This window comes from Vipera ursinii (assembly GCF_947247035.1).
Source record: "Vipera ursinii genome assembly, chromosome: 2".
NCBI lineage: Eukaryota > Metazoa > Chordata > Lepidosauria > Squamata > Viperidae > Vipera > Vipera ursinii.
In genome coordinates this window covers 192,128,428-192,270,868 of record NC_139513.1, presented here as the reverse complement: position 1 = coordinate 192,270,868, position 142,441 = coordinate 192,128,428, and the positions used below count along the sequence as shown (strand labels likewise).

At 41.9% G+C, this 142,441-nt stretch overlaps 5 protein-coding genes across 11 annotated transcripts in view; 1 reads left to right on the top strand and 4 right to left on the bottom strand.

The window, feature by feature from the left end:
* Positions 1–16,128: 16,128 nt before the first annotated feature.
* On the top strand, positions 16,129–22,572 carry GAPDH (glyceraldehyde-3-phosphate dehydrogenase). Its single transcript, XM_083352832.1, has 12 exons — positions 16,129–16,320; positions 17,196–17,241; positions 19,247–19,346; positions 19,515–19,621; positions 19,715–19,805; positions 20,343–20,458; positions 20,584–20,665; positions 20,967–21,118; positions 21,215–21,293; positions 21,707–21,790; positions 22,059–22,156; positions 22,345–22,572. The coding sequence occupies exons 2-12, from the start codon at positions 17,219–17,221 to the stop codon at positions 22,412–22,414; spliced, it is 1,002 nt and encodes a 333-aa protein (XP_083208958.1). The 5' UTR covers positions 16,129–16,320; positions 17,196–17,218; the 3' UTR covers positions 22,415–22,572.
* Positions 22,573–27,923: 5,351 nt separating this feature from the next.
* On the bottom strand, positions 27,924–49,929 carry IFFO1 (intermediate filament family orphan 1). 6 transcript variants are annotated; one of them, XM_083351904.1, is made up of 10 exons: positions 49,120–49,929; positions 37,795–37,855; positions 37,609–37,704; positions 36,441–36,581; positions 35,499–35,680; positions 34,794–34,914; positions 33,164–33,226; positions 30,901–30,996; positions 29,314–29,444; positions 27,924–28,635 (listed from the first exon to the last, which is right to left on the bottom strand). In XM_083351904.1, the coding sequence occupies exons 1-10, from the start codon at positions 49,920–49,922 to the stop codon at positions 28,533–28,535; spliced, it is 1,797 nt and encodes a 598-aa protein (XP_083208030.1). In that variant the 5' UTR covers positions 49,923–49,929; the 3' UTR covers positions 27,924–28,532. The 6 variants fall into 6 exon arrangements, with proteins under 6 accessions (XP_083208030.1, XP_083208031.1, XP_083208032.1 ...); XM_083351905.1 differs by having other exon boundaries at positions 30,901–30,993; XM_083351906.1 differs by having other exon boundaries at positions 35,499–35,656.
* A 2,990-nt stretch (positions 49,930–52,919) lies between these two features.
* NOP2 (NOP2 nucleolar protein) lies at positions 52,920–73,278 on the bottom strand. Its single transcript, XM_083354021.1, has 16 exons — positions 73,115–73,278; positions 70,293–70,338; positions 66,715–66,788; positions 64,880–65,118; positions 63,669–63,712; positions 63,380–63,546; positions 62,137–62,336; positions 61,541–61,630; positions 61,368–61,455; positions 61,107–61,247; positions 56,768–56,907; positions 56,038–56,127; positions 54,719–54,841; positions 54,530–54,627; positions 54,298–54,428; positions 52,920–53,475 (listed from the first exon to the last, which is right to left on the bottom strand). Exons 1-16 carry the CDS (start codon positions 73,218–73,220, stop codon positions 53,141–53,143), a joined length of 2,112 nt encoding a protein of 703 aa, XP_083210147.1. The 5' UTR covers positions 73,221–73,278; the 3' UTR covers positions 52,920–53,140.
* A 3,246-nt stretch (positions 73,279–76,524) lies between these two features.
* CHD4 (chromodomain helicase DNA binding protein 4) lies at positions 76,525–113,044 on the bottom strand. Of its 2 annotated transcripts, XM_083351893.1 has the most exons (40): positions 112,972–113,044; positions 111,808–111,985; positions 108,788–108,915; positions 108,408–108,602; positions 108,038–108,156; positions 107,289–107,530; positions 107,023–107,150; positions 106,735–106,870; positions 106,186–106,367; positions 105,857–106,096; positions 104,354–104,557; positions 104,062–104,267; positions 103,558–103,689; positions 103,268–103,364; positions 99,964–100,155; positions 99,671–99,871; positions 99,380–99,517; positions 98,750–98,871; positions 98,396–98,569; positions 97,611–97,752; positions 96,915–97,046; positions 96,673–96,790; positions 96,358–96,482; positions 95,934–96,198; positions 95,688–95,860; positions 95,326–95,506; positions 95,153–95,239; positions 94,707–94,795; positions 94,424–94,557; positions 93,993–94,137; positions 93,612–93,777; positions 93,205–93,323; positions 92,283–92,406; positions 92,029–92,106; positions 91,765–91,902; positions 91,569–91,677; positions 90,862–90,994; positions 89,963–90,158; positions 77,220–77,392; positions 76,525–76,741 (listed from the first exon to the last, which is right to left on the bottom strand). In XM_083351893.1, the coding sequence occupies exons 2-40, from the start codon at positions 111,902–111,904 to the stop codon at positions 76,673–76,675; spliced, it is 5,829 nt and encodes a 1,942-aa protein (XP_083208019.1). In that variant the 5' UTR covers positions 111,905–111,985; positions 112,972–113,044; the 3' UTR covers positions 76,525–76,672. The 2 variants fall into 2 exon arrangements, with proteins under 2 accessions (XP_083208019.1, XP_083208018.1); XM_083351892.1 differs by lacking the exons at positions 76,525–76,741; positions 77,220–77,392 and adding an exon at positions 86,583–87,697.
* A 28,183-nt stretch (positions 113,045–141,227) lies between these two features.
* Positions 141,228–142,441, bottom strand: part of LPAR5 (lysophosphatidic acid receptor 5) — a gene marked incomplete at its 5' end in the record, with an annotated part of 1,234 nt that continues 20 nt past the window's right edge. Inside the window, one exon of the mRNA XM_083351918.1 lies at positions 141,228–142,441. This exon is cut by the window's right edge and continues 20 nt beyond it. Within this exon, the coding sequence (XP_083208044.1) occupies positions 141,340–142,441 (1,102 nt within the window). The 3' untranslated portion in view covers positions 141,228–141,339.

Genomic DNA, 142,441 nt, shown 5'->3' with positions numbered 1-142,441 from the left:
GTTCATATTATGGCAACTTCATTACAATATACAATTATTTTATAGCTAGAAACTTCCATTCAGTTTGAATGGCCACAAGTGTTGAACGCATGTATGGTTTGATTCTCTGGATATAAAGTAGGGAATTTTCTCCCAAAATGTGCAGGCATCAGGGGTCCCTCACTACACCCTCCCTAGTCTCTTATTCCTCCTTGCTGTTCTTTTCTGCTAGCTTCACAATTTTACAGAATAAGTGAAAGTGTCAAAATCTATAGCCCAATATTTCCATATTTATGTTACTTCATTAAGTGCAGGTACAGAAAATTATTCCTGTACAAACGCGGATTAGCATGGGGTTATATCAGGCCAAGCCAAAAGGCGAGCTGCATTTTGAAGTTCCTTATTCCAAAGCTAAAATAAATGTCCCAAGGTATGGAAAATTAAATGTATTTTTCCTAATAAGTAAACAATTTGTGAAATAAAGTTTTGCAGGATTCTTTTGCCAAGTATTTATTTAATACACATTCATTTAAAATACAGGGAGTGCAGAATTATTAGGCAAATGAGTATTTTGACCACATCATCCTCTTTATGCATGTTGTCTTACTCCAAGCTGTATAGGCTCGAAAGCCTACTACCAATTAAGCATATTAGGTGATGTGCATCTCTGTAATGAGAAGGGGTGTGGTCTAATGACATCAACACCCTGTATCAGGTGTGCATAATTATTAGGCAACTTCCTTTCCTTTGGCAAAATGGGTCAAAAGGACTTGACAGGCTCAGAAAAGTCAAAAATAGTGAGATATCTTGCAGAGGGATGCAGCACTCTTAAAATTGCAAAGCTTCTGAAGCGTGATCATCGAACAATCAAGCGTTTCATTCAAAATAGTCAACAGGGTCGCAAGAAGCATGTGGAGAAACCAAGGCGCAAAATAACTGCCCATGAACTGAGAAAAGTCAAGCGTGCAGCTGCCAAGATGCCACTTGCCACCAGTTTGGCCATATTTCAGAGCTGCAACATCACTGGAGTGCCCAAAAGCACAAGGTGTGCAATACTCAGAGACATGGCCAAGGTAAGAAAGGCTGAAAGACGACCACCACTGAACAAGACACACAAGCTGAAACGTCAAGACTGGGCCAAGAAATATCTCAAGACTGATTTTTCTAAGGTTTTATGGACTGATGAAATGAGAGTGAGTCTTGATGGGCCAGATGGATGGGCCCGTGGCTGGATTGGTAAAGGGCAGAGAGCTCCAGTCCGACTCAGACGCCAGCAAGGTGGAGGTGGAGTACTGGTTTGGGCTGGTATCATCAAAGATGAGCTTGTGGGGCCTTTTCGGGTTGAGGATGGAGTCAAGCTCAACTCCCAGTCCTACTGCCAGTTTCTGGAAGACACCTTCTTCAAGCAGTGGTACAGGAAGAAGTCTGAATCCTTCAAGAAAAACATGATTTTCATGCAGGACAATGCTCCATCACACGCGTCCAAGTACTCCACAGCGTGGCTGGCAAGAAAGGGTATAAAAGAAGGAAATCTAATGACATGGCCTCCTTGTTCACCTGATCTGAACCCCATTGAGAACCTGTGGTCCATCATCAAATGTGAGATTTACAAGGAGGGAAAACAGTACACCTCTCTGAACAGTGTCTGGGAGGCTGTGGTTGCTGCTGCACGCAATGTTGATGGTGAACAGATCAAAACACTGACAGAATCCATGGATGGCAGGCTTTTGAGTGTCCTTGCAAAGAAAGGTGGCTATATTGGTCACTGGTTTATTTTTGTTATGTTTTTGAATGTCAGAAATGTATATTTGTGAATGTTGAGATGTTATATTGGTTTCACTGGTAAAAATTAATTGAAATGGGTATATATTTGTTTTTTGTTAAGTTGCCTAATAATTATGCACAGTAATAGTCACCTGCACACACAGATATCCCCCTAAAATAGCTATAACTAAAAACAAACTAAAAACTACTTCCAAAAATATTCAGCTTTGATATTAATGAGTTTTTTGGGTTCATTGAGAACATGGTTGTTGTTCAATAATAAAATTAATCCTCAAAAATACAACTTGCCTAATAATTCTGCACTCCCTGTAGTGACATTAAAATAGGAAGATTTCTTAAAATGTTAATCAACTTTAAATTCATTTTTATCACAATTATCTTGAACAGTAAACAGAATTGTTCCAACAGGAGTATTGGGAATGATTTGCTGCAATTTAGACAATGACTATAGAAAATACCAAACACAAAGTAATAAAAATGAGGTTAGGAAAATAATGTTTGATCTACAAAATATTCACATTACTGTACTTCAATCATTTCAGAATTTAGAATCAAATAATACAGCGGGTAGTTCTAAAGCTAGATTAAAAATAAAGGGAAAACACACCTTTGCACAATCCCTTGTGATTTAGGGATTGAATAAATTGTTTCAGTCTGAAATATGGAACTTTAGAGAAACCCAAAATAATTCAAAATCTTTACTTAAAGATTGGTAAGATATTATATCAAAATTAAAACTAAATATTTTTTTGCCAAACTGACAAATCTGAGCCAACAACCTTCCGCAGTTTCATAGGTTTAATTTGAGTGACAGTTTCTTGAAGTCACAAATTAGTCTCACATTCTCTAAAAACAAACTTGGCTGTTTTTAAATTGGAACTATACAACCTAGAACAAAATTCAGAGAGCTGAAGAATGCACTTAAGATTTTCATTGCATTCACGTATTAATAGTCTAAGTACAGAAGGTAAGTACTGGACTAAATCCAGAACTAGCCTTGATGCCGCTGATAATAAGCATCTGTACAATATTTAACTTTGCAAACTTTTAAACAAACTTTAAACATAGGGAAAATTAACAGTTAAAATGATAGGGGAAATAAATTCAAATCAAAATATCGGATTTGCTGCATTTACTTTAATATGGATTCACCCAGTGGCTTGCTAAATTTAAAAATGCAGTCAAACATTTTACTCCATCAAAAGAAAGCAAGAATCTTTTGGCCTGGAAGTGCCCAACCCTCTGAAATTTGTTCATCTCAAAGTATTTCCTAACCATGGGAAACTGCATTATTTCCCAAAAATTATACCTCAGAAGAACCTATAAATCCAAATAGAGAAGGCAGAGCATGTGGAAGGAAAGTGCTTAACTTTGGGGGAACAATTGTCACAGGAAGAAGTTGTTTCAAGCAAGAGCACTTAGCACCATTCAGCTAACCCCAAAACAAAGGGAAAGGAAATCAAGGAAGGAAAAGGGCCCCCCGAACAAGACAGATAGCAAACAAAAGGGGGAAGGTTCCAAATTGGTTTCCAACTTTTTTTTTTCTCATTAGTTCATTTGTACCACAAAATTACAAGATACCTATTTTGCAGGTGGGGGGGATATATTCCATTTTTGCTCATGATCTCAAGGTGGCTTTCGCAGGGATTTCCCTGCACTTTATGTTATACAACAACCCTTGAGGTAGACTTAGATGAGAAGCCATCTAATCTGAATGGAATTAAACCTGCATTTCCCTAATCCTAACCCTAGTCCAAACTTCACCCCATGTGTACTAAACAATTCTGAGAATAACCTTCAAAAGTGTTTATATCAGCAAAGCCAGGTAAAAATACTCTCTCTGGCTTTGCTTAAACAAAGGTTACAATTTTACAATCACAATGAGGTGGTCACTGACCTCGAGCCAGACATCCTAGAATGTGAAGTGAAGTGGGCCTTAGAAAAGCTGAGCAACAACAAAGCTAGTGGAAGTGACAGTATTCCAGCTGAGCTATTCAAAATCTTAAAAGACAATGCAGTAAAAGTGCTACACTCAATTTGCCAGCAAATTTGGAAAACTCAACAGTGGCCTCAGGATTGGAAAAGATCAGTTTACATTCCAATTCCAAAGAAAGGCAGTGCCAAAGAATGTTCAAACTATCGCACCATTGCACCCATTTCTCATGCTAGTAAAGTCATGCTTAAAATCCTACAAGCTAGACTTCAGCAGTATGTGGATCGAGAACTACCAGAAGTACAGGCAGGATTTCGAAGAGGCAGAGGAACTAGAGATCAAATTGCCAACATACGCTGGATCATGGAGAAAGCTAGGGAGTTCCAGAAAAACATCTACTTCTGCTTCATTGACTATGCTAAAGCCTTTGATTGTGTGGATCATAACAAACTCTGGCAAGTTCTTAAAGAGATGGGAGTACCAGACCATCTTATTTGTCTCTTGAGAAACCTATATGCAGGTCAAGAAGCAACAGTGAGAACTGGACACGGAACCACTGATTGGTTCAAAATTGGGAAAGGAGTCCGGCAAGGCTGTATACTGTCGCCCTGCCTATTTAACTTATATGCAGAGCACATCATGAGAAAGGCAGGGCTAGATGAATCAAAAGTTGGAATTAAGATTGCCGGAAGAAATATCAACAACCTAAGATATGCAGATGATACCACTCTAATGGCAGAAAGTGAAGAAGAACTAAAGAGCCTCTTGTTGCAGGTGAAGAAGGAGAGTGCAAAACTTGGGTTGAAACTTAACATTAACAAAACCAAGATCATGGCATCTGGCCCTCTCAATTCCTGGCAAATAGATGGGGAAGAAATGGAGGTAGTGACAGATTTTATTTTCCCGGGCTCCAAGATCACTGCAGATGGGGACTGTAGCCAAGAAATTAAAAGACGCTTGCTCCTGGGGAGGAAAGCCATGGCAAATCTAGACAGCACACTAAAAAGCAGAGACATCACCCTGCCAACAAAAGTGCGTATAGTCAAGGCTATGGTCTTCCCAGTTGCAATGTATGGCAGTGAAAGTTGGACCATAAAAAAGGCTGAGCGCCAAAGAATTGAGGCCTTTGAACTGTGGTGCTGGAGAAGACTCCTGCGGGTCCCTTGGACTGCAAGGCGATCAAACCGGTCAGTCCTAGAGGAGATCAATCCTGACTACTCTTTAGAAGGCCAGATCCTGAAGCTAAAACTCAAGTACTTTGGCCACCTAATGAGAAGGAAGGACTCACTGGAGAAGAGCCTAATGCTGGGAAAGATCGAGGGAAATAGAAGAAGGGGACGACAGAGAATGAGGTGGCTGGATGGAGTCACTGAAGCAGTAGGCGTGAGCTTAAATGGACTCCAGAAGATGGTAGAGGACAGGAAGGCCTGGAGGAATGTTGTCCATAGGGTCGCGATGGGTCGGACACGATTTCGCAGCTAACAACAACAACACAATTTTAAAAAGAAACTTGCTTTCCCAGAACAGCTGCTTGTGCACTTTTATTACATACTTGAGATGGGCAGAACTTTTTAGAATTTGGTTCACGATTCTTCCCCAATTCATGTAGATGTGACTAACTTGACACAAACAATATAGAAGTACTTGAATAATGAAATCAGTCCACAATCTCTATTTGGGGACTTAAATTTCTAATACTGATATATAAACATAAAAACAATAGGGAAACAAATATAAATGTGATTGCATAGTGAAAGGGGGAAAAAACCAGATACCTTATGGTGATTAAATAAACTAGATGTGACACACCCACACACCCCAAAAAACTTATTAACAAAAAAAAAGTGGTAAAAATCCCAGCCCTTTGAAACATCTTTGCCCCCTGAGGAGAGATTGGCTGTTACCCTCTTGACCTTTCAGAAGAGCCTGAAGACCTGGCTCTGCCAAGCTGGCTTGTGACCCAGATGGGAGAGAACCGCAGTGGAGGTGATTGATTAAACTCATAGCAGCTCTCACCTCCCTCCCCTGTGCATTCTGCCTCTTTCCTTCCCATCTTTTAGTTTTAGTTATCATTTGTATTTTTATTGTGATTTTACACACACACACACACAGAGAGAGAGAGATATTTATATATATAAAGGTAAAGGTTCCCCCGCACATGCGTGCTAGTCGTTTCCGACTCTAGGGGCCGGTGCTCATCTCCGTTTCAAAGCCAAAGAGCCAGCGCTTGTCTGAGGACGTCTCCGTGGTCATGTGGCCGGCATGACTGGACGCCAGAGGTGCACGGAACGCTGTTACCTTCCCACCGTAGTGGTCCCTATTTTTCTACTTGCATTTTTACGTGCTTTCGAACTGCTAGGTTGGCAGAAGCTGGGACGAGTAACAGGGGCTCACTCTGTTACACGGCACTCGGGATTCGACCCGCCAAACTGCCGACCTTCTGAGATTATATATATATATATATATATATATATATATATATATATATATATATATATATATATATATATATATATATATATATATATATATATATAATGCATTAATGATGCGGCTGACCTTAAATTATATTAAAGAGGCTCAAAGCCGCACGCACGCGCGCGCACACACAATTTGGCTTGATATTGATATAGGTATACAAATGTTAAAGTACACCTTGCTGTAAGAACTACATATTTACATGTGGCTTATTTATTTCTAAGTTTCTGGTTGATATTAAAAATGTTCAATCTATTTTGTACTTTCCTCACATCAAGGGTTCTCAAAGTATGTGTTTTCCTAAAGGAGTCATGAGCAAATCTGAAGGGGTTGTGCATGTCAATGAGGATCAAAGCCGCAACTTACTCTCCTTCAGCTTGTGCAGTGGCTATCAGCCTCCCTCCAAGCAAACAAGGAGGAAAGTCCAGAGCAGCAGAGCTCCAGCTTTGTACCTACAACTCCTAATGTCTTGGGCACCCAAAGCTCCCCTCAGAACTTTCTCCCTTTCTGCCTGTACAAAATCAAGATTTCTTGCAGTTGCCACTATAAACAGCAAATATAAACTCTTAAAAAAGATGGAATGAAAAGCTAGAGCAGCTAGCTTGAAAATATAACTTCTGAAAAAGAAGCAATATGACTTGAAATCAGATTGATTTGATATAATTGAAACAGTGATAGAATTTCCCAACTTTTTAAATAAAATATTTAGAAATAAGCAATAAGGATGGTTAAAATTTAATTATTAAGAGTAAGTAGCTTGTTTTATTTCTTGTTCAACTTCAAAATCAGTCATCGTTTTTATTTATGGAGGTCACACAAATTCAATTATCATTTTACTTCATAATACCACAAACTTTAAATTATTTTAATGGTAAAAGCTATTAGATCTGACATGCAGCAGATGGCAGCAAAATCAACCATATCTTAGTGAGATTGATCAAAACTATAAATTCACATTCCTATTGTTGCTGAAGAATAGATACTGTGTCCACATAATGACCAGAAATTCATCTTGACACAAATTGTTGTTGCTGCTAGTTTTCTTTGGTCTCTCAAAGACACATCTGTAGCATTATGAAAATAGGAATATCAACCGATGTTTCCCATTGCTTTTAGTAGCTTTACAAGCAGCAGTTTACGATAAGGTGCAACTGGCTCCGATTCTACTCACTTTTAAGAAATAATGTAGAACATAGAGTCATAGGTTTGGAAGGGACATTGGAGATCTTCTAGTCCAACCCCCTGCTCAAGGCAGGAACCTTATTTCATCCCAGTCAAATGGTTGTCCAGTTTATTTTTGAAAATCTCTAATAATGGAGTGCCCATAATCTCGAAAGCAAGCTATTCTATTGGTTGATTTCACTGTCAGAAAATTTGTCTTTACTTCTCTCTTTAACAAGCTTCCACCCATTATTTCCCTCTGATGCTTTGCAAAATAAGTCAATCCCCTCTTCTCTGTGACAGTACTGGAAGACAATGATCATGTCCTCCACAATCCTCTCCAATACGCTAGTCATGTCTAGCTCCCTCAACCGTTCATCATACGACCTAAACACCAGACCCTCTATCATTTTTGTTGCTCTTCTTTGCACACTTTCCAGGGTCACAATATCTGCTAAACTAGGGTTTTTAATTTTGGATGTCTCCCTCAATTAACAGGGAATTCTTGGAGAAGTTGAAGCAACACATTCCTTTGAATGCCTCACATCCATGGTTGTGCCTTAGGAACAGATAGTCACAGCGGCAGCTCTATTTTCCAGTGTGGCTTCACAAACTTGTCTGAGTTTGTGATTCAGGCCAGCCGGCCGGCCAACCAAGGCTTGTGAGATGGCATTCAGGCCCTTGATGATGATACAAGCGAGACTCCTAACATTGTGGGTGTTGCACGTAGCTAATCCTGGGACACTTACCAGGGAGATGGCAAGGGAGACAGACATATTCTGCTTTGCTTAGTAGAATGGGGTGGGAGTCACAGTCCGGAGCTAGGGGATCGGAGGTCCCTTTTTTTCTGGTTATTTGGTCTTTCTTGTAGGCAAATTTAGCCTCTCCAGCATTCAGTAAGCCTTCATGGGTTACTGGCATCAGTGCAACGTCTTCACCGTCATTCAGATATCCTTCCAATGTTCTTTTTTTGTTCTACTATGTAGTATACTGTACATACAACATTCCATGCCCACTTATTTTCTTCAGCAAGTATGGTTTGTCAATGTCAGTGCATGAATAAAGAGTATGAATCATTGTCATTCTTTTTCTGGTCTTCCTATCCAGGGTTTTTAGTTCTGCTCGAGTCCAGCCCACATTCCAACTAGGTATCTACAGACTGAAGGTGTTAATCATTATTAACACCTTAATTATTATGGTTTGTCGCACAATTAGCCAAATATTTAGGCTGGATTTGGCATTTTTACCCATCTATCAAGTCAGTCACATTGTTGGGTGGCCGTATAATTTTTTATAAATAAATAAACTTCAGATATGATTTAATTATAACCCTTCTTATGTATTAGATTTGTAACAGGGGAAATACTGAAGGAAGGTGAATGTCCAGACTCAGTATATTGCACAGGACCATGTTATAAGACCATAGAATCACAGGGCTGGAAGGAACATTGGAAGTCTTCTAGTCTTTATCTGTGAAACTGCTTTTCCCTAAGGCATCTACCCATCCTACCAGGTCAGACAGAAATATTGTCATCTGGCAGCCTGTCCTATGGAGCACTCTACTCCCAGCTTGTTCTTTTATAAAGCTTTGAAGACCTGGCTCCCCCACCCCAAGATTAGATAACTGCACATTAGAAGGTTGATTTGGCACCAGATCTTTGTTGCTTTTAAGGTTTCAACTTATTCAATTTTATAGTTTTAGTATGATTTTATATGCTGTTTTAACTCTTGATTGGGAGCCGCCCAGAATTGCTTGAAGATGGATGGCTATGTAAATGTTTTAAGCAAAGAAACAAACAAGCAAACACATTTGCGCTGTAAGATAAATTGTTTATATTTATCTTTCAAGCCAGAAAAGTGTTTATTCATTCAATTTGATCATGTAAAATTGCAGACTCTAAGCGGCATATGCCAAGCCTAGGGAAATCTGCCAAAGTCCTAGGGAAAGCCTCTGTCTGTCATTCAGGTCACTTAGGATGCAGTGATCAATGAACTGACCAATCATTTGATTCTGTCTAAAGCTTCTTTACATGATGGGAAAATACTTAGGGTTTAATATTTATATATATTTTTTATTGTTTTTATTGTGGGCAATAATTTAATTCTTTTTTAACTTTTGTATTTTTGTAGTTTTAAGATATGCCCTGTTCACTGCCCTGAGTCCTTCGGGAGAAGGGCAGTATAAAAATTTAATTAAATAAATAAATAAATAAATAATATTCTTCATCAATAGCTGAAATTCAACCCAAAGGAGATTTTGCCCTTTATTTTTGTGCCCTTCAGTGTATTCACTTCCTGGTAGTTCTATCACAAAAATATAAGTTAGTTTTCTAATGCTAGTGACAGCATAAACAATGGAATACTAACATTTGATGTTCCCCTGTTAGTTGTCCTCTGCCCCTGCACAGAGTCCTCGCTGGCAACTGTTTGCTCATCAAACAAAATGCAGTGATTGTGTAAATGCTCCCAAAGCCTCAAAGTGAATTCTTCATGCCCTTTCTATTGTAGGAGGCTGAATGCAATCTAAAAAAGTTCCTTGGGTCCCCTTTTGAGGAAAATCCCTTGATAGGCCACACAGTACATATATAGGTGAAACTCGAAAAATTTGAATATCGTGCAAAAGTTCATTTATTTCAGTAATGCTACTTCAAAGGGGAAACTAATATATGAGATAGACTCATTACATGCAAAGCAAGATAGTTCAAGCCGTGATTTGTCATAATTGTGATGATTATGGCGTACAGCTCATGAAAACCCCAAATCCACAATCTCAGAAAATTAGAATATTGTGAAAAGGTGCAATATTCTAGGCTCAAAGTGTCCCACTCTAATCAGCTAATTAAGCCATAACACCTGCAAAGGGTTCCTGAGCCTTTAAATGGTCTTTCAGTCTGGTTCAGTAGGAATCACAATCATGGGGAAGACTGCTGACCTGACAGTTGTGCAGAAAACCATCATTGACACCCTCCTTAAGGAGGGAAAGCCACAAAAGGTAATTGCAAAAGAAGTTGGATGGTCCCAAAGTGCTGTATCAAAGCACATTAATAGAAAGTTATGTGGAAGGGAAAAGTGTGGAAGAAAAAGGTGCACAAGCAGCAGGGATGACCGCAGCCTGGAGAGGATCGTCAGGAAAAGGCCATTCAAAAGTGTTGGGGACTTTCACAAGGAGTGGACTGAGGCTGGAGTCAGTGCATCAAGAGCCACCACACACAGACGGATCCTGGACATGGGCTTCAAATGTCATATTCCTCGTCAAGCCGCTCCTGAACAACAAACAACGTCAGAAGTGTCTTACCTGGGCTAAAGAAAAACAGACCTGGTCTGTTGCTCAGTGGTCCAAAGTCCTCTTTTCTGATGAGAGCAACTTTTGCATCTCATTTGGAAACCAAGGACCCAGAGTCTGGAGGAAGAATGGAGAGGCACACACTGCAAAATGCTTGAAGTCCAGTGTGAAGTTTCCACAGTCTGTGTCGATTTGGGGAGCCATGTCATCTGCTGGTGTTGGTCCACTGTGCTTCATTAAGTCCAGGGTCAACGCAGCCGTCTACCAGGAGATTTTGGAGCACTTCATGCTTCCTTCCACAGACGAGTTTTATGGGGATGCTGACTTCATTTTCCAGCAGGACTTGGCACCTGCCCACACTGCCAAAAGCACCAAAACCTGGTTCAATGACCGTGGGATTACTGTGCTTGATTGGCCAGCAAACTCGCCTGACCTGAACCCCATAGAAAATCTATGGGGCATTGCCAAGAGAAAGATGAGAGACATGAGACCGAACAATGCAGAAGAGCTGAGGGCCGCTATTGAAGCATCCTGGTCTTCCATAACACCTCAGCAGTGCCACAGGCTGATAGCTTCCATGCCACGCCGCATTGAGGCAGTAATTGCTGCAAAACCAAGTACTGAGTACATATGCACGCTTATACTTTTCAGAGGTCCGATATTGTTCTATGTACACTCCTTGTTTTATTGATTGCATGTAATATTCTAATTTTCTGAGATTGTGGATTTGGGGTTTTCATGAGCTGTACGCCATAATCATCACAATTATGACAAATCACGGCTTGAACTATCTTGCTTTGCATGTAATGAGTCTGTCTCATATATTAGTTTCCCCTTTTAAGTTGCATTACTGAAATAAATGAACTTTTGCACGATATTCTAATTTTTCGAGTTTCACCTGTACATAGACTGGAGACAAGTTGTGTCCTTGGTCATTTAGACATTTCCAATGCAGGAAATGATCCTATGCAGATTATGGTAATAGGGACCACCAAGCTCTTTGCATTTTGTGAGCATTAAATCATAAACTAGCTGTTTGACCTTTTGATAAAGGTTATAAACTCAGCCAGGGCTAAACTTAGGTTCTTGGTTGTTCTGTAATACAGGGAATACTGGTTGGGTGATAGGAATCAACTTACCTCCTGAGCCAGATAAGCTTTCTTCAGAATCCCTTGGAATCTACCCTCCACCTGCCTCTACTCAGCAGCTCCTCAGTTATTTTCTCTCCATTTTCCATGTAGCACAAGCATTATTATGGCTAAACTATTCAAATAATATTTTTTTAAAAGACCTTTAATCTTATCCACCTATTGCTCAGAATCCTATATATCCCGTATAAGCACATAAGTAAGAAATTAACTGGATAATATGCGGCTGGAAATTTTAAAAATGAAGGCCTTAATTCTTGCTATCAGGTTTGATCTATTTTTAATGATAAATTTGATGATTTAGAATTATCAAATGACAATACTGAGCAAAATCATTACTGCATGATTATTTTCAAGTGAAGTACTCTTTTAGTCTTTAAAGAGGGGTTATATATGGTTCAGATCTATTAACATAGGCATCACTGCATCCACACAAAATATATAAACACTGAACAACATTATCTCTGTGTATCTTAAAGGTCCCAAGTCTAAAATGTACCATTTCACATTTTGTCAATGCTCATTGGTCTCAATAAGCATCAAATAACTTAATCCTTATACAGTTAAGATGACATCTGATCTGCAGTGCAGACATTTATCCAAGTATCCAGAGGGTAAGTAAATAGTCCAGTTGGAGATGAATCACATTTGATTCCCCCACCCCACCCCTGAGAACTGCTAAGTACCATTTTGAGATCAAAGTTATAATATGGCCCAAACAGATCATATATGGGTTACAGAGATGGAGACTTAGTTTCTCCTATCTTTAATCTGCAAACCCCTTTAGTCGTGCACATTTCATATCAGAAATTTATCACCATTTTTTAAATTAAATATGACTAAACTTTATAGCCCCACAAAATATTTCAAACTAGTGTTGCATATGACAACTGCTTCCAGGATACTCCATGCATACAACTTGATCTGAATAATAGCAAACAAAGTGGTGGAAGTACCACTCAGTCTCCAAAACAATTTTATATTTCAAAAGTAAACCTGATACTGAATTTACAACGCTATATATGACCTTGCACTCTATATGAAATATGGGTTTTTCTTAACCTAAATATTAACATTCTTGCAGTAAATATTTATTAAATCATAATAAATCTTTAGTAGCTTAGAATTTATTGTAACTTTTTAAATCTTATTTTAAATTTATATTGTGGTAATTATTACTGTAAGGGGACGCAGTGGCTCAGTGGGTTAGGATGCTGAGCTTGTCGATCAGAAGGTCGGCAGTTTGGCGGGTCGAATCCCGAGTGCCGCGTAGCAGAGTGAGCGCCTGTTACTCGTCCCAGCTTCTGCCAACCTAGCAGTTCGAAAGCATGTAAAAAATGCAAGTAGAAAAATAGGGACCACTACAGCGGGAAGGTAACAGCGCTCCGTGCGCCTTTGGTGTCTAGTCATGCCGGCCACATGAACACAGAGACGTCCTCGGACAAGCGCTGGCTCTTCGGCTTTGAAACGGAGATGAGCACCGGCCCCTAGAGTTGGAAACGACTAGCACGCATGTGCGGGGGAACCTTTACCTTTACCTTTAATTATTACTGTAGATATTTCTATATTGTTTGTTAACAACCTGGAGTTTTCAAAATATATTTGGTTAAAACTAATGAAATATATATTTTTTATTTTTTTAATCCCATTTATATCCCGCCCTTCTCCGAAGACTCAGGGCAGCTTACAATCTCAAGCACAAATCAATGTGCTTAGCAATAGCCTTCATTCTATGTATATGCCTGCTTATTAGGGCTTTCAGGGGCCCCCCAAGCGGCATTATTACAAAGTCAGCTTATTGCCTCCAACAATCTGGGTCCTCATTTTACCTACCTCAGAAGGATGGAAGGCTGAGTCAACCTTGAGCCTGGTGGGATGCGAACCTGCACTAATTGCAGGCAGCTGGTGTTACTTAAGGAGGCATTAGCCCACTGCTCCACCAAGTGCTTTTAAATTCCCTGTTTATTCACTATGTGTATTTTTCTTTCCTTTTCTCAAAAATATTTAATAAAAATATAATAAAAAGTAATGTATAACCAGGAGAAACTTTGGCTTCGATTTTGCTTGTTTGCTTTGAGGCATAATTTCTAGTGATTTGCTAGAGTGATACTCCTATCAATTACTCCTGCTTAACTTAAAACATGCCTGCATCCCCGCATAATGTGATTTCTATCACAGCAATATACCTCCTTGGGCTGTGGACTGCCAGAGGCTGCTAAGGCAATATCTACAGCCTTTGTAGCCCACTGCAATTGTATTGTGCAAAGGGGGCAAGATTGCAGACTGAATTGATCTGCGCGGCCCAATGTGATGAGAAGGCGGGATTTCCGCTGTCACGTTCCTCCAGTAGGACTCTAGGAGGAACTTCAAGTTTTTTTCCCCTTATTAGACATGCTGCTTGAGTTTAAGTAGAGAAAAGGCTGGAGAAGGGAGGGACATTGTTGGGTCAATGAGCAGAGTAGTCTTTGTCAGAGGAATGCAGAAAACTACCAAGAAAAGCCCTTAGTTGGGGGAGGGAGGGTTGTCCTGAATAAACATGAGTAGAAGTAGGTTGCAATGACCAGAATTAATCTGCAACTCATAAATATATCTAGGATTTATGTAGGTTGAGCTATTCTCCCAAAGGCTCTTTCAAATACACATTTGCTTCTAAACCCCTAACTTTGCATTTCATGACTGAGAGTGTTCCTTAGGCATATGAGGAAACAAATGAAACAAAATGTAACAGATGGTCCCATACAAGTTGTTACACTAATTTGCTTAATAATGCAACCTTTATGCAGTTACACGGGACACTTACCCAGTGCTTCTGCATTGGACTGTTTTTTAAGAGTGCTTTGTGCAGAAGTAATTTTTAGCACAGTTAAAAATATATCTCCTCTCGTGAGATGTCCTGAATGCAGTGTGGAGATATAAGAGTTGCCCTCTGACAACACATTATGCCTTGATTATTTGTAAAACCAGGGCAATTCCTTTTTGGGGGATGGGGGAAAGAGTTCTTTCAAACTTTTAATGGTCCGTCTTGGAAGGCTGTGTTTCACCTCTGGCTCTGTTACTATTTCAATTTATGGCACACACATTTCTCTTTGGGCTGGGTGGAGAAACAGGAAAAGAGCTGCAGCTGAAGTAATTTTGTGGTTTCTCCTACTAATCTCAGTAAAAGTAATTTCTACAGAATTGTGCTGGTTTACAAGGCAGGTTGATCCAATAATGAAGTAAATTATGTTGGTGAAACTACAGAACCAGAACTTTGATAATCCTTCATGATTTTCCTGTACGTAATGCTCAGCTCTAGAACAATAAACGATAGTCAGGTTTATACTGTATAAAGTGGTCAGCCAAAATGTATATGATTTACTTACCCTGAACACTTTTCTAAAAATGGCTTATGGCTTAGATGTGGGCTGTGTGAATTCAGTCATTCTGTGTTTTGAGATATTGTCCTTAAAAAAAAAAGGTTTTTAACCATCCATGCCCAGTGCAATGGCATCTTTCAAGCAGTCTAAATTTTCCTGGGGTTCAGCAATTTTGCCAGAAGCTCCAACATTTGGCTGCTAGATTGCAAGCTAGAATCCATTCACAATATTTGATCTATATAATTTATTTCATTGCTTGTTTTGTTTCATAAATCATTTTGGTGGGGAAATGAGACATGTCACCACGTTTCATAAAAATGACTCATTATTACTACAATTATTTAGAGTCAGACATTCCTAAGAATCTTTTGTGTTGTAGATTGCAAGGGAGATACCTTCTGATTCCTGCATTGAACTGCTTCTGAATACGTGGGTTCTGTTTTATAATCGTAACTAATGCAGGGATTGGAATTATTGCATGAACAATGTTTTTTTCTAATTCCAGCATTCTCTCAACAATGGTTCACTGAATATCTTTGAACAAGCCGAGCGTGAAGGAATGCTATTTCTTTCATGCTAGCTTTCATAAACCACATTCACAGACCTGTAATGGTTTTGGCTTACTATACTGTGTTAACTCACAGTGGGTTACATTAATTACTAGTTAAACTCAAGCGACAGCTTAATGCGTTGCATGAAACTGGTGGATAACGTGATTCGGCCTCCGAGCCTGGCAAAACATAACAAGAGTTAGGAATCAACTTGGATTCCAAAGTACTTTGTTGAGATGGCAAAAAGCCACAGGTGCCAAACCGAACTAACTGATTGATAAATCCACACAGCGATCAATCTAGCATGGCGATTCAGGCCAAACAAGCATTTTGAGGGGTTTGGGGGAGGCCACCGAGTGAGGCTGAGGAACTGTGGCGGGAGAGAACAAAGAGTCTTTCTCTGAAGCGAGCGCAAAACAGGGCGGTCGGGAGGGAAATGGCGCCGGGCTCGGGGCTCTCCACTCCCGACACAAGGCCTGCGTGCAGCCACCCCCTCCGCCGCCGCCTGGCGCTCTGATTCGGTGTTGGCCCCGGAGGTCGGGCCTCGTCATTATCATACCGGGCTGTATAAAGGGCAGAGCCGAAGGGGCCTGCCTTCTCACCTCCTCACTGCACCGCGGAGCTGAGTAAGGTCAGGACCTCTTGGGTAAGCGCTCGCTTTTACCGCCGGCGGCGGCGGGGGCGGCAGGAAAGCCCCTAGTATTGCGACTTTGCCTGGCGGTGGCGGGGACGCTAACCGGCGCTCGAGAGGTTCAGGCAAAGAGCAACGTGGCGAGGGGAGCCGGCCGGGCACCGTCCCCCGCCAGAGCCGGCTTTGTGCGTTGCTGGGGGCCGGCGGGGAGCGCTTATACTGCAAGGGTCTTCAAACGTGGCCCTTTTATGACTTATGGACTTCGACTCCCAGAATTTCTTAGCCAGCATGCCTGGCTGAGGAATTCTGGGAGTTGAAGTCCACAAGTTATAAAAGGGCCGAGTTTGAAGACCTCTGGCTTATATAGACTGTAATGGGCGCCGGGCGAGACTCGGAACTTGGGAGCGGAATCTTGCATTGGGTGGGCTGGGAGCGGCAGCCGCGGAACCGGGGGGGGGGCGCGTTTGCGGCTCGCGTCAGCCGGCAGGACGAGAACAAAAGTTTCGAGGAGGCTTCACAGGGGGGAGAAAAATCTTCCGCAAAGGCAGCTGCCCCCTCCCACCCCCCGCCCGCCCAGAAACACTCGCAGGTGTGGAAGGCGCCGCAAGCCGCCCTGGACTCCGAGCCCGTCTGGGGTTTTTCTTTCCCTTCCGCGAGGCTTAATTTGCCTGCCGGGCGTGAGACTTGCGCGGCTCTCGCCTCCGAAGGAAAAGTTTTCTTGGGCGGCGGCGGCGGGGGTGTGTGTGAAGTAAGTTGGGCGAAGGATGAGAAACGTTTAATCTGCTCCGCAATAGTTTATAAAAAAAAAATCTGGTGGAGGAGGTGGGAGGTTTTGAAGTTTCTGGAACCGGTGATGAAGTTTGCGTCCTCTTTCTTTTTTTTCTTCTCAGGAACGGTTTTTCCAGCGGCGAAGATGGTGAAAGTTGGTATCAACGGGTGAGTCGGAGGAGGAGGAGGAGGGGGCGGACGTGCAACCCGTCCGCCTGAGTATGGCAGGCAGGGAGGGAGGGAGGGAGGGCGGGCCCGGGGGGAGGGGCAACCCTCCCATGAGAGCTTGAGTAACTTTCTGGCCAATAGAGGGGGGGGAGCTGGGGGGGGGATGGCCAATGTTGCTGTCCAGGCTGAGCCTCTTTGCAGATCTTGGGAGCCTCCAGCCCAGCATTCCTTTCCTCTCCAAGGACATGTAGAAGTCATCCTGGTCCTTCCCCCCCCCCCCTACACCCTTTGCAGCAGCTGTTTCAAACCGAATCTGCTTGTGTCCTCCTTGGCACACTTTCCCACTCCCGCTGGCACCCTGTAAATGTTTTAAGGCTGCCATCTTTGGCCTTTTGATTTTGACATGGCTCTGGGACTAGTTGAAGCACATGGAGAAGGCTGGCGGCCACAATGGGTCCAGGAAACCCCGGGCTGACTCATTTTCCTGAACATTAATTGCTTAGTCATTCCCAACAGGAAGCCACCGTAGTTCTTCCTCTTGCTCTCTGTCGCTTTTAATTCTACATATTTTCCCCTCCTATCTTTCTTTGGGTGCTGCAAACGTAGAGCATCTCATTATGTCTGCAGGGAGGATTATATATCTTTCAGTCTGAAGGGCCTATTGAGAATGTGACCTTCTTGCTCTTTGTAGCTGTAATCAGATAACTCCCAACTCCAGCTCCAGCTATCTGAGAGGACAGGCTCTAAAGTTAGTGTTTGACCTTTCAATAGCAGGATGGGGAGTGTAAAGGAGGGAGTTTCAAGTAGCATTCTCTATGAAAAACAAATGGGCAGGTGCAACTCAAGTTCTGCCTAAGTAATACTGGGTCAGTGTAAGGACTGATAATGAAATAACGGACTGATTTTGGGAGGTTGACAGGGAGGATGTATGATTTCTTGGGCAGAGTTTTGGGTGTCTTCCCTGAAAACCCTCTAGTCTTGAATTTCAAAGGTGAGAAAACCTGAAGCATTCTTAACTAGGTAGATAACTCTTACAGACTTCCCACAAGGCAGGCAGCCTTCCACAGCTGTAAAATTGTAAAAGCTTCAGTTCCCATTTATTCCTTTGATAGTCATGAAAATCTGTCATAGCTTTTAAAAGCGCACACACTCATCAAACATTTTAGAGCAATTGCTGACTTAAGAAGGGAATCCTTTCCAAAAAGTGGGTTTCGAAGGAGGATGACCACAAGTTTGGGGAAGGGAAGATATCCAGTTTCCGGCAAGGATGCTCTTTGTTTCAAATACAAAGGAGTCACATGATCCTGTAAAGCCACATACTGTTGTAAGGCTCTGAAGTATGTTTCTGTAATGGGCAGAGTCGCATCCCTGCCCACCTCCTTTTTTAATTGGCCTCTTACCTCTGCAAAGAAACTCAAATTTTCTGAGCTGTATCCTACCAGTCTTTATTATGGTATTCGTAGATGATTGCTCTGTAACCCTGGTGAGTGTCTCCAGTTGAATTCTGTAATTTGCTAAGAGTAGAACAAATCAAGCATGGAACTCCAGCTGTATATTTCGAAGACAGTTACATAGTCCCTGTAAGGATGTTCTCCATTTAAAATACAAGAGGCTCAAATAAATATTCAGTGTTAAAGCAGAAAGTCTAACTTGTTCTGCCCAGAACTAGATCAAAGTTTAGGGATTAAACCAGAAATAGGTACCAGATATCTTAAGTGTTTTGTAGTACAAATTTCACCTTTATTTTGCATAGTCACTGCAAATATGTTAATGGGTCAGATTTCTGCAGGACATTGTTATTTGTCTAATATTTTGCCACTAAATATATACCACCTGACTCGGTAATTCTAAGCAGTTACTCCAGTCTGTTTGTTTTCTTAGCCAAAAAGGTGGTCCTTTATGCTTTCTCAAACTGCTTTTCTGCTCTTCCGTACATGTTGAGCTGAATTAATTCTCTTAACCCATTCTGGAGATAACAGTGTTTTTTATATTTTTCTTCCTTTAGTTTTGGCCGTATTGGCCGTCTGGTCACCAGGGCAGCATTCAGCAGTTCTAAGATCGAAATTGTCGCCATCAATGACCCATTCATTGATGTCAACTACATGGTAATAACCCTCTGTTGTTCACAGGGCCTGAGTTTGTCTGCTTTTTAAGGCAAAACAAGATACACTTGATCATAGAAACATATATTGACAAATAACACGGCTCTTCAATATTCTAAAAACTTGTCCCAGTAAACTACATTGAGTTAATGTTATGTGTCTTAATTTCAGGTGTACATGTTTAAGTATGACTCTACTCATGGCCGCTTCCGTGGCACTGTCCAAGCTGATAATGGAAAACTTGTCATTAATGGACATGCCATCACTGTTTTCCAAGAGTGAGTAACATCCCCTCCATTCAGGTTTTCCTTACTTGTGTAGTCTATTTCTTGCCTGCAGAGTCTAAGCTGATCCTTCTGTCTCCTTGCTAGGCGTGATCCTGCAAACATTAAGTGGGGTGAGGCTGGTGCACAGTACGTTGTGGAATCAACTGGAGTTTTCACCACCACAGAGAAAGCCAGCGTAAGTATCTGTTACAAGAGGAAGGAGCATTTGTACAAATTTCTGCTGTAAAGAGAGGTGTTCTGATCCTGATATGAAAATGGGATGCCATCTGGATTCATAAGTGTTTTGTATTTTATTTCCACGGGGTTGTAAAGAGTGGGGCATGACTTTGCAACTGAACAACAGAATTTCATTTTATTTTTTTTTAGAATTTAATGTGCTATATACCTATGCTCAAAACTCCCCATCTTCTGGGCAGGAAGTAGATCCATTGATGGAGCGCTGTGGTGAAACAATATTTTTGGCATTTGGACATGGCTATTTTAAAGTATTTATCTGCTTAGCCATCTGAACCATGAGATGGGTGGCAAATAAATTCGATAAATAAAATAAAACACTCAAAACATTTCCATCATGTTAAAAGAGAAATCCAGACAAAAGAATCTGCATAACAATGTGTGATTAGATTATTCTTAAGACTGTTGCTTGCTATCCAGTCTTGGATTATATGTATGTTTTCAATAGGAGGTAAAATGTTACTCTTTTTCCTTATAGGCTCACTTGAAGGGCGGTGCTAAACGTGTTATAATATCTGCCCCATCAGCTGATGCTCCCATGTTTGTGATGGGTGTCAATCATGAAAAATATGAAAAATCTTTGACGGTTGTCAGGTGACTATAGGGAGAAACGGGGGGGGGGGAGCAAGCTCTATTGCCAGATTAACATGGGGTGCAGAGTATCTTCCAGAATGGTCCATGTCCATCCATTGAGTGCTTCTTTCCTTTTTTTTCCCCAGCAATGCTTCTTGCACTACCAACTGCCTGGCACCACTGGCCAAGGTCATCCATGACAACTACGGCATTGTGGAAGGTCTTATGGTATGTGAATTGCACAGGCCTTTGCTCACAGGTGTCTAACTCGTCACGTGATGTGACATGATGTATCGTGACTTTTTTTGCATTGCCAGAGCTGGGGTGGATGGGGCTGCCGCATGATGCCCCCCTGCCTTAGCTAGTTCCTCTCTTTCTCCAACACGTAAAAGAATTCAGAATTGTGTTGCTTAATGGTGAAATATTAAATGTGAGAGGTGATCATGCGTGCAACAGCTTCCTGTGGTACTTGGAACAAATATTCAACTTCAGGTGGTAACAATGGTCTACCTTGCTTCTTCTATTTCAGACCACAGTTCATGCCATCACAGCCACACAGAAGACTGTGGATGGCCCCTCTGGGAAGCTGTGGAGAGATGGTAGAGGAGCAGCTCAGAATATCATCCCAGCATCCACAGGTGCAGCCAAGGCTGTGGGCAAAGTCATTCCTGATTTGAATGGGTAAGCCTTCCTGAGCACAAAGTGCAACTGATCCAAGTCCTAGGCCAAAACAAGGACTATTTATATCTTAGCCTGAGTCTTTTCCTTCGTTCACAGGAAGCTCACAGGAATGGCTTTCCGTGTCCCAACTCCAAATGTTTCTGTTGTGGACTTAACATGCCGCTTAGACAAGCCAGTGAGTATTCTTACAGTATTTCTGAGCCTGCTTTACTGCTAGTACAAGATTGGAGTTCAAAAAACTAGATCAGCAGAGATTCAGAAAACTCATGTAATGGTTAACCAATGCTTTGGCAGTCCAAATCTGATAGTCCTTCTATGTTTGGGGGAGTTTATTCAAATTCAATTATGGGAGGGTGGGTTGCTAGATTGGGGAAGGCTGCTCTAAATTTATTGCCATCAAATTCTTTGTAACTTAAGTTAGGAGTGGGGAACTTGTCCTCAAGATTTTGAACATGCTTTTTGCCCAGGCTGTCTGTCTGAGTACTGGATATTGGTGAGAATGAATTGACCATAAGCTTGCTACACAATAGGAAAGTGGTGCAGAATTCAGTTATTTAATATTCCTGTCTCCCTCACTTGCTTTCTTAGGCAAAGTATGATGATATTAAGAAAGTTATAAAGACAGCTTCTGAAGGCCCAATGAAGGGTATTCTGGGATACACCGAGGACCAGGTAAATTTTCTGATGATACAAAAATAACTCTCGGGTCCATTGGAGCATTTTGCAACAATTGTAATGTGATTAGAAATCTGACAATAGTTTTTAGGTATTATAGACATGACTGTATGTAGTCATAAAATATGCTTTTTCTTTGTTTAATCAACCAGTCCATCTAGGTTCATTTGATTTGGCTCATAAATATACATGGAGGCTTAAATTTGAGACTTCACTCTTCAGTGCTTATCTTTGTGGATTATAACATCTACTTCTTCTCCCACAGGTGGTCTCTTCTGATTTCAATGGCGATACCCACTCTTCCATCTTTGATGCAGCTGCCGGCATTGCTCTTAATGATCATTTTGTCAAGCTGGTCTCATGGTAAGAGATGGAAAGGGGTAGATGATGGCTGTTAGTTGGCTTATTGGATTTGGGAAGAGATGGAGGTGCAATGTTTAATATTCTGCAGAATAGCAGAGGTGGGAGCATGTGATGGCAAGCAATGGCTTCATGCCGCTCTTTTTCTTCTGCTATTTTTCTCAAGACTAAAAGAAAATTTTCTTTCTTAGGTATGATAATGAATTTGGATACAGCAGTCGTGTGGTAGACCTGATGGTTTATATGGCATCTAAGGAGTAAAGACTGTACGGTTATCTTTTTCTTACAACTTGGCTCTGTATTTTGCAGTTAGAGGCACTTTGTTCCATCTGCCTCTTGAGGAGGTAGAGAGGCTGGAAGAAACGTGAATGTTTCAGTAACATCTCCCCTCTTAATAAAATCATCACTGTCTTGAACAATTTCTTCTCTTGTGTGGCAATATTGGGACTGGGGTTGTAAATGCAAAAGGAGGCTTTCCAAAGTTTAAGATCTAGCTCACATTTTACAATACTCCCACAACATATTTGCGGGCCCCAGGATAAGAGCTGCCATGTGAAAATGCCTTACTTTACATTTATGAAGAATCCCTTTTTTAATCCTGGAGTTTGGCTTTATTAGGAAATATATTTGGCACAGGCCTTTATAACTTCTAGAATCCATTTCAAAAAGCATTGCTTTTCAACTTGCATAAATTTACCCAATATTTTTGTGCTAAAGTCCTCTAAAATTACATGAATAGTTTTGATCTCCCGCTTTGGAAATAGGCTGCTGGATGCTTAAACTCAGCTAACGTTTAAAAATAGTTTAAACTTGTGCAGAATTGTTTCTTACACAATCCTGGATTGCTATGCATTGAGTAGGTGGTTTTATTAAACTTATCTGTAACTCAAACACTTGTCAATCCCCCCCCCAACTTCCTTACCACTGTGGACTAAACTAAGGATATATGGGATGACAAATGAATTCTGTTCCATTTCTGCAGAAATGGATGGAATTAGGAAATGCAAATTCCAGTGGCGTAGCGTGGGTTGTCAGCACCCGGGGCAAGGCAAGTAATTTGCGCCCCCTAACCGCACGCCTGGCACCCCCCCTCCACAGTGGGCGGCGACCCGGCGGCTCGGATCGGATTCGCACAGCCAACACTGCAGTGAGAGAGAGTGAGTGAGCCAGGTAGGGGCAGAGAGCTGCGAGTGCGAGCGTGCCCCCCCAGATGTTGCGCCCGGTGTGGCCGGCCCCCCCGAACCCCCCACACTACGCCACTGGCAAATGCTACTCTTATTACATGAAATTGGGCAAGCTGGAACAGTTATACTTTTTCTGTAGCAGTGGATTTAATGATATATACATTTTCATATGCAAACACGAGTGACACATTTTGTGGAGGAAAATTGTGTGCAAGTAATGTTTTTTTTTACTCTTTGAGGCCCCTATGAGCAGCCAGAGGAGGGCTGCAATATTGATGCGTGGTGAGAAGGGCCTTGATCTTCTTAGCTGTAGACCTGGCCCCGCTTTCTGCCCAGATACAGGACAACGCTGCTGGTCATGGATTAGTTAATTTTTCTGCTGCTGTCCTCTATTCTGGAAGAAGGAACACACTTTGAGCTGGTTTCCCTGCTGCCTCTCACCAGCTCATGTGAGTTGGGCTCCCCCACCGCCTGCACAATCTGCGATCTTGAGTATGATGATCCTGATGGTGGCAATGAAGAGGAACAAAGAAAACTGAAGTATCACCTGCCAGTCTGGAGTCCCTTAATATTGGGAGTCTGGAAGTAAAAATACAAGATTTGTTACCTACTCATGAATAATATGAGGGACGCGGTGGCTCAGTGGGTTAGGACGCTGAGCTTGTCGATCAGAAGGTCGGCAGTTTGGCGTAACCGAGTGAGCGCCTGTTACTCGTCCCAGCTTCTGCCAACCTAGCAGTTCGAAAGCACGTAAAAATGCAAGTAGAAAAATAGGGACCACTCCGGTGGGAAGGTAACAGCGTTCTGTGCGCCTTTGGCGTCTAGTCATGCCGGCCACATGACCACGGAGATGTCCTCGGACAAGCGCTGGCTCTTCGGCTTTGAAACGGAGATGAACACCGGCCCCTAGAGTTGGAAACGACTAGCACGCATGTGCGGGGGAACCTTTACCTTTACCTTTACTTTACATGAATAATAATTTGGTGACAGTGAAGTTTGCTGACATTGTAAAATCCAGAAAGTTAGATTTTAAATTCCATGAGTCCTTCTCCACTTTCCCACCTAGGTTATAAATGGGGGAAGGGTCTAAATAATTGACAGTATAGAATGGATTGCAGAATTTAGTTGTCTTGGAGGCCTTTTCTGCTAAAAAAGGAAACAATTTTCGGGTTTTTTTCATCCTGCCTGGTATCTGTGAGTCAGTGTTGTGTTGATTCCTGGTGACTGCCTGGACATGACCCTGCAGTTTTCTTGGAACTTGGATCTTCTGTTTTTATCTTGCTGCCTTTAACCATTACACCAAACTCAACTGAAACTATTTTAAATACATGTGGTGAAAGAGGACATATTCTCTTGATTTGATTTCCTGCAAAGGATACGAGTTTAGTGAATCTTGCTCTTCATCCTTCCAGAAGAGTTGGAAGATAAGATACGGTGCATGGCTAATATAAAAGCTTTCCCATGTACAGGCTGCATATGGGCTGTAGGGAATGCTCTGCCTAGGATACCTAGATAAGAAGTTATTGTAACAAAGCTTAGGTCCTTTTTTAAGCCAAGGCCAAGTATTCATTTGCTTTATGTCAAACACTTGTTTGTTAGCCAATGAAGATCAAGATTGTGGGGAAAATTGGCAGAATCTTAAGTCAGATTTCATTTCAATTAGCCATGGTGGGGAGGAAAGTTACTTTGCAAAATCCAAGAAATGATGGCTTTTAGTGGAGACTACTTTGACAGAGTCAGGGAAATTGGTTGCAATGAAGACCAGCCTAGTCCTAGTTCTTTTTTAAGCATTATAATTTTTATTAAATAAGTATTCAATAGAATAAAAGCAATATAAATTTTAAAGGGAAGGATAGATAAAAGAAATAACTGAAAAATGAAAAAGAAAATGAAGTAACTTCTGGTCTTAAACAGCAGTTATATTACATTTTACCCTTTCTCTCCAAGGTTACAATGTAATAGCCTTCTTTCCATAATCTCCCCTTTCTAAGCATCAAATCCATAAATCTCCAATACATTTTTTTATTTTTTTCAGTCCATAAGAGGTTTCCAGTCACTAATAAATGTAGTTGATCTTTCTTTTAAGAAAATTAATTTTGCCATCTGTGCTAGTTCTCATTTCCATCAATTCCTCCGTTTGTATTTCTGAGTTTTTGCTAGCGTATTTCTAATAATAAAGAATTGTGTCATGATTAAAGAAAGACCTTTTTGTTTCAATGGAGAATGATCATATATTTTTATTTATTCCCACCTTTATTATTTTTACAAATAAGTCAAGGCAGAAAACATCCATCATATCTTCCTTGTAATCATACATCACCTACATCTGTAGGCAACTTGTTCATAAATTGCAAATAATGTTAAGCCTTCAATCCATTATGATTTCTGTTTTAAAGCAATACTGTATATGTAAGTACCAAACGTACTTTAGGACATCTGATGATTTTAGCCATGACTCTGATGTACCTACTACCATTGAGGTTAACATTTTGTTTTTTTGCTTTTTTGCTTTTTTTCTTAGCCATGGTAGCCCTTATTGTAAGAGAGCTGGATTTTGTCTAGCTTATGATTTGTTGAAGATTAAACCCCTAATAAGTTCCATGAGCAAATAACTTAAAATGGTAAATTCTATGACTTATCACCCTTCCCTCCCCTCTTAGCCCTTGCTTATAAGATAAACGCAGTTGTGTTGAACTGTAAGTATGCAAGAAATGTTACATAAATAGCAGTAAGAGGCATCTGCCCCCTTGGAAAAGGGACATAATAAAGCAGTATATGAATACAGATATTACACTAACTGACTAGAAATAACTGGCTGACCATTTGGGAGACAGGAAAGGTATCACCACTGTGCTCCAAGCCTACGAAACCAGCATGTCTCTACTCCATTTACCAATTTTTAATGAAATGTAAGCACAAACTCCACTGAGTTCCTTTAACTCCTTTAGCTTCAGCTGAGAGTCCTCTAGATGGGTCTCCAGGACAATAAAACGTGCTTTAATAGGCGGCAGAGATCGCAAGACTGATGGATCCAGCCTTCCTGGAAGTTTTCTTACTTTCTGCAAAACAGATACATCCTCAACCGCACCCCACCCTGTAAATAGGGGAAAGGCACATCTTTTATGCCTGCAAACAGGTTTGCCTCTAGCAATGGCATTCCCCAACCCAGAGAATGTTGCAGCAGCATGTTGAATGTGTGAAGTTCTGTGTGAGTTTTGGCTGGGAGAGGGAGAAACATGGTGGCGCAGTGGTTAGAATGCAGTACTGCAGGCTAACTCTGCTGGCTTCCAACTGTCACAGTTCAGCAGACCGATTCTCACAGGCTCAGGGTTGACTTAGCCTTCCATCCTTCCAAGGTCGATAAAATGAGGGCCCAGATTACTGGGGGCAATATGTTGATTCTGTAAATTGCTTTAGAGAGGGCTGTAAAGCGCTGTGAAATGGTATATAAATCTAAGTGCTATTGCTATTTTATGTTATTTTTGTGACTCCCCACTAATTTTGATTAGTTTAGCAGACAATAAGGCTTGAGGAGAGACTTGGCATTGTACTCTCGCTGCGTCAGACCTCCTTGGTTGATGACCCAACCCTGGCAATGTTGGTGTTTCTGCAGTTGTATCTCTCAGAGTGCTCATACATGGGGAGAAAGGAGCACTTTTCACAAGGTCTTGTTCAACATTTTGCACAAAGTGAACATCAAATATGGGGATCCTTGAGGAAAACTGGCCAGAGCAAGTCAATGGGCCAATACACCTCCTGGCTTATGCTGGGCATGACATACCTGAATTATTTTTTTTCTGAATGCTTACCTCTTCTGTTGCAGAAATAGGAAGGAAACTTGGCTTCTTCCAACTCTCCTTATTTTTCCCATGTTGGAAAAAGCAAGGAAATGCAGAATGGGTGAGCCGGCAGTCTTCAATATGTATGTAGGAGCTCCACTACACGAGACTGAAGGGCTGTTTAATTCAGCAGGAAGTAACAGGCCAGAAGATACCCCTGAGAACCCAAGTCGGACTTAAAGGACTCCCCCCACTTCTTAATCCCAGAAGGTCCAGGTATTGGGACTTACTTCCATTGAAATGTGAAGCTGAATAGTTATAGCAGAGGCCAAGGATATCTCGTTAGTGTGAAATCCATTAAGGACTCTACATTTTCTTTATGTGTCCTAAATCTCCTATTAACTATCCCTGGATTGCCTTAAATTCTTATTGCTGTGTGAATGTTTTGCTACCATTCAAGCTTTTCCGCCTTTATGATATCACATTATCTGTCTTTCAAGCTTAGAAAGCCCAAAGTACTGTACATTCCCCTCTTAAGAATTATTTCCCAGTTTGTATCATGGATTTAAATTTAGGAGGTTTTGCATCACTGTCTCATTCACAGTTATCCCGTCTGGAATTTTATTGCTCATTCACCATGTCTGGAATTTTTTTTGTCTTTTTATATATCCTTGTGAATAATTTGGGATCATCTGAAAGCCCACCCATTTCATTACTCGGAACAGGGTCATTACCTATCTCTTTTAAGAACTCGGCTACGTGAGACACACATTTCAGAAACAAACTCACTAACAACAGCTGTTGAAAAAAGGAAGGTAACCATTTAATATTCTTATTTCCAGACATAACACATCACATATGAATTCTGCGCCAGGAGAGCACAGCCAAGCAAGGCAAGGACAGAGCTGAGGTGGAGGGATGGGGGTTCATTCTTTGTCCCCACAACAACAGACTGTCACTACTGTGTACATTGTGGCCTGGTTAGGGAGGGTTCTATTAGCCCTGCCTTCGGTCCACTTGGCACCAAGAGAAAGTTCAGTTTTGCTGAGATAGGCAGTCCCTGCTTACATATAGCAGGGGGAGGACAGTCACGTATGTTTGGAGGCTGCAAGGAAGACGGGGCTTCATAAGGCAAATCTTCAGGGCGCCAGATACAGTTAGATGGGAGCCTCCCCACACGAGTAATGGCAAGAAGGAAGGAGTAGGAAGGGGTGGGAAAGAGCTGGGACATCTCCTTGCCCTGGGCATCTTGGTTGGCTCCACCTTCAAGTAGGGAGGACATGAGTGGCAGAATTTTAGGAGCAGCTTCTTGCCCCTTTCTGCCCCTCAGAGCTTTAGCTAGGACAAGTCTCCCCTCAATATGCTCACCCTCCTGGGCCAGGAGGGGGACACGCAGAGGGGACAGAGCCCCCCTCATTATCTTATCGAGGCATCACTTGGGAGGTCATGATCGGGCTCCTCTGTTTCCTCATTTGGGGCTGATTCACGGTTCGGTACCGGAGTAAAAGCAGGAGATTTTCTGAAAGAAAAAAAGGGCGAGGGGGGAGGTCACATGGGCACTAGGCCTAGGAAAAGAGGGAAGAGGCCTCAAAGGGCTCAGACACAGGACTCAAGAAGCATCAGGCCATAAGACAAGGGCACGGGTTGCATGGAGAGACTTGGCTGAAATGTTAGAGTTGCGTCATAGCTAGAGTGGACGCTGTTGAAGAGCACAAAGAGGGGGCTGTGGGGGGCAAGGAGGGAGCTTCATGGGGTTCTTGCTAAGCCTAGGATTACAGTTGGGTGGGAAAGTCAAAAGTCTTCCCCCAGCCTAGTGCTGCATTGAATTCATTGTCCCATAAGCTAGTGCAAAAGCCTGGCTGATAAGTGGTGCTCCTTTTGCCGATGAAAGTTGTTGTTCGACAGCGATTGCATCTGACAAGACTGCATCACCTTCTAGAGACACATGGCACGAAACACAACTCCTGCAAGTCTGCAAGGGGGGGTTTTACAGCCAATCACTCAGAAACCAGCTCAAATTTGCCATTCCCTTCCCCCCCCCTTTTGATGTGCTCCCCTAACACAGAATTCCAGAAATCCACATTGGCTGGTCTCATCTCTAGACCCTTCTGCACCTCTTAGTGCTGTCTGAGCTCATATGACTTAACCCCACCCCACACCCTACACTGCCATAGCCCCCAGCCCCACAGGCACTTACCTGTCTCCAGACTGGGTGATGAGGCGACGACACGTCTCCATCTGCACATCCAGCCCACGCTTCATGCTGCACATCTCCATGTATTCATGCAGATGCCGGTTCATGTCATTCTTTGCTGTTGCTAATTCCAGCTAAACAAAAGGGTAGCAACAAGAGGATTATTCTGCCAACAATATTGGGGACATTACACTATCTCCTGCTGCTCTCAAAGGGGTTGGTTGTACCTATGTTGCTGGCCAGGCATATATTCTCTTCTCCCACCCTGTAGCTCAACTTTGTCACATACATACCACGTTTCCCTGAATATAAGACCCGGTCTATTATTTTTGGTGGCACCAAAGGACACATTAGGGTTTAATTTCAAGGATATACGGTATCAGGGTGATCAGCCGGCCGGGTGAGCCCCCCACACACACACGCACAGCAGGCGGCGAGCACACAGGGACTGACAGTGTCCGGCAGCTACTGCAGCTCACCGACCCCTTGGAATAGTGCAGGTAAGGCCAAGTGCGTAGGCAGAGGCAGGGGGGGGCAGACAATCTGGACGTGCTGCACGGCCACCTGGCTTGCTCAAACCTCACATGAGCCTTCTGTGTGACAGGTGGCTGCTTAGCACATCCAGATTGCCTGCCCCCCATGCCTCTGCCTCCACCTGCTGCCGGTGCCATCTTGCGAGCCTCCCGCGAGCCAGCGGTCACGCATCATATCCAGATCGCCTGCCTTCCTCCCGCCTCTGCCTCCACACTTGGACTTACTTGCACTGCGCAGGCTGCAGCTGGACACCGTTGTCCCCTGCGGGCTTGTCACCTCTTGTGCTGGCCACGCCCACCCACCCCTCCTCCAAGTTTATTTTGGGGTAGGGCTTATATTAAGAGCACACTAAAAATCGGGGTCAGGCTTATTTTCTGAGTGGATCTTATTTTGGGGGAAACATGGTACATACATACATATATACAGACAGACAGACAGACAGAATTTCCTCTGTGATTGTCCTTCAGTGCAATGTTTTTTTCATTTGTATATAAAAACTGATTTCATCATAGCCATACTCTAGTGTGACCAGGAAATAAGCTACCCTATGTTCTAGAGAGCTTACATTTAGCCAAAACTTTATTGCACCTCAAATCTGTGGCGGCAACAATTGGACACCCAGCGTCGAAGGATATTCCTCTTTAGACAAATGCTTTTGGAATTCTTAAAAGTTCAGACATTGTACCAATACACATTTTGTTTTAACCACAATATGCCAAAGATATCAGAAGCTGCTTTATATGTAATTCTAGGTCAAAATCAAACCACATTATGCATTGTGTAAACCAACTGGCAAGTTTCCGTGAGTAATTTATCTAAGTAGGACACACACTGATTTTCATTTTTTTCATTTTCAGTAATGGTTTTTCTTTTTCTAGAGAGATTTCACTGCTTTCTTTCATTATTATTTTTCTTTTTGCCATTGCCATCTAGCTTTTCTAAGCCAGTACATGCCAATGTTAATAACTATGCCAGTTTGCAAGCTTCGTATTTGATAAGCTGAAGGCAACTTGTTTCCCTTCCTTTAAAACCTGACAGATATTGTTCTTTCCCCACCTCAATTTGGTCAATGGTTTCTTGATATTCTTTCTCTCTGCTTTTGAAGAGTGACTCTGTGTCCTTGATCACTTTCTCCAAACTGTCATCTGACTGCTGAAGGAGGAGAGAGAACAGATACCATTCATTAAAACCAAGGTATAGAAGGAGTCACTCCTATCACAGGGCAGAAGAGACCATATAACCATTATTTCTCTTTTAAAAGTCATTTATTATGTTGTTTCCAGAAAGGCAATTTCACCCGAGAGTTAGCGCAACGTAAGTTTGGGTAAGCTAAATTCAAGGTGTAAATCAGGAAAGTTCCTTTTTCACTTTGCCTCAACCATGATCTTGCTGGTTGACATCAGACAGATCACTTTCCCTGCCCTTTTGCAGCAGAGAGGCCACAGCTGGAGGTGGCTCCAAGAAATAAATATACGTGCAGCTGTTCAAAACTTCATATGCACTATACAACAATGAATAGTTGTATTCAGTGCTTTTTTTGTAAAAGAAAAAGGTGCCGGAACTCACACATGTCATACAACCCGCCTTGCCTACCCTTCAAGCTTCCATCCAAAAAAGGTGCCGGAACTCCGTTCTGAGAGTTCTATGAGAAAAAAAGCCCTGGTTGTATTTCAAGATCCTAAAAGCAACACTGGAAAATGTGGGAGGTGGGAAACAATCTTGGGAAACTGAGTTCTCATTTCTGGCACATTTTCCAATTCCTAGGTTACTTATAGTGTTTTTAAGGCTTACTGTTTCAACATGCTTTGCTTCAGGCTATTCTTATAGATCAGGGGTGTCAAACTCAATTTCATTGAGGGCCGCATCAGCACTGCGGTTGCCCTCAGGGGGCCGGGTGGGCGTGGCTGGAGTGCGTATGGCCTACTGGGTGGGCGTGGCTCTAAATCGTTCGCATCAAGGGTGCCTATGGGGACCTGGGCAGGAGTGGGACAGATCTGAGGGTCTCTGGCAGAAGGAGGGTCTCTGGGCCAGGGCCAAGGCAGTGGGGGCCGTTCCCTCACTGTTTCCAGGATGGCTTCACGGGCCACATGAAACCACTTCGCGGGCCGGATCTGGCCCCCGGGCCTTGCGTTTGACATGTCTGTTATAGATAGTCTAGATGCCTCAGCTACATCAAAATGCTTTCCACGACTACAGGCAATCTGGAGCAATCAGAACAGAACCTATCATCATTTTCTTTAAAATCTTCAACTGCTTTTGTACCTTGCTCTACACTTTCAAGACATCTCTTCCAAAATATCTGCAAAACACTGAGAGAGATTTCCTTCACCTCCCCATTTTAACCTCTCATAAGGTAGAAAGGAAACAATACATGAACTAAATGCACCCAATTAATTCCCTGATTGAAAGATTTAAACCTTGCCTCAACTTAGCACTTTCATCATTACTCTACTTAGGCTTCCTTTCTCATCCCACTATTTTTCTAAACTGGTTTAAAAATTGGTAGCCATAATGCTAACTGGAACAAAACATTGAAAGCACATTATGACCTTATTAAAACATCCACACAGATTACTAGCTACCTATCTAATCTGCCTAGATCAGGGGTCTTCAAACTTGGCCCTTTTATGACTTGTGGACTTTAATTCCCAGAATTCTTCAGCCAGCGTGCCTGGCTGAGGAATTCTGGGAGTTGAAGTCCACAAGTCATAAAAGGGCCAAGTTTGAAGACCCCTGGCCTAGATGCTAAGAATAACAGAACAGAAGCCTGTTCTATGAGTTAGATAGCAACGGAATGGAATGGAATGCAATGGAACGGAACGGAACGGAACAGAATAGAATTCTTTATGGTCAAGTGTGATTAGAAACACAAGGAATTTGTCTTCGGTGCATGACCTCGCAGTGTACATGCAAAACATCAAAGTAATAATAATAACCATAATAATGATACCAATAGAGCAGGTAGTAGAACAGATGAGAAGGATAAAAGTAATAGAGTCATACCACATGGGTAATATACTTACCTGTGTTTTCCCGAAAGTAAGACCCTGTCTTACTTTCTTTTGGGCTCTGAAGTAAGCACTAGGTTTTACTTTTGGGGAAGGCTTACTTTTTGCCCGTACCAGCACCGGTAGGCCCAGTGCGCAGGGGTGGGGGTAGGGCCTGTGCATGGGGTGAAGAAGCAACGCGGCAGTGAAAACATGGTGGTGGACCAGTTGCTTCCCTCCGCTTGCCAGACACCTGACAAAGCTGCGCAGGGTAAGGTTGCCGCCCTCGCCCCCACCCAGATGCCTCCCCCAAGCGTTTTTTTTTTACTAACCTGCCTTTCAGCTGCATTGTGTTTTTCCATTAGCTTCTCAGCCTTCGCCACGTGTTTGTGGGACTACCAGTAAAAAAAAAAAAAGTTCAAATCAGACTTTCTAACTTTTCACGAGATCTCAAGAGATTAGAAATCTGATTGAATTTTTTTTTTTACCAGTAGTCCCACAAACACGGGCGTTTGCCACCTGATGCGTCATGCTCAATGCCGCTGCCGTGAGGCTGCGGAACAAGCTGGGCAGCGGTGAGGAACCAATATACTGGTACCGTGGGTCATATCCCCCCCTCCCCCATCGGCTTGCAGGCCCTTAAGTAGGACTTACTTTTGGGGGGAGGGCTTATATTAGGCCCACCCCCCAAAAAATCAGCTGGGGCTTAATTTGTGGGGGCAGGTTTACTATCAGGGAAACACGCTAAACATAAGACAGAACTGTGGAAATTAAGTATTTAGCAGAGTGAAGGCACAAGGAAAAAACTGTCTCTGTGTCTAGTTATTTTGGGATGCAATGCTCTATGGTGGCATCCCAAGGGGAGGAGCTGAGGATGTCAACTCCTCCCCTCATCACATTTATTTTTTTATCTATCACATTTATATTTTATTTTTTATTGTTAGTTTATGTAAATGTGATTTATCTACCACATTTATGTAAATGTGATAGATAAACAACCAACCAACAGAGAAGCAGTGTGATACAATGGTTAAGCAGTTGGACTAACCCTGGGGAGATATCAGCCGTGGAAGCTTTTGAGTGACTTTCAACCAGTCACTCACTTAGCCCAACCTACTTTCCAGCATTGCTCTTTTTTAAAAAAAGGAAATTAAAATATGTATACTCCAGAAACCAAAGAAATCTATTTATTCAAACAACTTGGTCAGAAAGTTGACATGTGCTCTGTACACACGTGGACGTATGCCAAACACACAGCCATCCTCACCATCCTAAAATGCACAGTATAGCACTTAACACTTATTTATTTATTTTATTTTAATCCCATTTATATCCTGCCCTTCTCCGAAGACTCAGGGCGGCTTACAATCTAAGCACAAATCAATGTGCTTAGCAATAGCCTTCATTCTATGTATATGCCTGCTTATTAGGGCTTTCACAACCCCCCAAGCGGCATTATTACAAAGTCAGCTTATTGCCCCCAAAAATCTGGCTCCTCATTTTACCTACCTCGGAAGGATGGAAGGCTGAGTCAACCTTCAGCCTGGTGGGATGCGAACCTGCACTAATTGCAGGCAGCTGGTGTTACTTAAGGAGGCATTAGCCCACTGCTCCACCAAGCCTCTTAGACTTATATATTGCTCCACAGTGCTTTACAGCGCTCTCTGAGTGGTTTACAACAACAACATATTGCCTCTAACAATCCAGGTCTTCATTTTATCGACCTTGGAAGGAAAGAAGGCTGAATCAACCTTGAGCCTGTCAGGATCAAACTCCTGGCAGTGGGCAGAGTTAGCCTGCAATATAGCATTCTAACCCTTCATCACCATGGCTCCACCATCACGGTATAGAAATGAGTCAAAGAACTCGGTAAACCATAGGAGAGGTCTCGTGCAGAAGTGAAGGGGGCAGAATCTGGAGATGACAAAAAGGACTGCTTGGAAGACACAAGCCATATGTTACCTCTCCTTGTGCCTCAGCAGCGGCAATAGCATAGCCAGAGAAATCTTCCCACAACAACAGTGTTTCTTCCGTCTCCTCCCAGGTGAGGCTGTCACAGTCATCTTCAAAATCATATTCCCTCCTGAGGATAAATTGTAAATCAATGGAGAGAATAGGTAAAAAAATGCTACAATAAGAGAAATGACTGCTACATTTTCTTCCATTTCCTGTTAGACATGCCAGGTTTGGGCAAAACCTTCTGGCCCTCTCTAATTCTGGAATGGATGTTTCTTGCATGTGGTGTCCATATGTAACTCAGGAGTTACAGCAATTGGGTACCAGTCCCTGTTTCCCAGGGCACACACACACACACACACACACACACACACACAAAGATGGAAAGCTTCCAGCGTGAAGTTGGTTTCTCCAAAAGAAGCATCTATGTGATTCTTGAATGGTCCCACAATAGATCAGACTGTACAGAGGGCCATTCTCCTTTCCAAAACACAGGAGAGTCATTCAATTTTACAAGACAAAGTTGCAGGAAAAAGGAAGAGCCTCTTATATATTTTTTTAAAATGGCCCTTTTTTTAACAGTAACAAGATTCAAATTCAGTAGTGTTGTTTAAAAAGCTCCCCCCCCCCCCAGAAATTGGATAGGCAATTCCTGAACATGAGTTTGGTGCTTCTCTTTCCCCATCCCGCTTACGGGCAGGCCTCACTCACAACTGATTCAGCATCCTCTGCATCTCTTCATTGATGCTTGCAGTGGTCTCATCCTCTTCTTCCTCTTCTACTTTTTTGGGGGCCTCACTCTCAGAGAGGGAGGTGTCCTCATCACTGACCATCTTTCGCTCCCGTTTCCGCCCCACTGTAGCTGGAACCTTAATGGGAGACAAGTGCAGAGACTACAGAACGAAGTTGGGTTGGAGATGGGTGAAAAGAGATGCAAAGGGGGATGGGATGGGATGGGCGAAAAAGAGAGAAAAGGGTAGGCAGATACAGAGAAAGAGAGAGAGAGAAGCTTATTATGACCAAGTTAAAGATGATGTGATGACTAAAATGCAAGATTAGAAACCTTTATTTTTTAAAATTAAAAGCTAAGCAGCTGAAGATGGAATCGGATGGGGGAATCATATAAAGGAACTCAAATCACACATCAGAGATGGAGGCAAGAAGTCAAAACAAGACATAAGGAGAAGGAGAAAAATGCCAGGATTTGCAGTTAAGTTTTATTTTAAAGAAAAGCGTCTAACTTGGATACTTTTCCAGTTTAATGAAAAAAAAACACAACAACTAACCAACTGCTTCTGTAAAGGAAGAAGAGAAAGAAGAATGTGTGCAAAATAGTGCAAGAAAGTGAGCAAGTGAATAAGACATAGAAAGAGAGAAAGAGGGTGGGGAGGAGAGGAGAGAGACGGTGTTACAAGGACACAACACATTTTGCACCATGTCTCCCTCTCCGGCAACTTTTCCCCAGAGACGGCCCACCAAAACTGGATGGAGAGACGTTCTGGGGCTCCCTTTGTGGGAGTTGCCCTCCAATTCAACATGCCTGCCTGATTCTCCCATAGAGAGAGGTGAACACATGGAATGAAGATAGAGTGACTGGGACTTTGCCCTTAGATGTTTCGGCTCCAGATGGGAAGGGAATTGGGCGCCTCTCACCTGAAACATTTTGATCATGTCCTCGCAGTTGCGCTGTTGGGCTACGTCACACAATTTAGCTGTGATATCGATACGTCGACAAATGTCCATGTCTACCTTCATGGCCTTCTCTTGGATCTTGGTGTCCAGCTCACTAAGATTCTTAACACAGGCAGAAGAAACAAAAGAGAGAAGAATTAATTAGGCCAATCTCTCTGTAGCCCCTAGCATGAATTATTCTGCTTTGGAGGTCTCATTTAGGAACAAGGTAGGGAAGGGAACAATTGTGCATGGCATTATGTTTTATAGCCAGGCATTTGATTGGTCTCCAAGTATTATGACAGTCTGTAGTTATTCACTTGCTGTCTCTTTCCAGCCCTCTAATAAATTTAATATTAAACTTCAGTATTTGGATTTAAGACACCACATAACTCCAGTTGACTCTGGGCGGGTCAGGACATTAAAACAACCTAACAAAAACGCAATCAAAATAGAAACATTGAACATTAAAGAAGATGGTGAATCCAGAAACTAATTGTTCTGTACCAGCCTGCTACCGGCCTTGCAGAAAAGGCAGGGACAACCCCTTTACAAAGGGCAAGAGGCTGGAATTAAGCCTGCCAAATTTATTAACATAAAACAGAGCAAAACAAGACACCAACCATGAAACAGGAGCTATGAAACAGGAACTAATCAAGCGGTTGCCTTCAGCAAACCAGCCCTCCCACGCATTCCCCTTTTATACAGTTCAGGGCGTGGCTTCTCTCTGCCTCCTTCTGAGGTGCCCCATTGCCTTCCTCTGTTTACTCTTGATTGACTGCCTCCTGCATCGGGCGTCCTTGAACAGGGCCAGCTGTGGGTCATCTTCATCCACGCTGTCAGGCTCACACAGCTGGGTCTCCGTCGTGACCAGGTGGGAGGGGCCTGGCTGAGGGCTCTCATCAGCAAGATCTTCAACCCCCTCAGCAAGCTCTTCAACACCCCTCTCCTCCTCTGAGTCGTCCGACCCAACTGCCAAACCCACAGGCTGACCCTGAATCACAACACACTAATAAACAAACATAAGGGTACAATAAGGGTACCCTAGCCCAAAGCCTGGGAGAAGAGCCAGGAACGCCACCAGGAGTCAGTTTTTTTTTGGGGGGGTGCGTCAGACTGTACAAGCATGGCTTGGGAATAGCATGCTCACATTACTCATCAGTCCTTTGAAAACGACCAGCTCTGCTTTTAGCTTCTCCACCTTCATGGCCAGCTCCTCCTGACATGCTTCTGCTTCTTGGGCTTCCTGGTTGAGAGACAAGAGATACATAAGTGAAAACAGGAACCGGGACAAAGGCAGGCTGCAGAGAATGGGAAGAAAAGGAGTAAGCCTTACCTCGTGTAGCTCGGTCACTTGGTCCTGCAGCTGAACCCGCAACGTGTACTCCTCTTCCCACCTGCGAAGTCGAACAGGCCAAGGCTATGAGAATGGATTTGACCCCAGAGGGTGCCGTGATCCAAAAGCCACCATCCCCGACTCCTCGCTCCCCACCGCAACCTGGTCACAGCGGAGGAACTTTAAATGGATGTCATCTAGAGAACAGAAGTGCTGCAAATAAGTACGGTTACCCCACTGGAATGTGTTCCTAGGACAGGTGGGAGACTCACCCCGCGTGCTTATCTCATCTTGATCTGGATTCATTGGCTACTCTCCACCTCTCAATTGAGAAGAGTAACCACAAACTATGTTTAGCCACTGCAGCACGCTCAGAATATACGGTCATGACAGATGGTCCCCGCCTTTCATCCCTGCAATGCTGGATCAGGCCGATGGGCATGTCTAAATGCAGGAGTTTTCCCCTCCTTTCTTCCGCATCTATACCTGGCACTCAGCTGTCTCTGGCCTACAGAGTATCAGTTTTCTAATGCCAACTAACTGGAGCAAATGCTTCATAGCCATTCTTATCTCCATAGGATATTAAGTCAGCCAGAAGAGCCTTTGTCTATATTGAAGCAATTCCTTTTTGTTGTAACACATTCCCTGGTAGAATAGTAGAAAGCTCTGGACTTGGGAGAAAACATCAATCAAATGCAACTCTACAAAGGAAAGAAAGCAAAACAGAGATTTGGAAAACCTAAGGGTGAAGGAACGGAACCTGAAAAATCCAGAAATGCATAATTGTATCCCAGCCCATGATAAACAAGGGCAGAGACAGAGATCACTTTTCATCTGACAATAAGAAGCAAGTTTTTGTACTAACAACAGACTTGAAAAAGTACAGCTCAAAGGCACAGCACACATTCATGAGGCGTCATGTGAATTTCCAGAAGCTAACACTGAGAGACAGTTTGGTGCAGTGGTTAAAGCAGACAAGCAAGAATAGGGAGATTTGAATCCTAGTCCTGCCTTAGGCAAAAAGCCAGCCATGGGCCAGTCAGCTCTCTCAGCTCTAGGAAGGAAAAAAATGGTAAACCACTTCTAAATATTTTGCCAAGAAAGCTGCAGGGATGACTGTAATCCATACAGACACTAAAAGTCAAGAATAATGAAAAGGCACATGCGCGCATGAGCATGCGCGCGCACACACACACACACACACATGCGCACACAGAACGAAGAACTGGCAGAAATTATGCAACCTAATGTACACGAACATGCATATGTTACCCAACAAGTTACAGAATGTAGCTACTCTATAGATGTAGGTTTCAAATTGCTTAGTCTACTAGGCCCTTGCCAAACTAACTTTCTTTTAACAATAACATGTGGGAAGGGACATGGAATATACCATAAAATATTTTAAGAGCAAAAACTGGTTTTGATTTAAATACAAAATAAATGCTGAAAGAAATTGTGGAAGGTTTCTAACTTTTTAAAAACTCCACCACAAAATCACCACAGTATCATTAGAAATTGTAAGCCAAGAGTTACCTTGAGGTAAGATGGGCAGCCTATACATTTTATAACTAAATAAATAATAAATAACTAAATTAGAAAACAAGGGAGGCAGATTTTGCAATATGTGAAGATTTTAACATAGTTTGCCAGAATAGTCCCATCTAACACGACTAGTGCCCTGAGGTTTGATGTAAATTGAAGAATGGAAGGTAAATTAAATAAATTTGCTATGTGGGCTACAGTAGCTAGAGCCAGTACTGTATATGTAAAAAAGGTGGTTTAGACCTTGGAAAGACCGTATCATTGAGCTGCAAATAACATCTTCCATTTACAATACAAAAATTGCACCATGAAGTCTCAGAGTAGGAATGAAACCAACTAGTCATCTAGTTTTGCCTTTTATTCCAGGCTGGGGAACCCCAAAGCTCTAGTTGGATCCAATGGGAGAATTTTTCCCTATAAAAAGCAGACTCCAAGCATTTCTGAAATTTCTTTCCAATCTTGCAATTTTGAAGAGAGCATTTTACGATGAAGGTAGCTTATAGGAATCTCTTAATTGACCCCATGTCTTCTCTGTTCTGGGGGTCAACCTATTCTCCAAAGGACCTGAAGGCAGAACAAGAAGCAACCGATGGAAACTAATAAAGGAGAGAACCAACCTAGAATTAAGGAGAAATTCCCTGACAGCGAGAACAATTAATCAGTGGAACAACTTGCCCCCAGAAGTTGTGGGTGCTCTTTTACTGGAAGTTTTTAAAAAGGGATTGTACAGTGGTCTGTCTGAAATGGTATACAGGATCTCCAGCTTGAGCAGGGGGTTGGATGAGAAGACCTCCAAGGTCCCTTCCAACACTGCTATTCTGTGATTCAGTTATATAAAAGTTGTTAAGGACCAACCAAGCTACTTTATGATTCATAAACACAGTGAGTGTGATGGAAAATATGTGCTGCTTGAATTGGTTGATCTATGGTTGCAAGGCCAAGAGATGAATGCCCCAAGAGATAAACAAAGCCGTCTTACCATTCTCAGAAACTCAATAGAGGGAAAGGAATCTGGTCAGGAGAAACAGCATAAAACTAGGATGCCAGTTTTTCTTTTCCCTCCCACTCTGAACATTCTTTAAACACTGCATAAAATTAGCACCATTTTGAACTGCTCTTTTTCATCTAAAACCAAAGGCCACTTTGTCTTGCTTAGTGGAATTTTTTTATTTGGCAAAGTCCAAGGCAAATATCCTGTGGGCTGTAGGCCAAAAAAATCTGCCACTCACCCCACCCTAAAGGATCAAAACAAATGGATGATTACTCACAGAGAAAGAACACAGAAAATTGAGCAGAATATGTAAAAGAAAGAACAACTCAAGTTGAGGGCATGAAGAAGGAAGTAAACACACACACACACACACACACACACACACACACACACACACACACACAAAGAGCCTATGGGAAATATTAAGGGAGCAACAATGGCTAGGATTATCACATATCCACTTAAAAAATGTGGGTGCACAGGCATACCAGTCCAGTCCCAATCCTCCCCCTACGGATACTCTGCTGTGTATTTCAACAAAATCTCCAAGTCACATTCTATTTACCTGCAACTCTTGAACACAGCAATTTGCTGTTCTTTTTAAATATAAAAGGATTCCCATATTATGAAAAACTGTACAGGAAACTGCATGTGTCTATCTCTCCCTCCCTCCCCCCCTCCCCCACCAGACAAAGAGATGGACACAGGAGAAACTGAGGCTGCTTATACTTATAGAGTGTGACTCTCTGTGTTATGTTCAAAAGCACAAGTGACGAAATGTCAGATGCTGGCTTTTCAATACATACAAAAAGACAGCAAATTTGATTTAAACTGTTTGCAACTTCTACCTTTAGCAAATCATTCTACTTCACTAGGTTTCTGGAATAAGAACATGTTCTTTAGGTCCCTCCCAAAATTGATGTGGCCCGTGTTCAACTTTTTCATTCCTATTTTATTAACGGGTGGAAATGGACTGAGCACTGATCAAAGAGCAAAACCAATCAGACTGGAAGAATAAGCCAAGCCTTCTTCCCTTCTTTTTCTACACTCAGCCTCAACTTCTCTTTGCCCTCCCCACCAGGTTTCCATTCGCATCTGCATTGCACCATTGCCTAATAATAGTCTTACTGCAACAGACTCTCCACTTTGCACAACCCAAGAAAGCAGAGGGCAACCAACACACCATTTCCTGAACTGACTTCACCATTCACATTTCCCCCGTCTACCCCACCAAAAAAAAGCAGGGGGGGGGGGAAGGAAACCAATTCCCAACTGAGCCAAAGCAACTGAAAGAACAACCAACCATCATAGCTCTCTTCTCCACACAACCATGTGCAATTCCCTGAAGACATCATACTCTCAACAGAAAGGGTAACCAAGAAATGGGAACTCTAAAAGGTCTTCAGAATCAGTGGCGTCCAATTCAGGGGAGCCCCTCTGAACAGCACTTTTTATTCCCTGTGTTCTGGCTCTAACACGCTCCCAGATTTATAGCACAATAACTTAGTACATAATTGTAAATTCCCATAAAGACTATGTTATGCAACTGGTCTGACGCGTTCTGCTAAAAAATGAATGATTTTATAGAAATAAAAAGAAAGGAATGGGAAAATTGCATTGAGCCTTGGTGGAGCAGTGGGCTAATGCCTCCTTAAGTAACACCAGCTGCCTGCAATTAGTGCAGGTTCGCATCCCACCAGGCTCAAGGTTGACTCAGCCTTCCATCCTTCCGAGGTAGGTAAAATGAGGGCCCAGATTGTTGGGGGCAATTAAGCTGACTTTGTAATAATGCTGCTTGGGGGTGTGTGAAAGCCCTAATAAGCAGGCATATACATAGAATGAAGGCTACTGCTAAGCTTGTAAGCCGCCCTGAGTCTTCGGAGAAGGGCGGGATATAAATGGAATTAAAATAAAATAAAAAATAAAATAAATAAAATATAATAATACAATAATAGTCCTAATTAGGCAGAGAGTGGCAGTAGATGATCTCCAAACTAATGCCCAACCATTACATTCTATGACTACCTGGCTTTTTACATTAAATTCTGCAAATAAGGACAAGGGGATCACTTGCCTAGAAGCACATCTAGTCCCTGATCCAATCTATTGGTAATGATGGCTGTATGAATATCAGATTAGTTTTGGTCAACAAGAGCCACATTAAATGGCCCCTTACAGCCCAGAGCCAGTGTGAGCCTACTCACATCTCTTATATATATCTTTGCATGGATGTATAAATGTGTGGAAGAATCTCATTGTCTCAATTAAAGAGTCAAAAAAACTCACAAATGCAGCATGAGAACAATGTGACTTCAGCATTTAATATTTGCCTTGTACATTCAGTTCTCCCACAACGGAGCCAGAAAAGAGGATCATCATTTCAGATCATATTTACAATGCAGTCTTAAATTTGTTGACTAATCTCTGAAAACTTCTCGGCATTACTATATTCTACATGAGTCAAACATTACCAAGGATTGCAAATAGATTCTCATTGCCATAACAAAACTATAATTCCCAAGATTTTGGAGAAACAGACACATGAGTTGAGCAGGTACAAACTCAAAGCAAATTTATAACATAAATTGTCAAATTAGGTTACAATTGAGTAGAATTCATAATTCTGTCTTGCTAGGAAATCAAATATTTTTTTTGTGTATGTTACCTGGTGGGCTCTTTCTTATCTAAACAAATCAGGACACATCATCTGGGATTTGTTTTAGCATCACCAAATCACAATCTCTGGCTTGTTGCATTTAGCAAACTAGACTCAAAACATATTCTGAATGCTGACTTTGGCTTGTTAGAAAATCTGGAAGCAAATGCTCTCTCAATTTGCAATCACATCAAATAATTAGCTCTAATCAAGTCAAAATTAGAAATTACTGCATCCTCACACCTCACTGTAAAGATCCCAGTTTAGACGCAATACTGTCCTAAACAAGGTTTTGTAATTTGTTTAATGCTTCCAAATGGCAGAAAGAGCCATTGGGAAGCAGGCTCTCTCTTGTTCACAGTGACATTGCTATAACTAAAGCAAATCACAAAAAGGCAGTAAGCTTTATTCTAAGATTAGGTAAACATTATTAAATATGAAAAGGAGATCAAATTCTTAGATCATAAAATAAATGTGCCTTAGATGATTATCTGCTAAGCATAGTTTAAGATTAGAGAGATTTTACAATCCTTTTAAAAATCCCTTCCAATTTCAGGACTACGTTTTCTGCAGACATCAACTCTGCACAGTCATCTTAAGTCTGCACTTAGCACTTCTAACTGTCAAAACTGAAAGATTAATCAATATACATTTGGAATCTCAAATACCAACTCATTCCCTGATTTCTGCAAATGGACTCAATTTTTCTCTTGATTGTTACCTAAGGCAGGGGAGGGGAGAAAACTCTAGATCAGGTTGTTTTCCTTGTTGTGTGGAATGGTGGTGTGTGTGTGTGTGTGTGTGTGTGTATGCATACATGCCAAATCTGGATGCTGAAGGGCTGAACACAGCTAGATGCAGAAAGAACTCTTCTTCATCATAGTTCTAGCTATCCTAAAAGCAGAATTTTCTGTCCAGTGGTCTCCAGGCATGTGGGGTCAGAGAGAATCATGGGAGCTGTAGAAAAAGCATGCAATATACTTATACCATAAGCTGTAGCTTAGGAAAAAACGCATACAAAATACTTTCTAAGTGTTGTAGCAGCATCTCTCACCCCTTGCCATGTCATATGAGAATTGTGATTCAGCAGCATCTACACAATTACAGCATTCCTGTTTTTAATTTAGAGGATTGCAGTACTGCAGAATGATTTATAAGGACAGCTTTAGAAATCTGATGCAGATACAGAGTGAAACAATTGTTTATTTTCTCCTCCAGTTTGTGGTTAACATGCAAAGATCTGTCCAAGCCTCAACAAAAGAGCTACAGACTTAATTTTCTGGATAAAAATACATTGTCTAACAAGGTGACCTTGACTTCATTTCATCATATATATATGCAAACCCAGATTGCATCTGAATTCTCACTCAACTGAGTTGTAGGATTCTATTCTTCTTTTTTCTGAACCTTTTCAACAACTATTTTCAACAAGATCCAAAGAAGGAGGATTTAGAGTGATAAAATATTTCCTAATCCAATAATCTCTCTTCGTACCTGGGAAAGATAGTATCTACCTACAGTTTAGATTAGAGGTATCAATTAATGTAAGATGAATCAACAATATTTGTCCCTACAAATATTGAACTGAACTGAAGATGCTTCTTGAATGGGAAGCGGAATATTTTCAAGGGAAAAGAAAGTCCAGTTGCCTTTTGAAAAAATAAATAAATATTTGGGATATTTGTCCCTACACTTTAATCTCACTTATTATTGGAATATTTATATAATACTAATACTATTATTGGGATGCAATGACTCAGTGGGTTAGGATGCTGAGCTTGTCGATCAGAAGGTAAGCAGTTTGGCGGGTCAAATCCTGAGTGCTGCGTAACAGAGTGAGCGTCTGTTACTCGTCCCAGCTTCTGCCAACCTAGCAGTTCGAAAGCACGTAAAAATGCAAGTAGAAAAATAGGGACCACTACGGTGGGAAGGTAACAGCGTTCCGTGCGCCTTTGGCGTCTAGTCATGCTGGCCACATGACCACGGAGACGTCCTCGGACAAGCGCTGGCTCTTTGGCTTTGAAATGGAGATGAGCACCGGCCCCTAGAGTTGGAAACGACTAGCACGCACGTGCAGGGGAACCTTTACCTTTACCTAATACTACTATTTAATTAAAATATAATACTGTAAACTATTTTCAGGAAACATTAATTGCATTTTTAAAAGTTTAAATCCTTATCAACCACTATACTGATTTTGCTGCTTCAGATACCAATATATCACTGGTCAACCCCATTTCCACACGCCAAGAAGTTCATATGTTTTGTATGTTAATTTGTAGGTTAATTACCTACAAAATAAAAATGCACGGAAATGAATTCCTATGAATGAAATTACGAAGGAGGTGAAGTTGGTGCCTGGTCCGCATCTGCTCATTCATTGGAAAAGACCCTGTTGTTCGGAAAGAATGAAGACAAAAGAAGAAGGGGAGAGCAGAGAATGAGATGGTTATACAGTGTCATTGATGCAGTGAACATGAATTTGGGCAAACTCCAGGAGACAGTGATGGACAGGGGGGCCTGGAGTGCTGTGGTCCATGGAGTCACAAAGAGTTGGACATGTCTTAGCGACTGAACAACAGCAACAACCTCGACAGCCCCCTACCTCTCACTTGCAAGCCCCACAGAGAAGGATTCCAAGTAACAGGTTAAAGAGCAGAAATATGATTCATGGTTCTTGCATACATGTTTGAACTCTAAAGTTTTCACTGGAATCAATTTGTAAAGTTCTAGTTTGTGGAACCCAGAAATGTGATACTAATGAAGTGTCCTACACTTTTCAATAGGGCCTCTGGAAGGCGATTCAGGAGAAGGGACTTGCTTCAATCTGAGCAAAGCACTTAACTGTATCCAAACGCTGCCAACAACAACCGTCTGTTTTCCTCTCACTTAACTTGTTGGGAAAGGCAATATACGGATGGGAGAAGTGGAGCTTCAGTACTGTTCTGAAAGAGCGATGAATCATGAAACTCAAGATAATGACAGCAATCACATTGAAATTAGTTGCAAGTATTTTGCTAATTTGGGTAAAAGCATACATATAGTGACAGATCATAATCTTGGTCTTTTAATCCAGGACTGGCCACTTGAATGTCTTATAGGATAGACAGCCAAGAGGATGCTGGTGCAGAAAGCTGACTTGTATTTATTTTTTGACATAAACATGACTAAAGTGCAAGCGTCATGTTTATAACAGAAACTAAGCATAACTGACTTTTATTCGGATCCAGTGATTTTAAATAATAATTGCTGTAGTACAGCATCTAGCCATTTTTCTGGGAACTTTGGAATATTGATCATTTAGTAAGAAATGCACAATTGCTTGTTTAGGATCAAGCTGAGTCGTTTATGATTTAACAGGGAGATTAGCTCCAACCTTCAGGTGAGGGACGGTTCCAGAGTGCTTGTGTGACTGATCCAATTTCAGTATCTCAGCATGTGCATAAGCAGTCTTAATGGGCAGTAATACTGGATCTCTGATGTAGAAGAGCACAAGAATGTGGTAAAATATTTGGGAATGGTAAGGGATTAACACAAAATCCTCAATGAAGTAAAAGTCTGCCAGATCAATTCTCTGTAGATAAAGATCTAAGGTTCTTTGCTTGATTCCACTCCAAACTGTTCAAAATCCAGCATTGATACAGATAGGAAGGTAAACCAGATCTGACATATTCCGATTCTTCCATTGGAAAGTACCGTATGTCTATCAGTACAAGATGAGCCAAGGACTCTCCTCCAATTATTTGATGCAGTCCTTTAACAGAATGGGCTTCCAAGGAAACATCCAAAACAAAGGAGTGTTTTTGAAACTGAGCAGGCAGCAATGAGAATAGATCTCAGAAATGTACAGTAGATTGAACTGCTCATGCACAGCAGTATCATTATACAGACAACACTGTGTGCCATACTGCAGAAGGCATAATACTTCAGCTTTGAGAAATTTAATTGGTGAAGGAAGAAAGCCCACAAACAGCAAATTATATCATTTTATTCTTTCCTGAAAGTGGAAGATATCTCAGCTTACATCAGCATTGGGATTCTTTTTTTTAAAAAAAAAAACTGTGCCAGTTCTGTTATATAGACAAATATCTCAGACTTTGAAATTTGGCTAACTTTCAACAATTAGGAATCCACTCTGTCTTCATTTCTGTATATTTAATGCTTCTGAAAAAAATAATATTGCCAGAATCTCCTATCTAATACCTAATTCTATATTTAGATATAGCTGCAGAATGCAAACAAGTTTTTATTCCCTGATCGGCAATGTCTCCATCTAATGTGCATAACTAGGTTCATACACTGCTTTTGTTGAATAAAACATTATGTCGTCGTTTGCATATTATGCAAAGCCAAACATACAGACTTACGAACAACAATGGTTGGCATTATATTTATACTTTAACTATAAGCAAATAAACCCACATCACTTAGTGCTCTGTATGAATTTACTGCCTTAATTTCCTTTTGCCAACAGACGTGACTTGACCATTTTTGTAAGGGATAGCCAGTGAGATTCAAGGCTGAACAAGGATTTGAACCTGACGCTTCTTATTGTCTAAAAAGGGAAGACCGACTTCAGTATATTTAAATACCCGTTTACATTGCAAGCCCTGTACATTTCCTTATCTCTTCTGTTTCAGATTGATATTCACTTTATTAAATATAGTATATATGGTAATACTTGGTTTTACTATTTTGTGGGATGCTCATTTCCCAAGGGGTTTTTTGGGGTGCAGGAACGTACTAATCAAAAGGGGGGAAAAAGACAGTAACAAATCTAGATTTGAAGAAAAGCTAAGTTGAAAAGCCTGGATGAGAAAAATATGTTAGGAAAAAAAATGACTTAGCAGAGGAAAGCTGAGATGGGCATGCCACCATGGGGCTGACCCCCCCAAAAAAGATCCTTTTGCTTGGATCACCTGCTGCCTCTAATGGCACAGTAGAGGGAGAAACTCTGCAGAGGATCTGTAGGTAACTGTAATAACTGAACACATTTCTGTGGAAGAATTTCTTCAAAAGAGCTCTCTGCCTTCACACCCCTTCGCCCAAAGTGTACCTGTTATATATTTGACTGTACTTTTTCTTAAGTGACTGCTATAGAAAGCTATTTAATGTTTTCCTTCCAGGGACTTTTTTTTGTTGAAAATCTGCTCCTGGCTGTTTTCCACTTGTGTGGTAAAGACATATTTGTAGCCTGTAAAGAATGTTAGGCTTCAGCAAATCCTATTTGCAGAAGCTGTTTTGAACTGAACAAAAGAAAAAGTTAGAGGACCCACTAACATTCGATTGATTTGTTCAAATATATCTCGTCATTCCCTGAAACTTGTCTTAACGTAGGTGACAAGTTCCTCAAACTAAGAATTCAGCCATTGCTAATATAAATAAATTGAAGCTGTGCACGTCTCCTGCGTGCTACATGTGCAGGATATAAATAATACAGTACTCCTCTAACAGTAATATTGCATACTGAGATCTTGCTGAGAGTTAAATTTCTGCACCTTCCTCTCCCTTCTCTGCTCAGCCAGCATCTGCCAGTGGCAAAGATGTGACTGAGACCGGAGAATAGTTAGGTAGGAACTGATGCAGTCCTAGCTTTGTGGTGTTTCATCAAGACAATGGCGAAGAAATGGAGAAGGCACAAACAGAGAGGACTTAAAAGCAAAGCAAAAGAGACTGACCATACTTCAAGCCGGAACTTTTTTTCTTATGGGTTTTTTTGTTTTGTTGTTGTTCCAAGAAAGAACAAGGCCAGGGGAGGCTGTGCGACTATTTCCCCCTCTCTGAGAGACACCAATGCGCTCAGGAGGAGAAGTGATGCTTCATTCTCCTCTTCCAATGAAAAGTCTCCAAAAGCTTAGATTCTGCCCTAAAATAGCATCCTACCAAACAAGTTTCTATGAAGGCCATAACGGAACAAGCTATTCTCTTCCTTGTTTTTTGTTTACTCTTAAAGCTAGGATAGGCATTTCAAGGGTTCACAGAGTAGAAAGTGCCCCCAATGCCGGTTTTGGAGATTCCCCATGATGGCAGTGATCACTCAGTGGGGACAGAAGGTTCCCCAAAGCAGCCTTTTAAAACTTTCACAGCTTCCCTGACCGCAGCCAGCCCCCCCTCTCTTGCCTCTTCACCTCACCTGCGCTTGTATTCATCCCGTTCCCTCTTCACCTTGGCCAGGACATTGTAGAGAGCCCGGATTTCAGGGGTGATAGTGTCTATCTGCACCCCAACTCCATCCGGGTGCATCCAGGAGACCCCAGGCCCCTGAACCAGCGTAGTCTCTAGGCCTGGCCCCAGACGGCGAGCCTGCGAGAACGACCAGATGGTCCCAGGCAGGAAGCGGGAGGATGCGGAGAAAGCGCTGCCGGGCAAAGAAGGAGACTGGCAAGAAGTGGGGGTGAGCGGTGCTCCCGGAGGGTGGCAGCTGGGGGAATGCAGCACCCTCGACGTGCTGCTGCCCAGTCCCACCGGCCGGCTGCCGCTGCTACCCGCGCCGCTCAAGGAGAGTCCCAGCGGGCGGATGGGGCTGATGAAACCGGTCTGGACGGCTTGGTCCCGCCGCTGCAGGCTCCCCCGACGGGCTCCCCCTTCCTCCAGGGCCTGCTGGAGCTGCTTTTCCAGCTGCCGGTTGCGGCGCTCCAGCTCGTGCACCTTGGCGAGGAAGCATCGGAAGCGGAGGTTGAGGGTCTTCAGCACGTTGATGTTGGAGCCCAGGTCGTTGCGGAGGGCCATGGCGACCGGCGGCGCCGGGAAGGAAGCGCCGGCGGCGAGGGAAGCCGGCGGGGCCAGCTCCCTGTCGAGCCCGTCCCCCTGGGGCTCGTGGGGAAGAAAGGGGAGGGCCGGCAGCTGCTGGCGCTGGCGCTGCTCGGGCCCCGCGGCGCCCAAGCCCTGCTGCTCCTGCTGCAGGAGGAAGAGGTTGGGGCCGAATAACGGGTTCATGGCTCCGCCAGCCGTCCCGCAGCTGCGACAGGGAAGGGGGGGGGGAGCGAAGCGGCCGCTGGGCGGAGAGGCGCAGCCCAAGCAGCCAATCCCCGCCGCCCGCCGCGGAAGAGGGCGGGAAGGCGCCCCGAGCTGCGGAGGGAGGGATGCGGCGCTGGACGACCGAGGACGGTGCGGCGTCCTGCGGGAGGGAGGGAGGGAGGGAGAGATGCGCGGCCGGCGGACTGAGGCGACCGCGCGATGGCCCGCTGACGCCGATGGCTTGGGCTGGCTCTACAGGCCGCCGCCGCTGCTGTCGCAACGGAGGATCCGGGTTGCAGCTTCTCCCGCTAAGCGTTGGCGAATAAATTGCTCGCCTACTTCAGGCAAAGCAGTTGGATCCGGGTGTTATTTTTTGTTTTTAATGTTGTTTTTTTGCATCATCCCCATCAGCTCGCACCGGAGCTATTGGAGACCAGAAGGCTGGGTAGCTCAGACCCCTAAATCAGCGTTTCCCAACCTTAGGAACTTGAAGATGCGTGGACTTCAACTCCCAGAATTCCCCAGCCAGCTATAGCTGGCTGGGGAATTCTGGGAGTTGAAGTCCACGCATCTTCAAGTTCCTAAGGTTGGGAAACGCTGCCCTAAATAGCGACAAAGGGTGCTGAACGGACTGCTGACCCTATCCAAAACCAACCCACCAACCCCCTTGGCCAGCGGCAGAGTTTAATTTACACTTGGAAAAGCAGAAAACCCAAAATGGAACAGATGACTTGTAATAATATTTAGCCTCTGAATCTTTTGAAGCAGTCACCTAGCGTCTCAGAGATGAAAGAATGACTAGAAAGCTATTTAATGGTTGCCTTTCCGGGGACTTCTTTATTTATTGAAAATCTGCTCCTGGCTGTTTTCCACTTGTGTGGTATAGACTTATTTGTAGCCTGTAAAGAATGTTAGGCTTCAGCAAGTCTTGCCTGCAGAAGCTGTTTTCAACTGATCAGAAGGAATAAGTCAGAGGACCCACTAACATTCGATTGATTTGTTCAAATGTAGCATCATTCCCTGCAACCGAATCTTACTCTCCAAATAAAGTATGAGACTTGGCATAAAAATCACAGCAGCATTAGCAGGCATTAAGAGCTGTAATTGTGATGGCTCACTTCGGGCAGACATAGCAGCATGTAGCTTGATTGTGATTTAATGTATAAAAATCCCAAGGACACCTGAGAATCTGCACAGAGTAGTTTTCTGTCCGAATTCTTTAACTTGTTCTCTGATTATCTGAACCTGGGGGGTGAACAGTGGAATACACATTTGGAAGCAACACTAACTTGCTCAGTATAGTGTAATCCCATGAAAAAGATCCTAAAAGGTATCTACTAAATGAAAAAAATAATTTTTGCACATTTTTATTCCATGTTATAGACAAACATACTGATCATTACAGAATCCAACCAAACACTCTTAATGTCCAAACAAAATAAATTGCTTTCCTTAAAAGGAGTTAAAAGACCAGCATTATCTGGAACAAAATGAGGCCCTGTATATTTACCTCCAGACAGTTTCCTGCCTTCTTTCTAGCTGCTCAATTCACATAAATTTTGTATTCTGGAATTCACACATTGTGGTTTCAGCAGTTAAAAAATATGCTGTCTTCACTGCTTTGAAGGGGAACAGCCCTCTTGGATGTTTGCTCAAATTCACTCCAGCTTATCAAGTACCTGGTTCCATTTCAGCTCCCATCTTTTCCACACTCATTCCCTGCTATTAGGGCTGGCAATAAAATTCAGACTAACAAAGAATAGAAAAAAATATTCATCCAGACATTGTCACTCAAATTCTACATCCTCAAGCAATACAAGTTTGCTAGGTTTAATTGAGCAGGTCAAATTCACTCTTAGTTTTTGTAGTTTCCTTTCAGGAACAATCAACTGTGCAGGATTCCCAAGATCCCTTTAGATCAGACATGTCAAACACAAGGCCCAGGGGCCAGATCCGGCCCGCAAAGTGGTTTCATGTGGCCCGCGAAGCCATCCTGGAAACAGTGAGGGAATGGCCCCCACTGCCTTGGCCTTGGCCCAGAGATCCTCCTTCTGCCAGAGACCCTCAGATCTGTCCCACTCCTGCCCAGGCCCCCATAGGCACCCTTGATGCGAACGATGTAGAGCTGGCCACGCCCACCCAGTAGGCCATACGCACTTTAGCCACGCCCACCCAGTAGGCCATACCCACCCGGCCCCCTGAGGGCAACCGCAATGCTGATGCAGCCCTCAATGAAATTGAGTTTGACACCCCTGCTTTAGATTAAATGTATTGGCTTCACTTCTCCACACAAAAATGCTGACACATTACCATAGGCAGATGACTTCCTGCAGGTTTTCAGGCCGTCTGACTAGGCACACACTACTGAGAGTGCTTTAAAGAAGACGCCCACGGCGGAGAACTCTACCACCTGAGTACCACTTCTGCAAACAGCCTCATCTATTGGATTTTTGGAGTGGCAAGATAGATCAGGGCTTCAGCTGGAGAGGTCTATCATTACTGGCTAGGTTTATGCCCACCCTTTCCCTAGGAGCTCCAAGCACCCTGTACAGAGTTCTCCCTTTGTTTTATTCCCTATGATCATGTTCAGAAGGCTGGACTGGGAGGAAGTATGGACTAGAACTCTGATGTCCTCAATCCTTGTCCAACATCATAATACTGTGCCATTCTGCACCTGTGTACAATTAAGATTAAAACACAGTCCTTTGTTTTTAAAATATTATATAATTTGCAACTTTCAAAATCCAATCCCACCATCTCAGAAAGCAGCCAGCAACCAATTAAAATGGTTTCTAATTAAATGAAGCCAAATTATGCTCTGCATAAGGTTATGTGTGCTTGCTTCCAATGTGTATTAGCCTTCTCCAAAATTCTTCCAAGCTTTTGCCAGCCCTAAATAACAAGCCTATTAATCATGGCATAGCCCCAAGTGTGAAACTCAGTTGCAGATGACAAGGAAGTTTTATCCAGACACCATGAAATCAAGGAAATTTTTAATGACAGGGAAGGGGTCTCATACAAATAGCCCTTCAACAGGCTAAAAATAAATGAAACATCTGAAGCGCAAAGGGGAAATGCCTGATCGCTTCTGCACCAGTCTTGCCAGGACACATTATCTTGGTAGTCAGGATCTCCCACCAGTCACACCAGAACTGCCACCAGTTATTCCATGGTGTATCAAACATAATGGCCTCCTTCTACTGGGGATTTCGTTGTACCCTGCCTTTTTTTCTGGGAGTTAACTTAGCCCTTAGTCCTCCAGGAGAAGGCCAAGCAGCATTCAAGAGTCTGGACCTCTTCTGAAAGTTGCTTTCCTTGGAGGCGGCAAGCGGTTTCTTCTTTTTATTTACTTTCAACTCTCCTTTAGCTTCCTTCCTGGCTGCAACTGCAGTGGGAAGCTCTTGCTTTGAAGCCTGCTGCTGACTGGCTTTACTTTCTGGACCTTTTTTCTTTTTAGGTGGAGGTTCAGTTGGAGCTGGAGCAGACCCGTCTTTTACCGTTTGCTTTGTTAGCTCCCCACTGGGCGCTTCATCTAGAAGTTAAAAAATAAAGTTAGATTAGGAGTAGCCATCAGATTACTACATTTTCAGTTTTTAATTAATTTCAGGTTTTAACACCTTTAACAGGAAATTTCTAGGTCCCAATTATTACTAAAGGTTCTGAGAAGAGCTGGTAAAAACCCAATTCTCATCTTAATTTAAACTGCACCTTCCTCCCTGCTGTTAGAACTAGGTATTAGGATGTTCAAACCACACGATAATTTATAGTTATTAATTTGTTTTAAGAGTTAGCTTCACTGGAAGACAATATGTAAAATGTCAAATTCATTTACATATATTATTGTAAAGGTGTGCAGCATTTGGGTCTAATGCAGGCAAGAGGGCTTTGGATCCAAAAAGGCATCCTTGGCCTGCAATACAAAGGAGCTTCTTCTGGGCCTGCATGATAGCTTCATGGGCTCAGCAAAATACTTATCTGAGTTAAACATGTACAGCAGTGTGTCTTCATAGGTGTGTATCTCAACCCAGATATACCACCCACTCTGGAGAGTGTCTATTTGTGACATATAACAGAATCAACAGATAGTGATATTCACATTCTCCCCAACATAATTTTCTCTTTGGCTTCTTTAGTCCTTTCCACAGCAATTATTTAGGTACTGTTCAGGTCCACCTCAAAATAAAGTCTTGTTAGTCAACTAAACAGATTCCGTGGATAACAAGATGCAAGGTAATTCTGCAAGATAGTGTATTTTGGTTGAAGTTATTAACTTCCAGGTTTATAATTCCTGGTGGGTGTTGTCTGTCAGCAAAACAAGTTTTCTGGAAAAAAGGCAAGCTCTCAAATTCATTACCTTTCTGAGGTTTAGGAATGGCATTGGAAAATTTTTTCAATTTGGCCACAAAAAAACCATCCATGTTGTGGGTGTGCGGATAGAAACGGCGTGTGGATTTCAAGGAAGGATGGAAACGACGCTCCTTAAACCTAGACAGATGCAAAGAAAAAGGGATGCATTTCCAATACCCGAAGCATTCGGGCAAATGTCCACTGTCCCACTCCCATTTTTCAGAATTAGAGATACAAACCGGGTAAATCCTTCTTTGCCGAAGTCCAGACCCGTCGGCACCAAGCGGACGTTGCGTTTCTTCAGGGCATAATCCACCACCCACTCGTTCTCTTCCACCTGTCACCGCAGAGGACAGGCAGTCGGGTTGGTCAACGTCTCCAGAAGAACAAAAGTGTCAGTGGAGACGGCAAATAAAACAGACACCTACCATGACTGAACAAGTGCAGTACACAATGAATCCCCCAGTCTCAGAGGTTGCATTAACAGAGTCAATGGCACTGAGGATCAGCTCCTTCTGTATATGAGCACAGCGCAAAATGTCCTTTTCATCCTGAAAGAGACAGGAAGATGAATGTTAATAGAAACAAATCTCAGTACTTTTTATTTTAAAGGGAGGGGGGAAATTACAAAGTTTCCACCAGGAGACAGATGGGGGACTGAACTCTATGTTTTTCTGCATTTTACAGTGGCTTTTATAGCATCAGCAAGGGTCTAGAATGTGGGCAGACGAGGATCACATAGATCAGACATGTCAAACACAAGGCCCGGGGGCCGGATCCGGCCCGTGGTTTCATGTGGCCCCCGAAGCCATCCTGGAAACAGTGAGGGAACGGCCCCCACTGCCTTGGCCCTGGCCCAGAGACCCTCCTCCTGCCAGAGACCCTCAGATCTGTCCCACTCCTGCCCAGGTCCCCATAGGCACCCTTGATGCGAATGATGTAGAGCTGGCCACGCCCACCCAGTAGGCCATACGCACTCTAGCCACGCCCACCCAGTAGGCCAGGCCCACCCTGGCCACACCCACCCGGCCCCCTGAGGGCAAACGCAATGCTGATGTGGCCCTCAATGAAATTGAGTTTGACACCCCTGACATAGATAATGCTCACAGTTGGGGAGTTGCTTTCTGGAGGTGTTGCTGAGGAATTTGGCCAAAGCATTTATTTTGCAAGAGCTTGTGTTGTTTTTAATTTATTTGGCTTCTACAGCCACTCATTTCAACAAGTAACTCAAACCAGTTATTTTCAGACTACTATTTCAAAAATAAAATAAACTTTTTATTCTTGTAGTTGCCTTTATTCATTCAGCATACTGGCACTCTTTGAACCTGTTAAAACCAGTCTTATTCTGCAATACACATTTTATTATCAGGATTCTAAGTATATTCGAGAGATCCGGAAGAGTTTGGACTACTCCACAACCTCAATTATTTGAATTTTTCTTTGAAGTAATCTCATTTATATGCCAGATCTTACCCAACCCAGGACCTTGCAGACTGTTTAGTTCCATGACCAATTCTTCCAATGGACATCCTAGCCAAAAGTTTTAACTTCTGACGGGATAAAGTCACTGTTCAATCAATATGCTTACATCATGCCTCTCTCACTTCTTTCAGATATCCTTAAAAAGGCGCCTCTGTGTAGCTTATGGCAATGCATGAGAACGAAGAATGGATGTATCATTCTGAGCTACTCTGCTTGCCCATTCCGATACTGCTGTGCTTTATGCAGTGAGAATGAATAAACTTACCTTATTAGTTTTGACTGTGGGGTCCTTTGAAATAACACCAGTACCACTGCAGGGAGCATCAAGCAAGACTCTGTCAAACCCACCCAGGACCTTAAGTTGAAGAAAAATGGACTTAGTTCAGACATGTCAAACACAAGGCCCAGGGGCCAGATCCGGCCCGTGAAGTGGTTTCATGCGGCCCGTGAAGCCATCCTGGAAACAGTGAGGGAACGGCTCCCACTGCCTTGGCCAGAGACCCTCCTTCTGCCAGAGACCCTCAGATCTGTCCCACTCCTGCCCAGCCCCCATAGGCACCCTTCATGTGAACGATGTAGAGCTGGCCATGCCCACCCAGTAGGCCATATGCACTCTAGCCACACCCACCCAGTAGGCCACGCCCACCCAGGCCATACCCACCCGGCCCCTTGAGGGCAACCGCAATGCTGATGCAGCCCTCAATAAAATTGAGTTTGACACCCCTAGAAGGAAGTTACTCTGATTTGCTCTTGATTTGATCAGTTTATCAACTGAAGACTAAACTCTTATCTTGAAGTCTGCTCTTCCCCAAAGAGCAGAAGGCAAACAAGCCATGTCTGGTCCTCCCTGCCCTCCTCAGCAACCTGGTCATGAATCTGGCTCAGCCAGCAGAGGAAGGGTGAGGCAGCTGGCTGATACAAGAGTGGAGGCAGCTTTGCCCCTGACAGTTACCTCAAGAAAAGAAAGGGGCCCCACCTCCCCCTCAGCAGCATACCTTAGGAAACTGACGCCCATCACAGTGGCTCACAACAGTGTTTGTGACTCCTAAGCGGTGCAAATTTCCCACCACACTGTGCAAACGCTCGGCACTGCTGTCATTAGCTAGTATCACCCCTGTGTTCTTCATCAGCTGAGCTGCCGGGTAGAACAGAAAAATACGTGTCAGGCCTGCCTTTGCAGCAATGATGCAGCAACTCCCAAGAGGCTTCCATTCCTTCCGCACAATAAGCTGGTTTGGGGTTTCCTACAAAGGCAAATCCTTCTCCTCCATACAAAATGGAGGAGATTGCCTGCATTTCCTATGAAATAGCCTTCTCTGTGGATTATTCAGCACAGCTCTAAACTCCTTAGACTGTCTTAAAAAAAAAGTTGGCTGAGGACAAGATTTCTGCATTTCCTCCCTAAAGCCAGATATGACAACATTTAGTTCCCTCTAGGCTGCTAGTTATGAAACCTTAGCAACAACCAAGGCAACAAGGTTGGCAACGGCATTTTTATGGCATTTTGAAGGATGGCTGGGGAATTCTGGGAGCTGAAGTCCACACGGCTTAATAAAAGTTGTTGAGGCTGAAAAACACTGGTAATCAAAATAAACAAAACTGAAAGGCATATTAACCCGACTTCTTATGAGAAATGTTGAGAAGAAGGATGATCAGGATACGCAGGCTTCATTACCAAAGCAGCAAGAGATGAAATATGCCATGGGCCTACCAGATAACATTTGGAAGAGATTTAGGTATCTCCCTATTTCACAGGAGTATAAGAAGGGAGAGGATGTAAGGCGTACGATCTGCCCCCACTCTCCTATCCTTCCCCAAGAGCCTGAAGACCAAGATCTGCCGGTTGACCTGAGTCCCAGGTGGAATGGGCTTCTGGCCTGGTGGCAGACTCCAACTCCCCACTTTCCCTTTGCTCTCCACCCACTCACCTTTTTGATTATCATATTGATGTATTATCCTTTTGTGTGCCTTTGTCACTGTTTTATCTTATTGTCCTAGCATTTTACTTCTGTTCTGCTTGCGCTTCTTTCCTTTTCTTCCTTTTTATTATTGTAAGCCGCCTAGAGTAGCCTCATGGCAAGATGTGGCCTCAAATTTATTTATTTATTTATTTATTTGTTTGTTTTATATACCGCCTTTTTCCCGGAGGACTCAGGGCGGTGTACAGAGCAATAAAGTAAGAAAAAAAATCAGACAAAGGTGTTGAAGAGATGAACCTGAACTTTGACTGGGTTGGCTCAACCCAAACAATTACCTTAGGATAGGGGGAGAGACTGTAAATATGCACGCTCTTTTCCTCTAGCCATGCCACACAGAGCGGCAACAGCTGAAGAAGAGAGGATGTCAATTTAAAAACATTAAGAGACCTTGATAAAGTCCAATGCTCCATTACAATGCTACTGAATTCCAGCAAATACGTAAAAATTCCTTTTCAAGCCAGGGATTAGGGAAATGGAACAGGAACAGACCCAGAAATACTCTTTAATCTACCATGTGCATTTCTGTACCCTGTATTTATTGTAGGCATTCAAATGCTACTCAGGCTGAAATATTAGCAGGGTTCTCCTTTTGTGTCAACCCAGGATATCAGGGGCTGCTTTGTCCACACCCACACCGAATCCCCAACCTTCACTCTTTAAGAATAAAAAACACCTTGTCCGCACCTTTTTTTGTTGGGAATAATTACAGATGCTACGGTTGTGGACACTAAGCTGATGTTGAATTTAATTACGGCAGCAAGACTCTTAATAGGTCAGTATTGGAAGAAGGAGGAACTGCCGACTATAGAGGAATGGACTTTAAAGGTTTCTGACCTGGCAGAGATGGCAAAGATTTCGGCTTATTTGAAAGATCACTCGCAAGAACGTTATATTATGGAGTGGAGAAAATGGATTGAGTATATCCAGAACAAATATGGGACTAAAAAGTTTCATGTAGCATTTGAGTAAGTCTTCCTTTCTTTTCTCTTTTTTCTATATATTTTATATTAATAGTGTTTGTAGTTATCCTATATGAGCTAGAGAGTGATAGATTTTAGAGTTTATGGTTGTTAGCATATGGATGTTTATGATTGTTTTTTTGTTTTTTATACCTTGTACTTAGCTCTGGGAAGTCGGGGGGGGGGGGGGGGGAGGGGAGGGGGGGAGGGGTAGGAAGGGAGGGATAGGGGAGGGGTAGGGGGGGACTGTTAAAGATAAAATGATAAAACTTTTCAATAAAAAAAGAATAAAAAACAAAATGGTAGCTACACAGGGGAATAAAGGCTACTATTCTAATTTCTCCACCTACAGCTACCCCCGGTGATAGCTGGGTCCTACCCTTGAGTTTAGCAACCAAAGGAAGACATGGGGAAAGAGCATGGAAGGGAACTACAACCGTACAGGGAGTGCAGAATTATTAGGCAAATGAGTATTTTGACCACATCATCCTCTTTATGCATGTTGTCTTACTCCAAGCTGTATAGGCTCGAAAGCCTACTACCAATTAAGCATATTAGGTGATGTGCATCTCTGTAATGAGAAGGGGTGTGGTCTAATGACATCAACACCCTGTATCAGGTGTGCATAATTATTAGGCAACTTCCTTTCCTTTGGCAAAATGGGTCAAAAGAAGGACTTGACAGGCTCAGAAAAGTCAAAAATAGTGAGATATCTTGCAGAGGGATGCAGCACTCTTAAAATTGCAAAGCTTCTGAAGCGTGATCATCGAACAATCAAGCGTTTCATTCAAAATAGTCAACAGGGTCGCAAGAAGTGTGTGGAGAAACCAAGGCGCAAAATAACTGACCATGAACTGAGAAAAGTCAAGCGTGCAGCTGCCAAGATGCCACTTGCCACCAGTTTGGCCATATTTCAGAGCTGCAACATCACTGGAGTGCCCAAAAGCACAAGGTGTGCAATACTCAGAGACATGGCCAAGGTAAGAAAGGCTGAAAGACGACCACCACTGAACAAGACACACAAGCTGAAACGTCAAGACTGGGCCAAGAAATATCTCAAGACTGATTTTTCTAAGGTTTTATGGACTGATGAAATGAGAGTGAGTCTTCATGGGCCAGATGGATGGGCCCGTGGCTGGATTGGTAAAGGGCAGAGAGCTCCAGTCCGACTCAGACGCCAGCAAGGTGGAGGTGGAGTACTGGTTTGGGCTGGTATCATCAAAGATGAGCTTGTGGGGCCTTTTCGGGTTGAGGATGGAGTCAAGCTCAACTCCCAGTCCTACTGCCAGTTTCTGGAAGACACCTTCTTCAAGCAGTGGTACAGGAAGAAGTCTGCATCCTTCAAGAAAAACATGATTTTCATGCAGGACAATGCTCCATCACACGCGTCCAAGTACTCCACAGCGTGGCTGGCAAGAAAGGGTATAAAAGAAGGAAATCTAATGACATGGCCTCCTTGTTCACCTGATCTGAACCCCATTGAGAACCTGTGGTCCATCATCAAATGTGAGATTTACAAGGAGGGAAAACAGTACACCTCTCTGAACAGTGTCTGGGAGGCTGTGGTTGCTGCTGCACGCAATGTTGATGGTGAACAGATCAAAACACTGACAGAATCCATGGATGGCAGGCTTTTGAGTGTCCTTGCAAAGAAAGGTGGCTATATTGGTCACTGATTTGTTTTTGTTATGTTTTTGAATGTCAGAAATGTATATATGTGAATGTTGAGATGTTATATTGGTTTCACTGGTAAAAATAAATAATTGAAATGGGTATATATTTGTTTTTTGTTAAGTTGCCTAATAATTATGCACAGTAATAGTCACCTGCACACACAGATATCCCCCTAAAATAGCTATAACTAAAAACAAACTAAAAACTACTTCCAAAAATATTCAGCTTTGATATTAATGAGTTTTTTGGGTTCATTGAGAACATGGTTGTTGTTCAATAATAAAATTAATCCTCAAAAATACAACTTGCCTAATAATTCTGCACTCCCTGTACTCCACGGAAGTCCAGTGAAACATAGAGCCATACTTTAGTCTGTCAAAGATACTTCTTATCTTGTTTTCATCATCTGGCTCTCTTGCTGGGAGGATAAGGAATCGGGGTGAGGAGTAAGCCCAGATCTTGGTTGTTGTTTTTTTTTAATACCTTTTCAATTCTCTGCCTATCCTACAAGTGAGGGCTATGTTGCCAGAACCCAACTAAACCAATGCTAAACCTACAACTGTCCCTACAGAAGGAAGAGAATGACAATTTCTGCCTTCAGAAAAGAAAGGGCCTTTCAGAAGGAGCCTGCCTTTTAATGGAAAGCGCAGAGCAGCCTCGCATGGTGGGCAGTCCCCAAAATGGGGAATTTGAACCCATTCTTCCCCAACAAGCATGAGTACCTATGTAACTGGTCTTGCCTCCTGGGGCACAGCACATGTCCAGAATGCGCTCATTCTCCTGAGGGGCAAGAGCCATAACAGGGAGAAGGCTGGAAGCACCTTGCAGCATGTAGTGTCCAGCTAAGTACTCTGGGGTGGCACCTAAGAGTCAAAAAATGAAAGACCACAGGGATAAATACAGGGAAAGCAGTGGCAGAGCATCTATATAGAGGCAGGGCTTGCGGGGGGGGGGGGGGTAGGGAAGAGCAGAGAGATACCCACCTATAGGCACAGAGGAGTCATAAACAACAAGCCCAGTTTTTGACCACTTTCCTAATGGGTCTAAATTCACTCCACGATTTATCAATGCCTGTAACACAAAAGAGGCAGTTTAGCTCTTCCAATCGTGGCGAAAGAAGAGAAAAAAGGCTGGAAATGCTCAGGTAGGTACACACCTGGGCTAAATCACGGCGTCTTGTCTTCAGTGTATTGGTGCGGAGGGTCACCGGCCGAGACACCTCATTGGCTTCCAAGAATTCAACCAGCTAAAAGCGTGAAGAATGAAAGAATGGGAATCTTTCCTCATCAAGAAGCAGCGGTTATACACATTTTTCCACGGAGTAGAAATAATTGAGCTGATGCTTGATTTAAAGAATACCAATCTATCGAAAGAGGCGAAGAGGGCAAAACTGGAAATTCTTTTTCTCATCAACTGATGCTGTGCAAGAAACTAAGACCAGTTCTTAGTCTCCCAATGATAATCTAAAGGCAAAAAGCATCTCATCAGCCAGAGCTAATGTTATTGGGGAGAAGCTCTGATGGCAGGGAAGAAGAATATTTACAATTATACTGGAGTTCTTGCAGCAAGCAGATCTGCAGTAATGTATGCGTGAACATTGATCTGCACGTCAATATAGTGAAACTTATAAACAGAAAAAATGGAAAACTGAATATATATTTTTGACACCAAAACAATATTTCAGGCTGGTGTTGACTGCAGCCACCAAATATTTTGTATTTCTGACTAACAATCTTTCTAGGAAAATAGTACCTCAGACAGAGGGAAGAGTTCTGTCATCTTTCCAATTAAGAAATCACTGTAGGAGTAATACGCGGCAAGATCCTGATGCAGAAGGGATAAATATTCCTGCCTTGAGCGTCCTTTTTCTCGCTTTGAATTGAAATCCTGAAGCACCTCCATATTATCTTTTATACGCTGATGAATGAGTTGGAGATCAGGAGGCTGAGCAGGTGAAAAGGAATTAAGGAACAACCACAAATATGTGAAACTATCTTATACCAAGGCAGATATATTTTACTAACAGCTTACTCAGCTTTTTGCAGTACAGACTCCTGAGATTACTGATTCCATCAGTGACTTCTTCAGGCTTCCACAATAGGGGCACAAGAGAGTATCTGGAACCTATCAAACATGTGACCCCTGGTTAGGATTACACAAATCCAAATTACCACTACTAGATGACAGCAAAAATATATTTTTGCAGTCCAGATTTGGTAATCGCAGTACTTAGCTTGGCCCCTTGCACAAATATAAGTTACAAGAAAAGTATTTTGAATCCCAATAAGGAACATTAGGGGTTTGAAGCTTAATTTTCACTTTGAACTTTCATATTCTACCATCCAAAGTAAAACTGGTTGTGAAAATGTTTCATGCTAGCTCCATGCAAGATAGATGGTGGTTTATCATGACACACTGGAACCACACCGCATTCATTTACTTATTACATATTTATCTCATTTAAAAACAGCCCTAAAATTTAAATGAACTGAAATGTGTCAGAGAGACATCGATACTTAAGCTTTCTTCCAAGAAAGCAATTCAGGAGTGCCAGTCTTTTATGGAAAGTTTAAGCAAGTGTTAATTCCTAGGGACCTGCAGTATGAATTCACCATTCAAACCCTATAATCAGGGTTTCCTAACCATGGCAACTTTCACACATGTTCAACTCCCGGAATTCCCCATCCAGCCATGTTAAGTAAGGGTAAGTCCATGAGTTTTAAAGTTGCCAAGGTTGGGAAACCCTGCCTATGACAAAGCTGTGCCATGCAAAGGGAAAGACTCAGGAGAAGGCATAGGGCAGGGGTAGGCAACCTCGGCTCTTTTATGACTCATGGACTTCAACTCCCAGAATTCCTGAGTCAGCTATGCTGACTCAGGAATTCTGGGAGTTGAAGTCCATGAGTCATAAAAGAGCCGAGGTTGCCTACCCCTGGCATAGGGCAACTCTGGACAACCCCCTTAATATTCTCTGGGTCCACCAGGGTAAGGATATCTTCTTTCTCTATCTCCGGCCCGCTGGGAAGCACAAAGCACTCCTGTGCCTCCATGTTGAGCTGCAGGTCTGTGTCCTTTTCTTCTTCTTCTTCTTCTTCTTCTTGCTCTACCCTCTGCTTGGACACTGGAGTCTCATCCTCACTGTCATCCTCACTGTCGTCCTGCCTGCAACCCAGAAGAAAAACCATTTTGCAAGGAGACTCACAAGAGTAGGAGAAAAATTGGATCCACTGTTAAGGGGAAAAGGCTCAGCAATTCCCCCAAATGAAATATTTTGGATTACTCACCCTTCCACCTTTTGTTTTCGAGCAGCTCGTTCTATAGGCAGGAGCTGAATGGAAAAGCACACAAAGAACCCCTTTATCAAAGGCAGGAGTATTCTCTGCCCACCCAATCTGAATAATGCAGATCTACAATATAAGGAACGGGGATGGAAAGCCTATTAACAGAAACTTTATTTAATTAGATCAGGAAGGCTTCCTGACTCTTAAATGACTCTGGGTGGTCTTACAGCAGGGGTCCCCAACCCCCCAAGCCGCGGCCCATTAGGAAACAGGCCACACAAGTGAGTGAAGCTTCATCTGCACATGCACGGGATCTAGGTAGCGTGTGAAACGACACACAAACCCTCAGGTCCGTGGACAAACTGTTTTCCATGGATCTGGTCCCTGGTGCCCAAAAGGTTGGGGATCAGGGTTTTTTTAAATATAAAATATGTACCCATTCTGTGAATGCAGGTATCTTTTTACTGTAATAGTGACACTAGAACAGAACAGAACCAGTCACACACACATACACACACACAAACACAAATAGGAGACCCTTATAAAACTTTCATTGAAAGGCCCTTATAAAACTTTCATTAAACTTCAATTAAAAAAGCTTCAAGGTGCTGCAGCAGACCCTCTTATGTCAGCGGAAGAGCTATTATAGCCCCAGGGCTATAATACTGGGGAAATGTATTATGGGGGGAGGGGAAGGGGGAAGGAGAGAGGAAGGGAGGAGCAAGATTAAACTGACCATCATTTTTCATTATTACTCAGCAAAGGTCAAAGCAAACCTGTGGGAAAGCTAGGATGCAAATAAATAAACCAATTTCCCAGCCTTGGAAAGCCATTGTGACATCTCTTGCACAGCACTCAAAACTGACAGTTTCTGTTCAGTAACAAAATCACAGGCAAAACAAACATCTTCTTCAGCCTTAGGTTTTCTTGGTCATACAGGCAGATTCCCACACTTGGTCTTAGTAGCTAAGTTAAATAAAATATAGTATACTCTGTTTGTATTGATAGCCCAGTTGCTTTGTAATGTTAGATTACAATGCATCCCAACACAGAATATGGGGTTCTAAGTCAGGGACAAAATGGCCCAAGAGACAGAGCAGACACAAAATTCAAACAGGAGACAGTGGCACAAGAATTTCTACTTAATAAGTAAGAAATATTTCCATCCATCTGAATAACATCCACCTAAAAGCATTACTGCCCAATACTCTTACCTCTTCATCGCTAGAGGAAGCAACTCCATAGTCATCCATAATGTCATCCTCACTTAGATCATCTTCACCACTGACAGCCATGCTTTCTCCTTTGTCTTCTTCGCTCTCTTCAGTCCTGGATCTTTTCTTCCTTAAGGCAGGGGAGGTGAGCTGTGTGGCAGCATCACTGTTGCAGTCAGTTGGGTTGTCCTCTTGGGACCTTTTCTCCTTCTTTGCATTCTTTAGTGTCTTTTTTTTAGCTGCCAAAAAGGACAATAGAACACTGTGAAATAACTACAATGAACTGCCTGCCCTGGCACACTTTAGAGCACAGGTCTTCACCTCGTGTGGATGGAGAATAATGAACCTTGTAATTCAGGAGAAAGATGGTGACGGTCAGATGGGGATGGCAAGGCCAATGAGTGTAGGGTAGCCAGGCTGTCAGAATACAGGACAGAGATGAAGGGTGTGGGGAGGGGGAGGATTACTTATGTCAAGTGATCAGTCTTGCTAAAGTTCTGCTGATTAAAAAAGGTAAAGGTAAAGGTTCCCCCGCACATGCGTGCTAGTCGTTTCCGACTCTAGGGGCCGGTGCTCATCTCCGTTTCAAAGCCGAAGAGCCAGCGCTTGTCCGAGGACGTCTCCGTGGTCATGTGGCTGGCATGACTAGACGCCAAAGGCGCACGGAACACTGTTACCTTCCCACCGTAGCGGTCCCTATTTTTTTACTTGCATTTTTACATGCTTTCGAACTGCTAGGTTGGCAGAAGCTGGGACGAGTAACAGGAGCTCACTCTGTTACACGGCACTCGGGATTCGACCCGCCAAACTGCCGACCTTCTGATCGACAAGCTCAGTGTCCTAACCCACTGAGCCACTGTGTCCCTTCTGCTGATTAGTTAAATACAATTGCTAAATATCCTTTAGTCTGAAGTGGTAAACGAACAGGAGAACCAAAGTGGCACAAAAGTAGCTTTCATTTACCAAACTAACAAAGTAGAGCTTTATAAAATTTGTTAAAGCTAACAGCACTGTGGTTTGTTAATCTTTTTGCATTGGCCGCTAATTCTTATAGCGGGGGAAGAAGCTTTCTAAAGAGATAAAAAAATGACATAGAATGAGTCTCTGAGTAGTTGTTCCTGGGGTCCAAGGGACTGACAGGAACAGACTGCAATAAGTTGATGTTGGGCCTAGAGAAAGCAAAGAAGAGATTCCACCCTCCTTCTGCCTTCAGTGCCCCACTAGAACCCAGTTTCTGAATACCAGACAGTATCTGAAGTGGAATGTCCTTCCCAGTCTCCTGAATTATCAGAAAAGAAATGACCAACAGTTACTCAGCGGCTTAGTATTCTAGATGTTTTAGTATAATCAGCATATGCTACTGGTAAGTATGAAACTAAAGGCCTATATATAGGAATGATACAAAGTTGGGGAAGCACATTGCTGCTCTACATCTGTCAATCAATATAAGAGCCTTGGTGGAGCAGTGGGCTAATGCCTCCTTAAGTAACACCAGCTGCCTGCAATTAGTGCAGGTTCGCATCCCACCAGGCTCAAGGTTGATTCAGCCTTCCATCCTTCCGAGGTAGGTAAAATGAGGACCCAGATTGTTGGGGGCAATAAGCTGACTTTGTAATAATGCCGCTTGGGGGGTTGTGAAAGCCCTAATAAGCAGGCATATACATAGAATGAAGGCTACTGCTAAGCTTGTAAGCCGCCCTGCGTCTTCGGAGAAGGGCGGGATATAAATGGAATTAAAATAATTTTAAAAAAATCGTAAACCCTGAATAGTTATAGCTCCAACCAACCTGCCTAAATCAGCTAAAGGATAAATATTCTTGATTCTGTCAATGTACCTGTCACATTTTGGTGATTGAGGACATTTTTGTTCACCTGCGGTTTCTCAGATTTAATCCGTCTTTTTGCAGCTCTAAAATGAAATAGAAGAATGAATAAAAAGTGACTCCAAGAAAGCAAAAATAAGGAACATGAATTGAACACTTTGAGTACATTTAAAATGATTAATTAGCATAATTTAACACTTTAAGTAAATACATTTAAAATGATTAATTAGCAAAACAACAGTATGAGAACAAAAATATGTTGGTTCTCCCTTATTGGTGTTTTAAATTCTTCACATTTACTGTAAATAGATGGACCTGCTTATTTCAGGAAAATTGTGTCAACTGTTGCTAAAAAGCCTAATAAAAAAGCTGGACTGAATGAAAAGCAACACCTCCAATGTTATAGGTCAGGGGTAGGCAACCTCGGCTCTTTTATGACTCATGGACTTCAACTCCGAGAATTCCTGAGTCAGCTATGAGTTATAAAAGAGCCGAGGTTGCCTACCTGTTATAGGTCATCAGTAGATGGCAGTACTGATGCACTGCGAGCTCTGATGTGTTTTTAGCATCAATTCTTTCACTTCATTTGGTGGGAAGCTGCTGCAAGAAAATGTTATGTGGCTGTTTGTGAAATGGAAACCTGCAATGAATACTTGACAGTGCAATGCACCGTGACTGAATTTTTGACTACCAAAAAAGTCCCTCCAAATGACATGTGCGGGTTGTTTAGCATGATAACTATTGCAATTTGAGTACTGCGCATCATTGGCAAAAAAATGCAAAGATGGTGATTTAAGAGAGGCTGATAGACTGATGAAGGAGTATTGGCAGATCACTCAAAGGGAAGTTGCTGCTAAGTTTGGAATTTCACAGAAACGTTTAGATCACATTACACGATGTTCTTCAATATCAGGAGGTTAATGCAAGATGGGTTCCTTGTGTGCTGGTGAGAGAGATGAAAGCTTCAACACTTTAAATTTGCCAGCAATTCTTATCACGAGACTCTTTCTGCAACTGCTATCACATCATGAGGAATTTCTTCATTGCACTCTGACAGCTAATGAAACAGGGGCTCATCTTTATGACCCAGAAATGAAACATTAGTTTATGAATACAGTTAAAATGCTTCACTTGAGGAAAAGAATTCAAAATTCAGCCGTTAGCAGGAAAACTCAGGGTTCTGATGTTAATCACATTGATTTCCTTGAACTCTGCGCTATTATCAACTAGAATGCCAAGTTGCAATACTGAAGTTTTGAAATAACAAGCAAGCATAATTTGGGAGCAGAAAAAGGATGTTCTTGCACCAACATGAGAACACTAAACCTTATACCTCAAAAGCCACTCAAGAGGCAATGGCAAAATTAAATCTGACATTTTACTCCATCAACTGTGCAGTCTGGTCTAGCACACATGACTTCCACTTTTCCCAAAATTAAAGGAATACCTTGGCGGATATCTGTTTGACTCAAACAAAGAGGTGGGAAGGACTGTCAGAACCTGGTTGAAGAGACTAAGTATGGGGCTCTTTCCTGACAGCTTTAAAAAGCTCGTTCCATAATACTGTGGCCCTTCACAGGGCCAAAAATGTAAAGATGGTGAACCAGTAAGAGTTGATTTGTGTGATCAAGAACAAAGCAGACAACCTGTGGCAGGAACTGATGAGTTGCACATGAAAAAGTTGAAGCACATGAAAAACATTGAAGTGATTAAGGAAAAATGGATGAATCAAAAAGAAATTGCTGCCACATTTGGCATTTGATATGAACAGAAATGTGCAAAAAATGGTAATTATATGCAGAAATAAAAACAGCTAATTTCAAGGATTATTTCCCTGTTTCATTTATTAAAACATCCCTGTTTCAAGTGATAGAGATGAAGGCATTACTTTTCATTCAATCCTTATACCACAGCTTATACATAATATGCTGTCCTAATAATGTTGATTTATCTGTAAAACTACAAAAGCTCCCATTACACTGCAGATACACACATTGCAAAGCTACATAAAACTGAATAGCATAAAAAAAAATCAAATTTAACCTTATGGTTTGCTGCGAGCAATTGATCAATCGCTACCTGAGATTTAGAGGATATGATGCTAAGTATGTAGTAACTTTAGCATTAATTTCTAATGCTAGCCTACACACTTTAGCAAAAACAGGAACTATATGATTCAGGGACAACTAACCTTTGGATTTAAACTCAGCATAAAAACAAGCCAAACTGTATCACTACTGACATCTCATTGAAAATGCCCTAGCAATAAGTGCCAGATGTCGTGCCCTAAATTGTAAGGGTTTACATTTGTTTTTATACATGACCAAAAGCACCTCAAGGTTGATGAAACCCTTCATGCTGCACATTATGACAATCCACACTCTCTAACATAAGACTTTTGTCTTTCCTAGAAGAAAGGCATGCTGAGGAAGTGGGTGGAGCCAAGTAAACTAATCTGGCTCCCCACAGACATCAACATGGTCTTGAAAGGCCAGAATGTGACTATAACAAGCCAGCTGTAGAAGCTGTTAGACACAACAAAGAGCTGGATTTGGCCAACCAGCAGGCTGGGATGCTGGCCTGTGCTGGTCAGTCTACCTCAGGGGTCTTCAAACTTGGCCCTTTTATGACTTTGTGGACTTCAAAGCCCAGAATTCCTCAGCCAGTGTGCCTGGCTGAGGAATTCTGGGCTTTGAAGTCCACAAGTCATAAAAGGGCCAAGTTTGAAGACCTCTGGTCTACCTTCTTCATCAAGATGGGGGGGGAGGGGAAACCGAGTACTCCTTCATTGGGATGAGTTGTGTGAGCTGTTTCTGCCTGGCAGCAGTTGGTGTCTTAGGTGATGTCACATCTTAGAGCAGGGATACACAATGATTTCTGGCCAAAAGTCATAATTGGCCTTAAAGTGGTACACTAGTGATTGCTTTCTTAAAACGTAAGAGAAACTGATCAAAAAACCCATTTTCACTGACATGTGATTCAATACTCATCACATACTTTGTTGTAATCCCCTTTTGTCACATTCAAACTTACAATGCAGCAATAAACTTTTGCAGACGCTCTAAATGACACATTCAAACTTTGGGAGGTCTGCATGGGAAGCCGAGGATCTAGAGCACAGGTCTGCAACCCGCGGCTCCGGAGCCGCATGCAGCTCTTTCAGCCGTCTCCTGCGGCTCCCAGTCCTCTGCCTTGTGCAGTCCAAAAAAAAAAAAAGTGGGACTAAAAAAGTTCAACCAATCAATTCAAATATGCAGGGCAGGTGCATATCTCGCCTTGGCTCCACTCTTCAGTCAAACCCTGTTCTGCGCATGCACGCATATACGCACATGCGCACACATTTTTTGCAGCTCCCAGTTTTTCCTTTTGTGAGGGAACCGGTTCCGAGTGGCTCTTTCACTGTTTCAGGTTGCTGACCCCTGATCTAGAGGGCCAAGTACTTCAGGGCATTAATGCACAATATGGTAATTTAAAAATAAGCATTACCAGTATGATACATCCAATTATCAGCTGAAAGTATTTTTAATCAATAGACAGGCATATTAAAAACAAAAGATACTGCTGTAAAATATATTTTACTCTAGACTAACCTTCGTCGAGCATGACTGGAAAGTTTTGTTGCATTGTCATCAAGTGCTGGGGAAAAAACAAACAAATCATGACATTTCAAGAAGGGGAAATCTTTGCAAGAAATACAAAAGCCTTCATGATATTTAAGGACCAACAAGTTTCACAAGTTGTAGATAACATTCAACCCACAAAGTTTTCAAATGCTTATGGGAAAGCTAATATAAACAAATCTGAGTTTGACAGAACAGAGAAGTGAGACCTATAACGCCAAGAACAAACTTTTTTTTAAAGTTGTCAAGCTACAGAATGCACATCTATGGAAACCAAAAATTCCTACTGCCTCAAGTCCTCCATACAAAACTGAAAATGTCTGCTAAAGTCTTAGATATCGTTTTGCCTTCCACTCTTCTATTCAGAATATTGAGCCTTTCATAATGAAGGATATAAAGAAGGTGTTTGCAGTTTGGTGCAGTTGTCACATAACTGATTAACTACTGCAAATTGATTTCCATGAAGCAACAAAAATATGCATCAAATGGTACAAGTTTACAGCAAGAAAATGAAGTATCCTGCTACTGATTCAGTAAGATGTATGATTTTGGTAAATAATAGAGTTTGATTTCCATATCTCTTGTCTCCCCAGCACAAAATTAAATATACACACATAAAACAGAAAACACTTTGCCCCATAACTTCAATATTTTAGGTCTTTTGTTCAGAAGAATTCTGGTTCCACACACACATACAAAGGAAAACAAACAAGTTGTTGTTAGCTGCGAAGTCGTGTCTGACCCATCGCGACCCCATGGACAACGATCCTCCAGGCCTTCCTGTCCTCTACCATCTTCTGGAGCCCGTTTAAGCTCACGCCTACTGCTTCAGTGACTCCATCCAGCCACCTCATTCTCTGTCGTCCCCTTCTTCTCTTGCCCTCGATCTTTCCCAGCATTAGGCTCTTCTCCAGTGAGTCCTTCCTTCTCATTAGGTGGCCAAAGTATTTTGAGTTTTAGCTTCAGGATTTGGCCTTCTAAAGAGCAGTCAGGGTTGATCTCCTCTAGGACTGACCGGTTTGAACACCTTGCAGTCCAACCAAGAAGTTTACCTAATTCTCAACAGAAACATATCAACAAATGTTTTCAAGTACCACAAACTGCCACAGAAATCTTATAACTAGAGCCTGAAAGGGAAAACAGAGACATTCATTGCTTTGCTACATGAAATACAGTTGTTGAAGTTTATGCCCTGCCCAAAGCCAGCCCTGCACTTGAGATCTGAGATTTGAACACACTATCTCCTTAACAAAAATGGAGCAATATCAGGAACAGAAGCCTGACTTTAGATTAAGCATGCCAACAGGCAAAATTCTGCATACTTAGTCACTTAAATCAGAGACAGTAAAAAAGAGCTCATAAAATCAACTTGCTGGTGGAGTGCAGGAATGGCACCACAGCAAAAAAAAAAAAAAAAAAGGCTGTGCTTCATATATAGCAATGTGTCACCCAACAAAGAATCATCCAACTCAAACTTCATCCCTAAAAACTGCAGGGCAGGAGGAAGAGCTGAAATCCATTTTGTTTGATCTGTGTGCCCAGCCTTGGGAGAAAAATCAGGAATATGCTAGCAGTTTTTCCAACAAATAAACAAATAAAACAAAAGCAGAAACTTTTGGAAGTTGTAGCTCACTTCACTGGATACCCAGAAAGGCTAAGCTGATACAGAATTTAAATTGGGGCAAGGCCATGGATGGGAGGGGATTAAAGACAGGTTAGGCAAATGTGAGACATTATAGTGTCTTGCAAAGTGACGATAGTAATGCAATCTAAATATTGCTGAAATCATCTGAGACTGCCATAAACTGTTTGATGTACACAGGTTCAGCAATTTTTCTCTAAATGATGAAGTTAAACTCTTGCTTTTTTTCCAAACAATAACTCTGAGACGTGCTGTAGATGCCTTGAGAGGCTGAGATGCCGTGATGTTACCTTGTCCTTGTTCTGAGCCCAGATCTCAAATGTACGCCCGTAAATTCTTAAGACATCACAACTCAAAACAAGGACAAATATTCCCAGGTCATTTACAGCAAATCTCAAAGTGACTCTTTTGGAAAAGCAGGTGTGTGAAGGCACCATCCACTGAGAAATGTTGGACTTCAATAGAAGAGAATATACGTAGCTCAAGATTGAATTGTGGACTCCTGAGCGTGGTTGTTTTCTTGCGGATGTTTTTGTTACCCATGCGCCTACACTACAGGAAGTGCTCTGAAGAGGTTACCTAGCTGGGTAACAAAACGTCCACAAGAAAATAAGCAAGCTCTAGGAGTACCAGGGACTCCATACCAATGGTTTTTAGGCTATCTCGGAAGGCTTCAACAAATGGTTTAACCCAGGGGTAGGCAACCTCGGCTCTTTTATGAGTCATGGACTTCAACTCCCAGAATTCCTGAGCCAGCTATGCTGACTCAGGAATTCTGGGAGTTGGAGTCCATGAGTCATAAAAGAGCCGAGTTGAAGTCCATGAGTCATAAAAGAGCCGAGGTTGCCTACCCCTGGTTTAACCCAATACAACTGCTAATCAATAAGATGCTTGTAATCTGTCTCGCGTGTAACCCGCCTCTCTATAACCAGCCGATCTTCGCCTCCCCAATTCTCCACCCTAGCCCTACATCAGTCTAGCCACCTCACGCACGAGGAGGAGAGTAAGTAGCTCACGCAAGCGGATGCCTTTAACTAAAACTGGTTAGTCGGGAAAGGTCCAACGTGATTCCGGATTTATTTATTTTTTGAACCACCCTAGGCTAATGCCTACGTTGTCCACGATAGGAAGTTCTGGCAGAGCGACTTACCGGGCGGCAAAAAGCGGGCCAGCTCCTCCTCCGCTCCGCGCTGCTTGCGGGCTTTCCGACCCGGCCCCCGCTTTGCCTGCCGGCTCGGGTCCAATTTGCGCCCCATGGCTCAGGCCTCCGCTTTCGCGTGGAGCGGGACACGTGGGTAGGCTCCGCCCCCTCCGTGAACATCCCGACTTCCTTCCGTTTTCAGACCCATCTCATTGGCCGTTCCTCCTCCCCTCCCCCCCCCCGCTCGCTTCCGCAGCCTTGTGATTAGTTGGGTAGTTGTCGCTTTCTTTCATTCACAGACTTGTGAGTGACCGCGCTTTTGTGGAATTCGTTTGCTCTTCTCCTCAGTACAAGCAGGGAGGCCGGTCCGCAGAAATGCATAGAAAAAAAAAAGCCGAAAGTTTGTATCTAGTTCAGGGGTAGGCAACCTTGGCTCTTTTATGACTCATGGACTTCAACTCCCAGAATTCCTGAGTCAGCATAGCTGACTCAGGAATTCTGGGAGTTGAAGTCCATGAGTCATAAAAGAGCCGAGGTTGCCTACCCCTGCCCTAGTCTTTCCCTTTGCATGGCACAGCTTTGTCATAGGCAGGGTTTCCCAACCTTGGCAACTTTAAAACTCATGGACTTCAACTCCCAGAATTCCCCAACATGGCTGGATGGGGAATTCCGGGAGTTGAACATGTGTGAAAGTTGCCATGGTTGACTCAGGAATTCTGGGAGTTGAAGTCCATGAGTCATAAAAGAGCCGAGGTTGCCTACCCCTGATCTAGTTTATCCACCCAGTTTACACTCTTCATCACCTTCTATTCCAGGGGTGTCAAACTCAATTTCATTGAGGGCCACATCAGCATTGCGGTTGCCCTCAGGGGGCCGGGTGGGTGTGGCCTGGGTGGGCGTGGCCTACTGGGTGGGTGTGGCTAGAGTGCGTATGACCTATTGGGTGGGCGTGGCCAGCTCCACATCGTTCGCATCAAGGGTGCCTATGGGGGCCTGGGCAGGAGTGGGACAGATCTGAGGGTCTCTGGCAGGAGGAGGGTCTCTGGGTCAGGGCCAAGGCAGTGGGGGCCGTTCCCTCACTGTTTCCAGGATGGTTTCGCGGGCCGCATGAAACCACTTCGCGGGCCGGATCCGGCCCCCGGGCCTTGTGTTTGACATGTCTGTTCTATTCCATGAAGAAAACCAGTGTTTTTTTTAAGGAAACCAGTTACAAAGACTTTAGAGCCTCTAATCTTCGATGCCACGCTCCCAGTTTGGGAGACAGCTTCTGCTCAATCACAGCTACCTCCAGAATGTGAATGTTATTTCCAACAGGGGTCCACGCTTCCACCCAGGAAGAAGACGCCGAAAGGGGAAATACGAGCCACATCGTTTCAACTATCTGTGACAGTGAACTTTAGCAGCTGCAATTTCTCTTCTCGTTTCGGAGGAAAAGTCTCGGAAGACGTGCTGATGTTATGCTTATTCCAGGAATGCTTTGCAATCTGAAGTGTTTTCTTCAGATTGGATTGAAAATGTTTTCCCATTAAAAGGTGCAGTGTGTGGATTAGGTATCCTTTCTCGGGTCTTTTAGCAGCCAGCTGGACTTGGAAAACGGATTTCTCCAAAGAAATGGGTTGACAGAGAAAACAGATATCTGCATCCAGAATTAGAAGCATGCCATAACTCAGCACTTCTCAACCATGGCAACTTTTAAGATGTGTGCACTTTTAACTCCCAGAATTAGTTATACTAAAGTTGAGAAACACTAGCGTAAGTAATTAAATGGATTGTGTGTTTTTCATCATTGCAGCATGTACAAAAGACACTGTTGGATCTCAGGTATCTGGAGGACATATGACTCAAGGCAATTCTATGTATTTGGTATAGTAACGATTAGTTGGTTAAGTCTGTTAAAATGCCACCATTCAATGCAACTATCCCAAATATACTTACAGCCCTAGGACTTTCTGGTGGTAGCCTAAGCAAGCACTAATGAAATCTGATTACATAGCTTTTGATATCAGTTGGACATAACTGAAAGATGTTTGCTGCTCATTTACCTACAATTTCTACGTAGGAAAATACTTGCAGAGAACTATCATGTAGGCCAGAGGTCCCCAACCTTTGGGGCACCAGGGACCAGTTCCACAGACAGGTTTTTCCACGGACAGGAGTGTGTGGTTTTGTGTACTGCCTGCATCCCGTGGATGTGACTTTTGCTTGTTTGTGCGGACCAGTTGCTGGCATGCCACGGCCCGGTGCTGGTCCATGGCCCAGGGTTTGGGGACCCTTGATGTAGGCCCTATCAAAAAACAAATTAAGTGACACATGAAGTAAATGTCTTTTATAAAAATTTCTTAGGATTAAAACATTACCAGGAGCCCCTATGAGACTGCCTTTGTAAGAATCAAGTGGCAGCATCCTCTCAATTTATATCAACCACATTTTTCTGGTTTGCTGAGTATCATTCTGAAAACAAAGCACTTCTCAACACGGAAGCTTGGCAAGGTTTTACTCAGAAAAGCTGCATACTATCTTTTAATTGAAATCTTTTTACAATCCCATGTGAGGTTGTTGGATAAAGTAACGATGGCTGGGTTCATACATTGTGCTAAGCCACGGGTCGGCAACCCGCGGCTCTGGAGCCGCATGTGGCTCTTTCAGCCTTCTGCGGCTCCCAGCCATTTGCAGAGACAGAGAGAGGCACTTGCACTTCCCTTCTCTCTCTCTCTGTGTAACTCACCTGTTCTCCGAGAAGCTAACAAGCTTATTGGGCAGGGCTCCTGCCTTTGCTGCATCTCCACAGCAAAGGCAGCTTGTCCAGAACAGCATGAAGCCAGCTTGCCAGGTGAGCAGAAAATGGTCTGAGGGAGGGGGGGAGAGGGAGGGAGAGAACTCATGCACAGCAGCCTCTATTTCTTTTTAATAAAACTGTTCAATCAAGTTCCACCCCTTGTGTGTGCGAGCGTGCATGTGCACACGGGTTTTGCGGCTCCCAGTGTTTTTTCCCCCTCTGGGAAACGGGTCCAAGAGGCTCTTTGAGTATTTAAGATTGCTGACCCCTGTGCTAAGCAATAAAATAATGAATCCAGCCATGATAGTCAGTAACCCAATTCATGGGCCAGCAAATTGCCTGAATCAGCTTGTAAGTGCCTTGTGTGGACTGTGTGAAATTCCAAGATACAAGCCACGATTCGTGATATAAAAGGAACAGATTTAAAGTGTACTGCGCCTATCATTTGTTTAGATAAATTCAGACCAATGTGACAATGTCAGTAGGTGCTGCCTGAATTTGCACATTGCAGCACATTTGATTACAAAATCTTTTAAAATTTACCAATTGGAAAAAATTATCTAGGACAGCCTGGGATCTCCCTATCTGGGCTAAACTGGAAGTGTATGGTTTGCACATGTACACTTTTCTATCAGATCACAAGTCACATTAAATTTTTAATAGAGAAGCTGTTACATCCCCATATATTTTGCCCAAAGCAAATAAAATACAAGGAAACCTTTATTTTTAACTTTATCAAGATTTGTCTTTTTTCCAGCTGTTTCAGAGGACAAGTCCAGTCAGTTTTTGTATTAAAAGGATCTTGATGGAGGTAGCTGTGTCTGTCCTGACGTTTGCTTGCACTCATCTTGGTAAACAAACTGAAAATAAAATTAAAATCAAGGAAGAGTGGGCCAAGGTGATGAGCATTGCAGCCAGGTCTGTGTAACAGATGTGACGCTGCAGCCTCCAGTCACTATATACAGAGTCCATCCAATGTTCCTTTTCACCCAAGTGCAATCTAAGTGCAACTGGCAGCTTATGGAAGATTGCACTTCCTCCTTTCTCCAGTCATATCCTCCATCTGAGAGGACATCATCTGATCAGGAGTGCCAGATGGGGGAAGGGGGATGGGGCTAGAACTGAAACAAGGATATACGTGTCACTGTAGCTGAATCACTGAATTGATGGCACCAGTGAACCAGTCAGTTCACTGTTGCTGAGCCACCTAGAGAGAGAAAGAGAGAGAAAAAGACATTTAGTAAAGTTCACTCTCTGCAAAGCCCATTCCCCAATCTTAGGCAGTCACCATGCCCCTTCCTCCAGAATAGGGTGGAAATGGCAGGGTTTGATCTGTACCTGCTGGTTTGGTGGCGGTGGAGGTTCACTGCTACGATTTGCCAAGCGGCTGAGAATGTTGCGCTCCGACATTTGGAGTCGCACAGCCACTGGAGGAATGCGGGCAATTGTGGCAGGTAGCCGTGTCACATCGGCCTTCATGTCGCTCAACAACTCCTCTAGCTGCTTCAGCACTGGAAGAAGAAAAAAGGAAATTTTGGACTTAACTGTAAAGGTATTTTCCTTAAGGAAAGGAAGGCAGCTCATTTTGGGAAAGATCTCCAGGACCAGAAAGGCAACTTCAACTCTGAACTGGAGGAGGGCACATTCACCCGACTTTCTTAAACACCAATGCTAACAATACACCAGTGTCTAAACCATACCTATAAGCAATGGCTATAGAGAACATGATAGAGATGGAAGGAGTGACTCCAGTCCTAAATAAAAATATCATTGGCATGAGATGCAACATTACTATATACACCTTGGTATAACTGCTCTCCTTTCTTTAGAATAAAAATTCACTGACTTCCGGTTAGGTGTCGCAGGACTTCCGGTTAGGCGTCGTGGTGTGATGGGCGCAGGAATACAGGGCTCTCTCTTCCAGGTTCGATTTCGGGACCCTAAAAAGGGTTGAAATTCGCCCTGGAGAGGTGGCGAAGGAGGGGACCCTCATTGATCGCGGTGGCAGCCCTTCTGCTGGATCTGAGAAAGCCCTCCAAACCAGCAGGGGAAAGACTGGCTACATTAGTGTGGCCAGTCAGAAGCTGCTGATAACTGAAGATAAGCACTAACTAGCAATTTTTGAGCAATGTGGATGGAACTGGGTGAGACTACTCTCCTGGAAAAAAGAATGCCCAAAGTAAATAATCCTCCTTGATGAGGGAAGAAAGGGAAGTTTTTGCCCTGCTCCCTGAGGAAAAGAAAAGCGGCAAATTATTTCCTTTGGGGGAAAATAGAGAAAACTACAAGATCAATTTGGAATTAATACAGATATATAGCTTTGAAATTTGGAGACTAAAAGTACCTTTAAGACTTTTTTTTTTAGAAAAGATATTTGAAAGTCTGTAAAATAGGCTTGGATTTGGAAAGCTGAAAGACAATGTCAATGACATCTATGGCGAATCACGGCACTACAATTTATTATGCTTAAAGGAAACTTGGTTGAATACCAGACTTAGATAAGACTTTTTGTTGTTCCTGGAAAATTTCACTTTTGCAGACTGCAGCTGGGCTACTTATCTGTGTTAGGGACCTTATCTACATACTACATACTACATACTACCTACAAAAACAAAATGGGTGTTTCATACTTAACCTCAAATGATAAAAAACCATCTTTAACACTTGTCTCTGAAGCCCCCAGTATGATATACTGTTAATGAATTTCAGAAATTCTTTCTATGTTGAAATCAATCCAAGAGACTATTGTTTTATTTCATGATGAGACTAAAAATAATGCAAATGAGATAAAAGAACAATTTTCTAACCTAAACTTACTAATCCAGACAATGATTAAAAAAGGAACTAGTAACCCAGAAAACAGAAGGAAAATTAGAAGAAACGGATCCAAAGATGGAGGACCTAAGGGAAGGAATTTATAGAGAGATTCAGACAAATAAAAAATTAGAAGATGAAATGATAACACCGGAAATGGAAAAGATATCTTACTTGTCAAGATCTCAGAACACATTTGAGGATAAGGTAGAAGAGCTGATTGAATGGATGATAAAGCTGTTAGGAGAAATGCTGAATATTGACAAACAAAAAATGAGAAGGGTGGAGGCTGTTTAATGAAAATAAATGGGTTGAGCATTCTTCCAAAATTACTTCAATCAAATTTTCTTCCTCATTCCAAACAATATATACAAAAAGAGAGGAAGAATTACTTGATGATTCAAATGCACTGACTTGAAAAGTTATTCGGCAAAGGAAGAAAGCTAGAGTAAGACTGAAGAAAATAGAGATTTTGATCTATTAGATGGGATATATATTTGACGTTTGAATATGGTTAAGAAAATAGGTAACATTTAGAAATAAAAGTATTGACCTCCGGCTTGCCATCACAACGCTGCGGACGAGCTCTGTCTTTCGCGTCCAAATTCATTCCGCTGGGGGACCCTGGAAAGGGTCGAAAGTCACCCTGTAGGGCGATGAGCAAGGAGGAGACTCCCCATTTGATTGCGGGAGGTGGCGGACCTTCCGTTTGATCTGGGGAAGCTCTCCAAACTGGCAGGGGAAAGATTGGCCATTCCAATATGGCTGGTCACTAAGCTGCTGACAGCTGAAGTCAAAAACACCACCAAGCAACTTTAAAGCAATGCGGATGAAACTGGGTGAGATTGTTTCCTGTAAAAGCTGCCCAAAGTATTTTTCCCCCTGTGAGGAGAGAGGGAAGGGAATTTTTACCCCACCCTCTAAGAAAAACAGCGACTAACTACCCAGGGGAAACAGAGCAACTATAAAAACAATTTTAATCTAGAGTATATTCTTTTGAAACTTGGGGACTAAAAGTGTTCCTTTTCTCATTGGAGACGTTTGTTTTTTATTTATTTTTTTAAAAAAGACTTGAAAAACCACCATATAAATTTTGAACTGAAAAAGCTTAAAATGGTGTCGGTGACATCTTGTGGCGAAGTATGGTATTACAATTTGTTATAAGAGACTTGGCTTGAAGCCCAGACTTTGGATAAAATTTCTTTGACCTTGACAGTTACCTCCTTTGAAAAATCCAGCTGCAAAAGGGATTTCTGGGCAGCATATCTGGCCTGCTTGAACTATGAACTATAAACTTTTACCAACCTCCAGAGCTCTACTTGGGGAATCGCTTTCCTATTTCTTTACATGAGACACATATTATATGAGCTGATGAAACACCTTGAATTATAAACTCTTACTTGATAAACAATTTCTAATATAAAGACCACCTATAAAATTTGAAATAGATGTCCCATACCCAGCTACAAAAGACAAAAAACTATTTTTAATGTTTGATTCTAAAGTCTTCAACTTAACATACTATGAAGAGAATATGGATGAAGATCAGGAAAAAATCCATTCCATGTTGAAATCAATACACAAAACCATCCTTTCAGCTTGTGACAAAATAAAAAGCAACATAAAGGAACAAGGTGCCAGCTTAAATATACAAACCCAGATCTTGACTACAACCAAAGAACTAATAATCCAGAAAATAAAAGGAAAATTGGAACAACTAAACACTAAGACAGAGGACCCGATTGACCAACAGATCCAGCCAATGGAAAAAAAAAACAGAAAAGGAAGTGACAACATTGAAACTGGAAAAGACTTTTTACAAAAATCAGAAGAAATTTGAGGAAAAGGAAGAAGAATAGACTGAATGGAAGAAAAACCTAACAGGACAATTGTGGGAAATTGGAGTAATAGGAAGCTATTTAATGAAAACAAATGGGCTTGTTCTTAAAAAAAAAACCTTCGACCAAATGGTCTTTCTTATTCCAAACAATATATATATAATAATAGAGGGAGAGCTATTTGATAATTCAAAGGAACTGACATGGAAGGTCAGCTGGCAAAGGAAGAAAGCCAGAGTAAGGTTGAAGAAAATAATGGCTTTGATTTATTACAGGGGATATATTACTAACTAGAGGGTTGAATATGGTGGAAAATAGATAACTTTTAAAAAATAGAATAACATTATAATTGAATAGGTAAGATGTGTAACTATAAGACTTTGGTGAGAAAAGGGAAAAAGGGAGAAGTTGAGATAAGGGAAACTTCTGGTCACCTAACATAAAATATTTGGAAATTATAAATAACAGGGTTTTTTTTGTTTTGTTTTTTTGGATATTGATGGGAAATTAAAGCTTGGGGAAAAAAGCAATAACAGGACTGATTGTATTTAAGGATTGCATGCAAATGTAATTAAGATATGTATAAGCTAAATTATTGATAATTGTAACAAAGATATTTTTATTTAGTTGATAATAAGAACTGTACTAGCCCAATATGAGATAGTAGATATTAAGGGAAAAAAATATCTGATGTTGTAACATGAGATTTATACTAAAGACTTATGTACGCTATTGAACTATTGATTAACCCAGTCACCATGTTGCTTTTTAAATACTCAATTGTAAAATGAGAAAATTAATAAAATATTACATACAAAAAAGAAATAAAAGTATTATTATAATTAGAAGGATAGGATTTGTAACTGGATTATACTTTGTTATGAGATGGGAAATATGAAAATTCTAAAAGGGTTTCAATAAGGGAAGCTTTTGGTTACCCAAATATAATTTATTATGAGAAAATTATAAGCAACAGATATTTTGAACATCAATGGGAAATTATTTTTTTTAAAAAAGGGTTAAAACAGGATATTGATTGAGCAAATGGATTTTAAGTGCAAATGCAACTGAGATATGTTCTGTCTAGAAAAGATATTATAAACTGACACTATTGATATTATATCAGAAAAATGTGATGAAGATGTCTATATTTAATTATATATGTATTAACATAACAAGAACTGTATTTGCCCAGTGTGGAAAAATGCATACTACCGGAAGAAGAGAAGACCAAGGAAGCACTGGATGGTGTAGTATTGGAACTAGATTGAGAAAGTTAATATGTACCACTGAATTATGGACCCAGACAACACGTTGTTGATTAAGTACTGATTGTTAATTAGAAAATTAATAAAATATGTATATATATAAAAAATTCATGTGAAGGGTACAGGAGAGTTAACACTAGACCAGGTCTCCAACCCTTATCGTTTGGCAGACCGGAGGGAGAGGGATGTATTTCACGTACGGGCATGTGCGCACACACAGATATGGCTGCGAGCACCCGTGAGACAAACGTGACACTTGCTAGCAGCGCCCCATTGTTGGTTCACGGTGCCCCATTTTCACCGTGCAGTGTCATTTTCGCCAGTGTCTTGTTTTCGCCACATGCAGCGCCCCATTTGCATAGCAGTGTCACTAGCACAAGTGGGTGTGAGTGTGCGCATTGGCCAGTCTGTCCTGTGGCCCACTAGCCAGCAGGCCATGGCCCAGTAGTTGGCCGTGGCCTGCAGGTTGGCGACCCCTGACTAGACTTTTAAAACGTGATGCACACTGGAAGCAGGTAGGCATTTCCAAAAGCTTTTACAGCCAATAGTTGCACTAGCCATATCTGTACAATTCAAGTAAATTGAGCAAACAAAATGTTATGGTATCCTTACCCCAAAGGCAAGGGTGTTTGGAGGGGTAATGTGATTTTAAGAAAGCTGCATGCAATTTATCTGTGAACAGTTGCTTGAAAACTGTCTTTTTCAATATTACTGCCAAGCTCCCATGTAATCAATATTTTTGTATCCATGAAGATGGGTCAGCAAATTGCTAAATAATGCAGTTAATCTCAGAATGAATTAATGAATATTTTGTCCTTCTACAAAGGGACAAAAACTGACACTGCACCAAAATAAACATTAGAAATAACTTTTGAAGACCAAACTTTCAAAGAAACTTAATTCTATCAAGATACATATGGCTACAATACAATAATCTCTTTCATCTAAGGCTCAACTGGGCCAAACATCTCTAAATTCTATATGAATTGTTCCTGATCCTTAACATATTTGATGAAGTCCCTGGAGCCACTGAAACCAGCCTTGTTTTGCTCATCTTGCACTGCCATTGCTTATTGCACATCTTACAATTCAGATAAAGCACTTAGCCAAGAAGAAAGACTTGTAATATCATATATATGATATATGGAATTATTTTCAGAAGCTTGGCTGAGCACAGGAACAGGAACAGTATTAAAAATAAGTTGCTAATATGCTTCCAGTTGTTTGTCTATTGGTGGGGAAACCTGATTTATAGACATTAACCTCTAGGTTGAGGAAAAAAAACCAGATGGCACAAGCAGGTAATTAGAAATAGTAATAACATCTTTGGCAATTATCACTTAGCTGAACCAGTAAGCAGAGTATCTCTGCTCCTACAAGTGAAAAAATGAACATTTGATGACAGGCCTGGACAGATATTGGTCCATACTGATAATAGTGGTTTATAAATGTAGAATACAGCAATTTATACTTGTAAATAGGAAGTTTTCAAAGAGATTGAGAAAAAAGAAAGCTAGAGTGCCTGGAAGCCTGGCACTCTGACAAATCAGCCATCAACAGGCACATACACATAAACAACATCAATATACCAAGAGAGACAACCAACAAACCAAAAGGGGAACAAAAAGACCAAAACACCTCACCAGCAATCAACACCCAGATGAGCAGAGATTAAGACCAAGGTTAACATTAGACTAACAATCAAGTATATAAAACCCCCACTCCCTTCCAGTACTGATGTTATTAGTCTGAGTACTGTAATGAAAGGTCTGCAAGAAAACAAGCTCAGACAGCAGTCACCGAGAAAAGAATCATGAAGGTTTCTGTATGCAGAATTTGCTATAAGCAGACTTGCAGACTTTTTATCTAGTGTTTTGTTTCTTTTTAGAATGAAGACAAGTGTGTCCTTTAGCATTGTGAAAAATTCTGTGACTTAACTTCTGAAGAGTGATCCTTTATTTTTTTGTTTGTATTTGTTTCATTTTTAACTAGCAGAATCTTGCAGGAAGCTAGGAAGATACAATAAACTACAATGACACAAGCTACATATTTGTGTGGCAAAAAGTAGGTAAACCTTTGTATTCAGTTACTGGTGCACTCCCATTGGGCAGCAATAGTTGTAACTAAATTTCTCTGATAACTATTGATCAATTCTGCACATAAGCTTGGAAGAAATTTAATTCATTCCTCACTGAAGAAGAGTTTTAACTTAGGGATGTTGGTGAGCTTCGTCACTTCAGATCCTACCATAACATTTCTGTAGGATTAAGGTCAGGACTTTGATTTGGCCATTCCAAAACATTAACTTTCTTCTGCTTTAACAATTCTTTGGTCATATGACAGAATAGAATAGAATCTGGAAGGGACCTTGGAGGTCTTGTAGTCCAGCCCCCTGCTCAAGCAGGAGAACCTATACCATTTCAGACAGGTGATTGTCCAGTCTCTTCTTGAAAGTTTCCAGTGATGAAGCGCCCACGATCTCTGGGGGTAAGCTGGTTCCACTGGTTGGTTGGTTGTCCTTGCTGTCAGGAAGTTTCTCCTTAATTCCATCCAGGTTGCTTCTTTCTTTGATCAGTTTCCAACCATTGTTTCTTGTCCTGCCCTCTGGTTCTTTGGTGAATAATAACGTGATCCTCTCTTCCTTCTGGCAGCACTTCAGATACCGGAAAACTGCTATCATCTCTCCCCCATTTCTTCTTTTCTTTCAACTGGCCAAACCCAACCTCCGCAGCCGTTCTTCGTATGTTTTGGTCTCCAGGCCTTTGATCATCTTGTATGCTTTGGATTGTTATCTTGCTGCAGGATCCATTTTCTTTTAAGTTTCAGTTCAGAAACCCTGATTTTTTATTTTTTTTTGCAGAATTTGTTTCAATTCAGAATTCACAGTTCCAGCAATGATGGCAAGCCATCCTCATCTAGAAGCAACAAAGCAGGCCCAAACCTTGATACTGCTATCACCAAATTTCACAGATGGGATAGGTTTATGCTGGAATGCAGTGCTGGCCTTTTGCCAAACATAACAATTTTCATTCAAGCCCCAAAATTTATATTTTGATTTCATCTATCCACAGAACTTTCTTCCAGTATCCTCTGACTTATTTATGTTGCAAGCTGTAGACAGACAGCAATGTTATTTGGGCAGTTAGTGGCTTTCTCCTTGGTATCTTTGCCATATGCACCACTGTTATTCAGTTCTCCTGATGGTGGTCTCTTGAACACAAATATTTACCAATGCAAGACAGGTCTTTAGTTTTTACATGTTACCTTGGACTTGAGACCTCCTGGAGTACTGCATGCCTTGCTCTTGGTGTGACCTTGGTTGGTTGACCACTCCTGGGAAGGGCAACAATGATGTTTAATTACCTCAAAGTGAGTATGATCTGCCTGTCAGCAGATTTGTGAAGTCCAGGTTCTTTGGAAATAGCTCTGTAACCTTTTCCAGCCTGATGCTGTTTGAAGATCTTCAGAAATCTCCTTTGTTGAGCCCATGCCACACCTCTACATAACTGTGTTAGAAGATCAGACTTTGATAGTGAATTCAGAATTCTGTTCTTTAAATAAGACAGGCCTACATTCATACCTGATTGTCATTCCATGGATTGAAACACCTGATCCTAATTTTCCCTTCAAATGAACTAATATTCCTAAAAGTTCACCTATTTTTGTCACACATAAATGTGTTGCTTTAGATTTATTTTCCTCAAAACTTTAATTGGCTTCTGTTTACCTAATTTTAGAACTTGTGTGAAGAACAGATTACCGTACATTACATTTATGCAGACATTTTGAACATTCAAGAGTTCACAAATTTCCAGAATATTATGAAGCCATCAGATATGGGTCTCTTTAAGTCCATTTCTGATGCTGAATAGTCTTACTAGCCTTCTTAAGAAAGAAAAGCAGCAAGGTTTGGAAAAAGTTTTTTTTTGAATACGGGAGGCACATTCTATCATTTATTACATACTTCTGAAGGTTCCTGAAGAATCTAATCCAAGAAAGAAACATTTATAATTTAGATTTGCTTGCGTTTCTCTACTGTGTTTCTCTATTTTCATCAGATAGCCATTCAAACCATGATGCTTTTTCCCCCTTTCTGAATCACTATAGACCAGTGTGTGTCAAAGAAGTTCTGAATGTGTAGATCTGAAGTATAATTCTCAGAATAGGTTAGCCTTAAAACTGTGTGCTCCATTAGTGTATAAGAAAGCATTCAAAAGAATGATGTTTTCAAGGTAACGGTCATCACAGGACAGTCCAATCTTAAACCATGTCTTCAATAACTTGCAGGAGTTAATTTCCTTTCTTTACAACCTGCACAGGGCCTTATACACAAAATAAAGTGCTTTTATTTTTAGGCAGCGATAATAATATGATCTGTAGCCTCTATGAAAAAAGCAACACTCTCATGCTCTACACTTTCTTTATGCCTGTACTTATAAGGAGGAGGAAGAGAAGGATGAATGGAGAATGAAATTCAAGAAGGTTCTTCCCTGATTTCTGCTAATGTAATATTAGGGGGGAAATAGGCATTTTCACTTCTATGGAAAGAACTTCCAGTTTTTTATTTATTTCATTTACGTAGCTGCCCTCTCACCAGATGATTCTGGAAAGCACACAACAGAATTTCAAGGATGCACTTCTTGTTGCCATTTGACAAAGAAATATTCAAGTTGCCAGAATCCACTCCATAAGATATAGAAAGTTTGCACACCACTGTTAAAATGCCAGGTTTTTGAGGTATAAAAAAAAAATCAGACTAAATCACTTCATAATTTTTTCCACCTTTAATGTAACATGTAAAGCTGTACAATTCAACTGAAAAAAGAAACTGAAATCTTTTAGGGGGGAAAATAACAATAAAAAAACTTGCAATAACACGGTTGCATAAAGATGCACGCCCTTAAACTAATACTTTGTCGAAGGACCTTCTGATTTTATGACAGCAGTCAGTCTTTTGGGGCAGGATCCTATCAGCATGGCACATCTGGCCTTGGGAATCTTTGCCCACTCTTCCTTGCAAAATTGCTCCAAATCTGTCACGACTGTGAGGGCATCTCTTGTACAATAGCCCTCTCCAGGCTACCCCACAGATTTTTATTTGAATTTAGGACTGGGCTCTGATTTTGTCATTCTAAACCTTTGATCTTCCTTTGGCGAAACCATCATTTTGTGGATTTGGAGATATGCTTTGGGTTATTGTTGTACTGAAAAGTGAAATTCCTCTTCATCTTCAGCATTTTAGAAAAGGCCTGAAAGTGGTATTTGAAGCTGTTCATAATTTCCACCACCTTCACTAAAGCCCCAGTTCCAACTGTAGAAAAGCATAATGCTTCACTGTAGGTATGATGTACTTTTGGTGATTCATCATGTCATTTCTTGTGCCAAACACACTTTTTGGAATTATGGCCAAAAAGTTCAAACTTTGGTCTCATCAGACCGTAACGCATTTTCCCATATGCGCTTGACAGACATGATCTACGTTTTTTTGCAAAATGTAACTGGGCTTAGATGTTTTTCTTTGTAAGAAAATGCTTCTGTTCCACCACACTATCCCACAGCCCAGACATATGAAGAATGCGGGAGATTGTTGTCACATGTAACACACAACCAGTTCTTGCCAGAATTTCCTGCAGCTCTTTTAATGTTGCTGTAGGCTTCTTGGCAGCCTCTTGGACCAGATTTTTTCTTGTTTTTTCATCGATTTTGGAGGGACATCCAGTTCTTGGTAATGTCAGTGCTGTGCCGTATTTTCTCCACTTGTTGATGACTGTCTTCACTGTGCTCCATGGTATCTCCAACGCCTTGGAAATTTTCTTGTACCCTTCTCCTGACTGATACCTTCCAACAATGAGATCCCTTTGATGTTTTGTAAGCTCTTTGCAGGCCATGGGTTTTGCTGCAAGAGGCAACTAATAAATGTTAGAAAATTCCAACTAGAACTGAACTTTATATGGGATTGGTCAGAGTCACTTTAATTAACGGCATTTATTTAACATCAGTTTGAATGCGATTGGTCAGTTCTGAACACAGCCACATCCCTACTTATAAGAGGGTGTGAAAACTTAAAAGTGGACATAAAAAGTCTACACACCCGTTAAAATACCAGATTTTTGATATATATTAAAAAATCAGACAAGATAAATCACTTCAGATTTTTTTCTGCCTTTAATATAGCATAAACGCTGTAAAATTCAATTAAAAACAAACTGAAATGTTTAGGGAAAAATAACAAAAAACTAGAACAATGTGGCTGCATAAGTGTTCACACCCTCTTGTAAGTAGGGTTGTGGCTGTGTTCAGAATTAACCAATCACAGGGATGTGTTTTGTGTTCAAAATTAACCAATTTCATTCGAACTGATATTAAATAGTAGTCAGTACAAATGTCCCATCAATTAAATTAAAGTGACTCTGATCGATCCCATATAAAATTCAGCTGTTGCAGTAGGATTTTTGGATATTCACTCAGTTGTCTCTTACAGCAAAAGCCATGGCCTGTAAAGAGCTTACAAAGCATCAAAGGGATCAGTCAGGAGACGGGTATAAACAAATTTCCAAGGCATTCGCTATACCATGGAACAGTGAAGACAGTCATCAACAAGTGAAGAAAATATGGCACAACAGTGACGTTACTAAAAAAATCCCTCCAAAATTGATGAAAAAAAAAATAAGGAAACTGGTCCGAGAGGCTGCCAAGAAGCCACAGCAACATTAAAGGAGATGCAGGAATTCCTGTCAAGTACTGGTTATGTACTACATGTGACAACAATCTCCTCCTGTATTCTTTGTATGTCTGGGCTGTGGGGAAGGATGGCAAGATGGAAGCCTTTTCTTACAAAGAAAAACATTTAAGCCTGGCTACGTTTTGCAAAACTCTACATCATATCTGACGAATCCATGTGAAGAAACGTGTTAGGGTCTGATGAGACCAAAGTTGAACTTTCGGGCCATTAATTCCTAAAATAATTTTGGTGCAAAAATAATACTGTGCATCATTGAAAATACATTGAAAATAGTAACAGTGAAGCATGATGGTGGCTTCAGCTACAACTGGGGCTTTAGTCAAGGTGGAGGAAATTATGAACAGTTCCAAGCATCAGTCAATTTTAGCATAAAAACTTCAGACCTCTGCTAAAATACTGATTCTTCAAATCAACAAAATATTGGCTTCACTAGAAGAAGACTAAAGTTTTGGAATAGCCCAATCAGAGCCCAGGCCTGAATCCAATTGAAAATCTGTGGGGTGACCTGAAGAGATTGCAATTTGACAGATTTGGAGCACTTTTGCAAGGATGAGTAGGCAAAGATTCCCAAGGCAAGCTGTGTCATGCTGATAGGCTGGCTACTCCAAAAGACTGGATGCTGTCGTAAAATCAAAAGGTGCTTCAACAAAGTATTAGTTTAAGGGTGTGCATCTTTATGCAACCATGTTGTTTTAAGTTTTTTATTGTTATTTTTCCCCCTAAAAGATTTCAGTTTCTTTTTAAATTGAATTGTACAGCTTATATGTTATATTTAAGGTGAAAAAATTCTGAAGTGATTCTAATTTTTTAATATTTCAGAACACTGGCATTTTAACAGGATATATAGATTGTCTATATCCACTGTAAGTTGGGACTTTCTCCTTTACCCATTAGCTTCTGGATGTATGGTGGTTGTTTTTTTTAAAAGACCAATGAATTATCAGTACTAAAAACCTTCTTGGAAATGTAGCCAGGACTTACTTTATGGCAACTATTTCCTAATTAGAAATGCCACCAAATTTAAAATATTGAGAAAATTACCCTATGCAGGAAACAAACTCTTGGGCCATATCTACTGGAGAGAAAATGCTCCCCTAGAGATACAAATACTACAGTAATTTTGCACAAACCTGGAATCCATCTCATCTGGTCTATTTTCAGGAACAAAGCTTTATTCTGTTTTGTATTTGTAAAACCACCAGTTACTTGGGGAGCTCTCCTCATTTCAAAAATTGATTTGTTTTCCTGAAATGAAACAGGGGCTTTCCCAAAGTTCTAGCTGCTCTCCTTCCCTTGAGAAAAAGGATACATATTCAGCGGTGCACGGAACAGTGTGTGTCAAGGGAGCATGAGGGGAGGGGGCCGGTGGCACGCAATTCAACCCCTATTCTCATTAAACAGTGTCTCACCACTCCTCACCTTTGTGAAGCACTGCATTGGCTGGTTTATTCCCAGCCATAGATTCCTTGGATAGGTGCTGATGGCTCTCAGCTAGGCACTCCACTTCAGCAAAACGGGTATTAAGAGCCATAGAGGGATGAGATGGATCTTCCGACATGTTTAGATATGCAGCTCTCCGCAGTTGCTCTTCAATCACTAGGGCTTGTTCCAGCAGCTGTTAAAAGCAATTTTGGTCCTCATTTTTTTAGTACAGGATCCATACTGCTTATAATTCCTATATGTTACATTCAGTTTATAATGTCTTGTAAGACCTATGTACTGTTCTAAGAGAATATTCAAAATTCTCTAACAAAATACCACAAAATTTTAATTGTAAGGCCATTTGGCACAAATGAATAGCTAATTCTTTGTCCTGCTGCCCCAGTGACCCGATCAGAATCTTAAACCTAACCACTAAAATAAAAGTAATAAATACATATATACAACTCAATATTAATATAAAATATTGCAAAAGAATCCTTCCGATGACTACTTGACAATATTTTAAGAGTATTGTTTAAAAATCATGAAGCTCTTTATGAGCTGAATTAATGTGCTATTAGGCTTTACCATACATATCTGAGACATTCTTTTTATATTAAAAAAAACTGCATGTAAAATCAGAGAAATTTCCCTCAGCTTTTATATGGCAACTTTTAAGGGGCAAAAAGGATGCCTTAAATCAAGTAAGGAGGCATTCATTTTGCCTTTAAAGCTCATCCTTACCCTTCAAACAAAAAAGGAAACGATGCTTTCAACTCATTCACCCATCTATTCTGTTCTTAATCCCCCACCAAAAAAAAAAGCTAACTTGTTTTTGAAGAAAAATCTAATCTGCTCATTGGCCAGATTTACAAAGAAGAAGAAGAAATGCTCACCTTAAACCTCCTGGCCAAGAATTTGTTCTTTATTTCTAGAAAGTTACCCCTGTTCATTTCACCCTTGAAAGGCTCATTGAGGATGGCGTAACGGGAATCGTTCTGGATATCTTGCCATCGAGCATAACCATGACTGTAATTGGAGAAGCTCAGGAAAAAAATAACTTGGAAAATGCGGTAAATCAGCGACAATTAGAGTTTATTTGAATTAGTGAGTAGTGAGATTCAAGCTCAAGCCCTAGGATGCCAATTTATTCACAGGGAAGACTTTCAGGTAAATCTTTCTTTGAATAGACTCCGCCAGGCTTCGTCATCTTACTACTTCACCTGCCAAGGCACCACTGCTGAAAAACCTGGTACAGCAGACTCTCCCTGCAAATGGAGATCTATTTGACCCCAATAAGTAGTGGGATATGCTGGGCCACAGGGCAGAGTAAAACTCCAAAAATTGATGAGAACAGCAGTAAATGTAGAAAGAAGTAAAACAGGAAATCTGAAAACCCACCAGAAGCGAACAAGCATTTCTATTATTAAAGAGAGCATCTAAATGTAATACAAATGTGTTGACTGCCGTGTGCAGAATCTATTCTTGTTAGAGATATGCATGCAAATACCAGACCTGTTTTAAACCCAAAAAATCATACTGTTTTTCCTTAACTAAGTCAAATTCTCAATCAAATCTATCACGGCTTCTAGAAGGAGGATACTTTATAATTCCTGCCAAGAGCCAATAGTCATGGCGCCGGTGCCAGATCTCGTATGTCTTCTTGGTAACAGTAGCTGCTCGCTCTTCATTTTGCCACAAGGAATGCAACTCTGCAAGGAAGCAAAAAGGCAAAGTGTTTACAACTGAACAGAAAAAAGCTCCCAGAAAAACAATCTATTCTCAATGTCAGTTAGTACCAGTGAAACCACCATCTGCAATGTTGAACATGAACCGTTGTTTTATGGCTTTCTTGTGCCGATCGTCAGCAGGATCTTTAAGTGTTTCCCCATTTTGCAGCATTACTATATCTTTCTTCTCATCTTCCTTTTTCTCTTCTGAAAAGATAATTGGACCATAATTACCAATGACTCCACCTTAATATCCCAAACATACCCTAGTCTCTGCCTTAAAAAAACCTATTTTATTGGGTGGATTAAATGTACAATACATAGCACTCTTGCCTTTCTCATCAAGATTAATGGTGGGAGGTTCAGCAGGTGGCTCCGCAGGTGTCTTTTCTTCCACTTTCTCTGTGTCAACTAGAGGGGAAAACATCTGTATAAATAGGTGTCTTGGGTGCTTCTCCCAAAACTGTAGTCTCAATCCAGGTTATCCCCCTTAGCATTAAGAGCTTCAATTTACACCAAGAACTCCCATGCCTTACAGTTTCATTCACCTGTGGAATATGACACATACTCAGGAACTACGGCCATACCTTTGTTTTCTGTTTCCATGGGCTCCTCTTTCACTTCCATGTCATCTGGTTTCTTCTCTTCAACTTCTACTGTATTTACAGGAGATTTTACCTCTTGTGAGCTGGTCTCTGTTGAAGGCGGAGCCTGCGATACGGGAGAAGAGTAAGCAGACTCTTTAGTCAATAAAGACTGTAAGTAAAACCCAGACCCATTAACAAATTTCACAGCACGTCTAGTAACAGCGGTTCTCTTTTAATATTTTAAATTATTAGTTGCATACAACAAAGAACACCTGTGGAGTTTGCTCTTCTAATAGGGTTTTGTGAAGCTTTGGATTCAAAGCCAAAAATGACTTCTGAGCGTGCGGGGACACTTACAGCAGTTCCCTTCCTAAATCAAACAAGGCCCTGCTATAGCTGCGAAGGATACCTGTGCAATCCTAGGTAAAGATGCAGTTTTTCATCTTCAGAGTGGGAGAGATTATGACCAAACTGAGCAAGTACTTAAAAAGAATTTTTTTTAACAGCAATAGACTATTAGGAGAAAAATTATTTTTTATGATACTAAATCAGACATGTCAAACACAAGGCCCGGATCTGGCCCGTGAAGTGGTTTTATGCGGCCCGCAAAGCCATCCTGGAAACAGTGAGGGAACGGCCCCCACTGCCTTGGCCCTGGCCCAGAGACCCTCCTTCTGCCAGAGACCCTCAGATCTGTCCCACTCCTGCCCAGGTCCCCATAGGCACCCTTGATGCGAACGATGTAGAGCTGGCCACGCCTACCCAGTAGGCCATATGCACTCTAGCCACGCCCACCCAGTAGGCCACGCCCACCCAGGCCATACCCACCCGGCCCCCTGAGAGCAACCACAATGCTGATGCGGCCCTCAATGAAATTGAGTTTGACACCCCTGTACTAAATAAACCCCTGGCAGGCACTCACCTCAACTGGAACTTCATTTTCAACAGAAGCAGCAACTGCAGGACTGATCTCCTTCTCCGATTCTGTGGGCTCCACTTGATCCTTGGTAGTGGTTCCATCTTCCACCTTCACTCCTTCCTCTGTATTAATTGGCAGAAGAAACTTTTCAGGCGGCTTTTTTCTCTCTCTTAGGAGACTGGTGTTCTACAGTCACCCAACCTCTGAAGTAACTTTATTCTGACATAAATAGTCTATCTGGATGTTCTCTTGTGCCTTTGAGGGCAGCTCAACACTTGGAAGAAGCCCTCCTAATATAAGAGTGCTTTATTTACGTCCAGCCCCAAGCTCTCTACCACAGTTTTGGCAGGAGGATTAGAAATGGAAAGCTGGACTGCTCTTTCTTGAAGGCATTAACTCAAGCCTCTCACCTAAAGAAGGAAGAGGTGCAGGAGTATTAGGCTGAGTATCTCCTGGTGTAGAGGGAGTTGGGGTTTTGGGGGAAGGCGAACTTGGTTGCAAAAGCTTTTTGTTCTCCTCTATCTCTGCAAGTTCTGGCATACTCCAGCGTCCGTTCACATGTTCAAATTCTTGTACCTTAGTAGGTGGGGAAAAATGAGAAAATATATTACTCTTTTCAAAATCAAAACAAATGAAGAATATCAGAAACTAAGCTCCTGAACTCCAATGAATAAATAGAGGCAAAAAGATCCACTAATTAGTGCATATCGCATACGTATGAAAGATTAGAAGCCCTTTTAAAATATTTTCTCGTATCTGTAGAATAGATGGAAACTGCATTTTGGAGTCACCTTCTTGCGTATGAGAGACATGACCCCTATTCGTGTGAGAACGTGTTGTCGGGACAAGCCCTCACGTGGGACCCCATCGGCAAATGTTTCTGCACCATCTGCTCCTGGTTCACACAAGTGACGCATGAAGAGAGAGACATAGGCCCTGCCAAACACAAAGGGGAGAAACCTTTATACTAATAATAATCACTCTGCAATAGCCCCACTTTACATCAGGATTATTCACCTGGCACAGCTGAAAGAAATTAACATGGAAGAACTTGAGCAGCAGGCACCATTATTCTACCTACATCAACTTGGCTTTTATATATACTCATTAGAAAATACTTGCCAAATTCTAATACTGCCCTCCCTTATCTCCACAGAAGCACAGTTGGCCTTCACTGGGTTTCCCTTTTAAGAGAGATTTCTCTATTTTTGCACAAACTCACTTGAACTCCTTTTCTGATTTGCCACGGAGATCTCGGACCAGCCACTGGGTAGTAAAGGCATCCTGAGGTGGCATCCCGTAGCGCATGATGGCATTAAGGAAGGCCTTCCGCTGTCGAGCGTTAAAGCCCAATACCTGTTAGAGGAAATAGATTCAGGGAAAAAGATTTAGATGTAATGGTAATGTCTGTATGTTCGAGCATCCCATTTAGGATTGTATTAGTATCCTTAGAACACATTAGTACCATCCTTTTTTCATAACACTCTCATAACTATATATATTACCTCTATGTTTCCTCCCACACGGGCAAGGAGTGGGGGTAATGGCTTGTCCTTGTCATTCCTTAGGCCTTTGCGACTAGGCCGTCGTGCAGCTGACAAAACGAAAGGGTAGTTCAGTTAACAGCATAATTTAAGCCACAGGACCAGAGTATATTTTCATTGAACACAGAAAGCATATGAAGAGTATATCTCTTATTTAATACTTTAATTCAATTTATACTCTGCTTTTCTTCCAAGGAAGGGACTGTGCAGCCTATTCCTCTGCACCCCTTTTAATCTTCACCCTCAGATATTTTAGGCCAAAGAATAGCAAATGACCCAATGAGTTTCAGGACTGAGAAACTGAATATTCCTAATATTCCCTATAATGTTGCTGGGATTTTAGCAATTATACTGTTTTTTTTTTCAAATTGAAAGAAAGCAGTCCTTGAATCTGCATCAAAATTTACCTTCCGACCTCTCATCAAAATCTTCATCACCTTCCTCGGATGCAACAGAATAGTCGGACTGATTATCTGATTGGTCATCCTGCCAGTCTGGGGAAAACAAAAAGGCTGTGAAAATTCTCTGAGAAAGGCTACCTTCAAACCATAATATTCACTCTCACTTGTTCACCACACACCTCTATCTTCTTGTGAGCCATCGTTATAGTTGACTTGTTTACGAATGCGCTTCCCCTTGCCTAGATTCCTAGCCAAGTCTTCCTGCTGCTGCTCATAATGATGGCGAAGCAGTTTTTCCCAATAGTCTGGATCCACTGACTCTTCTTGCTTGATAATCTCACGTTCAACCTCTTCTTCCTCCTACCACAACACCAGAAGGTAAGAATAGCTCAGTATTATCCCTGTTTATAAGAGAAGCAAGTCTCCCTGTTTTCAGAGTTTCCTAATAAAGAGGTTTGTAATTGCCAACTTAATGTGAACGTTTTATCAAGAACCGTTTGGGGGGGAAAAACATCTAGCAAGAGCCAATCAATTCACTTACCCCCATTTCTTCTTCACGCACCACATATTGAGCTACTTTAAAGGAACTCAGGTACTCATTCATGCCCTGAAGTTCTGCATCCTCTGTCTCATCCTGGTTCCTATCCAGAAGTCGTTCAATTGCCTTATCATCATAATGGATGACACTGCTGTCCTCACCTTCCTTATTATCCCCTGAAAGAGCAGCTATTTAGTAGATAACAAAGGACTAAATGTAAAAGTAAATAAAGGAAAGTAAACCACTCACTTGGTGTTACACTGCACAGATTCTTACCACCCTCCGTAGCTTCATCTTTGAAAAGCTCTTCAGTACCAAATTTAAGGATGTCATCCAGTTCTTGTTTGGACATAGAACCAGTCTTGGAGCCCAATCCTGGTCTTACTACAAGATGCGTTAGCATCATTTTCTTTTTGGCCACTTGTGTGATGCGCTCTTCTACGGAGGCTCGTGTAACAAAGCGATAAATCATCACTTTCTTGTTTTGCCCAATTCGGTGAGCACGACTAAAAGCCTGACAGGAAAAAAAGGGAGATGAAAAAAGGCTTTCAGATATTCATTACATCAGTCTGTATTCTCACAAACCACGTTTTCACCCATTTCATCCAGCATTCTCTCTAAATGCATCGTTTTCCAAGATTCAATCTTGGAAATTTTTATTACTCAAATTTACCTGGATGTCATTGTGTGGATTCCAGTCAGAGTCATAGATTATTACTGTGTCTGCAGTGGCAAGATTAATACCAAGGCCTCCAGCTCTAGTGGAAAGTAAAAAACAGAACTGTGGGGCACCAGGAGCTAGAGAAAAGAAACGAGAGGTCATCAGTTGTCAAGAATTTGGAATATCCATTTCACCTTCAAAGCTTGTCTAACCAGTCCCAGATTAATTTTAGAGATATTAGCCAGAGGAGGGGAGGAAAATGCAAGGGAAAGTCACAGATCCTGCCAAGGTAAGTAAATTTGTTGGGTGTACCCATCATATTCATACCATTGAAGCGATCAATAGCTTCCTGTCGCATATTTCCTGTAATCCCACCATCAATTCTCTCATATTTATACCCTTCATGTTCCAGAAAGTCTTCCAATAGATCCAACATCTTAGTCATCTATAAAGTCCAAAGAAATAAATGGAATCAGTAGAAAACATGTTGCTAATCTATAATCAAGTAAACAGCTTCTGTGACACGTAACTACTCCTAATCAGAGGAAAATACTGTTCCTTTCAGTTACCTGGGAGAATATCAGCACTCTGTGGCCCCCTTCCTTGAGATTCTTCAACATTTTCTGAAGCAGAAGTAGCTTCCCAGAAGCTCGGATTAGGGCACTGCCATCATACATCCCATTAGGCATCTTTGGTGCTTCCTGTGTGTGAGAGAGGGCGACAAAGTAAGAAAGAGAGAGAGAGAGAGAGATTAGAAGCTAGAGTTTCTTGGTTTTGGTCAGGTTTGTTACAAATATCCTACAGTTGAATTTACTACATATTATTTCAATGTCATTTCTTTATTGCTTATCTCGCTCAAATAATCCTTATTACTTTAGGGTCTTCACCACTTTCACAGCTGCCATACTCATGTACTTCTTACCTGAAGAAAGACTTTCAATTGTTGTACCCAAGAGCACGCGTGTCAATTTAAAAATGTGAAATGTTGAGCCAATTCATACAGTATTACAAAATCTTAGCAGCCCATTTGGAGAAACAGTTTACTAAATCCAAATCAACATAACTGAAAAACATTGGTTAGTTATTAAATAAGCCTATTAAATTTAAATTTGAGGTGCTTGTCAACACAATTTTTCTCCAGTACCTTAAAAAAAATGATTGCTACGGTACCGTCAATCAAGCACCTCAATATCCAAACAATCAAATAAAAAAATAATGGAAGGATATGGGTTTTCAATCAAGATCCTGAAGGAGTCAGAACATACCATAGCAGCCACAGGGAAGAGATACGGATGGTTGCAGCATTTCTTCAAATCCATAACAACATTGAGCAGAGAAACTTGGTTGCCACCACCCCGTGCATTCAGTGCCTCAAAATTTCTTGTTAGGATATATTTGTAGTACTTCCTGTAAAAATGTTAATGTTCACATTATTGGTTTCTGTTTTTCACATGTCTTGCCTTAAAATCAAGCACCTACCTTAGGAGTACCTTTAAAAATAAATTTACCTTTACCTCTCATTCGCCCCTTAAATGTACTAAGAGGAAATAGATTAGCAATAGAAAACTGAACAAAAAAAGAGAATAATTCTAAATCAACATCCTAAAACAGACATGTCAAACACAAGGCCCGGGGGCCGGATCCGGCCCGTGAAGCGGTTTCATGCGGCCCGCGAAGCCATCCTGGAAACACTGAGGGAATGGCCCAAACTGCCTTGGCCCTGGCCCAGAGACCCTCCTTCTGCCAGAGACCCTCAAATCTGTCCCAGTCCTGCCCAGGCCCCCATAGGCACCCTTGATGCGAACGATGTAGAGCTGGCCATGCCCACCCAGTAGGCCATACGCACTCTAGCCACGCCCACCCAGTGGGCGACGCCCACCCTGGCCATAACCACCCGGCCCCCTGAGGGTAACCACAATGCTGACGCGGCCGTCAATGAAATTGAGTTTGACACCCCTGTCCTAAAACAAAGCAAGTGGATGCTTATTAGGATACTTAACCATTATTATTTAAGTAAAAAAATAGAGAAGCCAACTATTCTGACACTCACTTTTGCATAGGGCTCAGTTCCACTCTCACAATAAGTTCTGTCTTTGAAGGCATGTTCTTGAATACATCAGCTTTCAGACGTCTTAGCATGTGTGGCCCTAACATATCATGAAGCTTTTTAATCTGATCCTCCTTGGCAATATCTGCAAATTCTTCCAGGAAGCCTTCCAAATTGCTATAAAGGAATTCAAGTAGAAACATGGAAATTCAGAGAAACGTGGAAATAAGAAGAAAAGCCAGGAACCTCAAGCTAAGAGGAAAATAGAGTCGCCTTGGTGAGATGAACTGCATAGATGCTTATAAACAAACAAACAAATAATGTACTCCTAGGACCTAGGTACACTGTAGGACTTACTGAAATCTTTCCGGTGTCAAGAAGTTAAGGAGGTGGAACAGTTCCTCCAGATTATTCTGAAGAGGGGTTCCTGTGAGCAGCAGTTTGTGCTGAAGAGAATAGCCATTCAGGACCCGGAAAAACTGAAGGGAGCATAAAGAACGAAAACAGCTATTAAGCACGATTTCATAAATTATGACACATTTTAAAATAACTGTGATCCAAAAAATAAAAACCAATTCTGTTCACCAAGAAATTTTTCAGCAAATGTCTAAACTGGCTACAGTAAAATAACATTTTAAGGAATCGGTTCCAATCTGAGTTACACAAAACTGTTCCTAATTTTTTTTTTAAAATGTTAATTACTATAAATATTTCTCTTGCAAGGTATTTATAACTGTACATAAGGCTAAGGAGAATTCAAAGAATATACTGATCTATTATGAAGAATAAGGTACATTAAAAATTGGCATCTATGTGTAAGTACAAAGCACAAGAAAACTGCAGCTGACAAGAGTTCCTTGAAAATTAGTTTAAATGACCATTTAGGGGGAAAAATGAGAAAATTCCCATTTTAAGAGAGTTCTTGTAATTTTGGACATAAAGCACAAGAATTGCAGGAGAAACAGAAATGAAGCAATGTATCCCTACCTTGGACTGATTATTCTTCAGTCGATGTGCTTCATCCACTACAAGGCAAGCCCAGTCAATAGAGCCCAGAATAGCCATATCAATAGTAATCAACTCATAAGAAGTAAGCAATACGTGGAATTTCACGGATGCCTCTTTCTGTAAGAATCAGAAAGTACTGATTAGAAAAAACAGAAAGACAAGGTGGAGATACCAAGTTTTTACTACTCAACGTTAGTAGAAATTCTAAGTTGTTAGAGAAGCGGAAATATTCTCAGGCAAAATCTTGGGTTAAATTATTTGCCAAAATACCTTCATCCTGGAAGCCTTTTTCCCCCCTCGTATAGCATTGTCTTCAAACGAAAATTCGTTTTCACGGATGATGGCCCGGCTGTCTTTATCCCCAACGTAAGTCACAACATACATATCAGGTGCCCACATTTCAAATTCTCTCTCCCAGTTGATGATGGTGGACAAGGGAGCGCTCACCAAGAAAGGTCCTTTGGAATGGCCCTAGAGTCAGATAAACTCTTGATGTAAAGGCAACAGGAAACTAATTTTCAGAAAGCTGTTTATGAATTATATATGGAATGCTGCAATCCTACCTCTTTGTAAAGAGAATACAAAAATACTGCAGTCTGCACAGTTTTCCCTAGACCCATTTCATCAGCCAGGATAGTATCTGTGCCCTGAGCCCAAGAGAAACGCAGCCAATTCAGGCCTTCCAGTTGATAAGGATGAAGGGTTCCTCCAGTTACATCCAAGTAATCTGGTTGTCTATCGTATTTCACCGTGGGCTGTAGAGTGGTTGAAAATGAAAATGTTTAGTGTCTCAGCTCAAGCTCCGTGTCTCAGCATTTTTGAAACTTCTCACCATAAACAGCTTCAGAACTTGAAGGAGTCTTAATAGCTTTTAATACAGTTTATCCAATTATCCAATTTATCTTTTTTAAAAACTGTGCAGTAGAAATAAAACACTTTAAATGATTCCATAATAATTATTTAAAATAATCAGCATAATCAATTAAGATTCCATCATAATTTCAGCTACATGTGTAAATTGAAAAGGCTTAAGTCTAGGACCTACATGTGTACTATTCCATATGCAAGTATTTTGTCTCTCTGTATGTGTGTGTATGATTAATGAAGTAGTGATTGGTTGTTCTATTAAAATGCAAGTGCAAGTTAACTGGCTAACTACTGAAAGACAATGAGAAAGCCAAGAGAAGGGAAGGGAGGAGAGGAATATTATTGGACTATTTAACCATTTCTAAAATCAACTTTTTTTAAAAAAAATCAGCACTGAAAATGTAAGGAAACATTTCTATTTTTCAATGCCAAATATTTATGAAAATGTGATGCTACTTATTTAAAAACTACTTCATTTCCTTCTTAATCCAATGGATTAATGCAACATTTTAATACAAGTAGTCCCCGACTTACAACCACAATTGAGCCTAAGGTTTATGTTGATAAACGAAACAGATGTTGAATTTTGTCCCATTTTATGACATTTCTTGCCAATTGTTAAGTGAATCACTGCAATTATTAAATTAGTAATGTGTTTCCCTTTGACTTTGATTGTCAGAAGATTGCAAAAGGTGACCCTGGGACACTGCAACTGTCATAAATATGAACCAGTTGCCAAGCATCTCAACCCATGGGGATGCTGCAATACAAGTGTGAAAAACAATCATAAGTCTATTTTGCCACTGTAAACTTTGAACAGTCACTAAACAAATGGTTGTTAGTCGAGAACTACCTGTAGGACTTAATTCTGGTTGGTTGTACAATGTTGCTAAGAGCAGGTGCAAGTTTCAAGTTTATCACAAATAACAAAAGAAAATGAAGACATTTGGGAAAAAAGATGGTGTGATAATTATTTTGCTTCTCACAAAGTGAAAATATATCAAGTGGCATTTACTGAATTACAGAGTAAGAGTTGGAAGGGACTTGAGGGTCTTCTACACCAACCTGCTACCCAAGGCAGAAGTCCTTATAGCATCCCAGGCAAATGGTTGTACAATCTTTTCTTGAAAACCTCCAGTGACGGAGTACCCACAACTCCTGGAAGCAGGCTGTTCCATTGATTTACTGTTCTGTCAGGAAATTCCTCCTTGGTTCCAGTTGAATCCCCCTCTAATGAACTCAACCCATAACTTCCTATCCTGCCCTCAAGTGCTATGGAGAATAAACGGACGCCTTCTTTCCTAAGACAGGCCTTCAAGTATTGGAAGACTGCTAGCATGTCACCCCTAGCCCTTCTCTCTGTTAGATTAGATCTACCCAGTTCTTACAACTGTTCATTGTATGTTTTAGCTCCAGTCCCCTAATCATCTTTGTTGCTCTCCTCTGCACTCTTTCTAGAGTCTCAACATCTTTTTTGTATCATGGTGATCGAAACTGGGCACGGCATTCCAAGTGTGGTCTTATCACTGCAGCATAAAGCCTATGGAGATTCTCAGTTATATTTCATAAACATATGGCACAACATAGGAGAACAAACCCATCAGGACAAAGTTCAGCAGTCCAACTGCATTTAAGAGACAAAGGCCACATTTTGGACAGAGGACCGTTGGTCATCTATGTCAAAATTGAACAGCCCTCTCTCAACAGAGGGGGAGAGATACAGCATTATCTATCTTCAGTCTACAACACAGTCCTTTCAACAGTTCCAAGAAGGCTCCACACCCATTTGCATTACCCAGGTGACCCTGACACAGATAAGCCTCCAGGTGGCATCAACGACTCTCTAAAAGAATGCAAATGACAAGCTGTCTGCAAGTATAAATCCTTCCATTCCCCCACCATCCAGTCAGAGCTGAAGAAGCTGCTTGGGTGAAAAACTAAATGTCTTCAAAGAAAAACAAGAAAGTCCAGTTGCCTCATGAAAAAGCATCTTTGGGATGCAGTATAAAGCGGTACTTACACTTGCATATCAATTCATAGACACCACCTATTATGCTCATCTCTGAACTTAATAAGATTTATTGTGTATAGAACACTCAATATAATTATATAGTATGATGCCTTGCTATGACCATAGTGGATACTCATAGAACTGCTGAGGTTAGAAAAATTATTTCAACTTTGGCAAACAGAATGGTAATTCTTTAACAAGGTCTAGAGCTGTTTAACTGAAGCATCTCTTTAAAGCAAACCTATGTATTATTGGGGTGCTGCTTCAGATTCAAAGGCATAAAGGGACTTCAGAAGAACATCCACAGCATTTGTCTGCAACTCAAACAAAGCCATTTCCCAATACCATACTTCAGTTGCAGATGACAGTCAAGTAACCTTGGAAAAGAGGCTGCTACTTGGAGGCTGATAGGTGCTGTTAGACACCTAAGAGCCTTGGTGGAGCAATGGGCTAATGCCTCCTTAAGTAATACCAACTGCCTGCAATTAGTGCAGGTTCGAGTCCCACCAGACTGAAGGTTGAGTCAGCCTTCCATCCTTCCGAGGTAGGTAAAATGAGGACCCAGATTGTTGGGGGCAATACGCTGACTTTGTAATAATGCCGCTTGGGAGGGGGGGGCGAAAGCCTTAATAAGCAGGCATATACATAGAATGAAGGCTATTGCTAAGCATATTGATTTGTGCTTCTTAGATTGTAAGCCGCCCTGAGTCTTCGGAGAAGGGCGGGATATAAATGGGATTAAAAAATAATAATAATAATACATATCACTATATCCAATCAGAGATAATGTTCTGCTTTGCTTAGCTTAACATACTTCTGATAGTACTAAATTGCCACATAAAACACAGAAATTATAAAAAGAATATGATGGCCAAATTATTTGTTTCTTCTATAAAAATATATATAACAAAAGCCCACTAAAAATATTATCCTCCAAACTGAATATGAAAACTATATGGCCATAAGGTTGCACCAATCCATTAACTTACATCCACTGTGGGTGTTTCAGGTGGTCTCTCTAGTTTCCGTAATTTCACTTTCTTTATTTTTTTTCCCGGTCTTCCTTCTTCACCTCTCATCAACTCCCTGTTCAGGAAGAAACCCAAACAAATTGAGCTATAGCAAATATATGGAAAATAAAATACAGGTTTTCCTACTCTTTCAGAAAGTAGGCTAGATAAATTCCAGATATTTACAGTTTCCTTAACAGTATCAATTTAATAGGAATTTTTTTTCCTTTGTTTCCCTTATAAATTTACTGTTCAGTTCATATTCTTACCTGTGGTTCCAGTATGCCTGTTTATAGATATCATAATCCTGTATCTCTGCCTCTTCATTTTCCCAAGAAGCTTGGTCATATGGTAGATCTCTCCATTTAATAAGATAATGAACATTCCCCTTCTTATCCACACTGGAAGAAAAACAGAGGGCAACCTTCTAAATAAACCTAGTCCACAGAAGCAGATTTAGCTTAATCTCCCCCGCCCCCTTTCTGGAAATCCACTAGTTAAAGAATGGAAAAACAATAGGCATCCACTAATAGTTTATCCCAAGTGCATATTCTGAGTCCTACGGGAAAGGGCGGTATATAAATTCAATAAAATTAAAAATTAAATTAAGATCCGCACAATCTGAGAGTTTTGCAAAAATAGATTGATTTCTAACTAAAAGAATTGAGATATCAGCAGTAATGGCTACCAAATAAGCATGTTCACCCTTTGCTACTTTCACAATAATCATGTACAGGTTTATTTTCCAAATAATAGTTCCTTATCTTCCTAACCTATGATTGAGAATTCGATGGATCATCATCCATTCTGGTTTAATTCCATATCGATAAAACCGTTCCTCCATCTCTGCAAACTTGGGATCCTTGTTCTTCCGTTTGCGACTCTTCTCTTCTTCTCCCACAAAGTCTCCTGAAGGTGGCTCATCCATATCATTTTTACGTTGGTAATTGCGGAACATTACTTGGCAATGCAGTTCCAGCTGGGATACAAGCAGATTACACGTCATTTGAACATGGTCAGCCAGTTTCCTTTTCCTGATCAGTTGAAAGATCAGCTTTTACTTACCTGCAGCTCGGAAACCCAGGAACAGTGCCAGTAGGACATCCCCTGCCACTTGACAAAAAACTGCCTCTCAGGTCTTCCCTCCAGAGGCTTAGGAGAAGGTGCATTTGGATCTGCATCAGCGGGCCGTGGCACTGGAGTTGGTAATGGAGGCTGTCCCCACTTCCATGTCAAGATTTTCTGCACTTTGCCTTTCAGAGGTGGGCACTAAAGATGTGTAAAGGCAATAGAAATTCTTTAGCATTTGCTAAAGCTTCCCAATACTTTCATTATATCTCTATTAGAAGGACAAGATCCACACATCTATATTCTATCCCAAAGTTTTAAACTATGAAATACATTTCATATTCCTTTTCAGTATTAATAATCAAAAATAGACCACAATGAGAACCACAGTATTTTACTTAGTATATTAGGTAAAGGTAAAGGTTCCCCCGCACATGCGTGCTAGTCGTTTCCGACTCTAGGGTGCCAGTGCTCATCTCCGTTTCAAAGCCGAAGAGCCAGCGCTTGTCCGAGGACGTCTCCGTGGTCATGTGGCCGGCATGACTAGATGCCAAAGGCGCACGGAACGCTGTTACCTTCCCACCGTAGTGGTCCCTATTTTTCTACTTGCATTTTTTATGTGCTTTCGGACTGCTAGGTTGGCAGAAGCTGGGACGAGTAACAGGCGCTCACCCTGTTACGCGGCACTCGGGATTCGACCCGCCAAACTGCCGACCTTCTGATCGACAAGCTCAGCGTCCTAACCCACTGAGCCACCGCATCCCTACTTAGTATATTAGGCATCTTCAATAGCCAGAGCAGAAGGACAACTGTCTAATATATAGGTATCATAGCTTGGCTTACAGATCCTTTTAACCAATCTCAAGATGGACACTTCATAACAACTTGTCTTGTACAGCATAAAAGCAGAATTCCAGTATTTGGACCATTAGAAACTGGCAAGTGGAGAAAAAATCAGGATAGCTTATAACTAGTGAACCATTTTAGTTAATCCAAAAGAGTGGTTCATACAAACAAGCAGAAAATGTTTTGCGTACGTGTGAACTTTTTATGATGGTGGCCTAAGTGCCAATATATATTCTGTTTTAATACTGCATGGTCCAGATATTTCTTTTAAGCTACCAAATTCCTCATTAAGATTTTTTGATTTGATAAAATTCCATTAGCAAATAGACTTAAGATTTTCTGCTAACATCTGAAAACTCTGGCCTCAACGTCTAGTTATTTTTATCATAGCTCCTTCCACTCCCTGATCTAGTAGCTCCTACCCAGGGTAGAACAGTATTTCCTACTTAATTATCAATCTGTTCACAAAGACATTCATGGCTCATTTTTTAATAAAACACAGGATGTCTACAACAAATTATTCAAAAGCACGCTCACATACTTCTCTTCAGGAATAAAAGTTCATAAAACATCTTTAACCTCCTAAAGTCACCGTTCCCACAATAAACTCTATGCTACATTTTACACTAGTTACAAACTATTGTAAGAACTCACAGTACAGCGTGGACAAAGCCATTCGCCATTGGGGATTTCTGGCAAAGGGGGATTCAAACAGTGTATGTGATAAGATGAAGGGCAGGCATCACAGCAGAGAAGCTCTCCACCATCTTTGCAGACACGACAGAACTCCATGTGGTGATCATCTTCTTCCTCTGCATCCCCCACAACATCCTCCATAGTTTCCTCACCCTCAGAGTTATCTTCTTTGGCCTCCCACTGGATACCTTCTTTTTCCTAAAGGAGAAGCAAACTGTTAGCTCCAAGTGCTGTTAAGTTCTAGCGAGCATTCACCTCTTTCCCAGTCTTCTACAAGCCAAACTCACACAATGGGGGCAGCTCCACTTGCCCTCTGGTGCTTTTTCCATATCTGGATCCAGACAAACCATGTGATAAGCACGAGGACAAGTATCACAGAGGATGATCTCTCCCCCTTGCTGGCACACCTCACAGTAGTCCTGATGATCGGTCTCATAGCCATCCACTGTTGCAGTTGAATCTTCTTCTCCTAATGGAGGCAATAGCGTTCAAAGCGTTCAAAAGCGATCAAGTAGCTAGGCTCTTTAAGCAAAATAAATGTAGTTCAGACTTATATCAGAGAATTAGCTAGATAAAAGATTTACAATTGAAAATTCGGATATCTAACAGCTGTAGAGATGGCAGTTTGAATCCCACTAGTGATTTAAGATTTTTTGTTGTTGTTATATTCTCCATAGGACTTCATTCCAGAATCTTTCAGTTTGATTCTTTTTCAAGACTGACAGCAGCAAGTTCTCTTTTATAGATCTGAGGCAGTTTCCCTCCTCAAGCACATAAACCCATCCTATTCTTGAATCCTGTACTTCTTGGAGCTCACTTTAATCAGAGTTCAGTACCTTTCTTTTTCCTCTTTCCTGCTTTTAATTTTTTACGGCTGCGGCTGCTGCGACTGGTAGAGCCATCCGACACAGAATAGCTATTGATACTTGCGTCATCAAAGTCTGATTCAACATCCAAATCATCCTCCTCGCTCTGAAGAAGAACAAATACGTTAGGTATGCAGACGTGACATTAACCACCTCTTCCCAATATAACTCTCGTGAAGGCTGAAGGAAGCTACTGCCTGAAGTAGTAGACTCTACTCTCTACACCCAAGTACCAGAAAGAAAAGTAAACAAACTCACAGATGATCTTTTACGCTTGGAGCCAAATCCTCCGAGTTTGATTTTTAAAGGTGCCACCTTCTTGGTTTTGGGTTTTTTGATGTCAGGGACACGAGGACTAGCCTTGGGTTTTTTTCGTGCATTGGGGCCTAGAAGATAGCACCACCCAGTTAAATAGGCACCTAGCTCTAGAGCACTACACTCAGTATACTAACAACATTTAAAAAAATTACGGTTGCCAGCCATATTATAAAAAAAGAACCTCTACGGCTACATCTTCCCCTCACCTTTTCCTTCTTTGGTCTTGGCCTTTCGAAGTGGCACTTCGACAGGGGGCTGAGGAAGAACAGCATCCACATTAGTTACCATGCTCTCTACAACAGCTACGGCGGCGGCAGCAGCCGCTGCCACTGATGCTCCAGAACTCCCTTTGAAGGGATTATTTGTGCTGAACTCTCTCCATTTGGCCCCCAGAACCATCATCATTTTTGAGACAGCAATTTTAGGATTCTTTGCAGCAATAAGCGGCCTATGGGAAGGAAAAAAAAAAGAGCACTAGTAGGTCACGTTTGACTGAGCGGGATTTAAATAATCACTTCATAATCACACCAAACAAGACTATTTTCTGTGTACTGGCTATGTTCTCCCCAAAATATGAGATACTAACACAATCAAAACAGAAAAACATTTCTACTAACACTCTTTTTTTCTCTTATAGGCAGTACTGAACCAATTTGTAGGGTTCTCAACATCTATAATACTAAATCCTCGGGCATAAGATATTGCAATAATGTATGGAAAATATAACAGTGCATAAGTTACCAGCATTGCTTATTACTTTTGCAGCTGAACAGTATAATGAACCTGCTTTGCAGGTGAGGTACTGAGGCACAGAAAGAACAGCTGTCCTTTTTTTAAAGCAGTTTAAACAACTATTTAGATTTCCAGTTCACAGTTCATGCTCTATTAAAACTACTTAGTTATGCATAATTTAATGCAGTATTACTGAGACATAAGGGACGAAACAGACTCATACCTGACAAACTGGCTGAAAGCCTTATAATTTGTTAGAGTGCGATAATCTTCTTCTGTGAAAACATGATCAATATCTTCCATGCCCCAGTCTTCTAAAAGCTGGGCAGAGGACTTAGGTTCCTAATAAAAGGAGGATACAGAAGGTCGTATTATCAGAGACCAAATCTCAAATTGAAAACTCTTTTCAGTCACAAAAAAGCATTTTACCAAAGAAGTACCACATGGGAAACCGAGCAAAGGAAAAAGACAAGACTGACACCAGGACTACAAGTTTCAGGAAGCAGAACGATAATATTTTAACTGTAACTGTTGGTAGTCCGTGCCAGTATAATCTCAAACTAGACAATTTTAGCAGAATGTTTCGGATTCACCTTAGAATCATCATCTTCATCTTCTTCTTCCTCTTCCTCCTTACGCTTGGTTTTGTTCTTCTTCTCTTTCTTAGGCCCAAGTTTTTTCTTTTTCTTTTTGCCAGGAGTATAGTCACTTCCTTCACTATCTGAGCGTAATAGCACCTCCTCCTCTTCCTCGACAAATTCATTTCCTTCACCAGAGCTATCTCCAAGCTGGAATGGAGGCAGGTGGAAAAATTTAAGATAAAGCGAGAGTCAAAAACCCTTGTTCTTTCACAAAAAACATCAGGCTTTCTACCATCAACATGAAGTCCCATCTATTCAGGGAAAAAAACCCTTTTCTCTCTTCAACCCCTTACGATCACCACACGTGCAAAGACGACTTTCTATTTTCTTACCTCTTTTTTCTGACGCTTGCTGAGCTTGGGTATCTTAGGTTCTTTCAGCTTCTTGGGTTTCTTCTTTTTCTTGATTTTTGGCAACTCTGCCTCAGATAACAGTTCTTCTTCTGGCTCTTCTTCAGGCTCTGAGGTAAGTATTACAACCAGCAAGAGATAAACATTTTCTAAAACTCAAAACGTGACATCATATTCTTCTCCTAGATTACACCCTACCTGTACCTACCTGAAGCTGCCTGACCGTTCTTTCAAACCATTCTTTAAATTAGAGAAGCCAGTAACTTTTCTAATTTTTAAACTGTTTTTTCCTAAATTCTTTGTAGTTTGAGTTTCTCCCCACTATGAAATATAGTCTTTGACTTACAACCATTTGTTCAGTGACTGTTTGAAGTTGCAATGGCATTGGGGGGAAAAAGCGACTTATGGCCAGTTTGCCCACTTATGATCACTGCAGCATCCCCATGGTCACATGATCAAAATTTGGAACTCTTGGCTACTGACATATATTTATGGCACTTGCATTGTCCGAAGGTCATGTGATCACCGTCTGTAACCTTCCCAGCTGGCTTCTGACAAGCGAAGGCAATGGAGAAGCCAGATTCGCTTAATGACATGATTCACTTAACTGCAGTGATTCACTTAATAACTGTGGCAAAAAAGATCGTAAAATAGGGCAAACTAACTTAACAACTTGCTTAGCAATGGAAATGTTGGGCTTAATTGTGGTCATAGGTCAAGGGCTACCTGTGCTAGTAGTATATTTCATAAATAAAATGTAACATTCAAAGAACTCCAGACTGATGTATCAGTTAAACATAGGCAATGAAGGGTTTTTTTTTAAAAAAAATGGACAGATGCAATCACCTGTTAAAAATTACACATACAAAACTTTCATTAAAAGAAGCAATTTCTATTCTCATTTTTTCTAAGTCAAACTGGTGTAACAGAACATGACACTAACTTATTTATAAATCTGTTTCCAAATCCAGAATAAAAAATGATTAAAGAAATACTCTTTACTCCAGAGAATTAACCCCTACAATACAGCCAATTGGCTTTTTGCATCCATTTTCTATGTCTAAGAATCAAAACAACAGTCCTTCATGAACACGAAAAACATCATATGAAGTAGCTACTGAATTATTATCCTTCTTGCCTCTACTTACTCTGAAACTTTTACCCCTCGCAGCAAACTTGATAGGAAACTGCCTGAACTCCCCCATCCTACCTAGCTACTAGCACTTACTGTTCAGGTATCCAATTCAGCAAGTGTCAGAAAAGAAGAAACAGAACCTCTGTTTCAATCATTAGGTGTTTATTCAGATACCGGTACTTTTCCAGTTCATAGTCACATCTTCTCAATGTAAATGCAAGCTGTAACTCATTCCTTCTCCCTTACCCTCTCTTTCAAACACAAATTGAACACATCATTCCTCATTCGAAAACACCGCAATTCCACTCGTTCTCCCAATCTCCCACTTCCCAAAGCACGTAGGGGCACAGTCAGTAACCAGCTTCCTTTGTGACAGGATCCACAGTAACCCAGTCATTCTTCTTCCCCTCCCCCTTCACCAGCCACCCCCGCCCATTACACGCAGCTAGAGTCACTAGTTCTCCCTCCAAGGAAAATGGCCTCCTAACCACAGGCACCGGGCAGGATGAGGGAAGCCACAGGTCAAAGCAGTTGCTGCAACCGAAGGACAAGAAGCAGAGGGAAACTTCTGGGTGGAGTCCTGTATTCCCAAACCAGAAAATATATCTTGTGCCAGAAATATTTTTTTATTACATCCATTCTTCCCAATCCTTCTTACTACAAACATTTCTTAACTTAAACTAAACCCAAGAATTCTAGACCAAGTATTCTTTTCACCCCTTTTCCTAGGCAAACTGACACTCACCAAGAGTAATAAAGAGATAGCTATCTTACTTTTCAGCTGATTAACACAAAATAACATTAAATATTCACTTCCCTCTTGAATTTTGGAAGAGAGAAAAGAAGAGCTGGCCTTCTTAGGGTAAAAAATGAAGTAATATCCAATTGGTTCAACTACTATAGGCACTTCAAAAGCAATGACTTAAAAAAAAGGATGGTTACTCCAAAAAATAACTAATCTCAGAAACAAGTTTTCTGAAAACAATTAAAAGGTGACCAAAACCCATTACTCATAACTTTTCACTGTAAGGTTGGCCGTATTCAATTCATAGAGCAGGACTAAGGTGAGCAGTTGCAAAGTAAGCTACGCTAGGTGTGGCTGGGAACAAAAGTGGGTCATACAATTTACCCAAAGCATAGATCACTTTGTATACAGAAATACTGAACTTTCAAGTGGGCAATAGAAAGAAAGTCAGGCACTTGTCTCTTAGATTCACTCTTTGAAGGTGAAATGTTTGTTTTCATAGGAATCATTATCCATATCTTCCATGTCCCACCTCGCTTAATATCCATGCAAGGTACCTTCTACACATCAACTAATGAAATAAACCATGTAGGTTTTGGAAAACGGATGTAGTAAGACTTGAGACACACTTTCTGTAATACATATTTGGACTAATAAACAAAACCTTGTTGTGAAAATTTTCCCATTTTCACATACATTAAAAAATGACAAACCATTAATTCAGAATATCTGAAATCTACAATATGCTCTTCCCAAACACAGCAGAACACAACTTCTTCAGGAAGCAATGGATACAGAAGGAAGACATGCCAAATATTAGCAGTAGTTATAACCAGAGTTTCATCTGCAATCAAGTAGACATTTCATGTCATTTTTATACTGTGAGGAAAACCTCAAATTTTTACTTCTATGTTTTAATTACTGATACACGGTGTTGTTATTATAAAGTATCAAATATTAGATGAAGAGTAACTTATTACTTCCATGTCAGCCCTATAATAAATCCGGAGCATTGTGGTGTTTCTGGTCCCATATAAAAAGGATGAATTTGTCGCTACTTCTAGTTCATATTGTTTTATTTCTTGCCTTAAGAAAACCTCCTATCACAGCATTTCTGTGTACCTTGATGTTGATGAATACTGTTGTTCAACAGGATCTCCATCTCCTCCTCATCACTGCCAGCAGAGCAGGGCGATGGGGATCCTATGCCCGACGCCATGTCCTCTGATTAAGAGGGCTTCTGGGATTCAAGCAACTTGTGCTATCTTGGCACTTTTGTATTAATAATGGCAGTAATGTGCTACATGAAGAGAGAAGAGCAAGCGATAAGACTTAAAAGTCACAACACCTTTATACTAAGTTGTCAGATGGCCCAAATATCAAGAAAAAGTCAGCAGCAGGGACAGCCAAATAAATGAACAACTTGGCCCAAGCACCCATCCAAAGTGGTCCTGAGGGCAACGCTAAATTAATTCAAGGCAATTATTTCATTCTAAGTAGATTGACAGGAACTTCGACTTTGGGTTTTCCAGTTCTTTTTGGGATGGAGCCTGTGGGCAAGAAGGCGAATGTCTGGAATAACCTGGCTATGCTTTCTAAAAGAGAAAACTATCCGAGGGCTTCCTTTTTGCTCGTTTAAAAAAGAAAAAAAAGAAAAGACCCCCCCTAAGATTTACATTTCGGTGATGACCACCAGTAGGTCCAGCTGCAGGGAAAATATATACCAAGGGATCGTTTTAAGGAAAAATAGCAAACAAAAGGCACAGTCAGCTCAAAGGAAAGCAAGCAAACTTGCTTCCCCCCTGGGAAATGGGGGTGGGCACGAAGGCAGAAATCAAGCAGGGTAAGCGGAGGCGGCGGCGGGGGGGGGGGGAAGAGAGACGGAGGGAGGGAGGGAGGGAGGCGGGGACGGGAATCAAGGCCGGGTCTGGAAGATGGCGAGGAAAGGCCGCTTTCCCCGCTCGGGACGCGGAGGGAGAAGAAGCGCGGCCGGGGAGCAGCGGAGCCCCAAAGCGCTCCCCGGACACGTGCGCCAGCCGGGGTCGCGCGGTAGACAGCGCGGGGAGCCCCCTCAGTGCCCCCCCAGGCTGGTTCGGGGCCACGAGGGGGGCTCGCGGAGGGGCGGGTAGCCCAGGCGAGGCACCCCGCCTCCTCCAGGCGCGCCGGGCGGCGGTCTCCGGGGAGGGGAAAAGCGCAGCAGCCGAGTCCCGGAGGCCTGCCGCTCGCCCCCCCCCCAGTCCCTCCGGCGTCCACCCGCCCCGGCCTCGCCTTCCATCCCGCCCTCACCCGACTCCGGGCGCCCCGGCTTCTTATTTCTCGACGCCGCTGAAGGGAAAATGGCTCCGGCTCCAGCGCCGCCTCTTAAAGGGGAAAAAAAAAGCCCCAGCCAAGCTCCTCCCCCTGTTTCCCCCCCCCACGCGCTCCCGCCTCCATCCCATAATATGCCCCCGGTGCCTTGGAGACGAGTCCCACCTCCGTCACCTCAGTAACCCCCTCCTCAACCGAGGCATCCCATAATACTTCTCTGCCCACTAAAGGACCCGCTCGGAACCCGGCTCTGCATCCCATAATAACCGCTCCCCTCCCCTTTCCAAAACATCCCATAATAGTCCCTGCAGGGGGACCGTCCAGTAATACACGCTCCCCCCCATGCGGAAACATCCCATAATACTCGCCCTTACTCATACACACAATAGTCACCCTTCCCCCCATGGAGGCATCCCATAATAGTCACATTCTCTTCTTTCTTCCCCCCCCCCCCCCAGGCACCAGCTCACTGCCCTGAACATCCCATAATATTCACCATTACCTACCCTCATCCCCTTTGCCTGGCTCTTCCAACCCACCCACAGTAATCTCTTCCCCACTCACTCCTTCCCTGGCATATCCCATAATAAGTGCCCGCTGGCTGCCAAGTCTGGTATCCCAGAACAAGCCCTCCTCCCCTTTGCATCCAGCCCTGCCTCACTGAAATATTCTGGGAGCCCCCATGACATCCCATAATAGGCACACCCAGGACATCCCATAATATCAACCATTTTCATCTCTCTCTCTCTCTCTCTCCTCCCCCTTAGCCAGGCATCCCATAATAGTCTCTGGCCAGTGAGACATCCCATAATATTACCAGCAACTCTTAGCCACAGCCTACAATGCTCGCACTTACTGCATCTTGATCTCCCTTCCTGCAGCCCATAATAATCACTGCCACACTCTTCTTCCCCTGACAAGTAAAAGCAGCAAGAAAAGAAGACTCTGGTCTAAGGCACCCAGGGACCCCTCTGGGCCAGCACCTTCCTACAGACAGCAACCCCCAAACCCCGTAATAATAAATGTTTCCCATCCCCCCCTACTGAACACACAGACCATAATAACCACTGGGGGCATAGGGCCAATAGTCTATCCCATAATACTTTCGCAAAGCCTGCCAGGAATCTCCATTCCTCCTTTACATGATGCAGACTCTGCACATCCCATAATCTTTCATAGACTCCTATACAGGGGAAATCACACCTTATTGTCTGACTGCTATTAAGGCCTCAAGACAGATTTCACCTTTCCACGATTGTTTCTGACGGTTTGATAGCACAGGGATATGGAGAAAGTATATGGAAAGGGATCTGTAAAGGGATAAATAGATGTAATGATTACTGTATATGCAAATACAGTGTCAACCTAAAATAATCTTCAGCCACAGACACCCATGGGAACATTTCTTGGATACTCATTCTACTTTTCTATGTCTAGTCATGGAAAAGAAATCGGTCCACTTCAGTTTTAAAACTTTTCTGTAAGTGGCTAATAAAAATTGTTCATGATTATTTCTATGTACACAAGACACATCCCACAACAGCATTTTAAGCATACTGTTTTGTAAACACTTCTTGTCAAATATTATTATCTTTTATAAATGTCTATACAAGTATTCCAAGAAAAAACTGAAATGTAAATATAAGGTCTTATTTTAAATATAACTGAAGTTTCCTTATTGACCCTCAATGTTTTATGTTATCTTTCAAAATGTCCCATACCCTGTTGATATTTAACACGCATGGAATGCTAGATACAAAAATCTCTAGTACTGCTATGCATTTCAGTGCTATTAAATAAAGAAAATTGATAACATTGCTAGCTGGATAGCATCTTTGCTCATTATATCCGTTTATTCCCTGACTTAAAGGAACTTGTTTTTATCCTATCTACCACTTTTTCTTATTCTAGTAATTTACACTATACCATATATACTGATGATATATTTTTTTAAAAAAATACTGGTTTATTAAATTTAATATAGCACATAGACATTAAAAATTACTGTTAATAGTATGTTCCATTTATCCCCAAACAATATGTACATGGGGTAGCAAATTTAAGATGAACAGAGATCTGAAGGCTGGATAATGTCAGTGCCACTGGGGCAATACCTGGTCCTGAGACCATACTTTTAGCATTTTTGGCAGCTAAAATACATTGTCCCTACCACCACCCAACCCTGCCCTGCTCTTGCCACTCTTCCATAGCTCAACATAGTTTTGACAAATGGTGACAAACACAATTTATACTGTACATACATTAAAGGCAAATAAATGTGACCCAGGATAATGTTTCAGGATCCAATCTGGGTTGGTCACCAGGACCAGAGGTTTACTCTTCTGAGCTTTTTGGACTGGTGCTGGAGCCCATCCTCAGGGGGTTTCTCTTTATCAGAATGTGTGCTTTGGGCTATTCTATTTGTAGTATTTAATATATGGAATATTTAATTTATTTTTAAATATTTAAATTATGTTAAGAGAATGACCAGGGAGAGGAGAGGTTCCCTGAGGATGGGCTCCAGCATGAGTCTGAAAGCTTGGAAGACTAAACCTCTGGTCCCGGGGACCAACCCAGATTGGATCCTGTATATACATTATAAGGTTTTGGCAGGAGTCTTATTAAGCTTGTCTGTGTGTGTATCTGATATACAGGTAAGAAATGTTGTAATGAAACTGAGAAAAGTCAGTTTGTACATGCAACTTCCCATCCCTGTAACAAATATAGGAGAATAAAGTCCTAATACGTAGTTGTAATCTTGTAATTCTTATAGCTATTTTGCTACTAGACTTCATACTTAAACACCCAGTGATAACTCCCTCTCCACTCCTGCAATGAAAGCTGTCAGAGCCAAAACAGCTCAGATAGAATAGAGGAGAGCTGGTGATCATGAGCCTCCAGAAGCAGTTAAACTACTTGTTGGTAAATGTAAGGCAGTTCACATTAATCAGAGGGGCTAAATCTTTTACTCTGCCCAGGCTATCCGGAACAGAATACTGCAGCCGCATTAGTTCTCTTTTTAGGGAGAGGATCTAGGTAATAAGAGAGAATACTTAGGTAGCAGCACTGTTTCTTAGCTGCTTATTACAGTCCTTTGGACTCCTCATAGGCAACTCTTCAACCAATGAAGTGGTAAAGCCAACCCAACTCCTATTTCAGAGGACAAGGATACACATTCATTAACAGGGATTGGTGTGAGTCTAGTGGTTGTTATGTGGAATTGCCAGCCTTTCTGTTTTAGTCATGAAGATATATGTACATATATTTTTCTGTTAGCTATCAGACAAAGTCCAGGGTGCTAGAATCCCTGTGGGACAAAGTATTTGATTAATTTTTTTTAGGAATTCTGGGAAATATATAAGCACTTCCATAGGAGAATTGTGCACCAGCTCAAAACTAGCTTCAAATATCAGCAGTCCCATGACATAAGCAGGATTCAGAAGCAAATATTATTTATTTCTGGCTTAGCTACGATGTGTTTGAAGCCTCAGTAAATCTAATATTTTGTTAAAATTGTAAAATCTGTGGCATTACAGACAGTCCATTTCCACATCAAATTTTTTCCCATACCCCTGGAATTCAGTTGCATTTGTAGCTCCCTTGACTTTCAGGTCTGAACTATTTAAAAAAAATCAGATTACTAGCAGATAATAGCAAAGAGTTAAAAGTGTTATACAAGTACCTGACAATCATAATTTATCTCCATACTTGGTTTTTGCATGCATCAGGTCTGCTTATTTCATTGGATACTTCATTAATCAGTAAAAATGGACTCCTGCCTATTAAAGTTTATGCCCCAATTAATTAATTCAGTGCCTTTTTCTTTTAATATGCAGTACAAAGTATTTCTGAGTTTCATATTTTTCTCTTTCATCCTTCAAAGGGGGAAATTGAAGTCCTGCATGGCAACGTTTTTGCAATGTTCAACAAATCGTAGAATATAAAAATTGCTAGGCATTTTGAAGACCATCCATTTCCCCATACAATGCTCTCATCTTCTCTAGATGGCTAACTAAGGAATGCTCAAAGCACCATATATTCATTGCTCTGCTCCCTTCCTTGTTCTTCTTTCAGTTTCTTTTCAGGGCAAGATTTTTTTTTTTTAACATAACTAACCAACTGGACAGAGAGTGGCAAAATCAGCCCTTGGAGCAACTGTGGACTAGAAGACAGGTGAGGGTGCAGAGGAAGAATCCCAGGAAGGAATAGACAGGATGAGATGTGAAGTGCTATTCATGGGAAAGTACCTGCCCTGAAGCTTCAGAGGAAATGCAAGGAAACTGTGTTTGCAATGTTTTCTCTGGAGCAGGAGCCATGCTGGAATACTGTATGAATCCAGTATGACCATCCAGTATGATATGGGAAACTGAATGGCAACCAACGCTTGAAGGTAAAAGCTGCTGAATATATTTTCTGATTTTAATGTCTGCTGGTGTCTATGGATATTACCTAAAAACTAAAGAGATTTATTTCAAATTTTGTAAATTTCTCCATTTACAAATTAATCTATCAACTCACAGTTAAAAAATCTTTAACTGAATTGATACTATGCTATATTGAGAATCTCCACAGATGTATCATGCTTGTTTGTTTGTTTGTTTGTTTGTTTATATATCTTCAGGTAAAAGATAACATATAATATACACACATACAAACCTATGCAAAACAGTAATTATACAACAATCAGTAAAACACAAAGACCACAAATATGGCAGGAATAAAAGCTCTTACTGAATACACAATATGGAGTTAGGACAGGGGTCTTCAAAGTTGGCCCTTTTATGACTTGTGGACTTCAACTCCCAGAATTCCTCAGCCAGCATGCCTGGCTGAGGAATTCTGGGAGTTGAAGTCCACAAGTCATAAAAGGGCCAAGTTTGAAGACCCCTGAGTTAGGACATTAAAAGCCATGCAATATGAGAAAAAGGTCTTTGCTTGGCACCGAAAGGAACACATCCTAGGGGTTGAAATTGTGGTCTGCGGATAAAATAAAGGCAATACCACAAGAACATGATACTAAAACCTGGTTGCTGGGACAGGTTTTTGCTGTGGTTAAGTAAAAGTGCGGATTCTTCCTTAGCTGTAAAGAGCACTTGATATCCTGAAGTACTCAGTATAATCTACCTCAGAAGGCTACAATCTAGGATTCTTTACTAGGCATTGCTCCTCTGCTTTGGGCCTCGGGCATAATCCTCCATAGTCATTCTGCTTTGGACAGTAGGAGAATCATTTCTTTCAAAACTATGCTCTTCTATAGCATGCTGATTCCATTTGGAGACCTGGATCCTTTTGAATGTGCCTGCAGAAAACATTTGTGCAAAATCAGAATTAGTTTTTACAGTAGACACCAAATACAGCAGTCTGTCTGACAACATTTGCTTGCTACCCATTCCACATTAAAGAAAGTGACTGGAGGATTTTAGTGGGTGGAAGACAACAAAAGATTGGAGAATCCATCTCTTGTCCTCCCAAAGCTGCTTCTTCAAAAGGCAATTGGACTTTATGTTTTTTCTCTTGAAGATGTTTCTCTTCTCATCCAAGAAACATCTTCATTTCTGACTGAATGGTGGGGTCAGAACTGAAGATGCTTCTTGAATGAGAAGCGAAATGTCTTCAACAGAAAAAAACCAAAGAAAGTCCAGTTTCCTTTTGAAAAAGCACTTTTGGGACAACCATGACCAGGATGACTCAGAATCTCTACTGACAACCCAACCCTTGTTCTCCTTAGCATGCTGTATGTCATAAATAAAAAGAGCACCATTTGCTGGCAGCCTCTCTGCATTATTGAGCAGCAGATTTTATGTCAGTATAGTTTCCTGTTGATTCAAGGATTGGTGTGTACACACACACACACACACACACACACACACACACACACACTCTATAGTACCTTAACTATCTTCAAGAACAGTCCTGCCGTTCAAACTGATACTCTAGCTACAATACTATATTACACTGAAAGTGTTAAGATTGAATAGGTGAAAGATTGCTGTTTTGGATTTTGTTTGTGTTCCTGCCATTTTGTTTTCAACACATGCATGACACAACATGCAGTAATTAAACACATGACATGCAGTAATTAAACATTTTCCCCTATCACTTCTCTTTATGCTTTACCATTGTTAATGGCTGCATATTAAGTTGTTAAATGTGTATTAGGAAAGATGTGGAAAATTAGTTGATTTGAAAACAAAGGGCTCTGGAGAACTCCAGAACATTTCATTTTCCTCTATGCTGGGTCTAATATCATCCCCACCATGAGATTCTGAGGCTGTTTGGCAGTTTCTGGGAGTAAAGGCTCCAAACCAGAAGCAGTCTGGGGTATTCTAGATATTCGGAACATGCTCTGGAATATTCTGTTCCCAGTTTAACAAACTTAGTGCATCTCTGATCATAATTAGGGATAACCTCCAAACTGTTATTATTCGTTCTTTCTCACATATATACAGATTTGGAAGACGGAGCACTTGCCCGGAATAAAAGCCAACTGAAAAGAACAATCTTTATGTTTTGAGCATCTTGACTTCTTTCCCTCTAAGCCTTCTTTTTCCTTCCGTTGCAAGAGATACATGCTCTGAAGGTCCCTGGACAAACAGCCGCACCCAACAAAATTAGGCTTATCCCATAGTATTGCTGAGAGGAGATGTTGCTTGCAGCATAGCAACTATCCCCACCCCCACCCTGCTAGCAGCCATCCCATAATAGGTTGCCTGCTTTACAGGTTCTGACAATTGAAAGGAGGAGATTAAGTGGCGGAGGGGGCCGGCCTGGGTGGGTGGGTGGCAAAAGGGCGGTTGATAAAGGGGAGGGGGCACGCTGGAACTGGCTGGACTAGAAGCGAGAGGGAGAAAACGCAGCAGCCTCTTGGACAGAGTCCCAACAGACGCAGCCAGACATGCTGTCTGTATGCTGACATCCCATAATAATCTACTCTCCTCCCTCTTGTCCACAGCACGCCATAATAATTCAGAAAGGCCAGCTATATCCCATAATGTGTCTTTCAATTGTGCGTGTTGACTGAATACTGAGATAGCCCATCCCATAATAGTCCCAGTCTGGGAGGGGGGGGAGTGACATCCCATAATATTCTCACCAGCTGCAGCAGCAACAGCTACCACATCCCACAGTACTCTCAGCCACCCACTTTTCCCTCCTCCCCCATTTCTAGTCGCATTCGGCTTTGCTGCTGTGCCATCCCATAATATGCATTTGCTTTCCTCTGTGACGGAAAGCCTCCCAAACCCATAGTAGAGCCAGAGGCATGACCCATGGGCCAAACCCCAGCCAGCTAAGCCAGCTTGGTTGGAGACGTTTCCTGTGGCTGGACCTTGCTTTCAGCTTCCCCTGAGCATAAAACCTTGGGCCCTGGCTGGGTTAGCTCATGGCTCTTCTTGGCATAGAGACTTTTCTGCTTGAAAACAAAAATCTTCTATATTTTCAATCTAAGTCTCTCCCCCTCCCCCCATTTTCTCTTGTTAATAAGAAAAAAAAGCATCCAGAGGGTGTGTTTGTGTGTTTTTAATCTGACTGGTAATATTTTACAGGTAGTCCTCTACTTAAAGCCACCACTGAGCCCAATCTTTCTGTTAAGTGAGCTTAACTCCATTTTATGACCTTTCTTGCCACGGCTGTTAAGTGAATCACTGCAATTGTTAAGTTAATAACGTGGCTTTCCCATTGACTTTGCTTGTCAGAAGGTTGCAAAATGTGATCACACGACCCTGGGACACTGCAACCGTCATAAGTTCGTGTCAGTTGCGAAGCATCTGAATTCTGATCACATGATTGGGATTGCTGCAACAGTCATAAGTGTGAAAAATGGTTATAACTCAAGTGTTTTCAGTGCTGTTGTAACTTGGAATGGTCACTAAATGAAAGGTTGTAAATCAAGGACTACTTGTAATTGGCTTTCTCTCTCATTTTTGCCCAAAGCTCTTCTGGTTATTTTAATGTGAGTCAGAGTTTAAATATTAAGCAAGGGGTTCAAACTTAAGATAGCTCCATTTTACCTATCTAGCATTACTTCTATCATACCACTATAATTTGGAATACAGGTTTATTTTCATGAATTCAGACTTTTTTCAGAGAGCTAATCTCAATCTACACCGTTTACATTATTATGGGGTTATTCTGCATGGCAGCCTTAAGTACGTAGCTTGGCTCCTGTGCTGAAACTGGCTGCACATAAAGCTGGTTTAAAAAATTGCTGTTTGGATTTCAGTCTATAGCTTTGACAATGATGCTGGCTAGATGTTCTGCCCAGACATTGGTTAGCAGGACTCTTGGTTGAATTTTTGGTTGAATTTTTTTTACCATTATCTGTATGTAACACTCATCTGTATTGGGCAAGCAAGGGCCAATCGCTTTCCTTTTGTGAATGGGCCCAGCATGCCCATCCCTCACTCTCCTGGGAATGAAACAAAGTACAGTAGTTTTGCCATTCTTTCTGTCAGTTGGGTTGGAAGGGGAAATTGGCAAAGTCAATTTCAACTGGTTAAAATAAAAAAGATCCATTCTTTTACCTTTCTGCTGGTATACACATAAAATGAAGTTTTCTAACATTTCACAAACAGCAACACAGCTTTTTTTAGCCTACTCCATTGTGGGACACTCCCTTCAGAAAAGAGCAGGCACCTGGGCAGCCCAGACAAAATGGAGGACAGGGACCAGAGCAGAGGGCATATTCACACCTCAGTACCTACTAGCCCACCAGAGCAAAGGCATTTGTCTATATAACCTGACTTAAGACCACAATTGAGCCCAACATTTCCATTTCTAAGCAGGACAGTTGTTAAATTTACCCTGTTTTACAACCTTTCTTGCCACAGTTGTTAGGTGAATCACTGCAGTTGTTAAGAGTAACACAGTTGTAAAGTGAATCTGGCTTCCCCATTGCCTTTGCTTGCCAGAAGGTCACAAAATGTGATCACATGACCCTGGTACACTGCTACCTTCATAAATACATGCCAGTTGCCAAGGGTCCAAATTTTGATCACATGACCACAGGGATGCTGCAACAGTCCTAAGTGTGAAAAATGGTCATAAGTCACTCTTTTCAGCGCCATTGTAACTTCAAATGGTTACTAAATGAATGGTTGTAAGTCAAGGGACTACCTGTAATTAAATTAAGCACAGGCAGCTTAGGCTGGAAGAAATTGTAAAACACTACTTTGGATAATAAACAAGAAAAGACATTGAAGAGGGTATCTTCACAGCAGACTGAGCAGACTGAGCAGATGAACGTTGTGCATTCTTATCCTTCAGAAATTGACTGTCCTCATACAAGGCAAGCAGGACCTATCGAGCTCTTAATGTGCCTAAAGGAGGACAGCATTTAAATCTGTGTGCTAATGCTTGTACTGTTTTCTTTCTGATTACAATTAAGGTTTCAAACTTTAACCTATCAAGCTTTAAACTTTACTTTACTTTACTTTAATTGAATTTTTATACCGCCCTTCTCCCGAAGGACTCAGGGCGGTCAACAGGGCATATAAATAGAAGTACAAAAGTTAAAAAGGATTAAATTGTTGCCCAAATCAAAACAATCAAAATATAAAAAAACATTAAAACCTTAACATTTCCCCCATCAGGCCAGGCCAGCTTGTTCGAATAAATGGGTCTTTAACCGCGCCGGAAGGAGCGAAGATCCGGTGCCATCCGAAGCTCAACCGGCAGTTGATTCCATAAAGCCGGGGCGCCCACAGAGAAGGCCCTCCCCCTGGGGGCCACCAGCCGGCATTCTCTGACTGGAGGCACCCTGAGGAGGCCTTCTCTGTGGGAACAACAACATTCTTCCAACTTATCTTCCATCACAGTCTTTACGAACATTTTCTAGACGACCTCATTTTCCAATTAAGGCAGCTAAAAATTGTTAAGAACATAATAAGAGGCCAAACACTCATTAATAGCAAACCAGTGCATCCAAAAAGCTCAGAAACAGAGTGAGAAGATGATAGCTGTCTTTTACTACTATTCCCACAGAGCTGCCATTTAACAAATGTTGACTATATGCAGCTATCATACCTAATAGCAATAAATAGCTCTTCTCCATGAATTTGTCTAAGATAAAAATTTCCTTCAGTGGGAATTGACTTCTGGAGCCTGTCATGGACTTGATGGAGATATCCATGAAGATTTCTTGCTAACAATATGGTTCAAAGAGGTTTGCCATTGCCTCCCGTCCAATGTTTTATTTTAGTTCATCTGTATCCTGCCTTATTATTTTTACAAATAACTCAAGTTGGTGAACATATCCAAAACACCTTCCTCCTCTTATTTTCCCCACCACAACAAACCTGAGGTAAGTTGGGCTGAGAGAGTATGACTGGCCCAAGGTCATCCAGCTGGCTTTCATGGCCTAAGATGGCACTAGAATTCAATAGCCTCTGGCTTTCTAGCCTGGTGCTTTAACCACTGGACCAAACTGGGTTTGTGAAGACCCTGCACCTAGTGAAGAGACAGTTCTGGTGGCCAAAAATGAAAAGGGACATAGAAGCGTACGCAGCCAGATGCCCTCTGTGTGCCTCAATTATGCAGATACTCAGAAGCCCCCTGGGCTGCTGCAGCCGGTAGCCAACCCGATGAACCCTTAGGAGGAAATCTCCATGGACTTTATTGTGGACTTGCTAGAGAGCACTGGGAACACTGTAATTTGGACCATTATGGACTTGTTCTCCAAGCAGGCACATTTCATGGCGTGCCCAAATATTCTCTCCACTCAATCCCTGGCAAGCCTATTTATACAACATATCTACCAACTACATGGAGTCCCAAGGCACATTATCTCAGACCAGAACATGCAGTTCATCACAAAGTTTTGGCAGGAATTCTTTAAGCTGTATTGGCTCTTCGCAGGACCTTAGCTCTGCCTATCACCCCAGTACCAAAGGAGCCTGTGAAAGGGGGAATTCCATATTAGAGCAGTACCTGAGGTGTTATGTAAATTACCAACAGACTAATTGGGCTGAACTCCTGCCTTTTGTGGAAGTGGTGTATAGTAACTCCGTGCTTAATAGCACGGGATTTACTCCATTCAGGGTAGCTAGTGGAGTGAAATTAAGGAGGTTTTTAACTCCTGGTACCACAGTGGGAAACTGCAGTATCTAGTATTATGGAGAGGCTACCCTTTGGCCGATGCAGAATGGGTAGCAGCAATGGATGTAAAGACAGCTAGATTAGTGCACAGATTTCATGCTGAGTATCCAGGTCAGTCCAAGTGAGGGAGGTCATGGAAGTGGACGGTGATGTCTAATATTATGTACCCTGTTGGGTTTTGTTTTTCAGGACTATCATTCTTCTGGAGGGTTGGCATGTCAAACCTGACTCAGTTCCATAATTGCACCTGCTGTCACTTGCAATTTGGCAAACAGCAAGGGAAGGGGGGTGGGCGAATTTCTAAGGAAGGAGGGAAGCTCTAGAATGCAAGAGTGCCTTCTGTTGCCTGCGAGACACTAGACACCAAGGTCAAGTTATGAAATGTTTGAGTGGCACAGACAGTCTTTCCCAAAACAAAAGAACTGAACACAGTTGGTGAGCTGTGGGTGGCCCGAGGGGAAAAGGGGTTTTTACCTATGGGATTTTCATGGGAAAAATCCCAGAACTGTCTTTGCTTCTGCTGTACCTAGATGGATCTTTCAATAAAGCTACACTCTTGTTAATTTGGAAGAGCTTAGGTCGAATGTGCCAAATGGAACGGTTGACACTAGCTCTTACTAGATGCTTCAAGAATGGTGGCTCACCTTCTTTTAAAACCATCTAAATTGGTAGCCCTTACCACATCCAAAGGCAAGAAAATATAATAATTTATGCATTGGGTAAAGAAGTATTTCCTTTTATAAATATTGAATCTCTTCACATTTTTAATATTAGAAAAAAGAATAATTTATCTTTGTCCACATTTTCCATTTTATAAAACTTGACATATCTCTTCTTACTTGCTAAAGAATAAAAAATACCGGTACTAACATTTTCTTCTAGCTTCATATTCATCTTGGTTGCCCTTTTCTGTACTTTTTTCATACTGTAATGCCTCTTTCAAATTCAGGAACCAGAACTTTGAACAGACCCAAATATGTTCAACTGTAAATGTATGCAAAATTATTACATCGACAGCTTTATTTTTAGTCCCCTTCCTAACTGTGGAAGTTACTTATTTAAAAGCAATCTCATTCTATTAAGAGGGCTATTTACCGTGGTCCAGCATCACTCTCTCGATTAGTCTTTACCAGCGTACATCTCATTAATGCATATTTGATGATAAAATTGTTTGTACCAACCAATGTACAAGTATATTATTTTGCACTTTCTTATATTAAGATCCTTTATTAGCACCTCTGCTGAATTTAGAGGCATCCTTTGGAACTTTTAGTAATCTTGCAGGATCCAATCTGGGTCAGTCTCTGGGACCAGAGGCTTTTTCTTCTGAGCTTTGGGACTCATGCTGGAGCCCATCTTCAGGGGAACTTCTCTCTAACAGAGTGTGTGCTGTTCTGTGTGTGTGGTTGGAAAATTCGGAAGACAAAACCTCTGAGGTCCCGGTGACCGACCCAGATTGGATCCTGCAACATTATCCTGCCTTCATTTGTCTTAGTAATCTCTTATTGATTATGCCACTTTGAAAAATTCAATGTCATCAACAAGCTACCCATCTCATTCTTCATCTTTAATTTATAAGAAAAAGTATTAGTCCCAACACCAGCTCTTGGAGAACTCAGCTATGGGAAAATGTCCATTATGCCTACTCTCTACTTCTTCTTGTTTAACCAGTTATCATCAGGGACTTGGAGGTCTTCTAGTCCAACCCATGTGCGAAGCAGAAGACCTTATACTATCCTGGACAAATGGCTGTCCAATCTTTTCTTGGAAACCTCCAGCGATGAAGCGCCCACAACTCCAAGAAGCATGTTCGTGAGTTCATGAGGAGTTAGACATTTTTAAAAAAATATTTAAATATACAGTATTTACCAGTTTATACAATCTACATAATTGCCGAAAACTTTAAAATGTCTAGATGATGAGAAGAGGTGCTTACAGGTCTTCTATTGGATATGTATATCATCATTTTTCACTTTAAAAATAATAGTTATCATGGTAGTAGAACAGACTTTAAACTGTTTAATGTCCTGTATTCCTTTTTTTCTTCCATTTTTCCAGTCCTCAGAGATGGATGCTGATTTAAGAAGAAGTGATGCTTTTTTTGTTAGAAAATCAGCAAATTCACCTTGGAATGAAAACATTGAATGGATACCATCTGGACCCAATGATTTGTTTATTTTTATTCTGGTAACTACAGTAGGTAAGGTGAAGGTAAAGGTTCCCCTGCACATGCATGCTAGTCATTTCCGACTCTAGGGGCCGGTGCTCATCTCCATTTCAAAGCCGAAGAGCCAGCGCTTGTCCAAGGACGTCTCCGTGGTTATGTGGCCGGCATGACTAGATGCCAAAGGCGCACGGAATGCTGTTACCTTCCCACCATAGTGGTCCCTATTTTTCTACTTGCATTTTTATGTGCTTTCGAACTGTTAGGTTGGCAGAAGCTGGGACGAGTAACAGGCGCTCACTCTGTTACGCGGCACTTGGGATTCCACCTGCCAAACTGCCGACCAACAAGCTCAGCATCCTAACCCACTGAGCCACCGCGTCCCTTTTTATTCTGGTAACTACGATAGGCCTATTACTTCACTTTCTTGTCACTTCTATTTTTATTTAGTTCATATTTCACCATGCAGACAGATGTAACAATTTGCTGTTTTCCTGAAAACTTCTTATCCTCCTTTAAAGTTTTTTTGTCCGACAGCGTATGTATTGCTGTTTCCAATGTTTTAAAAACGTGTTGTTGTTGAAGGTCCTAATGTTTTTGCCACACGCTCAATTTTTTTTTTGAGAGGTTGTGTTTATTGTGGTACCTTCTGTTACACATGTCAGGAAGATTTATCATATTTTAAAGATGGCTTTCTTTCCTTTACAAAGCTTCCCTCTCTGTTAAGATCTGGCAATTTCTAAATTTCATTTTTCCTGATTTGAGTTATTTATTTTATCAAGTTCAATTTTCAGTCATCTCAAACCCTTCTACAGATTTGCCTCTTGATCCTCTCTTCTTTTTAACGAATACCTTCACACTTTTGAAGTTTTCTCTTCTGGATTAGTTTGGCATTTGTCTACTACATTAAATCAAATGCAACACTATTGTTGTTATCATTTCCAGTCGATTCAGTAAGGATGATATCTTCAGCTAGGTCTTGGTTCCTCACTCCCTGATGGTACCTTGTTTAATTATGCTGGAACCTGTATCCTCCCAGTGGTTAAAAGAGAGAAAAGCACTTTTTATAGGATTGTGCTCCTCTCCTTACAGGTATGTCTCTGATTTTTCTCTCTCTAAAGATCATCCCAGGCTTCTTGATCAGGGAGGTGACAGTAGGATCCTATAATTGTGGAGATGAATATTGACACAAGAAAATCTTTAGCCTACCCATTTTGGATCAAAGCTCATTACTTTTCAGTTATTATTAAACCATACAGTATGGTTTAAATTAAAAGACTAACAATTACAAACATGTTTTTTTAAAAGAAAAAAGCATGTTAGGAAGTATACCTAACTGACTGATCAGCTCAAGAAAATTTGATTAAATTGCTTGCAAATCCTCTTTGCCCCCTGTCAAAAAATAACTGGTTGTGAAGCTGTCAGAGAAAGAATAAACATTTTACATTGCCCGTCAGGTGTAGATTTATTCTCCTAAATCCAAGCCTGACCATTAATGCTAGCTTTTAATGATTGGAGTAGATTGCAACAGTGGGGCATCTGTGATACAGTAGAGTATTTTAGTGCTTAAACAGCAGTTTATGGACTTTTTATTTTTAAATGTTATTAGCATTTACCACCTAGCTTCAGTTTTGACAATGACAGAAGCCGGAAATCAAACTAACTATATACTATGTATTATACACATGCAAAAGGAAGGCAATGAAATTAAAAGGAAAAAATGGCAATATGATTTTGGAAATTCTCTCATTAAATTAAGCAATCTTTACTTGTTTAGAATTTATTTTAAAGTCTTTTTTATAGATGTACATTACATCATTCTGCCTCTTGAGTTGCTATTTTTAACATCCATCAATTATCTTTACATTCTGCAGCTTGTAGCATTTGGCAAGGAGAGTGAAGTGTCTCCATCCACCAACTCAGACTGGCCCTTGGAGACTCTTAGACGTAAAGGACAATAACAACTTGTAGTCTGCACAAGGACTATTTCAGAATATCAAAGGTTTTCCTGACTCTGATACAGGTTTCTGTACGACTGAATTATAGAACAGGATAGAATCATAGGGCTGGAAGGGATTTTTTGAGGTCTTCTAGTGCAACCCATTGCCCAAGGCAGGAGCCCTTATTATGCCAACCTGGAAAATGGTTGTACAATCTTTTCTTGAAGGCCTTCAGTGAGAGAACACCCTCAACTCCAGGAGGCATGGTGTTCCATTGATTAATTGTTCTCACTATCAGGAAATTCCTCCTTAGTTCCAGGTTGAATCTCCCTCTGATGAGTTTCCACACATTGCTTCTTGTCCTGCCCTCCAGGTGGTATTGAGGATAAATCAACCCCCTCTTCCCTGTGACAGCCCTTCAAGTATTGGAAAACTGCTAGCATGTCACCCGTAATTTTCTCTTTGTTAGACTAAACCTACCTGATGTCCCATACATAGACATTCTAGTTACGATTTAGCCTCCATATACTTTTGTTCTCTGCACTCTTTCTAAGACCTCAGCATTTTTTTGGTATCGTGGTGACCGGAAGTAGATGTAGTATTCCAATTGTGGCCTCACTAGTTGCAGTATAGAGCGGTACTATCACTTCCTGTGATCTTGATGCTATCCCTCTGTTGATGCAGCCTAGGAATGCATTAGCTTTTTTGGCAGCTGCATCACATTCCTGACTCATGTTAAGCAGGAGTCCACAAGGACACTTAGATTCATCTCACAGGCACTGCTGTTGATCCATACATTTGTTTTTTCTTGCCTAAGTGCAGGACCTTATTTTTCTCAGACGGCAACCTACCATCTGGGGAGATATGAACCAGAGCGCTAGAATAAAAGTCATACTAAAAGGAATTTAGAAGGTATGAAGGACACACACAATGAGCAATGCACGTAACTGATTTGAGAACTAAGAAATGATAGTGACCTATTTTTTTTATATAAGTGATTCTTCTTTTAATTCCCTTTGGTAAAGAGCTGACATTTCATAATGAATGAGATCCTATGTTTGAAAACCAGTAGAATTGATGGCCCATACATTTGATTTAATGGTGGGCAGGAAACAAACAATTTGTTGATTGGATTAAGCCTGAAATTTGCTGGGAAATCAGTGTTAAGAGGTTTTGCTTATAATAAATGGATTATAATATGCTGCAGATATATGTGCATTGACAAATACATTTTTAATGGAAGTACGGTAGACATTACTAATCTCATCAGTCTCTTCTTAGAAAGGAACTAAATGTATGAAATTAGTGCCCATATACTTCTGCTATATAGAGCAATGAAAACTGTGAAATAGTAGAACTTAATATTCTGTGCCCATCTGTTGCTGTTTTAATAAAAGAAACAAAGATTTGAAATGAAAACATCTTTCCCTTGATTATTAATTCAAATTTCAGACATCCAATGAACAAAACAAGAATCCTTCTCTGTAACTACCTGGATACAATTGATGGATTTTCATAGTTTGCATGAGAAGAATCTCCTTTCCTTTTGCTTTTTTCTAAACAACTCAAGTTTCAGTCATCATTATAAACAACAATAATGGCAAATATAAAATGCCTCTGCAGTGGAATGCTAAAAGCTACTTTGTGAGAATCCATCCATTAAAATGGTTGGTGGAATTCTTCCTGCCGTGATAAGGGATATATGAGGATAAGAATTATTATAAAAAGACTTTTTAGAGAGAAAAGTGTGATTTTTATTCCTAGTTTGGAGGTGGTTGTGAACGGTGTCAAGTCATTTCTACATCAATTTTAGGACAAATGATTTATTAAATAAACTCAAAGTATTAAATTTAATTAAATTCTGTTGAGAGAAAAATCTTCATCAGGGTCCAGTCCAAGCCGGGAATAGACAAAATGGAGGCTGCTTTAGGAAAGAAGGTACAGTTTATTTAGTTGCCAGAAACTTCAGAGACAGCAGCATGTTTCTGGGGTGGCTGACCACATGGAGCTGGGAGTGGTGGGTTTTTATACCTTCTTAGGCTTTTGTGTTTGGAGTTGTTCCTGTTCCTGTGGCATGAACTTTGATCTGAGCTTTTGAATATGTCCTTTTGGTATTCTGATGGTGGTGGGTTAATCCTATTGTCCTAAAGGTCATGTCCTGCTTCTCTGGGGCTGTGGCTAATGGCTATATCCTGTGTTGGATTTTTGGGTGAGGGGTTGCTGTTCTAATTCTATTACTCTGCTGTTCTTAGCTAACAGTTTTGCTGCAAGGGATTTCATATTTTGTCTTGAATGGGCTTCTGCCCAGTAGTATTTGCTCATGAATGGGGCTTCAGTCTTTCTGAATGGGATTATCAAATCTGCATTTCTACAGACCTGGCCTGCTTAGTTTCTCCTTGGGGCTATTAAGAAAAACTGGGCCTGCTTTTCTGCCTTTAAGATCCTTGGGAAAATATAATATTCTGCCTTTTTAATATTCCTCAAAATATTTCCTTCTCTGGGGGGGGTGACTTCCCCCAATTCCTACATATGATAGCAGGGAACCTGGCAACTGGTTGTCAATACAAATAGGTTGCCATGCACCCAAAATTCAGTCATGTGATGGGGGACCGCAATGTTTTATGATGACTGGAAGTACTTTGTGGGCCATAAAGCACCTGTGTCAGAGTCCTGCTGTTCGGCAGCCGAGAGTCAGGGATTCCCTGGGTGTTTTGCGGCATCAATGGCTCGCTGCTAGGCTGTGGCTGCTTGGCTGTCCCCCTCCCCCCTCCCTAAAGTGGCAAGCCCATGGGGCTTGACATGTGGCCCCTTCCACCTGGAAAACAAGGAGAAACATGTGATCAGTCACTCACTGTGGCAGACAGTTCAGCTGACCACCCCTCCCTGCTTCCTGGCACACTATTGGTGGAACCTCCTCACCAGTCGGGGGCGTGGACATCTGCTTTCCCCACCCATAAGGCCTCTGTGACAGGATATCCCTTCCACCGCACTAAGTACTGCAACCGTCCCTGCCAGAACCAGGAGTCCAGTATCTCCTGCACCTCATAATGGGCTCCCGTAACGGGCCCTAGTGCCCTTGGCATGGGCCTCAAGAAGGTTCCCTTTACCGGCTTCAACAGGCTACAATGGAAGACTGGATGTATCTTCCCCAGGAACCGGGGTAGCTGTAGTCATATGGCTACCGGATTGATGATCTGTATGATCCGGAACGGCCCTAGATATTTCAGTCCCAGCTTTTTGCAAGGCACCCACAAGCAGAGGTACTTTGTCAATAAATATACCATGTCCCCCACTCGGAAAGCCTCTTGGGGAGTCCTTTACTTGTCTGCCTGCACCTTTGCAGCCTCCTCTGCTCTTACTAAGGCCCTCTTCACATTCCCCCCAATGTGAGCTATCCAGTCATGGGGTTGACAGGGAGAGGGATCCCACTGGGAACACTCAGGGATTGGGATGAAGTCCAGACCATGTACCACCCGAAAAGGGGTGAAACTGGTGCTGCTGTGCACCACATTATTATATGCCACTTCTGCGAATGGTAGCATTTCAGCCCAGTCGTTTTGTTGATAGGAGGTGTAGCACCATCGTGTTGGCCCGTTCTGCTGCCCCATCGGTACTGGGGTGATACGCTGAGCTGAGTCCTTGTGACGACACGATGGAACGGACGAACTCCTGTAAACTGGGAGTAAACTGCACCCCCCGATCCGAGATGATCCACCGGGGCACCCTGTGCAGGCGGTATACCTGTGTGATGAACATTTTGGCAAGCTTCTGCACAGATGGCAGCCTCTTACTACCAGGGTGTGAGGAGCATGGCTAGCCCCTACCCTCAACCTTGGGCTGGCCAAATGGAACTGGACTGGCCCTGCCTGGCTTGGCTGTGTCTACAGTTGTGGCCACGAAGCCATCTTGGGTCTTGCCTCCAACCTTGGCCATAGGGAGGGATCCTGGACCCCAGCTTCCCCAAACCAGTCCCTTAGAGCATCCAGTGTATATCGTCCAGGTGCCGTGGAATAGCTCCAATCTTCACTGTCATCTGTCAGATGCCTCTCTCTCCACTTCATCATGGGGCCCATGGCACCCGGTGGTTTTACCGGGCCGAAAACCAAGCTGGTGACAGCTGAACTGTGCCACCATTCCCCTGACGCCCCTGCATCCTGTGCCACCCCTGAAGCTGTTTGGGTATTGCTCACTGGACTTACAGGTCGAGCCTCATGCACTTTGGGCCGCACCACTGGCTGATCACCTTCATTTCCCTCAACAGGACTTGGTGCTGCCACCTCAGCTGTCTCTCCTCTGTCACCCACAGGTGCCATCTCCTGTGTCCCTTCAGCCATTCCCTGAGTAAGCACAAGGGTAATGGGGAGGAACAAATAAAGGGAGCACTGACTTTCTGTCAGAGTCCTTACCAGCCCTGGTCCCACAGATGACAAATGTTGGTCGACAAGGTAGCTGGCTAGGCAGGAACGTTCTGACCAGTGTTTATTGACGGCAAATAACAGCAAATAAAGTCAGTGCTGGGAGTGATCTGCTCCCAATGCCTTACATGCAGTCAGCCCCCTTAGCTCCACCCCCCAATCAGCTAGCCAGCATCCGGCGTCCGTCCTCAAAAACAGCAACACTGGCTTCTGGTTTCTTCCTCCGACTGGCTGTGCAATCCCTTGTGTGGATCAGCTGTTTGACTGCCAGGCTGTTCAGGGGCATGGCGTTGCAGGTAGGGCCGCTCCTGTCACTCCCCTGCGTGCTGTCCTTAATGCCTACTGCCGACAGGGCTCCTGCCGTTCAGTGGCCGAGAGTCAGGGATTCCCTGGGTGTTTTGCAGTGTCAATGGCTCGCCCCTTGGCTGTCACCCTCCCCTGTCCCTGACGTGACAAGCCCACGGGGCTTGAAAACCTGCTGCAACTATGAGCAGTTGTTAAACATAGAGAAGGGCTTTTCAACCAGTGGTACACAAGCACCTGGCTGGTGGTACATGTAGGACGGGTTGAACAGCACTGTAAAAAAAAACAGTAAAATAAAAAGCATTTTTTTACTAACCTGCTTTCAGCTGCATTCCGTTTCTCCATTTGCTTCTCAGCCACGTGTTTGTGGGACAAAAAAAGTTCCATGAGACTTTCTAACTTCTCGCGAAATCTTGCAAGAAGTTAGAAAGTCTCATGGAACATTTTTTTTTACCGATAGTCCCACAAACATGTGGCGAAGGCAGAGAAGTGGAGAAACGGAATGCAGCTGAAAGCAGGTTAGTAAAAAAATGCTTGGGGGTGGTGAGGGCATCTGGGTGGGGGTGGGGGCTGGCAGAACCTGGCTAGGCTTGTTCTGTCCAGATGTCTTTTGCGCTTGCCAAAAGAAGGAGGGAGCCCTGCCTTTCCTCCCGAACGCTCGAGCGGGGTTTCTGCGGGGTTTCTGCGGGGTCTCCACTGCAGGGTGGTCCATGCCTGCAGCCACGAGGATGCCACTGGGATTCCCCTCTCCACAGCATGATGCCGGATTGTCCCACACCCTCCGCAGAGAGCTCCTGACAGTCTGCTGGCTCCCCGGTGGCAACCCCAGCTGGCGAGGAGAACAGAGGAAAGGCGGTGAGCCTTGAACTGGGCTTGACTACTCTGGAGGGCTCCCAGCGTTCCGCTGACCCCCTGGCAGTGGCTCCAGCTGGCAAAGAGAGCAGGAGGGGGGGCAGCGAGCCTGGAACTGGCCCTAACCACTCCGGAGGGCTCCCGGTGTTCTGCTGGTCTTCCGGCAGTGGCTCCAGCCGATGAAGACAGCGGGAGGGAGGCGGCGAGCCTGGAACCGGCCCCAACTGCTCTGGAGGGCTCCCGGCATTTCGGTGGCCTCCTGGTGGTGGCTCCAGCCAGTGAGGAGACCGGGAGGGAGGCGGTGGGCTGGCACCGGGTTTCCCCCCACTCCATTGTGTGTTGGGCTCACGGGGCCAGACTTGCCTGTGTTGAGCCGCACTATGGCTGAGAGGCAGCGGGCAATAGAGGAGGAAGAGGAGCAAGCCTCGGTGGGTGCCAGTGGCAGTGGCAGCAGCAGCGTCATTGTCCCCGCGAGTTTCTCCAGGCTCTGGAGGGATGTCATGGGGATCTTGGTGAGCAGCTGCCCTACAGAGATGGGACAGATGACCTGGATGGTGCGCCGGGGGCTTTGGCATCCTCTTTTGAAAGGGGACTCTTGGGGACAAAATGGGCCAGCCCGAAGAGTCACCTTGCTGGCGGGAGGGGGCTGCTGGTGTGGGGGGGTGTTGGATCAGGCGCATTGGCGGGGGAGGGGAAATGTTTGTCCAGAAGCAGCACCTCTTCCTTTGCACGTTGATACTGCTTCTTGGCCATCCCGATCCCGCTTAGCTCGAGCAACCCGCCCAGGAGGGTGTCGGGGGGGGTTAGGAAATCATGGCAGTTTGTTTTGTTTTGGTTCCCGAAGCCCCCTTTCTTGTTCTGCAATGGAAGGGGACAGTTAAATGTATGGGCTGAATGCACAAGTTTCAACTTTGCGCCAGCATTAAAAAGAAAAGGAAAAGGAAGAAAGGGAGGGAGGGAGGGAAGGGAGGGAGGGAGAGAGAGAGAGAAGGAAGGAAGGAAGGGACAAAGAGGGAAGGGAGGGAGGGAGGGAAGGAAGGAAAGAAGGGACAAAGGGAAGGGAGAGAGGGAGGGACAATGAGAGGGAGGGAGGGACAATGGAAAGGAGGAAGGGACAAAGGGAGGGAAGGAAAGAAGAAAGGAAGGAAAGAAGAAAGGAAGGTACAATGGGGGAGAGGGAGGGAAGGAAGGCACCCACCCCAGTCCCACCCCCTCCACCAGAGACCCACAGATTCCCCCCCCCACAGGAACCCTGTAACATGAGTGATGAGCTGGCCACACCCCCCCAGGCCATTGACTTCACTTGTCAAAAAGTTGCAAAAGGTGATCACATGACCCTGGGACACTGAACATCATAAGTATGAATCAGTTGCCAAGCAACCAAATGTAAATCACATGACCCTGGGGATGCTGCAACAGTCATAAGTGTGAAAAATGGTGATAAGTCACTTTTTTCAGTGCCATTGTAACTTCGAACAGTCACTAAGCGAATTGTTGTAAGTCGAAGACAACCTGTACTTTATCATTTTTTTCCTTTTTTTGGGGTCAAGTTTTTGACACCTTCCTGGGCGACTGGTGGTACTCGGATATTGCCTTATCCTAAAAGTGGTACAGTGGGTGAAAAGGTTGAAATAGAGGGCTATCTGCACTGACACAGAGGACTATCTGCACTGATAATGGTTTGATGCTGAGTGATGTTGATTTTAGGACAGAAAAATTGATCTCTGAATCTAAAACTTCCCCTTTCTTCCACCAAGGTATTTACAAATGCTAAAAAGCAAATGCTAAAGTTGTTTAAAATGCTATCCTTTTCTTTTCTCAACAATTCATTGTCACAAAATTAGGGGAAGGTTTGAACTGAGATAAAGTAGTTTAGAGCCACCTGCCTCTAGTGAATAAATATCTGTTCTCCTTCATTGCTTCATTTCACCACAGGTTTGGATTTTACCAAACTGGAATGTGATTCAACTTAGTCTCAGTATACAAAAGGAAGCAACAAAGAGTTTTAAATCTTAAAGCCATTTCTGTTCAAACCTATTCCATAAACAAAAGATCTAGGATACATGGAAATAAAAGCAGCCAGCTAAACAAGACTTGATATCATTTTAGATGGTGCATTAAAATAAAGGAGAAAGTTAGTAATCTACTATACCTTCTGCAGCTTTCTTATGGTGATTGAGAATTTGGTAAGTTCATGTCTAACACTTGTGGCAGACCCCATGTTGACAAAATACGACATTTACAAAAAATAAATTTAAAGATTTCATCATGTTGAACTCAACTCTTGGTGAATTCATTTGTGCAGTTTTTTGGTCAGTTCTATGTTTACTATTGTTTTCTTTTTTAAGTTTCTTGACTTTCCAATCTACCTGACAGTCTTTGATGAAAATATTTTGCTTAATATAGAATTAACAGAATATCATTGTAGAAAGTCAGCACCCACCCACCCTCCTAGAGAAGGAAATACTTTGGGGGTTATTAAAAAAGGCAGAATATTATATTTCCCCAAAGGAATAATGGAGACAATTCTTAAAAGGCAGAAACCAGCCCCTGCCCCAAGCAGAAACTCAGGAGGCCAACTTTTAGAAATGCAGATTTGGTAATCCACACAGAAAGACTGGGGCAGTCTATTCATAAGCAAAGAGCAAACAGAAACTCCTGATAAACAACAGGATTAGGCAAGCCAAAAGTTGACAAGATTAGCTCAGACAAACACCTAGGATTTGCATTTCCCCTTTTGCCTATAGAGCCAACCATGACCCCATAGTAATCAAGAAGTTATAAAGATCCATCCACTCTCGACTCCATTGGTCAGCTGTCCCAGAACTGCATTCTGTTGCAGTTTCTGCTCATCAATAAACTGGAACCTTCTTTCATAAGCAGCCTTCATTTTTTTTATTTCCAGTGTTACGCAGCCTCCATTTTATTTACTCCCAGCTTGGAACTGGACCTGTTGATTTTTCTTCCCATATCAGAATATTAGACTTGGAAGGACTCTTGGAGGTATTATTTTCCTGAATGAGTTTGATGTTGCTCATATCACAAAAGAAAACAAAGTAAAACAAAGTAACCAACAACATAAGCAGTGTCCTGCTAGATCAAATTCCCAACTGCCTAGTCCAGCAATCTGTTCTCCCAGTGGCCGACAACTGCACAAGGAAGCCACTAGTCTCCCAGTGGAAGACCTTCAGAGACAGTCACACTGCTATCAAGGACAATATGCATTGATCCTCTTGGCTTCCATGAATTGGTCCAGCCCTTTTTTAAAGCCACCCAAGCAAGGTAGCCAGCACCAGATTCCATAGGAATGAATTCCAAAGTCAAATTACACATTGTGGTTTTGTTTTTATGACTAGCCTGATTCTTCCAGGATTCAATTTCATTCAATGACCTCTGCTTCCCATATTTTGGAAAGGTGAAAATAGTTTCTCCTTATCCACACCATGCATAATTTTGAACACCTTAACAATGTCTCCTCTCATTCGCCTCTAGACTAAAAAGCTCCAGATATCTCAACCTTTTTCCATGGGGAAGCCGCTCCAGCCACTTAATCCTCTTAGTTGTCCTCCTCTGACTTTTACTAGCTCCATCACATCCTTTTTGAGGTGCAGAGACCAGAACTGCACACAATATTCAGATGTGATTGCACCATTTATATAAAGGCACTATGATATTGGCATCTCTATTTTCACTCCTGTTTCTTATTATCTCGAACGTGCTGTTGGCCTTTTTTACAGCAGACACACACTCATCCGACACCTTCGTTAAACTGTTCACTGTTATTCCTAGAGCTCTTTTCTCATCTGTCATACTAGTTCAGTTCCCATCCAAATGATGCTGGCCATTAGAAAAATTCTGGAAACCCTTTGGCCAACTAAAAATTACTTTATTTAAATCACAGACACCTCTAATTCCATAAATATGTTTTTCAACATTCTTCTTTGTTATTTTCAAAGTGATGGGATACTCATAGTAACTGAGAAAACCATGTAGTGTGTGGTGAATAAGCTTCCAAGTCCAGGTCTTCTGAAAACAGTGAATAAAGACTTGGAATAGCACCAAATGCATTGACCCACATTATAAATGCTTCTCAGGCCTATTGAAGGTTACTTCTGTCTCCAACTCTCTCACCCTAGGGCCTATCAGGGCTAGGCAACCTTGGCTCTTTTATGACTCTTGGACTTCAACTCCCAGAATTCCTGGCTCAGGAATTCTGGGAGCTGAAGTCCAAGAGTCATAAAAGAGCCAAGGTTGCCTACCCCCTGCCTAGATGATTGTTCTTTTCAGCAGATTCTGAGCCACCAGGTGGCAGTAGAGGAACAAGACTGACTAAACTGCTCCACGGCTTAAGATAGTTGTGATTAAGGTTCACCTTCTAAAGCATGGGTCCCCAACCCCCAGTCCGTGGACCAGTATCAGGCCACAGCATGCCAGCAACTGGTCCGCACAAACAAGCAAAGCCCCATCTGCGAGATGCAGGTAGCACACAAAACCACGCACTCCGGTCTGTGGAAAAACCTCTCTCCACAGAACCGGTCCCTGGTGTCCAAAAGGTTGGGGACCTCTGTTCTAAAGAACGTTTAGAGGATCTCAGGGGCATTGATGGAATTCTTTAATTGTATGTAAGTAATATGTACAATCTCTAGTAACTTCATAGGAACTAAAATTTTTATTTGTTTGTATTCTGCACAAACGTTGCTAGAGCAAATCTGATATCACTGATGAAGTCCTACAATGAGTCAAGTGTACCTTTAAATTACAAATTAAAGCCATATTGTATTCAAATGATTTTTTTAATTAGCTTCACTCTTTAACTGAAATAACTGTGGACAAACTGCAATTTAAAGTAAGGATAATATCATTATATTCTTCGGTTCTTTATTCTTAATGCAAATGTTCTTTTTCAACAGGGAATATTTCTCTAATACAGTGTCACTTTTGATTCCCATGCTTGATGGCCCTATGCAGCAACAGCATAAAAGGTTTTTTTTTTTAACTTGGGCTTCTCAGAAAGATAGGTCTGAAAAATCTAGTCTAGCTGCAGATCCTAAATATGTTTAAAACTGCTTTCTGTCTCATCCATGGCTGAAATTAAGTATTACTTTCCACCCCTCTTCATTATGTTCAATAATAATATAAAAACCCCGCACCATAATTCTGGAACAAGATAAGTTCTCTTTTGAGCCTTTGTGCTTTTGTTACTTCTGGGACTTATTCAAGATATCCTAGTAAGAACGTTCTGCAAATACATACATAGATTTTTCATATTTTTGCAGTGAATTAACATGACAGGATAGTAAAAATACATTATGGAAGTCCTCAAGAATAAGACACAAAAGCTTGGTGTTCAAATTTTTATTTTTAATCAAAATTTTATTTCTTCTTGCAAAGTAAGGAGTTTTGGTATAGCATGTTTGTGGATGTTACTTTGGTGAGATTAAATTTTTTAATTCCATTTATATCCCGCCCTTCTCCGAAGACTCAGGGCGGCTTACAAGCTTAGCAGTAGCCTTCATTCTATGTATATGCCTGCTTATTAGGGCTTTCGGCCCCACCCAAGCGGCATTATTACAAAGTCAGCTTAATTGCCCCCAACAATCTGGGTCCTCATTTTACCTACCTCGGAAGGATGGAAGGCTGAGTCAACCTTGAGCCTGGTGGGATGCGACCCTGCACTAATTGCAGGCAGCTGGTGTTACTTAAGGAGGCATTAGCCCACTGCTCCACCAAGGCTCTTTAAAGCCATTTACATTCTGGATCTTTGATACTGTGGCATGTTTATAATAAATAAACCATACTTCATACCTTTTCAGATAATACTTCCAGTGAATATTTACTTGGGAAGAGGTATGGGTCAAACTAGCTACTAAATTAGAAATGGTATTTTGTTTCTCTCTGAAGCATGAGTACTGAGAGTTTGCCACTTTCATACTTGAGAGCCAAAAGTTCCCAGACCTATGCTACGTTGTGGGGAAATGGGAACAACAAATATCTTTTTATTGAACATTATGTTCTAGATGTAATACTACTCTTTCATGGAAGATTTAAACAGGCTTTAATGAACAACTTGCATAAAACCTTTATGGTGGCAAGAGCTGACATAAAGAAATACAGTGTTTGCATTCAACGTATGTACAGGTAGTCCTTGATGTATGACCACAACTGAGCCCCAAATCTCTATTTCTAGGCAAGACAGTTGTTAAGTGAATATTGCTCCATTTTACAGCCTTGCCACAGTTCTTGTTAAGTGTTAACAATCACTGCAGTTGTTAAATTAGTAACACTGATGTTAAGTGAATTTGGCCTCCCCATTGTTTGTTAGGAGGTCACAAAAGGTGGTCACATGACCCCGGGACACTGAAACCGTCATACATATAAATCAGTTAGTTGCCAAGCAGCTAATTTTGATCATGTGACCATGGAGATGCTGCAACGGTCATAAGTGTGAAAAACAGTCATAAGTCTCCTTTTCTAATATCGTTGCAACTTTGAACAGTCACTCAATGAACTGTTGTAAGTGGAGGATTACCTGTACTGTGTGTGTGTTTGGGGGAGGGGTTTAATAATAATTCCTATAAGCTCCACTCTAGTCAAAATGCAAGTAGAAAAATAGGGACCACTACAGTGGGAAGGTAACAGCGTTCCGTGCGCCTTTGGCGTCTAGTCATGCCGGCCACATGACCACGGAGACGTCCTCGGACAAGCGCTGGCTCTTCGGCTTTGAAACGGAGATGAGCACCGGCCCCTAGAGTCGGAAACGACTAGCACGCATGTGCGGGGGAACCTTTACCTTTGCCTTTACCTTTTACCACTCTAGTCCATTGCAATTGAAGGTCGGCTGTGCAAAAAACCCCTTGTCCCTCTCCAATTCAAATAATAATAATAATAATAAACCTTTATTGGCAAAGTACAACATGTGTACATTGAGATTAGCTGAGCCTCCCCCCCCCCTGCTCTCTCCTTTAGACCACTGAAACTTCCTATTCACTGAATGCCTTCTGCCTAGCACTGGGCCTTAAACCAATGCTGAGTGATGCAGGGATATGTTTTTGTTTGTTTGGCTTTTTATTTTAGGTATTTGTAAACTATTTCCCCAAGGCTCAAAGAAAAAAAGAATTATGTCATTAAAATGTAAAGTTATTACGGATACAGAAACAGCTAATATATATTTTTGGTGTAAAGGTTTTGGAGAAAAGTATAGCAATTGCAATTTGTATTTCTGCAACAGTGTGACCCATGGACCACAACCCTTCTTGGTTCATGCTGACGCCGGTTGCTGAAGCAAGTGATACTACACCATTGGGAGCCTGAACTGAAGCTGGAATTGACTGATTTTAATCATAAATACCTTATAGCATTCATATGAATATCAGACAGCTCTATGGAAGGGAAATGGAAAATAAATTCCAAAATCAATATTGGAAATTGTTCTTGAAATATGAAATACTTACTGTACAGGATTGGGCTTTACAGTGTTTAAGTGCATCAAATCTTCATATTTTGTTCAAATGTTTCTGGCAATTACTTTCCGTAAGGCCAATTCATTCCGAAAGCTTGATAGTTCCCCCATCTCTATATTTCACTCTTCAATGGAGCTACTCAGGAATATCTGAGGGGAAGCAAATGGCAAGTCTTCACAGGGAGTAATCGAATTCTGAACTGGATATTGATTACTGTCTTGCTTAACATTTGCTGCCTTGTAGGAACCAACTTTTCTTGCTCGAGACTGAAGTGTTCCCATCTCAAAATCCCAAGCTTGCCCTCTTCTTATTTTCTTCAAAGTATTTTTGAAGCCTTCTGTATTGAAATAATAGATCAAGGGGTCCAGGGTACAATTCATACTTGCAAATAGCATAGTGATGATAAGGGCGTTGCGCACTGAAGCCTGCATGGTTAAATCAGTCTTAATCACACTGGCTTTTATCATCCCGTAGACTGCCAGAATGGTGTTGTAGGGTACGAAGCAGATGATAAAGATGACCAGATTGACTACAAGCATGCGAATGGTCTTTTCTTGTCGCAGGGTCTTGGTCCCACGAGTCTGGCATAGTTTCTGAAAAATTCGGATTGAGCAGATCGTCACAGAGGTCAGAGGGAGGAGAAAGCCAAAAATCTCTGCTAAAATGACCAGACCGAAGATTTTGCCCTGCCACAAATGTTTACTGAAGCTTTCAAAGCACACAGTAATTTCATTTTGTTTAGAATTTGTTCCACTTTGCTTAATACATGGAGTTGTCTTGTGGATTACCGCAACCGGAATAGAGCTTATCAGGATTAGTACCCAAACCACACAGCAGAGCAGCCGGGCCACTTTGGGACGCCGGAGATGGCGCCAGCGTAGTGGGTAGACAATAGCAATAAAGCGGTCCAAGTTGATGAACATCAGGAAGAGGCAACTACCATACATATTTATTTGAAAGAGGGAACCTGAGACTTGACAAAGGAAACTTCCAAAGGGCCATTCCCCCATGTAATAATAGTAAATGCGGAAGGGCAAAGATATGGTGAAAAGGAGGTCACTCACAACCAAGTTACACATGTAGATGGCTACCACTGACTTGAGCTTCAGATAGTACAAGAAGATCAAGAGGGATGCAACATTGAGACATAAGCCTGCTATGAAGATCAAGCTGTATCCAATCACCTGCAGTTGATGAATGTCACTATAATTATTGCATATA

Coding starts and splice junctions, on each gene's coding strand:
- GAPDH (XM_083352832.1), top strand. CDS start 17,219: ATGGTGAAAGTTGGTATCAACGG. Junction 21,119..21,214: donor GTCATTCCTGATTTGAATGG/GTAAGCCTTCCT, acceptor CTTCGTTCACAG/GAAGCTCACAGGAATGGCTT. Junction 21,294..21,706: donor CATGCCGCTTAGACAAGCCA/GTGAGTATTCTT, acceptor TTGCTTTCTTAG/GCAAAGTATGATGATATTAA.
- IFFO1 (XM_083351904.1), bottom strand. CDS start 49,922: ATGAACCCGTTATTCGGCCCCAACCTCTTCCTCCTGCAGCAGGAGCAG. Junction 35,681..36,440: donor ACATGATCAAAATGTTTCAG/GTGAGAGGCGCC, acceptor TTCGTTCTGTAG/TCTCTGCACTTGTCTCCCAT. Junction 33,227..34,793: donor CTGCTGAGGCACAAGGAGAG/GTAACATATGGC, acceptor TTTTACTGGTAG/TCCCACAAACACGTGGCGAA.
- NOP2 (XM_083354021.1), bottom strand. CDS start 73,220: ATGGGGCGCAAATTGGACCCGAGCCGGCAGGCAAAGCGGGGGCCGGGT. Junction 61,631..62,136: donor AACTCTTCCCTCTGTCTGAG/GTACTATTTTCC, acceptor TCACGCTTTTAG/CTGGTTGAATTCTTGGAAGC. Junction 54,628..54,718: donor ACTGCACTTGTTCAGTCATG/GTAGGTGTCTGT, acceptor CTGCGGTGACAG/GTGGAAGAGAACGAGTGGGT.
- CHD4 (XM_083351892.1), bottom strand. CDS start 111,904: ATGGCGTCGGGCATAGGATCCCCATCGCCCTGCTCTGCTGGCAGTGAT. Junction 106,871..107,022: donor CCAAGCGTAAAAGATCATCT/GTGAGTTTGTTT, acceptor GTTCTTCTTCAG/AGCGAGGAGGATGATTTGGA. Junction 94,796..95,152: donor TTTTGATGAGAGGTCGGAAG/GTAAATTTTGAT, acceptor TCGTTTTGTCAG/CTGCACGACGGCCTAGTCGC.